This window comes from Dendropsophus ebraccatus, chromosome 12, assembly GCF_027789765.1.
Source record: "Dendropsophus ebraccatus isolate aDenEbr1 chromosome 12, aDenEbr1.pat, whole genome shotgun sequence".
Taxonomy (NCBI): Eukaryota; Metazoa; Chordata; class Amphibia; order Anura; family Hylidae; genus Dendropsophus; species Dendropsophus ebraccatus.
In genome coordinates this window covers 69,401,061-69,545,239 of record NC_091465.1, presented here as the reverse complement: position 1 = coordinate 69,545,239, position 144,179 = coordinate 69,401,061, and the positions used below count along the sequence as shown (strand labels likewise).

At 44.4% G+C, this 144,179-nt stretch overlaps 2 protein-coding genes and 1 long non-coding RNA gene across 7 annotated transcripts; 1 reads left to right on the top strand and 2 right to left on the bottom strand.

Annotated features, from left to right (window-relative positions):
* Positions 1-29,024: 29,024 nt before the first annotated feature.
* On the bottom strand, positions 29,025-62,752 carry LOC138768932 (dual specificity protein phosphatase 8-like). 3 transcript variants are annotated; one of them, XM_069947006.1, is made up of 7 exons: positions 62,667-62,752; positions 41,683-41,902; positions 40,039-40,168; positions 36,746-36,912; positions 32,875-33,034; positions 32,355-32,478; positions 29,025-31,823 (listed from the first exon to the last, which is right to left on the bottom strand). In XM_069947006.1, the coding sequence occupies exons 2-7, from the start codon at positions 41,890-41,892 to the stop codon at positions 31,052-31,054; spliced, it is 1,563 nt and encodes a 520-aa protein (XP_069803107.1). In that variant the 5' UTR covers positions 41,893-41,902; positions 62,667-62,752; the 3' UTR covers positions 29,025-31,051. The 3 variants fall into 3 exon arrangements, with proteins under 3 accessions (XP_069803107.1, XP_069803106.1, XP_069803108.1); XM_069947005.1 differs by lacking the exon at positions 62,667-62,752 and adding an exon at positions 47,354-47,487; XM_069947007.1 differs by lacking the exon at positions 62,667-62,752 and adding an exon at positions 46,382-46,615.
* Positions 62,753-74,539: 11,787 nt separating this feature from the next.
* Positions 74,540-97,196, bottom strand: PNKP (polynucleotide kinase 3'-phosphatase). 3 transcript variants are annotated; one of them, XM_069947831.1, is made up of 17 exons: positions 97,039-97,196; positions 94,730-94,868; positions 93,702-93,748; positions 92,591-93,112; positions 89,215-89,294; positions 87,459-87,516; positions 87,172-87,279; positions 84,862-84,933; positions 84,572-84,620; positions 82,076-82,146; positions 81,372-81,464; positions 80,054-80,150; positions 79,170-79,231; positions 78,963-79,072; positions 77,420-77,507; positions 77,275-77,336; positions 74,540-75,888 (listed from the first exon to the last, which is right to left on the bottom strand). In XM_069947831.1, exons 2-17 carry the CDS (start codon positions 94,854-94,856, stop codon positions 75,768-75,770), a joined length of 1,767 nt encoding a protein of 588 aa, XP_069803932.1. In that variant the 5' UTR covers positions 94,857-94,868; positions 97,039-97,196; the 3' UTR covers positions 74,540-75,767. The 3 variants fall into 3 exon arrangements, with proteins under 3 accessions (XP_069803932.1, XP_069803931.1, XP_069803933.1); XM_069947830.1 differs by lacking the exon at positions 97,039-97,196 and adding an exon at positions 96,407-96,480; XM_069947832.1 differs by lacking the exons at positions 93,702-93,748; positions 97,039-97,196 and having other exon boundaries at positions 94,730-94,815.
* A 132-nt stretch (positions 97,197-97,328) lies between these two features.
* On the top strand, positions 97,329-109,410 carry LOC138769533 (uncharacterized). Its single transcript, XR_011359263.1, has 3 exons — positions 97,329-97,393; positions 98,779-99,621; positions 108,946-109,410. It is a non-coding gene; the product is annotated as an uncharacterized lncRNA (long non-coding RNA).
* The last annotated feature ends 34,769 nt before the right edge of the window (positions 109,411-144,179 follow it).

Genomic DNA, 144,179 nt, shown 5'->3' with positions numbered 1-144,179 from the left:
ACAAGAGAACTAGCCTCAACCCACGCCGAGGACTAGGAGTAACTACTGTGCAGGACAGTATCCGCAAAAAAGCCAGAGAGCTAGGAACTGATCCGGGTGGAGCAAAGTTACATCTCGCAGCGCGGGTGTACTTAGGAAATCCTAACCATTCCGCTCATCCCAGGTAAAAGGGTCTGGGGCCTCTGTCACCCATTGGTACGGTTCCGCCAAAGCTGGTGGGCATCAGGTAGTGCGAAGACTATAGGAAAGGTCAAAACACAGGCACAGGTTGTTGTTCATCTTCTACAAGTATTCTTCTCTACACTCCAACATCCCGGCATACTTGGGTTGAGACTCTCACGGCACCCTCCTCTCTACTACGCTACTTCAGAACAACCTTACCAACTCCACTAGATTCTACTTAGCACTTATCACACAGATCTGATGCTTCTATGTTTGTGTATTTATTGGAACTGTATCAAGTGTATCTCAAGATTTGTTGTATTCCCTGCTGCATATTAACAAGTAGTAAACCCAGTCAAGGTTATTACCCGAGTCTGTGATTATTCACCACCACCTGCACAGCACTTGCACCGCAACCTTGGGACATTTCCACTTTCTGCGGGTGGCGGGTCCTACCACTATTTGAGAGGGTTCCGTGATAACAATACCAGTGACTATACTATCCCAAGGGACCCTGCAGCAACCCGACAGGACACTGACCACAGGGGAAAAGGGTACAACCGGCCTTACACTCTAAAAGCAGGCGTGCCATCACACCTGTGTGCCCACCAGGCACTGGCGTCACATGCAAAAACCCAAAGGTCTGGCTGTATCTCGGCCATCCACCACAGGAGTGGCGTCACACTTCCATCTAACAAGTGACCGGCCGTCCCACCGCTACAACATCATCCGGGGGTTACCACAATTGTATGTATGGAAACCCTGCCCAGGGTAGGCAGGTCTAAATGTATGTATGTATATATGTAAACCCTGCCCCTGCCAGTATAGCAGCCACAGGGGCAGCCATAGAGACCAAGGTCTAGAAGGCACTACTGTTCTTTATAAACTGTGACAGCATAGCCCACAGCTCAGAAACTATACATACTGAAGGAAAGTATGGTGCCAGACAGGCACTCTTGGGGGGATTTATGAAGACCGGCATAAGAGTAAATTAGGCCCCGCTCCTTTACCCAACCGAATTCGCTAAGAGGCGCACTCCTCTTAGTGAATTTGGATGGACCGGCGCCTGAATCAGTTCCTGGCGTACCAAATCTACACCTGCTTTCAGCAATTGTAGATTTGGATCCTGATTTACGCCTGTGAGCAGGCATAAGTTATAAATGATAAATGAGATGTGGGAGGATGCCACGCCTCCTCTCCGCCTTGCCACGCCCCCTGAGCTTGCTTTCCCCGCCCATCGGGCAATCGGGGGATACGGCAGGCATACACCAGGGGGAAGTGGAGAATCTGCGCCTTCTCCCTGGCGGACGCCCTAGCCGTACTTTTCATAAATGTCCCCCTCTGAGTTACCCCCCATTAGTGCCAGCGTGTTCTGCACAGTGTTCTCACCAGCACTATGTCATGGCATAACAGAAAGGAGAACAAAGGACAACTGAGGGAAAGCAGGGACAGCATAGTGTTTGGCAGTACCAGTAAAGTACCCTACCTAAAGAGTACCAGTAAAGTGCCCTCAATAAACAATGCCAATCCATGAATAATAATGAAAGTGACATGCCGCGCATCAGCAATGTCAACAGAGCACCCTCTTATATGCAGGGCCAGCAGAGTGTCCCATCATAAACTGTGCCATCAATGTGCACCTCACAAGCTACCGCTGCATCTTCTCGCTAACAGTCTATATGGCGGCCTCTGCAAAATTACCTGCTGGGAAAGCTGAGTGACGTCACTAGTGACACATGGATTCTTGGACTTGGACTTCATCATGTATGACCCATCTGCCCATCAGTGAAAAATCCCTCCTGGCCAAATAGGCAATATTGACATTCAGGCACCTGGGAAAGCAGGGTTGCACTCTTTGTAGACCTCCAATGGATGCCACAATAAGTATAAACTTACAGTTGCACTAATATATAGCATTTATACTTACATACAGATGAGGTGTGATGTGTCCTAAACAACCTCCTTCAGGGGCATTGGCCACCTGGGTATTAAAGTGATTGGGCTCTATGCTAGTCCTTCCCTTTAATTTCCAGTTCTTATGGTAAGCTGTTATACCAGCCGATCCCCTGCTGCAGATGGAACAAGGGAGGCAGATCTCTGACGTTATGACTCTGCAATATTTGAAATCCTCCCCCCCCCCCAGCAAAATTAATGGAACCAAAGAAAGCGAAATAAATACACAACATGTTGTAATCAGGTGTCAAATGGTTATAATTTTATTTTAAATCACATGACACTGATAAACTGAGAGACCCCCGACTTACAAAGAGTCACCCTTCAGCACTCAGGCGAGGAAAAAACCCCTGTGGAGGAAACCTCGAGGGAGCCATGGCTGAAGAGTTGCCCCTCCCCTGGGTTTAGAGGGTAATACCTCTATAGCACAGTTTAACAATTTATATATTTGCCTCATTTACAGACAATATCATAAGATAAATTGGCTACAAATATTATACACCAGATGTGAGAGAGATCTGGCTGCCATATCTGTCACCTTAGTATCTTTTCTACCTTACAGATCCAGGTTCACCTCTCAAGAAGCCGAAGACTTGGTTGAAGGGGTGGTCTAAAGCAGACAACCCCCTTTTTTCCCTGCTGGAACCTCGAAAATAAATAAAGGGTAGAGGAGAGTAATGTAGTCAAGCTCAAGGGCCTTTGGCACATACAAGATGGCCGTAATCCAGGCAGACATCATCTAGTGACCTCACAGCTCCCGGTTGCCATGGTGACTATAAGTGCCCACAGTGATTTGAAGCATTAACTCTTTAATGACTGGTGCTTTACTATAGAGGTCATTAAACACATCTGTGACCAAGCAGCTTATGGTTCGGGCAGTAAGAACACTGAATATAAAGCTTAGAGATGAGACCGGCCCTGTAACCAGCACATAGCTCACAACTTTTTGGATGACTAAAGAGGGATACATATGGTCACTACACTACAATAACACAACCAGCACACGTCCTACAACAGCTCTGTCAGTGACTGCACAGCATGCAGCGTCTGTGGTTGTCATGGTGATGCTGCCACAACAAACATGGCCGTTCTGCAGGACCCTGTGCTGTTATCGCTGCACTTCCATAAGAAGGCAGAAGCATGGCAGATAGATAGGTATGAGACACACCATGACCACTGCGGTTACCACCATACTGTTATGAGTAGTATCCTGTACTATATGCTAAGACCACTATCCCCCTATACAGCGACCATATTCTTGTAGATAGCAGCTCTGCACAGGCTCTGCAATCCATAGAAATGATGATAGTTACTTATATTCAGTGACTTACAGGTGACATTGTCACTTTTTTATTTTCATGACTCTTAGGAGCAACTGGTATGGCAGAGAGCTAATGGGAAACACTCTGAAAAGAAAGGGAGGTTCCCCTCAACCCTCGCATTAAAGAGAACATACTAAAGGGGAACTCCATTAAAGATCATCCCATGATTGACAGCAGAAGTCCCTGCCATTAGACGGGTGCACACTTCCGTGTCAAGGATGTCTCTATAATATTTGAAGCTTAACAGACTGATACTGAATGCATTTATACTTTTAGGCAGTGATTAATACAACAACAACGGATGTGATTTATACAACACACACATTGTATGGGAATGAATGGGGTCCCGGACGGAGTGTATACACATAGTATACACTCCGACCGGGATCGCTAGCGGCCACACAAAAAACTGACATGTCCTGTCATGACCTGTCAGTTCGGACAATGGTCTGTGCGGCTCCAGCCGCACGCTCCATTGTGTGCAGCGGTAAATTCAGCAGAAGTAAAGATAATCTGGCTGGTACTGCAGTACTGACTGGGATGATCTTCAGTAACACCGGCCGTTCTGTGATCCGGCTGGTCATTGAACGTCCGGTGTTCCACGTTGTGTGAACATAGCCTTATGTTGCATTTACAGGTAGCCATATACAATAGGTGTAAGTTGGACATACCATGACAATCTGATGGGTGTCCTAGCTTTCTACCTATACTGCAGATCTCAGGGGTAAAGGAGAATTGGACATGTGTCTGACAGTGGCTTCTTCTCCATTCAAAACCTAGGCGTGCTCAACCAAGCTGAGTGTTCATGTGTATGGGAGGAGTCAGGAGAAAAAGCTGTCAATATAAATAAGCATTTGGCCACCAGATAAGGTATTTGGCTACTCATAGCCGCCACTAAAGGTTACACATCAAATACAAGAAGATGAGAATGTTTTCTCTCTGCATCCCTTTCGTAAGCAACCAGCGGGCATGAATACAGTCCCAGTGGCCACTGGTATATTAAAGGGAACCATTCACCCCGTGGTCCCCGGCAGAAACTGACATACAGTGACATAAAGGTCAATATACTTACCACATCACTCCCGGTGCCGTCCCGGATCCCGTTGTTGATACGGAGAAATCGACGATTCTTCTTCTCGCGCCCATTATGGTAATGAGCGCCGCCGGGTCCGAAGTCCAGCCTTCTCCCCGCCTCCGACACTTGATTGACGCCGGGTCCTCTTAGTCTTCTTTCTTCTCGCCGGATCTCGCTCAGGCGCCGTGACAGTCGTTTTCGGCGCATGCGCAGTTCACAATTGCAGCCGCTCCGCAGCTTCACTGTTTACTGCGCGTGCGCCGATTGTCTCGAACACGTATCCTGTTTACCGCGCAGGCGCAGAAGAGGTGACGAGACCATCGCAACGGCACCTGAGTGGGAATTCGTGAGAAGACTGAAGACGTCAATCAAGTTCCAGGAGGCGTGGATGGGCGGCGATGAGAAAAGGACCTCATGAATAAGTTGGACTCGTCCGTCGTTTCCTATGGACGTTGGACTCATCGTAGCTCATTACCATAATGGGCGGGAGAAGAAGAATCTGCAATTTCTCCGTGTCAACAACGGGATCCGGGGCGGGAACGGGAGCGATGTGGTAAGTATATTGACTTTTATGTCACTGTATGTCAGTTTCTGCCGGGGGCCACGGGGTGAATGGTTCCCCTTAATGGGGGAGTCAAGGTAGCTAGCTGTTAGCTAAATGGACAATGATGTAGGACCCACTGGATGCACTGCTAATGCTGAACCTATAGAGAAAACAGGAGACGTCAGAGACCTCTAGATTGTGTAGTATGAAGACATTATATATTGTACAGACTTGTATGTAGTAATAAAGCAATCCACAGCTGGCTCCGCACATTGTTATACAATGCCATATGTAGATTGATATTTGTTTTTCAATTATAGCTATCTTTGCCTATTTGCTACATTTACAAAAACTCAGCATGGATCTTGACAGCACTTGGGCAATACGCCTAGATCTGTCTGTCTAGTATCAGCGATGTAAAATAGAAGAATCTGATAGCCGGGAGACAGGCTGCATCTGCTGTAACAGAGGAGAGCCGTGAACTGAGCAACAGCGCCACCTGGATTCTCGGAATCGAAAAATACTGTTCACGTCTTCCCATTCTGGTTATAGGAATTACTCTAAAATGTGAGCCATGTGTTTTATCATCAAAATATTTTTGTATAGTATAGTAAAGTATACCTCTGACATAGAGCCCGAATGGGATAGCCTAATACTGAATTGGGTGTATTATCACCTTCAATTTTGGGCGGCACACTATGTATTATGTAAATAAGCTAAAAAAAAAAACTTGTTATACAAGCAAAATGTAATTCAAATTTTAACGTTTCCCCCCCCCCCAGTGTTTATGTGCAAAAAATGCACCAAAAGTGTTTACACTTAAAAAATTAAGTGCAGTGACGCATACCGTGGGCTACCTGAGCATTTTGCAGTCCAAGGTTTGGCGTGCCCTAAAATACATCTCTGTAGACCAGTGGCGTAGCTACCATAGAGGCAGGGTAGGCAGTTGCTATGGGGCCCGTGCAGGAGGGGGTCCCAGGGGAGAAGGTAAGAGCGTGTGTCCTTCTGCTTAACCCCTTATGTATTGCAGTGTGTAAATGACCCAATGTTTACTTACATACTGCAACACAAAAAAGGGTTAACAAGCAGAAGACAGAGATCTCTGCTTCACTGCTCTCATAACCTCTGACCTCTGTTCTCCAGCTGAGAAGTAGGAAAGGAAAATGGCTCCGTGCAGAGCTCAGGGGTTATCAGTGCACCAGCAGTAAAGCAGATATCCCTTTGTCTTCTGAGCTTTGGGTCATTTACACACTGCAGTACATAAGGGGTTAAGCAGAAGGTAGTCTGCTCCTGCACCTATGTATTTAACCACAAGGGCTCCTAATGGGCCCTTATAGGCAAACAGTGGACTGTCACAGCAAGCAGCCACAGAGCATACACTATATATATATACACAACATACACAATGCTTTGTGTTGTGCGTAGGGGAGGGGGGCCCCATAAAATTTTTTGCTATTGGGCCCCTTGAATCCTTGCTACGCCCCTGCTGTAGACAGTCATATAACACTCCCTAAGTGAGTTTCCCTACCCCCTTCTCACCTAGTTGGCAGTGTCCCCCTATCCTTCATACACCTTGTACCTGAACACACAGACTGGATAGTGCTGGGGCTCTATGTGCACCTGTCTCTCTCTTTCTATATATATACTAGAAAATGTACCCGGCGCTGCCCGGGTATAAAGTGTCAGTGTGTTAATTAGATTCTAAGGTGCCCAGGAGGCCAATCTATGTCCTTGTTTTTTTTTGTTTAAGGGCAAATCACCAGTAGCCCTATATGCCCCTATATACCAGACAGTTCTGCACTGTTTATGTAAATTGTAGCTTATGCACATTAGTAATATACTAAAAACTTCAAACATCCGTCCTGTATACCTGTAGTGTATAGTTGGGGTGGGGGACTGTATACCTGTAGTGTATAGTTGAGGGGGTCCTGTATACCTGTAGTGTGTAGTTGGGGGGGGGCTGTATACCTGTAGTGTATAGTTGACGGAGGCCCTGTATACCAGTAGTGTATAATTGGGGGGGGGGGGCTGTATACCTGTACTGTATAGTTTGGGAAGTACCTGTAATATATAGTTGGTGAAGGTGCTGTATTCCTGTAATGTATAGTTGGTGGAGGACTTCTATACCTGTAGTTTATAGTTTGAGGGTCCTGGATACCTGTAGTGTATAGTTGGTGGAGGTCTTGTATACCTGTAGTATATAGTTCGTGGGTCCTATATACCTGTAGTGTATAGTTTGGGGGTCCTGTGTATCTGTAGTTTATAGCTGGTAGAGGTGCTGTATACCTGTAGTATATAGTTGGTGGAGATCCTGTATACTTGTGTATAGTTTGGGGTCCTGTATACCTGTAGTATAGAGTTGGTGGAGGTGCTGTATACCTGAAGTATAGAGTTGGCGGAGATCTTGTATACCTGAAGTATATAGTTCAGGGGTCCTGTATACCTGTAGTGTATAGTTTGAGGGTCCTGTATACCTGTAGTATATAGTTGGTGGAGTTCCTGTATACCTATAGTGTATAGTTTTGGGGTCCTGTATACCTGTAGTGTATAGTTTGGGATCCTGTATACCTGTAGTATAGAGTTGGTGGGGGTGCTGTATACCTGTATTGTATAGTTTGGGGTTCCTGTATACCTGTAGTATATAGTTTGGGGTCCTGTATACCTGTAGTATATAGTTGATGGAGGTCCTGTATACCTGTAGTGTTCACTTTTGGGGTCCTGTATACTTGTAGTGTATAGTTGGTGGAGGTCCTGTATACCTGTAGTGTATAGTTTTGGGGTCCTGTATACCTGTAGTGTTCTGTAGTATATAGTTGGGGGTCCTGTATACCTGTACTGTATAGTTTTGGGGTCCTGTATACCTGTAGTATAGAGTTGGTGGAGGTGCTGTATACCTGTAGTATAGAGTTGGTGGAGGTCCTGTATACCTGTAGTGTATAGTTTTGTGGTCCTGTATACCTGTAGTATATAGTCGGTGGAGGTCCTGTATACCTGTAGTGTATAGTTTTGGGTCCCGTATACCTGTAGTATAGAGTTGGTGGGGGTGTTGTATACCTGTAGTATATAGATGGTGGAGGTCCTGTATACCTGTAGTGTATAGTTTGGGGTCCTGTATACCTGTAGTATATAGTCGGTGAAGGTCCTGTATACCTGTAGTATAGAGTTGGTGGAGGTCCTGTATACCTGTAGTGTATAGTTTGGGGTCCTGTATACCTGTAGTGTCCTGTATACCTGCAGGGTCGTATTTACCATTAGGCACTTGTGGTCTGCCTAGGGCAGCCCCTTGCATGGGAGCAGCACCAGGGAGCAGGGGGAAGGAAACAACTTTTTAATTTTTTTTTATTTTTCTAGTCTTCCACCTCCTGTTCAGACTTGCCAGAAAATCTAGTGTCTTTTCGAAGGGGGGTATGGTAGTATTGGTCAGGTCTGGTGTGGCAGTGTTATCCAGTCACAGTATGGTGGTATTGGTCAGGTGTGGTATGGCGGTGTTATTCAGTCACAGTATGGCGGTATTGGTCAGGTCTGGTATGGCAGTGTTATCCAGTCACAGTGGGGCGGTATTGGTCAGGTTTGGTATGGCGGTGTTATCCACAGTGTGGCGGTATTGGTCAGGTCTGGTATGGCAGTGTTCTCCAGTCACAGTATGGCGGTATTGGTCAGGTCTGGTATGGCAGTGTTATCCAGTCACAGTGGGGCAGTATTGGCCAGGTCTGGTATGGCAGTATTGGTCAGGTCGGATATAGTGGTGTTAAAAGGGGGTCTACCAGTTATTTCTGTGGATGTTGTGAGGCAGCTGCCCTACCAACCACAGCTCCCTGTTAAAATGAAAGGAGTAATCCTATTGGTTACTAAGGCTCCCAACTGCCGTTTCTGCTGGCAAGCTGCTGCAGCTAATTATATCACCTGTGTGTGCAGTGTGGAGATTTTCCCATTCATATCTATGCGGCGCTCTTTCCTCTCCCCCTCCCCTCCTGTACATCTGGCGGGGACGGGACCTTCGCTCTAACCTGCCCAGGCACCTAATGTATCTGTGTGCCAAATTTGGGGTCAAACGGTTCAGGTGTTTGGAAGTCTATATGGGACAGACAGACAGACAGACAGACTTTGATTTTTATGATATAGATATGATGTCCACACCATTATACAGATAAAGCACTGCCTGCCTTATGTCTTACCCCCCTCCTCAGTGTAAGCTCTTGTAAGTAGGACCCTCGCTCCTGTAATTTTGTAACGTCTGATTATATACCCTAAGAATTGTATTATTACGCCTTCTATGATGTAAAACGGCCTAAGAAAGTACTAGTTATTGTCTATGCAGCCTCCGAAGAGAGCCGAGTACCAATCTGCCGCTCCTTTAAAAAAAAATTGAGGCCTATTATAGAAGTAGCAGGGGAAGGGGGTAGGGGGTCAATGGTAAGACACAGCCCCCTCCCATAATTTCCCACTTATGCCCTTTTCCTAGGGGGTAGGTTAGGTCGGCACACCCCTTAAGTCGATCACCTTAGGAGGAAACTATTTTCTCCACTTCCCAAGGTCCTTAATGTTTATTATTGCAAAAATTCCTTGAGAATGTGGTAATAGCCGCTGATCCTGGTGACACTTTGTTCTGTTTTGTACAGTTTTACAGTCCAGATGATCTCATGTCTTTCTTCAGGCAGGTGGTTTATTTTGCAGATCTCTACTACATTACAAGGTCTCACTGTTACGGTGTCAACTCATCCTCTTGGCTTGGGGCATATAATTTGGCACCTGGTGAGATAGTACTCATAAAGGGAAGCCGAGCTGCCTGGCCACTGGCTGTCTCCTCTAATTTTACTTTTTTTTTTTTTAACGTGAAAAAATTGCAGCTTTTATAGCTTCCCTGCCCCCATCACCCCCATTAAGGGCTCACATTCCTCCGGGGGATAGAGACACATAAACCTGAACAAATAAAAGTTAGTACAATGGGGGGGGGGGGGGGTGGAATGCATTTGCAATCTACCTGGAATGTAGCAAGTCAAGCAGTGCAAGCAGAAACTTGGTACACATTAACTGGCACTTGGCATTGATCAGACACTGCTAATAGTGTTCTTATTCCATCACAAGGGAGCCATGTGCCCATTGTCACCAATTCAGGGCACAAATGAAACACTTAAAAGGACTTTAAAAATATGTTGTAGCCATGTCTTAAAGGGGCAGATCTTCAAATATTATTATTAAAAAAAAAGGTTGACAGCCGATATGGTCAAGATTTTAGCTTCAATGGTTCCTTTTGTCTAGCTTTACAGCAGTTTGAGAATGGAGGAAAATGATTATTTGTGATAGCAGTGCCAGACTCCTCTAATAAAGGGGGGTCCCTACTATGAGATCCATATGACCTGTAAAGTGCTGGTGTGTGTAATAATGGTGTGGAAACAATGACAGACGGACACATAATGGAGGATAGAGCAGTCTTTACTGTACACAATGATCAAATTGTAGAATCTATCCATAGGATGGCACCAATGGGAGCAGCTTATCCAGATGACGGCCCTTTTTAACCTTTGTACAGTCCAAGCCTATAGTAAGGATCTGAAGACAATATACAAGATGTTCTTCCAGCCTGTAGTAGGCCTCAGGAACCTTCAGCTTCATGTTTCTTACAGCTAGTCCCACTGCTCTCGGGGCATCTGTCCTCATGTCCTAGTGGCTCCTAGGGGAGGATGCCCGGAGCAGGGAGTAGGATCCTCTTTGTACTCAGCACTAAACCTTCTCTTCACAAAGTAGAAATATCACTGCCACTTATGATATACAATACCCTCTTTCTCAAAATCAATTCACTGCCTAAGGGTAAATAAAAAAAAAATTGATAAAATAGATCACCCAAGTGATACAAACCATGAACACAAATTGGCACCAAATCCAAAATTCTTTATACACACAGTTGTGACCTTGCTATCTGTGACAAGTAACTCTTGTTGTGCCGGTACAGTGACCGGACTTACATCACCCTTTATATAGTAAAATATATAGGAACATTATGGATGGGGGTCCCTATTCCTATCGATGACACAGTAAACGGTGGCTCAGGGCTAGCAAGCAGAGGGCGTGCAGGGCATCTAGGGTGGACGTGCCTCGTCAGCCCTAAGTCTCGTGATCTGCTCTAGCCTGCCCTAGGCGGAGTCAACTTCCTAAAAAGGACGCCCCCCCGCACCCGATCCTATCCCTTATGGTGGTTTTACACGGAGCGATTATTCGCCCAATCGTACGATTAACGATTTTGAATGAACGATTTTTTTTTTTTATAACGGTCAGCGTTTAGACGGAACGATATATCTTACGGAAAATATGCTATGCGATCGTTTTGCGATCTTTTAAGCCTATCTCACACATAGGTGAAATCGCTGAAAGACTGTTTACACTGAACAATCTGCGAATTTTTTGCAAACGACCAACGATGATTTGAGAACATGTTGAAAGATCAAAATGAACGATTTTTTGCTCGTCGTTTGATCGGTCGCTGCGTTTACACCTACGATTATCGTTCGAATTCGACCGTTATCGTGCAAAAACGAACGATCAATGGTTCCGTGTAAAAGGACCATTACTCTCCTATCTCTGCCCCTACAATAGTGAGGCTAAAGGCCCTATTCCACGGGTCGTTTAGAGGAGCAATATCGTTCGTATTTGGCCGATATCGACCGCTACGAACGATATTCGTCCCGTGGAATAGAGTGCAACGATCAGCCGACATCGTTCATGTCGGCTGATCGTTGCAGTCGCTTGTTTTTCAACATGTTGAAAAACAAGCGACTGATATAGCAGCGATCTGCTGCCGTCGCTCCGTTGAATAGGAGCATCGGCAGCAGGCGCTGCTGTATCCTATGGGCTGCCCGGACGATCAGCGATCCCCCGGGCAGCCCCCCCGCAGCTCCCCGCCGCCCCCTCCCGCACTCACCCGCTCGCTGACGCTGCGTTGAATATCGGCGGCAGCGAGCGGGGAACGAGGAGCAAACGAGCGCTAATAGCGCTCGTTTGCTCCTTCAAACGACTCGTGGAATAGGGGCATAAGGGCCCTATTCCACCGGACGATTATCGTTTGCATAATCGTTAACGATTAACGATCTCAAACGACCGCTATTGCGAAAGGCCTGAAAACGTTCACTCATTTCCATGGAACGATAATCGTTACTTATGATCGTAATTGCGATAGTTTTTTCTTCGCTATTTCTTCGCTATTGCGTTCGTATCTATTGCGAACGACCGAACGATGTCTTATTCAATGCGAACGATTTGCGAACGTTTTGCGAACGAGCAATGATAAAAATAGGTCCAGGTCTTATAAAGCGATCAACGATTTCTCGTTCGGTCGTTAATCGTTAACTGCATTTCAACCGAACGATTATCGTTTAGATTCGAACGATTCAACGATAATCTGAACGATAATCGGCCGGTGGAATAGGGCCCTAACTGTCTCACTGATGGTCCCTAAGCTAGCTAGTTGAGATAAAGACGTTGTGTACGGGCGCAACAAGGGTTACTTGTCACAGTTGGATAGCAAGGTCACAACTGTGTGTACATAAAATTTTGGATTTAGTGCCAATTTGTGTTCATGGTTTGTATCACTTGGGTGATCTATTTTATCTAATTAATATTAAACGTTAAGTTTTAATTTACCCTTAGGCAGTGAATTTCTCTTCACAAAGGCCTCATTTTACTCACCATACCCAGCTCTCCTACATGGTCTTCACTAATAACGCCCTTTCATTTGCACGCTTCCCGTTGACCCTCGGGTATTAGTCTCTTTGATTTTCAGGAGGTTGTCTGCCTATTGCATGGCTTCTGCCATATTCTCTATCCTGGCCCCTTCCTCCTTCTCTTGAGCTGGTGTATAAGCATTATCACTGCTGCATCAATCAGGGCCTGACATTTCCCTATCTGCAGTCCCAGCTAGCTACATCACTACTCATATCCACAATTGGGTTGGTGTTTCCCCTTATTAAAGCGGCAGTGCCATGCAGAGCTTAAAGTGCCAGCTGTGCTCTTCCCTGTAGGCAATGTTGGAGTGACCGTACCTCTAACCCTGAATCCCAGGGCCGCATGTCACTTCCCTGGCTTATGTATAAAATCCACTTATTAAGGGCACATTACACTTTTTCAGTGATGGCGCTATAATAGCTAGATAGAATAGAACAAGGAAGGTCAAATGTTTGTTCCTTTATTACATATATTTAGGGAATGTTGATATGAGCTTGTTTTCGCATAAATTGCATTGTAATATCTAGATAACAGAATAGAACATGGAAGGTCAAATATTTATTCTTTATTTACAAATATCTAGGGAATGTCTGTAAGTTTCAGGGTTTGTTTTCACTAATATCTATTATTTCTGATCCAATCTGTTCTAGTCTGAGATGTTCTATAAAGGAAATGTGCACTTTTTATTGCTTCAATCTATCTAAAAGACAAAACGAAGAAACGTTACATATAGTCTTTGCACATGTTTACAGTTGATGTGCAAACCTGTGCGTCTCCATGGTTACAGACTACAACTAATACCTGTGTACAGTCCTATCGCTCTCTATTTGTAGCCTGACAGACAAGTTTGGGCCACAGACTAATAAGTTTCATAACTCTTTGTAAGTAAATCTGTGTGTAAGATGTGTGTTCCGTCTAACAGTCCATCTTATGTGATCTACTGCTGCACCATTCCCTTATGGGATGGATAATAACAAATCCCTTTTTTTTGTTTTATATGGTCATCCTTACCCCTGTTTGGTTATGTTAAAGTTTACTGCCCTCCAGTGGATGCTTTTTGACTCTCCCCTGCTGGCCAACTCCAATTCCCTGCAGCGGTCATGATACTGAAGCCGTCATCCAGCCCTGCACTTCTTTATGTCCTATGTTTATAGGATTCCGGGAGATACATTCGTCATCGTCTGTCACATCCGCAAGAATTTTTCCTTTTTCTTCATTTACCGTAATTTTGAATAAAATTAAATTTAGAATTGCAACGTGATGATTCCATTAAAGAGATCCAAAAAAGTGGTCGTCATGCGTCGGCCTTGGATACTAGGCGGTCATTGCCTTGGGAAGTCATTCCAGTGATTTTACTAGTGAACTTGCCAGAGACTGTTGGAAAGAACAGGATGTTCAGAAAGGGAGATTACAATACTCTGTTGAAAATGAAAGCATGTCCGCCGCTCACGGAGCACAATCGGGTTTATTTTAGGCACGATAACATCATTTTGAGAAATCCAGCTGCGAAATTCAATCAAATATTTGTGTTGTGGGAAGCAGCAATTACTCACAAACCCTCTAAGTAACATAATGGGGGGGATTGTTGTATTGTTCTATGTAACTGTGTGTGTGTGTGTGTGTGTGTAAAGCCAATGAACTTCTGGCGGTGAACATCTCAGCCAATGAATCTCAGATCATAATAGGGAAGGGATCAATTTAAGGGCGTATAGATTAATCCTGGGTCCTCTGTGTCACTTCCCTGGTTTATATATTAAATCCACCGAGGAGGGAGGTAACACACATTCCCTCCTCCTTAGCGTCCCCGTCACTTTAAGGGGCTATCAGCAGGTTAGATTTGTTTAACCTGCTAATAGTTCCCCTTTAAAGCAAGGGCTGCATGGACATAGCTAATGATGCCGAGCCGTGTAATAGGATCAGTAAACGAGCGTGTTTACATTACTGATTGGGCCGTGTACTACAGCCTTATAGACCATGCAATGCTACACTGGGAGAAAAAACAGGCAAAGTAGCATGCTCCAGAAAGAAAAGAGCCTGCTCTCTGGTGCCACCTATTGGAGGTAGCATCCCTGCAAGCCAATGCTCCTAAAAGACATGTTCCTCAATACCTGCTAATACACATAACAAACCAGATAATAAGCTGCAGCTTCCCTATTCTGCTATGTTAATAATGAAGAGTATGTTGTATGACGTTCAGTTCTCCCAGACTTCTCCCATGCTGCACATATTCTCTAGGCAGTTCTTACTCAAACAATCAGTTTATTCACCAACATTCAGAAACACTACATTGTCTACATGATCAAATATTTACTTTCTTGATTGTCTTTGTCTTTAGAAACCTGTTGCTGTTACTTGTGTCTCTTTGATATAAACTAATCAGTGGAATTATTGATCCTTTCAGGTTTGGATTTCTGATTAATTCTGGGATAGATTAGCGGTTTAATAATCTTCCTATACATGTACCAAGTATTTTATAGGTGGACTATTGTATAATTTCTATGCAACACAAACTTTGTGGCTTTCCAATAACTAGCACTGCTTCATGTTATGGTTAAAGTAGCTCAGTTTATATCTTACCTTCTATAATATTAAATTACAATATAATATATACTTATCAGCTGCTATATGTCCTGCAGGAAGAGGTGTATTGTTTCCAGTCTGACACACTGCTCTCTGCTGCCACCTCTGTCCCTGACAGAAACTGTCCAATTTATGAGGATTTGCTACTGCTCTGGACAGTTCCTGAAACGGACAGAGGTGACACCAGAGAGCACCGTGTCAGACTGGAAAAAAAAATACACCACTTCCTGTAGGGCATACAGCAGATGATAAGTACTGGAAGACTTGATATTTTTAAATAGAAGATTTTACAAATCTGTATAACTTTTTTGACACCAGTTGATTTGAAAAAGAAACGTTTTCTACAGAGTGCCCCTTTAAGTCGCACATCAAGTAAAAAGCCTACTGAAGTTGATGTATTGGATGTCGGAAGAATGGACAAATATATGTTTCTGATCCTTATGCTTTAGAAAGGGACACATTCTGATTTATGAACTCTTCACCTTACAACTGCCCCGAAGGACTAAAAGGATCTGTTAATAATGTCTTGGTGTCAGGTACCATGTGAAACCTCTTGTGGAGTCCATGCCCCAGTGGGAAATGTGTACATGAGAAGTGTAAGTAAAGGAAGATAACTTTTATAAGACTTTTCCTTGCAAAAATGAGAAACCTGCAACGAGCCAGATAAGCGGTGACTGTCAGTGAGTCCAGAGGTGTGCCATGAAACATATCACTTTAAGGGGAACTACATCACATAACTACAATTCATGGCCACAAACACACTGACCAAGCGACTCCAGATACCTCTGCTCTTATTTATTATATCCTAAGCTATATACAGGCTTGGACTGGCCCACAGGGGAGCAGGGGAATCCCCCGGTGGGCCCTTCCCATTGGTGGGCCCCTGAGCAGGAGGTCTGTATGCCTGTTTAGCATCTTTAGGATGACATATAATCCCCCTAGTTTCATGGGACTTCACCTTTCAAGAAACTTAAAGGGGTTATCTAGCACTACAAAAACATGGCTACTTTTCCCCCTACTGTTGTCTCTATTTCAGGTGCGGTTTGCAGTTAAGCTCCATTTACTTCAATGGAACTGAGTCTCAAAACTCCACCCAAACTGGAGACAACAGTAGGGGGAAAGTGGCCATGTTTTTGTAGCGCTGGATAACACCTTTAAGTGGACGGCTGTGCTGTTTGCATATGGGGAACCTTCGACCCTCCAGCAGTTGCAAAACTACAACTCCCATCATGCCTGGACAGCTCCTATACACTAGAACAGGGATGGGGAACCTTTGGCCTTCCAGCTGTTGCAAAACTACAACTCCCATCATGCCTGGACAGCCGAAGGCTGTCCAGGCATGATGGGAATTTTAGTTTTGCAACAACTGAAAGGCCGAACGTTCCCCATCCCTGGCATAGAGTGTCTGACCAGTTACTAACAATGAGCGAGCATTGCCGGTCACATACACAGCACTGTGCAAAGTCGCTATAGTGATGTGAAAGGTTTGGTGCTGGGTATATCTGGTGTATGTAGGGTGGGCCCCTAGAATAAAATATTCCCTGGTGGGCCCAAAGTACCCCAGTACGACGCTGGCTATATACTCTGGTTGTATCACTGCACTGTATATACCTGGATGATTGGTTCATGCAAAGTTAGCATTGTATACCTACCATATGTTGTCAAGCTCTTGTGGACAGGGGTCATTCTCCTTTGATCTTTGTAGGGTTTTTAAAAAAAAAAAAAAAAAAAACATATTTATTGCATTTTTTCGTTTTTTCATATAAACATGACTGTATGGCAATACAGCAAAACATTGGCCCCAACCATGGACCCAAACAACACATCTCGAAATTAATTAGAGATTAGTGAACAAACACCTTTCAAAAAGAAAAACCCAAAGCCCAATATGTGTTTTTTTTTGTGATTTTATGTGTGTTGCTTCCCCAATTTGCAATTTTTTTTTTAGCACACTTAAAAAAACATAGTTGACCACATTTTGGTGTACGTTAAAAGTAACCATTTAAAAACAAATGCGTTAAATGGACTGCAAAAACCCAGCCTAACTGAAAAAGATGATGATGACAGAATGTAAGCTCTGGAGGCTACAGCACCGGCCTCTTCATCAGACACTATTACACGGAACCATTATTGGCCGAATCGGCCCTATACGGCCGATTATCATTCTGTGTAATAAAGACAACGATCAGCCGTCGTTGATATAGGTTCATACCTATAATTGTCGGCCACCGACCACGCATCACTACGTGTAATAACGGTGCACGTCCGGTGCTGACGATTAGCAAAGAAGAATACTTTACCTATCCATGCTGCAGGGCTCCTTTTCCTTTGTGCTTCTCCCCGGGTCCGCGCAATCCAGCTTCAGAGCGGCCTGTCTCAGCTGACAGGCCGCTCAGCCAATCACTGGCTGCGGCGGTCGCGGCCAGTGATTGGCTGAGCGGCCTGTCAGCTGAGACAGGCCGCTCTGAAGCTGGAGCGGGGAGAAGCACAGAACAAGAGGAGCCCTGCAGCATGGACAGATAAATGTTTAAAGTTTAAACAAGGGCTGCAAGGACATCTGTAACGATGTCCATGCAGCCCTCATTAAACGATTATTGGGCCGTGTAATAGGCCCAGTAAACGAGTGCCGATCTTGCATTTATTATTGGGCCTTCATCGGCCTGTGTAATAGCACCCTTACACACAAAAGGGCAGAGCAATAGAGGTAATTTAGGATGCACTTACAAAGCCAGGTACAGACAGAGATATAAACAGAGACATAAACAGGAAAAAAGGTCATAAAGGAAAGCCTAAAGCACCTATTACAAGGGGCGACTAGAGGAGAAAACGAGCGCTGTCAGCCCACAGGGGATAGCAACGGTCTGCTGCTGCCGCTCCTATTCCACAGAGCGACGACAGCAGATCGCTGCTATCCCAGTCGTTTGTCTTTCAACATGTTAAAAGACAAACGCCAGCAATGATCAGCCGACAACGTTCATGTCAGCTGATCGCTGCTTTCTATTACACGGGACGATTATCGGCCGTAACAGCCGATATCGGCCGATAATCTTTTAGTGTAATAGTGTAATTCTCCTCTTCTTAAATCCATTACTGGATTTGGCTTCAAGATAATCTGTCTGTGTAAACGCACCAATAGACAAGTGATGGAAAGCAGAAACCTGGATATGTTGGGGGAAGATTAACCAGTGGGGCTGTAAATTGTTGGGGTAGAACTTAGATAAGGAGTGTGAAAGTGTTATAGTCCTGATAGAGGTCTGCTCCATGGTGTTCAAGGCCTTAGCTCTGAGGGGCACATTCCTTAAAGGGGTTCTCCAGCGCTACAAAAACATGGCCACTTTTCCCCTCTCTTGTCTCCAGTTCAGGTGTGGTTTGCAATTAAGCTCCATTTACTTCAATGGAACTGAGTTTCAAAACCCCACCCAATCTGGAGACAAGAGAGGGGTAAAAGTGGCCATGTTTTTGTAGTGCTGGATAACCCCTTTAAGTGAAATGTCCCTTTAATATCAATACTTTCTGAGATCTGTGCTTCATGTTAAGCTATTAAGGGGTTAAAGGGGTTATCCAGCGCTACAAAAACATGGCCACGTTCTTCTAGAGAGAGCACCACTCTTGTTCCCAATGCAGGTGTGGTCTACAATTATGCTTCATTCGCTTCAATAGAACTGAGTTACAGAACCTGCACCCAAACTGGAGACAAGAGTGGGGCTGTCTCTGGAAGAAAGTGGCCATGTTTCTGTAGCGCTGGATAACCCCTTTAACCCCAGACAGCACTACCAATGGACCCTACAACTTGGAGCACTATGGTGTGAGCACTATGTATGATAATAAACCACTTTGGACCACCCAGATCCTGTTACTTTACATTTCTGACAAAATATTAGAATCTAATATAATCAATGTCCCTTTTAATTTTTTTCTTTTTTTTGTGTTGGTTAAATAATTTTAGTTTCAGCTTTAATCTAATTTTATGGTAGAAACATTACAGCCTAGAATAGAATGTGTGGTTACTAATAAGGCAAGCTGTTGGCTATTGGCCCATTTTACAAACAAAGGGTTAACTCATTAGTCAGGCTTATAGCAGCGGGCCTAACGTGACCGTCACAAGTTCACAGAAATGCCGGTCTCACATGACTATTCTCACATCAACATCAGGCCCTGACACAATAACATCACACTAAATAAACAGCACAGTGCACAGGAGCCAGCAAACAAGGCTGCAATTAATGCTACTACACCACTAGGGGGAGCTCCTTCAATCTATATCATCAAATTGTACAGCTCCTGCAACGTCTCCAGAGCTGGAATCACAAATAGCTATAGAATCTACATAAGGATCTGAGTCACAGAGTAAATACACAACGTTACTTGTGCTGTTCTCGAATTACTGCCTATATTATACTCCATTCTTCACTTTACTGTGTGTACCACACCTGTTTGCTGATACGCTTTCTGGGAAGAGTTTAAAAAAAAAAATGTTAAAAACTATTTAAAAAAAAACAAAAAACTTTTTAAAAGCAGTCTCCCAGATGACACTCAATATTACACTGGATGCCTATCTTTAGGATGGTTCTTGGATTTCGATTTTGTACCTTCGCTGCCCGATTGTTGCCAATCACTGCCCGATTGTTGCCTTCACTGCCAGACTTCTGACCATTCTGTTATTGTCGCCCAGTTGTCAGCAGTAACCTTTAGTACTGTTGTGGCAAGTAGGTAGGGCCAGCTGGGGCTGGACTCGTCTGTTGTCTTCCCAGACCCCTACCTAACACCAAGGTAGTTTTGTGCTCTGCCGGAACTTTAGAGAGAAGAATACTTGAGAGATACTTGAGAGAGAGAGAGCTACTTGTGCCTGTGTTTAGACTGTGTTGTCTGACCACCTTCTGCCCTACAGTGTTGAGTTACCCGTCCAACCAGGGTGACACAGGCCCCAACTGTGGTTACCTAGGCAAAGCTAAGTGTCCAAAATTTTCCGGTGTCACCTGCGCTGTTAAGGTAGCTTTACTCTATCCGGGCCAGTTCCTCTGTAGTAGGGATGGTCCGAACCTGCCGAGGTTCGGGTTCGTACAAACCCGGACTCTCGGCAATGATTCCCACTGTGTTAAACCTCTGTGGAGAGGGTGGATACAGCGGGAGGACCGCCTGGAAAACAGGGATACAGCCACAGCCATAGGCTGTATCCCAGTTTTTCCAGGCGGTCTTCCCGCTTTATTCACCCTCTCCACGGAGGTTTAAGACAGCAGGAATCATTGCCGGGAGTCCGGGTTTGTACGAACCCAAACCTTGGCAGGTTCGGACCATCCCTACTCTGTAGCTTAGGATACTGCCCTGCACTTTGTAGAGTGGTTCTCGGCATGGGCTGGGTTTAATCCCCGACTTGTCCTCCTTGTAGGGTCTAGCACTGCCTAGTGAAAATAGTGGATAGACTAAAGAAACTGAGAGTCTCTGGCTGCTTCATACACGTGGGGACTGACTCTCCAACACAGCTGGACTGTCCCAAACAGGGGTCCTGGCAGAGCCAGGCCCTGGCTTAACTACAGAAAAAAACACCTCCTCTCCGTGGGTGGGGATTTGACGGGCGCAGGTCCAAGAGTAAAGGCAGGACAAATGTGCGATGAAACAGGTTTATTAAAATACTTAAAAGGCGACACAAAGCGTTTCTAAACCGGACTGGTTTCTTTGTCAAGTGTCATATCTGGCTTAACTACAGCAGGGATGCCTACTCTGTGCGTCTTCCTTCCACGAGAATCTGAGGGAAACTGAACTACACTTCCTCCCACCTTGTGACTACTTCCTACAGGATTATGTGAAAGCCCCTGTGAGTGGTGGAGAAACATGTGTGCGAGAAGAGAATGAAAGTGATAGGTTAGATAGGAAGAGTATCTCTATTGGTCAGCAAAGTACAACACATAGAGGGAGCAGTAACCCTTTGTTCACTACAGCTGTGCAATATAGAAAACATAGAAAACACTAACATCTTGTGGTGAAACTAATAAATACCTTGATCACCACCTGACTTTGAGTGAAGGGCTTTTCCAACAGGTGTCACATAGGAAACACCCGTGGTGGGACACCATATGGATATAGGCATAGGCACCAGGCGTCGAATGGCGTGTGTTTGCAGAATGTTACTGAATCCGAACAGTTCAGCAAGTTCACTCAATACTACAGGTCATCACTGTTCTATCTTTGTGGCTTTAGCATCCAGAATGTCACCGTCCAGTACAAAGAGTGGGCCTTAGTGCTCCCTTTTTAACCTGGAGTATGAGCGGTATGTTCCCCTTTCAATAACCACAGACTTTAAAGTGAATGTACCAACAGGTACATCGCTTTAAGATTTTTACATCAAGAGTGGCGCCGACACGGGGATGCCAGGCTATTCCTGGTCACCGGAGCAAACTGAAGCACTGGAGGTGGGTTTGCCCTGCCCTCAGTGTGACGTTCTGCCCTTCCCTCTGTGAAACAGCTTCATTAGAATCAATGGAGCCACGTCATAGAGGGGAGGGGTTTCGTCACTCTGGGGGCAGACAAGCCCACCTCCAGTGCTTCAGTTCGGCCTGGTGGCCGGGAATAGACCGGCCAGTATGTGTAATATTTGCAGTTCATCTGTCAACCCAAAAATTGGTGGTAAACTGCCAAAATGCCTATAATACCTTTATATATGTTATCTGTGTCTTCATAAAAAAAAATAACGGCTATTTTATGGGCCATATGAGTGTCAACAAGGTGTGGCCTAGGCAACTCATCCATGTGCCAGATCCCTGCCCTTTTGCATACTTATAGGTAGGACCCAGCTTATACTGTTGATCCCTGCTGACGTCACATGTATCTGCTGTTTTATGCTGCTGAGAAGTGCCAGAGAGGTGTGGCTAAGGCAGAACAGAACTTTGAAGGGTTTGGGCACTTCGCTGTAACATAAACATTACAGTCACAGACAGCTAAAGGCCGTATTACACGGCTCAATGAGCAGGGCCGTATTTACCACCAGGCACCCGTGGTCCGTTGCCTAGGGCAGCACCTTGCAGGGGGGGCAGCACCAGGGAGCAGGGGAAAGAAACAACTTTTCTTTGTTTTTATATTTTTAGTCTCCCACCTCCTGTTCTGACTTGCCAATAAATCTGGTGTCGTTGGAGGTGTTATCCAGTCACGGTATGGTGGTATTGTTCATGACTAGGGCATGGCTGCTTAGTATCCAGACACTGCCATGATCCCCTCCCCTCAACTCTGTACCCAATAAAATGACACAACAATAAAGATTGGATAAAATGGCCACAGCAGCCGTTTATTCATAACTTTACATCATAAATCACATAACAATTAAACAAGTGGGCGGTCCTCTAAGCTGTACCTCCTGTTAATACTCCTGGCGGTCCTCAACTATTCACGGCACACAGCATATTACCTGCAGCTGAATACCGCCAGCTCGCAGGCAAATACTAAGTAGCTGTGTGCTATTTCACTCCTCACCTCCACATGCCCTGTGCCTCAACTTAGCAAGGATTAGATTTAGGATGCAGACATTGACCCTTTCCTACCCCCCATCTGAGGTCCTTACAACAAGGCCTAGTGCCTTGACACCCCTTGTATGGCCTAACTCGTCTGGTGTGGCGGTGTTATCCAGTCACAGTATGGCGGTCTTGGTCAGGTCTGGTATAGTGGTGTTATCTAGTCACACTTAAGCGGTGTTGTTCAGGTCTGGTATGGGGGTGTTGTCCAGTCACAGTATGGTGGTATTGGTCAGGTCTGGTATGGCGGTGTTATCCAGTCACAGTATGGCGGTGTTATCCAGTCACAATATGGTGGTATTGGTCAGGTCTGGTATGGCGGTGTTATCCAGTCACAGCTAAGCGGTGTTGTTCAGGTCTGGTATGGCGGTGTCATCCAGTCACGGTATGGTGGTATTGGTCAGGCCTGATATGACAGTGTTATCCAGTCACAGTTAAGAGGTGTTGTTCAGGTCTGGTATGGCAGTGTTATCCAGTCACAGTATGGCGGTCTTGGTCAGGTCTGGTATAGTGGTATTATCCAGTCACACTTAAAGAGACTGTGTACCCACTGATTCCCCCCCCCCCCCCAACTACTTATACCTGCTTGTAGCTTATCTGAAGTGCTGTCTCCTGATATGTTTGTCCCCTCTGTTTGTACTTTCTTTCGGCTGAAAAACAAAGTTTACTGGAGTATATGCCGTGTCTAAGAGGCGGGGCCGAGAGCGTTCGTCTGTGTGGTCTTGGGCTCCCCCTGCCTTTCGTTCCGCCCTCAGCCTGCCCTCTGCGCCATGGTTGCCAGGTCAGTGACGTTCCCGGATCAGCGCCGCCTCTGTGGTGTGTCCCTGCACCGCCTCCCATGCCTGTTTTTTTTGTTTTTATTTTTTTAGTCTCTTTTATTTTTGGGGCGTGGAACCAATTCTCTACCTTTCAATGATTTCTTATGGGAAAATTTGCTTTGGTTTAAGAGTGATTTGGATTACAAGCATATGCTCGTAATCCAAGGCACCACTGTTTATATATTGGCTGAACAGCCTTTCAGGAGCTGCAGGACACATGAGAGCCTTGACACGTAAGTATAAATTGTATTATTTTCCTCATCATCTGTCTACTGTGCATCACTATTACACATAGCAATGCGTGGTCAGCGTCCAATGGTTTTTTAACATGTTGAAAGACTATGATCAGCCGATGATTGTCTCCTGATTGTTGTCTTTATTACATGGTGCGATTATCTGCTGAGTTGGCCTGATAGGGTCTTAAATAAGAAGGTAATGTATCTATCCTTTCCCCCAGCACATATACAATCAGTAGAATTTATGAGAAGCCTTTAACCTGACTGGTAAAGCATAAAAACAAAATTAAAGAAATTGACGCTGTTGATGAATAATAACCCTAGTCAGTGATGTAATAGCCTTATAATGTGGTAAAACATTGAAAATGAGTCGGGAACTCAGGAAAGTCAGTCCCTGAGGAGGTCGGTTCTGACCTCCAATACTAGGAGGTCACTGGCAGCTTGGGATACTTTGGATTCCCACCACATGTTAGTACTTTTTATTTTTAAGAAAAATTTGAGGGAATCTGATCATGTTCGGGACCCAAAAATATCAAACTATGTGACAAAGTCAAGTGCATGCTAAGCATTTCACATGAGGAAAGGGTGACGTTATAGGTTTGTCCGTTGAATAATCGTGTGTATGTATTTTCTATGGGAAAATATGTTCTCTGGCTAAAATAAATAAAAATAAAAAAATAAAAATTAAAAACCTTTAAATTACTGACATTTAATATGCAGATAGATTAAAGCGTTTGTTCCAGATGACAAAATTGGTGCCCTAAACCTAGTAAAGACCAATCAGCTGATCGATGGGGACTGAGGTTTCTGTGGAGAGTACACAGCACAGCTCCATATTTCTTGTAGTGGTTGTGTCCGGTATTGCAGCTCAGTCCGTTTTTAGTAAACACAGCTGTCCTGCATTACTAAGCATCCAAAAGTGTGGAGCTGTGCCTGGTAAACAACAGTGTCTGATACTCATAGGGGCACTTTACCAATTTAGTAGTCCCCATCAATATTGTGGTCCCTGAGAAACCCTTTAATACTATATGTAAATTGTGAAATAATGATGAAAGTTGAGCATAAAGTTTAATGCGATCAAAACAATGCAGAATAACCATGCACATGGCAACAGCATCGATGTGTACGAACACAGGGAAGCATCAGGTGCATTTCCCATGAGCACAAACCGCAGTGTGATGTGTACCGTAACTATCATTAGCCTAAGAGAGCCCGGGTCACAGGGGAATCAGGTGAAGAGCCACAATTGCCTTCTGATATAACAGCAGTAATCTGAGAGAACTGGAGATGGCCATATACTGGTTTAATTTAGCAAAAAAAATAATAATAACAATAACAGGAATTTATGTAAAATATCATGTTTTAATGTATGGAATTTACAGCCTTAGGGCCCTCTTACAGGAGGCGATCATCAGGCAAATGGGTCCACATTGCCCTGGGTAATATTTATTCCTTGGCCGATGGGTCATTTTGACCCATTGAAAAATCTTATCCGCCATTGGTTGCACATCTACCTGTATAATAGGGGACCCACGGCTGAATGAAGCAAACGGTGACCAAGGCGTATAATGTTCACACATCGCCTTGTACTATTTTATTCATCTCTCCAAAAATATACCCAGAAAACATGGAGTCCTGCCACATATATTATTCTGCCAAAAACACAATTTGTACCGGTTTAAACATTCGAAATTTAAGACTAAAGAAAATCAGTAATTGATTCTGAAGACTCAACCCCAAAACTAAGAAAATGTAATTATTAAAGATAAGCAAGCGATACAGACAAAAAAAAAAATCCGTACAAGAGGTTCTTCGGGGACCTGGACAGTACACGGCGTACCAGGAAAGTATCATGTAGCTGCCCTTACCTGGGGTCCATATGAGCAGCTCATGTTTGCACTGGTGAAGCGCGACAGGTAGTGCCCCACTGTACTATAGAGAGGAGACTCTAGCCAGCCAATAAATGCGTGTACCAATTATGTATTTACCAATGCTGCACACAACAATCGCCTCTGGCATGACTTTGGTATTGTAGAGTTTGGTCCCCACCCCACAAAACCAAAAAATCCCCTAAAACATTTGCCCCACCAATGCCTTGAAGGAATACACACTTAAGGTTGTATTACATGGCACGATAGTGAGGGGGAATTGAGCACTGACCTGTCAGGTTAGTGCTCACTTCTCCGTTGTTCCTCGCTTAATGCCTGTGCCATTAAGCAGCGAGCAGGGAACAGCAGGAGGGGCCGCGGGGAGCAGCGGGAGGGGCAGCCCAGATGATCCTTAGATACTGTAGCTACAAAGACCTGACCCCCTATTGAGATATTAAAAAAGTAGGTTTTGCCTCCATTTACCTTTCCAAACTCAAATGTATTGTGCCAAAATTGGCCACCATGCTAACCACCGAGTCCCTGGTAATACACCTTTGAGAGAGCCCCAAAATGCGTCTAGACAACCATAATTGCTCCAATCACTTGGGGGGGGAGGGTCATACCTAGGATGACCCCCCCATTCCCTGACCATTTTAACCTCCAACTACAAGGACCTCCCCCACCCGAGCTGCTATGACACCAGAGACACAATCCATACCTAACCGAGCTACCACTAGACTTACAAACCCAATATATGTCATAAAAACAAGGGAGGGTCTTGCTTCTGCCAAATCCTGCCAGGATCCTCCCAGGTACTTTACAAATACCCCCCCCCCCTTGCCCTGTGTACCTCTAGGCCCTACCTCCAACCTGTGGGCCTGCACGTAGGCCTACTTACATGATCCAGCCCTTCCTTGTATGTACAATGGGATTTCAGGTTATGTTGGTCCAGAAAAAACAATTGTATGTTGAATATATTGTAACCTTAGACCATTGTATTTGTACTGGGGAGACTGTAGGGTCTCAGTACAGATGAACTACAATACCACACACAACCTGTAGACGGGTGTGTTGCTGTTCCTGCAAGATAGTGACAAGATTTTTCTAGTCTTATACATTTCCTTTAAATGTGAGCTGTATACATGTTTATGCAGTGATCTTCCCCTATAGGTGACAACGACGGACCACTATAATACTTTATCATAGTGAGCAAGTATTTCTGCCTCCTGAGACTTGAAGATCTCTGGGTTGCCAACTGGGCCCCTTAGGGAATGACCTCTGATGTACACTGTGCTATTATAGAAGGATCTTTGTCAACAGGCATTAGGTGTCATAGTGTATATATTCTGCTCTAATAGGATGGTGACCAGTAGTGTCCTGCCTATTCACTATAAAAGCATAGGGGAAAAGTAGACACTAAACCTGCTCACATGACATGGCCTGAAAACCCCAGGAAGAACCGCTAGTTGAAGGTTTCACAATGAGCGGCCATCATTTCCAGTCCTGTAATGTCTATGTATGTTTGACTTGCATGGTGTTCTATAAATCTGAGTTGTCTAGCTATTTACCTCTGAGTCCTGTGTACATAGCATTGTTACAGGTCAAGACCTTTGGAGTGGTGGAACTCATCCCCAGAGTCTCTCCTCCTTTGTTGTCTTTAGAGAATCTCAAGTGTCTTTCACAACCTGGGAGCCTAGATAGGGAGTAATTCACTGTTATTTGTGTGTGCAGATACTTATCCTTATAGCCCCTCTAACCCGACAGGTTTCTGCATAGGTGATACCAAGATAAAAACCCTGGATCCCCCAAAAATGGTGGTAGATGAGATGGAGTGAAAGTGGTAACTCCAGGCAAAAGATATTATCTTATGTGGAGTGTTACCATAAAACCACTGTATTAGAGCACCTTTCTATATTGTCAGTGCCACATAATGGGTGAAAGGTCTACAATTCACAAATCCCAGCATGTGGGCCTGGCTTTTTCCACCCAAAGCAGTCGCAATGTACCCTTTCTCAAGATAGGACACAGAACATGACACTCATTCCATCTCTTTTTTTGTCCTTAAAATAAATGGATGCCATTAAAACAATAGGCGTTATTGCTATAGGACTCCATGACATGTCATGGAGACAGGTTATGACTTATGATTTGTCTGGGACTGAATTTTTGGACCCCAATGGATCATTAGAGTGAGACGGGGGAAGTGATGGCAGCTTATGGCTTTAAAAAAAAAAAAAGGATCTACCATATGAAATCCAACTGCCCCAACCTCATCTTCCTTGACATCTGTCTATTGGGAGGCCACCGTACACACCGAAGGTTGGTTTGGCCAACACTGTGCATAGCCAGCTTAATCTTCTACTAACAGGTCACCAAGGTGTATTAGAACTGGCTTCACCAATAATCTGGAATATAGTTATAAGGGCTACATGGTGATTTTAGCTGGTGCATTGCCAAGGGGTGCCATACTGTGCTTCAGTATCGCGCTCCATAGCTAATGGGTCCAAAAAAAGTGACCCGCAAGTGGCCGCAACGTAACCTTTGCCAAAAAACCAACCAGAATGGATTTCCGGTTGCAGATAAAGTCACCATGATCCAAGTCTATATGTGATCTATAAGGGAGATCAAGTTTCCTTTTAGTCCTTTGAAATTCTAAAAAAAAAAAAAAAAGTTAAATTTAAAAATGAAATAAAAAACAGTAAACTTTTGATGTTGTATAACTACCAGATAAATCACATGACATCACCCCCTCCCTCCCCAACTAGAAACAAGTGGTGTGCAGAACAATACTACATAACTCAAATGAGCGTGAAGCCACCAGATCAGCACCGGCTCATCTCCCATCTGCTGATCCTTGTTGGTCGGGCAGGGACTTGAAGCCAACAACAGCTGTGACCCAGATTTACTTTCCTCTGCCAAACATAGCCCCATGTTTATTAGCAACCCAGTAAACACTCGACACAGAAATAAAAAGAGTCACATCTTTATTATGATCATCAACCAGAGAAGCGCTAGGGAGCAATGCATTCAACTGCGAGAACCTCAGAACCATTGTGTACCTGCACAAGAACAAAGAAGTCTTCCCATTCATCAACCTAAGTTCACACTCCGGTACGTGGACGTCAGTGCTGGTCATGGAGAATGAGCCAATGGAATATGGGAAATAGCAAACCATAGTGGTTCTCTTCATCCCCCCCCCCCACCTCCCCCAATTCCATTGGAGAAGCTTACTGCACGTCTGTCCCGTACCGTACACGCTTAGTTACAGTGAATTAAAGTTCTTTGGCCATTGCTTTAAAAAGAGATGGTTAGTCTTAAAGCACAAACCCAATCGTCAATGAATAATCAAATATAAATATAATAAAACACAGTGAGACACGGATATATGCAAAGAATACAAAATACTTACTACATTCTACTACGCACGCCCATCTTTCACCCTGGATGGCGCTCACCATTAGGCAGGTGTTCTATGGAGAGTAGGACCATTAAAGGTAACAGTGCTCAATAGGACAACCCAACCTGGCAGCCGCCATCACACCAATCACTAAAAGTGCAATCATATTTGCTACCTATTGCTGTATGATTTTGGACGTCTTGTCATTTGGCTATATTTGGGATCAGCGATCCCTTTGTTGTTGACAATGTAACAATTATAATTGCACTTCCTATTAAAGGAACAATCTAAGTGCACGGCCTACTGGGGGTGGGGCACGACACCAGGATTCTCTTTGGTGTTCTTTGAATCCCAGGTCATGTCCGGCCCCCTCCAGCCCTTGCACTAGTTATAACACAGTGTTGTTTTGCCCGGCATGTTCCTTTAAGCCACAGTGGATTACTTGAAAGCCATCTTAATTTTCTTAGGATATGAATTTCGACAGCTTTTATGTAATCCTCGAGGCTCAGATCACACACATTCCGCAAGACGTCACTATAGGTAGATAGGCAAATGTCGGCTTGACTATTTCTTAGGGACATTTATAAAACCAGAGTCACTAGATTATTGAACTCTTACTATTCCCTGATCCAAAGGGGCCTTAAAGTGCCCACCAAGAGAGAAATATCATGATATAAACATAAAAGGATAGTGCAAGTTAGTGGAAACTACGATGAGCATTTTAATCTAAAACATTTGGGTGCAGTACCACAAACGGCCTGTGGGAGTGTGTAGCTCATCGTGAGCAAACTAGCTCGATTGATGGGCGTTTTATAAACGTAACCCCAAGGAGTCAATGCCACATTTACTCTCCTCATCTCCCTATATTATCCCATTCCTCAGGCAGGTCACAAAGTCAAAGGTACAGCCAATAACAAGACTAGCGGCTTCAATGATTATTAAACATAAGCAAGAGGAAAATGAAAACACATGTATAAATAAATAATGGAAAAAAACAACAACAACAAATAAAATAAGCTTTCCTACCACCGCTTATAATAAAAGGACCAAATTCCCGTCCTTGAATCCTGAGAGGTGGGTCACGTTATGGGGCGATATGCAGGGAAGCACACCCCAAACATGCTATGGGATACTTAAATAAATTTCACAGCAATAAACAAAATATAACTGAGGTATCAGGGCAGCAAAGTATTGTCACAGACACTGCTTGGCTTCTAGGGCGTACATCCATGTAAGACCTAGAGGAATAGAAAATATAAATATATATCTTAGAACTACCCTCAATACCTTCCTACATTACACCAAGGGTGAAATGGCATGGACCATTCTGTGCAAATCCATTAACTATGGACGGGTAGACCAAGCGGGATAAAGAGTTCAGAGCAGGATGGTCACAACACACCACGAAATACCCCAACAAGAGGGTGAAGCACGAGGTATATTGGGTACACAACGCATTCGCCACCTCTTGGTTTCTGAAGTCTCAGTTCAGCGGACCATCTCCATCCTACGAAGGAAGGCCATAAAGCAGCAGGGAACGCTGCCTCTTCAGGTCAGTATAGAGAATTGCACACAAGAGAGTTGAAAAAAAAAAAGTGATGGCAGGCCTTTGGTACGTCATGAGTTTCCTCATCACCGGACCTAAAGGTCTGCTCTTTGCTTGAAAAATTGTCCACAATTTTGTTCATTCAATATGAAGAAACATTTGAAAACAAGTATTTCTCAGCATGCTACTCAGGCCTGTCGGGGATCTTAACATGCGGAAAAGAAAGGTTCCTAGCAGAAAACCAACAACAAGTTTTTACAAAGTTCTGTGCATTGAATAGACCCCAAATGTTCTCTCTTTCTCCATATCATCCATTAAGAAGATAGCGGTGTTCCTCACAGAGGAACTGGAGAGATTGTCCTCACCCTTGATCCGACCTCCAGAGTCTTCTCCTTGAGAAATGTTTGGCCTTTACAATTGGGAATGTTTAAAGTGAATGGACGAGGAGGTCCTTCATCTAGGCTCTTTGTGTTTGCTCGCCTCTTTTTTAAGTTTTCTGGAGCATCCCTTTGTTCACAGATTCCCTTTGGTCTTACCTTGTGGTTTAGATTTTGCTGTGCTTCTTCCTCCTCAGAATAAAAGTAGAGGAAATTAAGTCCAAAACCCAAAAAGCGATCCCACAGTCCCACAGGCTTGGAAGAAACAGACTGGGATGGGACCAGCTGAGAAGGCTGATAGAAGTTTTTGTGCGATTCTTTAGAAGAAGACAAAGGCGTATACACGGATTTTATGTCCAGAGAGAAAGAACGCTTCAAGCTACTAATTTCACGGCGTTGGTCGGAGGAGATCCCCATGGTGGTAAACCTGCCCGCCAGGGTGGACTCCGACTCGTCCTTCATGCAGCTGTCTAATTTGGTGGCATCGATAGCCACTTCTATTTCGTGGGGTACAGAGTTGAGATTGTGATTGCTTTGGCAGATCTGCTCAGTGTTTGCCTGCTTATCGGCACATGGCTGCTCCGGGCACTCTCTGCCTGTAGGGTTGTCTGCATGGACTGGTTGGGCGGGATGTGATTGACGGGCGTTCACCAGACTTATCTCATATTCAAGAAGCTGGCCGAGAAAGTTGAAGTTGGGTGAAATGGTGGGCCTCTTCTCTTTAACAAACCTGTTTACGCAAGAAAATCATACGATTACAAAAAAATACTAAAAAAAAAAAAAAGTCTGTAGTAAAAATATAGCGCAAAACTTACAATTCTATAATTATGTAAAGATTCTGGCAATCTCTTATTGTTAGATGGATACCTCGACAATAGGGGAATATTGTGCATACCACTACTCTGACCCCTTGTGATCAGACAATCTGTGAAGGAGTCCATCCCTAAGTGTTCAGTTTCCCTGCAGTGCCACCACATTAAAGGAGTACTCTGGAGATATTTTTTCCTTCAAATCATCTGGTGTCAAAGTTATACAGATATGTAATTTACTTGTATTTAAAAACATCAAGTCTTCCAGTACTTATTAGCTGCTCTTGTCCTGCAGGAAGTGGTGCTTTCTTTACTTTACTAGGCTCTACATCAGCCAAATTTTGTTGTTCCTGTCCATTGTACTAGATTTTATATGATCATGTATTTTAACACTTTATGTTCTGTACAGTGCCCTGGAATCCAGGACTCTCTCAAAATAAATAATGATTTACCTGTAAGCGTCATCCAGTGAAAGCCCCATTGACCTCATGATGTAAGCAATGGCAACGGTCGCTGAGCGGGAGATTCCAGCCAGGCAATGGACTAAAACTTTACCATTTACCATCTCCACTTTTCCTATAAAAACATAAAAAAAGCACGAATTAATATAAAACTATACAATGGCACACTGAATAAAAACATTAATAATGAGATAACTGTGTTGTTTGTCTAACCTGGCGCCCCCTAGTGAACATAAAATGTGAAGTAGTTATCCGCAGCCACCAACCAGATCTGGTTTCCTCCCCTATTTTTAAAGTAAGAGCTGCTCCTCCTCCCCTGTATTACATGATTATTGGATGACACGTCCCAGCTGGCTACAGACTTGAAGTTTTTTCGGGACAGGCCATGAATGTGTCAACGTGCAAACGGAACATTTCCTACCCTGGTGTTAGAGTCTAGGGGTAGAATAGCAGCAGATGTGTCCACCATATCAGATGTGTAATAATAGGAATGACAGGCGGGAAAAGATACCTATGAACTCAACAGCTGCACTCAGCCAGGGCAGGATCTTCTCACAGTAGCTGTCGTTGATGGGGATGCGTAGAAAATGGTTATCAGAGATGAATACCGGCTTTGGACAGCTGTAGCTGACGTTCAGCACATGCGTGATGCCATTCTGATTAATCACCTCCTATAAAAAGGACATTAAGCGGCACAATGAGATCACTGAGAAGGAGAAACCGATTCACGAGTCACAAGTGATTGCACTAAACAAAGAAAGGAGACGATTGTTGTGGACGCACCATGCTGGCCGCTCACTCGTGTTACTGAATCCCCATGAATAGCAATGCCCTACTGCAAGAGAAAGAGTAAAGCCCAACCTATGGTGCTTATATTGTGAAGAACATGGTAGTGGTATTATAGGCTTATACCTCCTCTATATACATATAGTATATACACATCACACTGGTGGAGGTCAAGTAGCTAAGACCCTGAGGGCCCATTCACACTACGGAATCAGCACAAAGATACCGCTCAGAACCCCCACCCAACATGTCAATTTTTTGAGTGGAGAGGCACGGAGAGCGGAGGCGCGCGAGGACTCCCATTGAAAGAGATAGCAGACGGTATACGGCACAGAGTCCGTGGTCAGGGCTTCTAAGCAGAATCTCCATGCCGATTCTATAGTGTGAACGGGCCCTTAGTGTTGTGTCTCTCAGTAAAGCTGGCCATACATTTTGGATAGCTGTTAGCAGATTTTCTCCCGATCCACCATACACACATATACTTTGCTCCGCTCTTCTCCCCAGAGAACAAAAGGACCTGTATGTTGGATTCCAACGTTGTGAGAGTTGGAAGACCCCAATGCAGATGCTAAGCCAGTCCCATCAAAATTTTCAGGCTTGGCCAATATTAATTGGGTGGACCCTATATACAACCTCTTCAGCACTGGCTAGAAATATCCATTACTTGGAGGCCAATGAAACCAACTGGTCGGGGTCAGGAACATTCTACAGTTCCCAGATGCTCTGCCTTTGACTCCTAGCAGTTGGAAAAGCTGGATGCCTATGGCTGGACCCATGTTTTCCAGCACTCCATAGGGCGGCATCCAACTTCTCCAGCTGCCGAAACACAAATGCAGAGCATTTGTGTTTGGAAAATGTTGCTCAACCCAAACAGTTTGACAAGTTTGCTCAACGCTAATTTTGACCCCAGCAACTCAAAGTGTTCCTTTATAGACCAGTGAACTCCAACCTGTGGCTCCCAAGATATTTTGAAGCTACAACTTCCAGCATGTTTGGAGTTGTAGTCTGACAACAGCTGGATGGCACAGGCTGGAGAGCACCCCTGTAGGGTATTCCTGTAGATGATGTGATAAATGGAAGCCCATTACACAACATGTACACCAATATGAAGTCTTGATAAACCTTCTATGGTGACATAACCATAGGTAATGCTGGCCTCTTATACATCACCGGACTTTGCAGCGTGGCACAAACATATGGTTTATGGTGGAGCCATGCAGCTTACCCCATAGGAGGAGGAAAATCTCTATATGTGCATCTTGACAATGCAATTTTTGCAGGTGCTAAGTTGCCCACTAAACCTTGGTCTTAAAGGTAAATACACATACAAAATAAGTTAAACTTCAAACTTTAAATATCATGTATTTCCTCATGCCGCCTTCATCGTGGATGGAATAAGTTCAATTCCTCTGATATGGCTCAGAAAGGTAACTGCCGAAGGGCAGATGAAAGCATCCATTTTGTTTTATGGGAGACTCTGTAATTGTCTGTAACCGATAATAATAGTGCTGTATGTAGAAATATGACTCATGCTACTTGAGCAAATCCCATAGAGAGAGTCTTCGCCGCAGCTTGACTGCTTCTAAGGAGATTGGAACCGTACACAGTTGGCAGTCAGTCAATCTCTGGTGAATTCTATAAAATGGATGCCTCCATTGCATCATACAGTTTTAGATATACCCCCTCCATACCACAAGATGAACGCCACTTCAATGAGAAATTACACATAATTTAAAGGCAATCAAGCCTAAACCTATTTCGGGGTGTGGACTCCCTTTAAAGACGTACAATGGTGGGAGTTATGTCACCAATCGTTGGTGGTGTGTGCAGAAACATTTCCATGGTATTTAAGGAAAGGAATGACATCTGCACTGAATTCTGCTGCAGTGTCTCCTGCCTGGGAATGTTATGTAGACCGCGCAGATAATTTTAACATGCAGCACAGTCATTGCCTATACATTAGGCTGCGAGTGCTGACACTGCTCCCCGCAAGGTTGAATCTGCTTTCAGTCAAGGTTATTACTGTGTAAGCGGAAACGTGATTCTCGCTAATTCTGTTATCATAGTGTCTGGTGCGTGGCCGGTAATAAAGGAGCTACAGAACCATATGGAGCTGGAAAGTTATACTAAACCTAACACATGCCATCTTTATGCTACTACAGGTCAAGACCAAGTCAAATAGAAGTTCCTGCTGCTTAGAAGCTTTATGGTTTCTACTTCTGGATATAAAGGGAGATATGGCTTTAGCATATCTCCATTGAGAACACATGCATGCGCAACTGAGCTTAGCCCCCATGAGTAAAGGTCCTATTACAAGAAGTGATTAACGATAAATGATCGCAAAAGAGATTTTTTCTCGTTAACCTGAGATCGTTCACCAAATTACACAGAACGATTGTCGGTAGTTACGATATTCGTTACTACGATTGTTTACTCGATCTGATCCCAGCAAAAGAATGAACAATGTGGATTTTGCCTGCAATTACACAGGACGATTATTGTTTAAATTCAAACGATAAATTGATTTTCTACATGATAATCGTCACGTGTAATAGGGCCCTAGGGGCTCTATTACACAGGACGATTATCGTGCGGAAAATCGTTATACTATTCAAATTTAAACGATAATCGTCCTGTGTAATTGCAGGCAAAATCGAAAAAATCGTTTGCATGCTGTTGATCGTTGATTTAGATCTGACCCTAAAATCATCGCTAATCGTTGGCTTATCGTTCGATGTAATTACAAATTCGTTCACGTTAATTCCACATTGGTTCGCTGTAATTCCACATTCGTTCGCCAATTGTCCAGTGTAATTCCAAATCGTTCCTTCTTTTGCTGGGATCAGATGGAGTAAATGATCGTAACTAACGTCTATCGTTCTGTGTAAGGTGAAAGATTTCAGGCTAACGATAAACAATCTCGTTTGCGATCCTTTATCGTTAATCGCTAAAAGTTAAAAATCGCTTGCTCTGATTGGACCCTAAGGGTTGGCCAAATAGCTGCCAGCAGAACTAGACGGTTTCTAAGTCCAGTCTTAATTGGCTACAGCCTGGACAGCCATGATGGGAATTCTAGTTTTGTAACAGCTGGAGGGCTCAAGGTTCCTAACCCTGGACTATTGGATGAATCCATCTTGATGCTAACATTTGGGTATAACTGCTTATAAGAGGGTACTCTAAGACCAAGGAAAGAAATTGCAAACAAACAAGTACAAGTCCACAAACTCAAGACGTAAACTTTGTCACTAGAGATGAGCGAACCTGGAGCATGCTCGAGTCGATCCGAACCCGAACTTTCGGCATTTGATTAGCGGGGGCTGCTGAACTTGGATAAAGCCCTAAGGCTATGTGGAAATCATGGATATAGTCCTTGGCTGTATCCATGTTTTCCAGACAACCTTAAAAGTTTTATCCAAGTTCAGCAGCCACCACTAGTCAAATACCGAACGTTCGGGTTCGGATCGACTCGAACCCGAACCCGGTTCGCTCATCTCTATTTGTCACCTATCGAGCCCTGAAGACAAAAGGTTAAAGTAATTCGGCAGCGGTGGAGGAAGCGGCTTGTAATATGACCTGTGTATGTTTATGGTTCATACCTGATCCATGACATCATTCTGGGAGCCCAGGTAAAGGTGCGGCAGGATACGGGTAACAGACACAGTGGATGTGGACAGACAAGGCTGCGATATGCTCGTGTGCAAAATATTCGAGGTGCGGCCTTCACACAGGTTTGGAAATTGCAATGAAAACTCTGCAAACCCTCCTGTAGAAGAGGAAGCAGTAACGTTAATAGAGTCCTATGGCAACAACCTGACAGATAAAAAGATTGGGGGAGATTTGGGAGATTTATCAAACTGGTGTATAGTAGAATTGTCTCAGTTGCCCCTAGCAACCAATCAGATTCCACCTTTCATTTTCCAAAGCGTCTGTGAGGAATGAAAGGTGGAATCTAATTGGTTGCTAGGGGCAACTGAGCCAGTTTCACTTTACACCATGTTTGATAAATCTCCCCCCCCCATTGGGTTTATTTCCGTGCCTTACGTTGGATAACTTTATTTAGCGTTACATAAAGGTGTACCCAGCCGTGTTTTTCTCTCCTCCTCACTATTTTTGGCAAGTTACCTAATTTGGTGCTGACTGGGTGATGGGATCACGGCATAGGCCATTTAAAGCAGGATGACTGCAATGATAATACAGAGTTTCTTTCGGGTGAGATGATTTGTGAGTGTGAGAAAATTTGATTCTGACCGGCACTCAGAGTTGGTCTGATGCCAATTCTTAATGTACGCCTGAAAATCCGAGTCAGGCCGAATGCCAGGGTAAGGCTAGAGGGGTGGCTTACTTCTGGGAGAGGTCAATGCTGTACTGCAAAAGTTATTATTGTTACTATTGTAATATTATATATATATATATATATATATATATATATATATATATATATATATATATATATATATATATTTTTTTTTTTTTTTTTTAATTTTTTTATTTTATTTATTTATTTATTTTTGTTCTGCCATTCAGAGTTAGCAGCTTATCCTGACCTTCCTGCTACATGAATATTATACCTTAAAAGGAGAACTCCGGCCAACTGATTATTATAGTGTAAGGAGCAGGTGGGGAGACATGATAAAGAACCTATACTTACTGGTCCCCGTGCCCTTGCAGGCTCTCAAACCCCGCCAGATGTCATATTCTCTTCTATTCTTGGTACGTCACAACTTGGTGGGATATAGCTTGCTCAGCCACTGAGCACAGCCCCAGTCACTGACTGAATGAGTGGGGCATCAGTCAGCTGGATCGTGACGTAGCAGGGGGGAGATATGGAGAATCCCGGCAGGGTCCAGGACTGGGAAGCTGCACTGCGAAGGCACTGGGACCAGTAAGTATAGGTTCTTTATTATGCTCCCCCCCATCTCCTGCCCTTAATTAATATTTTGCCTCAGATTTTACATAACACACTATAACACACATAGTGAGTCGCAAGTCAGTAGAGAAGAAGGAGCAGGGTGGACAAATTTCATAACAATACAGATGTATGTGACTTAGGGTCAGTATATATATATATATATATATATATATATATATATAAAACATACATATATATGTAACGCGTGCCTGTTTAAGGGTACGTTTACACAGACAGATCTGACAAATTATTGAAGCCAAAGCCAGGAACAGACTATAAACAGAGAACAGGCCATAAAGGAAAGACTGAGATGTCTCCTCTTTGCAAATTCATCCCTGGCTTTGGCTTCAATAATCTTGGAAACTACAGGTTGCCACCTACGCCACCGATCAGGAGTGCCAACTGGACTCCTACACATATTAGGGTTCAAGCTAATGGACCACCTTCATGGCTCCATACCCATCAGCGGCCATCTCCGAGCAAATATCGTCCACAACTGCTGCAGTGGGGTTCACAGGGTTGTGGGTCTCCACTCTGGATCAAGGCGTTCAGGGAGAGGACCCACTTTATATGGCATACCTATATCTCTACCGTAGTCCTCGTACAAGTAGACAAAGCACTGCCTCTACTTGTGTCTATAGGGCATATGGACAAGGTTGTTCGTAAAAAATTTAAATTGAAAAAAAAATTCTATTTCCACTCTTAGCTTTCTGCCCTTTAAGTGCTCTCTCTGTAAGTTCATGAATGCATTCCATCAGTGCCGGATAACTCCAGCCCCGTTTCACAGCCTTGCTGGGGTTTTTCTCTAGGGTAATGACCTCACGCAGCAAGACATAGATCATGCACCACTTCTTGAAACCCAGTACATGTGCTGAGTCTCTTAAAACATGATATCACTCGGAAATAGATAAATTAGTCAATAGGACAATTTTGGCCCCGAATGGAAGAAAGAAAAAAAAAAATCAATGGCACAATCCCATTTTGTGAATGCAGCTTAGGTCATCTTACTTCCAGCTTTACCGCCATTCAGGAATAATGTAATATTACCTAATTGACAACAGCTTGAGCTTTTATATGGTCTGTACTGGATTTCCATTGACTCGATTCGGTCATAAATTTTTTATACAACTCTCTTTAGTCATAATCTTTGATGAGAGATTTTTTTTTAGATTTTCCATAGTGAAGTTCAATGGTAGAGAATTTATTTTTTCCAGCCGTTACTGAATATTAGAAGTCTGTTGTGAAACTACAATCCCCATCATGCATGATGGGAGTTGTAGTTTGCATCAGCTGGGGAGTCACAGGTTAGGGGTAACTGCCTTATAAAGGGATATGGATTTTAAAGGGGATGTCCACATTACGAAATCCCACCCACCGCGGATTCTGCAGCTCACCCTCGCTCGAGACTGCGCGCATAACCACTGGTCCCATAGGTTTCATTCTATGGTTTGGCAGATTCCACCATCCGCCCGAAGAATGAGAGGAATCTGCCTGACCATAGCATGAAGCCTATGGGACCAGCAGAGCTGCGCATGGCCACGAGCGGGGGCGAGCTGCGGAATCCGCAGCGGGTGATCCGACAGGATTCTGTAGTGTGGACATACCCTAGCAGCTCAGTTCCATTGAAGTAAATGGAGCTGAATTGTAATACCAGACAATACCTGGGGTCAGGGTGGCACCATTTTTTTTTTTAATATAATTTTTAGTTTTTTGCTAGAGGAGCCATTGATCCATGGACAGCCATTCATTTGACTGGCTAGCATGTTATATCAAATTTCTCCCACATCACGAGTTAGAACCAAGGTGATCAGCTGATCGCCAGATCAGCTTCTACAGAAAAGTGGTTATGCTCATAACATAGCCCCTAACTCTGCATAATACTTCTAACCAGATACACTTCAGAAGTATCACTAACACTAATGTTTAGATGGTGCCAGGCATACTGTGACTTTGTACTCCAATACATTAGGTCTCCCTTACCTTCCAATAAAGAAACAGAGCTGTACTTCTTCTCCAGCTTCCCGACAACCAATGATACAAAATGGCCGGCAGATAGCTCTTGGTTGCCCTGGTCATATACAACTACTTGCTTCTCGAATGATGGATCAATCTGTTAAATTATAAAAGAAGGAATGTTCAGAGGGTGGAAACCCAAGTGCTGTGATTATGATGTAAGAGGGACATGTTGGATGGAATGGAAAGAATATCCGATGCTATCCACAAAGCTGAAGGATCTACTCCCAACTATGGTGGAAAGTCTCATCTGTTGACCACAACATTCAAAGTAGGACTACTCTATATACTGTTTAACTAGGCAAGTATGTTCTAGAATGAAGGGTGGCAACTAGAGATGAGAGTGTGCTTGAGTCCAATCATTCAGCATTAGATTCCCGATGGCTGGAGAAGATGGATGCCGCCCTAGGGAGTCTGTGAAAACTTAGATACAGCCATAGATCATAGGCTGTGTCCATGTTTTCTGGGACTCCCTAGGGGGGATCTAACTTCTCCAGCCACTGGGAGTCAAATGCTGAACGTTGCTGGACCTGAACAGTTCTGTAAGTTCATTGAATTTTTTTCCAGTCTACATTCAAGGGGTTATCCTGCGAAAATCTTTTTCTTCCAAATCAACTGGTTACAGAAAGTTATAAAGATTTGTAATTGACTTTATTTAATAATCTCAAGTCTTCCAGTACTTATCAGCTGCTGCATGTCCTGCAGGAAGTGGTGTATTCTTTCCAGTCTGACACAGTGCTCTCTGCTGCCACCTCTGTCCATGTCAGGAACTGTCCAGAGCAGGAGAGGTTTTCTTTGGAGATTTGCTCCTGCTCTGGACAGTTCCTGTCTCAGACAGGGGTGGCAGCAGAGAGCACTGTGTCAGAATACACCACTTCCTGCAGGGCATCCAGCAGTTGATAAGTACTGGAAGACTTGAGATTTTTAAATAGAAGTAAATTACAGATCTATATAACGTTTTGAAACCAGTTGATTTGAAAGAAAAAGATTTTTGTCGGAGTATACCTTTAACCTCAACACAACTAGTCACATATTGATAGATTGAGACATCTTGATCAAAACAAGGAACAAACATTGATAATACCAAGGTCCTCCATACTTCTTATGATACAGGACAGCATGTGACGTTACTCGAGTAAATCTAAGGGGGAGATTTATCAAACATGGTGTAAAGTGAGACTGGCTCAGTTGCCCCTAGCAACCAATTAGATTCCAATTTTCTTTTTTTGTAAGGAATGAAAAGTGGAATCTGATTGGTTGCTAGGGGCAACTGGGCCAATTCTACTTTACACCAGTTTGATAAATCTCCCCCAATGTGTTTCTCCTGCATCTCTTCAGTTTGCATCTTGCAGGTCAATAAGGCCGACTTGTCAGCCATCAAGCACAAGGTTTCCTGTTGCCCATGTCTGTCTGCAGCAATATTGACCCTGACGGGCCTATATTTAGGTCTGGATGATTCATATTAATTTTAAAGTAACATGTAGTCAGAAGGGGGGATCACATAACAAGCATCCTGATTATTTTGGAGGAATGTCGATAGTAACAGGATACATGATACACTGAGCTCAGCTCTCCCTGACCGTCAGCTCTCATGGACCCTCAGCAACAAACCTTGGGGTGCGGCAGGACAAGCAGCTCCTTTAGAAGACGCTTTCGGGCCAGCTTGGAGCCGCACAGGTTTACGGAGCCCACCACATGGAGGTTGTTGTATTCACTGAAGGAGCGGCAGTCAATTACCAGGACCCCTGCGCTGTCCTCCCTCAAGATGCCAGCCAGTTTCTGGGCCTGTATTGCTTGGGGAGGCTTCCTCTCTCCACCCATTTTGATCAGTCTATATAGAAAAAAAAAAAAAAAAAAGATAAATTATACATATTTATCATTCATGTCAATGTGTTTTTATAATATATATATATATATATATATATATATATATATATATATATATATAATATATATTATATATATATATATATATATATATATATTAAAGTACTGGAAGCTGAGATCTTGGCTCCGGTATGGAATACGCTACATCGGCTTCTATTTCACCTGCATTGTGATTTGTTATTATTGGACACCATTGCCGCCTCCTGACGGCCATAACCAAAGCATTGCACAAGCCATGTTGAGTAATAAGATTAAACTCTACCATGATGTATTTTTGGCAGCATCATCCCCACTCCCCTGATTCTTCAAGGTTTATGGTACGATTACAGTTAAAGGGGTAGTCCAAGGCTTAGAAAAATATGGTTGCTTTTTTGATTCTAGAAAGAGCACCTCCCCTGTTTGGGAGTGGTATTGCAGCTCAGTTTTAGTGTAATACCACACACAACCTGAGGACAGGGGTGGCACTGTTTTTGCAAGAAAGTAGTTTTTTTTCTAATTCTGGATAATCCCTTTAAGTTGACCATACACATAACAAATGCTTCTTCAGCCAACAACTATCTCTCCCAATAAACATGCACGCTCAGCTTGGCTAAGCATGCACATGTTCTGAATTGGGAGAAAGCTGCTGCATGACTAAAAGGATTGGGCAGCTGAAATGCAACATGCCCAATCTCTGCCATCCTGGAAGAATCAGGAGGCCTTCATATAGGTTTGGTCAAAACATATCCAATGTATACAAGTTTTAACACTGATGTTTAAGGGGTACTCTGGCAAAAATTATTTTCTTTTAAATCATCTGGTTTCAGAAAGTTATATAGATTTGTAATTTAAAATCTCAAGTCTTCCCATACTTATCAGCTGCTGTATGTCCTGCAGGAAGTGGTATATTCTTTCCAGTCTGACACAGTGCTCTCTGCTGCCACCTCTGTCCGAGACAGGAACTGTGCCGAGCAGCAGAAAATCCCTATAGAAAACCTCTCCTGCTCTGGACAGTTCCTAACAGGGACAGAGGTGGCGGCAGCGAGCACTGTGTCCGACTGGAGAGATTACACCACTTCCTGCAGGACATACAGCAGCTGTTAAGTAGGGTAAGACTGGAGATTTTTAAATAGAAGTAACTAACAAATTCATATACCTTTCTGAAACCAGCTGATTTGAAAGAAAAAAGGGTACCCCTTTAACTATTATAGCCAAATCAGCTATCAGAAAAAGAGCTATCCCTTTAGCAAGCACTAATGCCATTACTGACTGGGATGGGATTGAGTTTCATTGTGGCCTTACCAGACCGATACAGCAGACTTATAAAAAGCTCAGGCTGTGAGATCAGATATCCGGAGATAAGGATGCACCATGCCAATACATCATTGCAGCATTATTTATTAGGCAACCAGAACATATTTTCAGCATTGGCTAATGGGTGTATATGCAGTACCACTCAGCTAGTACAGACAGGTACAAGAATGCTTAGGTGACAAACCTGATTCCCAGACATACCTGACTCCCAAAACAGCCAATAACAATAAATCTAGATTTAATATGCTCCGACGAGCAAAGGGCAGGGTATCAGGGGCAGAGGTGATTATCTATCGGCCATTCACAAGTCATAGATGTCATGGAACTTATTAGCAGCCACTGCGTTTAAGGGAAGATGACTCTTCCAGCCATAGATTTCTAGTCTATACTCATTACTATATATATATATATATATATATATATATATATATATATATATATATATATTATTTTTTATTATTATTATTATTATTATTATTTTTAGTTTTTTTTTTTTAAATATTATCTATTTTTTTTTTCTTCACAGTACATTAAAACATCATTTAACCTACACCCTCGAGGGGATGACAATTTTTTTGGTACTTTTTGGTAGTTTATTACAATTACCAGCAAGACCAAGTCAGAACATGAACATGAAACACTCTGGAAATAAAATAAAAAAAAAAAGAAGTCATTCATTACATGTCTTTAAGAACACAGCCAAGTGATGTCATTTGGGAAATTCAAAGGTTGCGTGTGGTTTCTCCAGAACACATAATAAAACATTATGTTTAAAGGGGTTTTGAGCCTTTTATATTCCTTCAATGACCTTGTTGTGACTCATGGAGACATTACATTTGGGATATACTTAGGATATTGGGCAACCAACATTATTCTTAACAGATCTGCTAAAAATGAATCCTTGATGGGACTACACGACATGTCAACGGAAACCATAACATTTTTATTTTAAACTGTATTTTGAAGCTGTCTTGCAGGCAAGGGGTAAGGTTGGGGGTGTGTGTAATATTTTTTATAAATAAAAAATAATCAATATATAGATGTATATGTATATACATACAAGCGATGGTGTTACACACGTGTGTGTGTGTGTATATATATATATATATATATATACACATATACATACACAGAGTATATATATATATACACACACACACATATACATACACAGAGTATATATATATATATATATATATATATATATATATATATATATATATATATACACACACACACACACACATATATACACACACAGAGTATATATATATACACACACACACACACACATATATACATACATGTGTGTAACCCCATCGCTTGTTGTGCTCAGATATCATGTTCTATAGTGGTTGGCCTATGTATGGGGCCTACAATGAAAGTAGCCAGGATTAATATTTTATAAGTGGAATACTCTCTCCTCACTCTGCGGCTTCAGCAGGAAGAGCAATGGAAGCTGAGTCTACAATATCACAACCCTTAAAGGGTCTTCCCTGATGTCTTTTTTTCCTTTCTACTTGTAGTTTATTCCCGTGAGGCCTGAGACTATAACGTTATACGTGTATAATGATATATGAAGTAACAGCCTAAAATTTATTTTATACATCAAAATTTCTGCCAAAGCATATATAGGCCAAAACGCGACGTTTCAAGCCTAGCCTGGCCTATCAGTAATGCACTGCAGTACTACAAGTTGTCTGTGTATGACATCTGCATGTGTGTGTGTGTGTGGTAGTATCCCCGAGCTTATAATGTAATGCTATTTTCTATTGTGTGATTGTGCTTTCTATAGATAACCCCCCTTGCCCAGCAACAGCCTTCTATGGAGCGGGCATTAGGTCACCCATGACAAGTCTGGCAGCAGATGAGGTCATGGTGTAAGAGGGGCACGCTATCTGTGATGTCAGGAGATGCCACAGGGATGACTTCTTGCTGTAAATATCATTCCTGGGAGGATCAACAACTCCAAGTAACACAGACACCACATAAAGTCACCATTTATAATATTACTAATCGATAGTAATCCCGTTACATCATGCCGGAGGTCTCCAGCAAGTCTGCCGTCCAGAGAATGGCCTTAATGCATATCAATTAGGAGAATCATCCCTTCAATGCTATAGCTTGTGTCATCTACTGCTTTCTGTTATCAGCCACTCCAATGGCTCCCTGCTAACTATGAGGAAGTAAACAAAGAAAGGAATTCCTGGGATTAAATAATGTTAATGTTACAGATGGAAATTATATGTAAAATTAGCACAGAACCATACATTACCTACCAAAAAGCCTTGACAGGCCTTAATCTATCTATCTTTTTATATATATTATATATATATATATATATATATATATATATATATATACACACACACACACATATATATATATATATGTGTGTGTGTGTGTGTATATATATATATATATATATATATATATATATATGTGTGTAAAATGAAGTATATAGATATTTAGCTTATCTTCTATTATTGTATAAATCACTGAATTGTGGAAACCTTTAAAACTTAAGTTTTAAAGGTTTCTACAATTCAGTGATATATATATATATATATATATATATATATATATATATATATATATATAATGTGTGTGTATTTATAGATAGATATATATATTATATATATATATATATATACACACACACACACACACACACATTGACATTATACACACAAGTATATATACACACACACATTGACATTATACACACAAGTACACACACACACACACGCGCGCATCTCTATCATAAATTCTTCTCTTCCCTCCTTTTGCCTTATCCGTGATCCCTTCCTTTGTTCCCCACTTCCTTGCACACTTGACAATGTAACTACCTTACATCCAATTTTGGACATTCCTATATCACAACAATTAAAATACATTAAATATTTAAAAAAAAACAAAAAAAAACTATTGTTATCTATTTGTTATTTTTTTTTATCCTTTATTTATTTATTCTAATAAATTTACATTTGTAGCTAATAAAAATTATCCTAATATACATGTTCCATGCAAAACAAACATCATTCACCCAGACTAACCCCCACCCCATCCCCGCCATCATGCCCATTTATCTCTAGTGGTAAACAGATCCATTTTGTTAATAGGTACCTACCCTGGTATACCAGAAAATGTCCTTTGTCCTATGTCCACACTACAGATAAACGTAAGTATTTTTCCCCTGTAAACACTGCCCGGCCTCCATGAATGTCATCTATCCTGATGTCCGTGGTCAGGTTGCAGGATTTTTCACCCTCTTCTCTTCCCTACATCCCATTCATTTTTTAAATCCCCTGTAATTTCCTGAGGATACGTGAGCTATGCATTATTTGATCCGCTCTGCTCTGCAATGCGTTCCTGGCCTTACTACCGCAAAATGGGGTAGAAGCCAATATAGCGGAAAACACACACACAGACAACAGCTCCGCAGTAAGGCACGTTCATGACATTTTTCCTTTTTTTTTTTTTTTTTCTTTTAACTTCCAGTAATGAGAATGAAATGGAATTCCGACATATCAGTCATGCACAGGAAACAGGGATGTGGGAAGCGGTTTCCAAATATGCAGAAAATGTTGCAAGCAGAAGGGAGATGGAGGCTGCAGATAGAACGGTGCTCGCACTATTAGAGACGAATATCCAGCTAGAACTGCAATATGCATTATAAAATCTGTGCAAGATTGGATCCCAGCAGCTGCTGGGAGGGATTACCTCTGCCTTTCCCAGAGAAATCCGACCAGCTGGTGTGGGAGAAGCTAGGACAGTCGCACAAGTCACCGCCATCCCTAGGTCTCCTGTGCATGGAGCTGAATTTGGGGGGTTGCAACGCTTGTGCATGCAGTGACCATGATTTGCACCAAATGACAAACTCGCCTCTGCTATATCTGCAATGCCCGTAAGCTGCACCTGCTATCATTGCTGTGTGCACAACCCAATATCCGCCTGCGCCACCGACATAGAACAAGACGTATAGAGGCGGTGCAGCCTGCAGCAGCTCCTGGGCATAAAGCGTAAAAGAGGTAAAAATGCTAAATGATGCAAAAGGCGTAAAAATAAAATGTAAAAAAAACAAAAAAAACGAAGAGCTTACCTTTAGCAATAGCTCTGGAGGCTTCCCACTAAAGCCAATGCAGCAGCCTGTGACAGGGGCACTACCTGCAATGGATGGACGGAGAGACGCAGCAGAACCAGGAGGTAGAAGAGTGTCCCAGGTGCTCTGTACTATATTGTTATGGTGACTGGAGCCAGCAGAGAGAGGATGAGGTAATGTGCAGCGAGAGGGAGAGGGGGGGCAGGGGGAGGGATAAAAATAACTCAGGTTGATGTCATCTCCAGCCAATCAGAGCGCCTGTCAGGCTCGGGCTGTGATGTCACCTCTTAGCCTGATTAAAACAATCCCTTGGTGGATTTTCCACTGACACACACACACAGCATTAACCCCCTCAGCGCCGCATTCCGGAATGGCAGACAAAAGCAATAGATTCGAGTATCTGCAATAAATGATAAAATAAAATAAAAAAATAAAAAAAATTAAAAATGCAAGAAAATCTAAGAGGGTGTAAAGCTCGTCCATGTTTGTGCAGATAGAGGTGTAATATCGAAAATTGTGAAATGAAGAATTTGGGACGTAACAAAAGGGACGAGGACGGGAACGTTTATTACGATGATTATTTTATTAATAATAATATTTATACTAATGGTGACAATAAGGGCGGATTCAGAAAAGTTTTTTTTTCCCCCCCCAAACAAACGCAGTTACGCGCAACTTTTTTGATTTTTTTTTTTAATGAAGGAAAAGCGCCGTGTTCAGATTTTAGCTGAGAGGCAATAGTGAAATATAAAACAGCACATCTAATGTTTTTCAGTTTACACAGTTTTTGTGCAGACATGCATTTTGCTAAAAAACAAAACAAAAAAAAAACGCATTTCAGAGGCAAAATCGGTATATTTACAACATGGCGTTTTTTATTTATTTGTTTTTAATCGCCGCAGCTGCAGTCGAAAGTCAGAAGGGGAATATGTATCATCATCCATACGTGGCGAGTTTTTTTTTATTCTGTTTTTTTTTGTGGGGGTTTTCTGGCCTCATAAAAAAAAGTTGCCAATGATGATCTTTGTATTTTTATCAGGAATAAATAAGCACATAAGCACTAATGAACAAGCAATTCCATTGATGTCTAGGGGATATAGCCAAAAAACCCTACACCCTCACCATGCTGGGTTTTGAAAAAATTTACACAGAAAACAAAAAACGTCAGGGAGGAGAGAAAAAACACATCTGGCTGTGGGCGTTTTTACAAAAATAAAATCTTGGTGTTTTTTGCTTAAAAAAGCCACTAATAAATAAAACCTGCCCATCCTCCATGATGCAGTGTTCCTGGCACCCCCCCCCCCCCCCATAAATACTGTGTATTATTAGCATAGGTGTTTTTTTTTTATTGAGACGTTCTTCTGGTATTAAAAGATGCGACGGTAAGGCTGGGTTCACACTGCGTTTTTGCAATCCGTTTTTCATCCTTTTTTTTCAAAAAACGGATGAAAAACGGATTGCAAAAACGGATGCATTTGTGTGCATCCGTTTTGATCCGTTTTTTTTGACGGACACAAAAACATTGCTGACACTATTTTTTTGTCCGTTAAAAAAAACGGATCCGTTAAACGTATGCTAAAAACGCAGTGTGAACCCAGCCCAAAATGCTTGTGTACACGTATCTGTAGCATTCCACACCCCCCCCCCCTTTTAAAGGGGTATTCCACAACTGGATATGTTGCTGCCCATGGTGAGACTAACAATTCCTTTCATACTTGTTATTATATATTCAGTCTCCTTCCCCCACTTCTCAGCTGCTGCTTTTTGCTAAAGACACAAAAACTGTGTGTGAGCTTTTCTCTCTCTCTCCCCCTCCTCCCCCCTCCCTTCTGAGACAGCTGATGTAAACAAGTCCCTGGAAGGGTATGTGCACACTGAGGAAAAGGTGAGGAATTAGATGAGGAATTGAAGAGGAATTTCAGCTTGAAATTTCTCCCGTACAAAATGTACAGAGCAAAGTCCCATTGTGTTCAATGGCTTTTCTGCTCTGTTGTTCACACTGCAGAATTTCCGAACAGAATTTTCTGCTGTATATCTGCTAGAGGAATCCTATAGAAGTCAATGGGGAGCTTAAACTCTGCTTGAATTCTGCCTGAAAACTTTCTGCTTCAATTCCTCGAGAATTGCTCAGTGTGCATATACCCGAAGGCTGTATCTGCAACTTAGTAGCTTCTTTGTAATGCCGGGAGGGATAATTACATTGGGGGAGATTTATCAAACATGGTGTAAAGTGAAACTGGCTCAGTTGTCCCTAGCAACCAATCAGATTCCACCTTTCATTCCTCACAGACTCCTTGGAAAATGAAAGATGGAATCTGATTGGTTGCTAGTTCTTGAGAAACTTGAATAACCCTCACAGCATTACAAAGAAGCTACAATGTTGCAGATACAGCCAGACAGGGACTTGTTACATCAGTTGTCTCAGAAGGGAGGGGGGAGACAGAGAGAAAAGCTCACACAGATTTTTGTGTCTTCGGCAGAAAGCAGCAGCTAACAACTGGGGGAAGGAGACTGAATAAATAGTAACAAGTATAGAAGGAATTGTTAGTCTCACCATGGGCAGCAACATATCAAAAGTTATATTTGAGTGGAATACCCTTTTATAGAATTTCTGCATTTCTTCATGAAGGACAAACAAAGTATCTGCTTCTAGTGTTGTGCTGGGTGAAGCCATTGATAGATTTCAGGAAAAACAGGTCTGGTAAAATAAAAGTTAAGCTCTGATTGGTTTCAATGGAAAACAACGATTTTGTTCCGAGTGCATTCACACACTGCAGTACTGACGCAGTACTGCAGTGTTTTCACTGAAATGACCCAGTACTAGAGCAGTACGTCACAAAAATAGCAATGTGTGAACACGGCCATAATAAAAAGGCCTGGACTAGTGTGGTGTTTGTGTTTTGTTTTTTCCTTTATTGTTTAATGGATTTTTTTTCGCCCCAAGAATATAAACAAAGTCACAAAAAAAATGCTGTGTTATTGCAGGCTGGACTAGGTGTAAAGTGAAACTGGCTCAGTTGCCCCTAGCAACCAATCATATTGCACTTTTCATTCCTCAGAGATTCTTTGGAAAATGAAAGGTGGAATCTGATTGGTTGCTAGGGGCAACTGAGCCAATTCTACTTTACACCAGTTTGATAAATCTCCCCCCCCCCCCCAAGTCTATTTGCATATTGATCTTATTCTGGTGTTCTTTTTCCCAGTTCTTCAATTGAAATTGTGGAATCACATGATAAAGGATCACATGACACAATGCAAGGGATGAAACGCCAATAGTAAATAGTGGGAAAATGCCTGATCCTTCTCTGATCGTGTCTTTAGAGCAGGCTTCAAAATTTATCGCTATCAGCTGCACATCTCCCTGTGTAAATGGAAGGTGCAGACAATAGCAGTATATTTAAATGGCTGCACAAAAGATACAGGGATCGTTTGTGCAGCCCGGCTACTCAATTATTTATGCCTTCTGAAGGCACTTGCGTCTCTCAACAGCCCCATATTGGACCATGTAAAAGAACCCTAAATGTGTGTTGAGAAATCACATGATCAGTTAATTCATTAAAGGGGTATTTCACTCAAACATACCTTTTTATATGTTGCTGCCCATGGTGAGACTAACAATTCATTCTATACTTGTAATTATATATTCAATCTCCTTCCCCCAGTTCTGAGCTGCTGCTTTCTGCTGAAGACATAAAAACTGTGTGTGAGCTTTTCTCTCCGCTTCCCCCTCCTCCCCCTTCCCTTCTAAGATGGCTGATGTAAAGAAGTTATCTGCAACTTTGTAATGTAGGAGGGATATTCAACAGCAACTTTACCTCAGTTTAACCCTCCCCACATTGCAAAGAAGCTACAAAGTTGCAAATATGGACTTGTTTACATTATTTGTCTAAGAAGGGAGTCGGAGACGGGAAAAAAAAAAGCTCACACTTTTTTTTGTGTCTTCAGCAGAAAGCGGCAGCTCAGAACTGGGGGAAGGAGACTGAATAGATAATAACAAGTATGGAAGGAATTGTTAGCCTCACCATGGGCAGCAACATTTCAAAAGTTATAATGACAAAAAACTGCATCGAAATCCATGGAATGGGGCTCATCTGTATCCAGAATGGCAAAATTTCAGATTTCAGCTGTAAATCCACAATATTTTTTCAGTTGGAAAAATCTGTCATGTGATGATGTGTAATGGGGCACTGGCAGAGAGGGAGGGTACAGATGGGAATCGCTGGCACCAAGAGACCCGGGACACAGGCAATACACTCATGCCCCCCAGTACCAGTATTGGTATTGCATCTCATTGTTATTGAAGTGAATGGGGATGAGCTGTAATATCAGATCCTCCTGAGGGACAGAAGCAGCGACCTTTGTTTCTGGACACTATTCCGTCTGGGTGGGGTCATGAAAGATGTCATCCTCTGGCGTATGGAGAGGCCCTGGTATTTTAGGTGGAATTCCTAATTAAAGTGTAATCCTGCTCTTTCTGGAGAATAGCTCATATCTCCTGCAAGTAGATCCCCATATATGTAGCTTTATGCACCAATAAACCACATGATACATATCCTGAATATTTCCATAATGAATTAATCTGGTGACACTGATACATTGATACCACCCAGAACCAGCTGTGACTATGAGATCACATGCCCCATCTATGACTCAAATAAAGTATGACAAAGTTTACAGGGCTTCTATGTTAAGTCCCAGATAAGAGCCGAGATAAAGAAATGCAGTGCAAGTTAACCCTTTATAACACGACTGAGTCATCCCAAGATACCAAAGCCACCTAACTCCCTAGTGGCCAACGACTAGTCACTGGTTAAAAGAATTCTCAAAGGATTGTCTCATACCCATGATGTATATATATGGCGCCTACAAGATAAAGCAAATAGGTAGGAAGTTCAGGCAGGTGATGGGATAAGTCATACGTGGTCTCTAAGAGAGGAATGGACAGCAAGACATCTGCCATTATGTAAAAAAAAAAACCCATAAGGTCTCTCTGGTGGTCACCAGTAAAGGTCCCAGTACATCTTATACTTGTGTCACAGGGAAGAAACAGAGTGCTGCACATCACACCTATGGCTGATACTAGTGCCGCTTGTGCACGCCTGCGGGGTTGGTGGCCACTGACTGGCACGGTGTGGACTTAGTGTAGGGACCCATGTGTATCAGATACCGGCACGAGGTACATGGGGCAGTATGGCTTGATCAATTCATACGCAAAATTCTGATGTGTTTTTTATTTAGCCAAGCGGCACTAGTATCAGCCATAGGTGTGATGTGCAGCACTCTGTTTCTTCCCTGAGCCTTATACTTGTGTCAGCCATACTCGTTGTGGGTTCAGCCACTAGTATGAGGTGTATGGGGCTCTCCTGACCGACCACTGACACATGATGTTGGTGGCGATGGTGTAAAATTACCGTCCAATCCTTTTGTTCTCTGAGGGATAAGCCGCAGCCAGAGCTTTTTCTCCCTCCCCATAGAGTGCACAGGAGCGCTCAGCCATGCTCAACGTTCCTGTGTAAGGGTGGGTTCATACTGAGGAATTCTCGTGGATAATATCCGCGGAATTCCGTCGGCTGTCCGCGAGCACGGCCGCGCGCCTTTCCGCCGACTCCATAGACATCATTCTATGGGCCGTCATATTCCGCTATCCGCTGAAAGAAGTGACATGTCACTTCTTTGGTTGGGTTCATACTGAGGAATTCTCGCGGATAATGTCTGCGGAATTCCGCTGTCTGTGACATGTCACTTCTTTCGGCGGACAGCGGAATACGCCGGCCCATAGAATGGTGTCTATGGAGCCGGCGGAAAGGCGCGCGCCCGTGCGCGCGGACAGACAGCGGAATTCCGCTGACATTATCCGCGAGAATTCCTCAGTATGAACCCACCCTATGGGTATGTGCACAATAAGAAATAGGCGAGGAATTTAAAGCAGAATCCGCTCTTAATTTCTGCTTGAAATTCCTCCCTTAAAATATGGACAGAACAATGTACTATTGTGTTCAATGGGATTTCCGCTCTGTTGTTCACACGGAAGAATTTTCTAGCAGAATTTTCTCCCGCAGATCCGCTTTCCACTCAAAGGGCCTGTTCACACTGCGGAAAACAGGCAGAAATTCCATCCGGAATCCCTGCCACAGACTCCACTCGGAATTCCGCCTGCTTCACTGCCTCAATGTTAAAGGGGTAGTGCACCAAAAAAAAATTTCTTTCAAATCAACTGCTGCCATGAAGTGCTAGAGATTTGTAATTTACTTCTATTAAAAAATCTCGAGCCTTCCAGTACTTATCAGCTGCTGTATGCCCAGCAGGAAAAGGTATTATTTCCAGTCTGGAGAGCAGGAGAGGTTTTCTATGGGGATTTGCTCCTTCTCTGGACAGTTCCTGACATGGACAGAGGAGGCAACAGAGAGCACTGTGTCAGACAGGAAAGAAAACACCACTTCCTGCTGAACACACAGCAGCTGATAAGTACTGGAAGGCTTGAGATTTTTTAATAGAAGTAAATTACAAATCTCTGGCACTTCATGGCAGCAGTTGATTTGAAAGAAAAAACATTTTTGTGCACTACCCCTTAAAGCATAGAGCGCCTCCGCTCTCCGCGGCAAGAATTGACATGTCATGACATGAAGCAGTGAAGGAGGCGGAATTCCAAGCGGGGTCCACGGCAGGGATTCCGCTAGGAATTTCTGCCTGTTTTTCGTAGTGTGAATGGGCCCAAAGAGTTGACGTGTCAATTCTTTGGGTGGATTCCACTAAAAGAGTGGGGTTTCAAATCTGCTTCAGTTCCGGCGGATTCCGTCACTTGTACCTGCTTGCATCTCCGGCTGTTCCATAGACATGTCAATTCTTTCGTCAAACAGTGCAATCTGCCTGTGCATAGAATTGAGTCTATGGCACAGGCGGAGATGCAAACGGGTACAAGAGACGGAATCTGCCGGAACTTCTCTGTGCGGATTCCTCAATGTGAACCCATCCAAATTCTGCCAGAGCTGAAAAGGCGAGAAGTTTCAAGCAGAAAACTTTCCTCTTCAATTCCTCGCCCATTCCTCAGTGTGCACAGGGCCGCTTTAACCAGAGGGCACATGGTGCACGTGCACCGGGCCCACTGGTTAAAGGGGCCCCCCCGAGCAGGCCGGCCGTTGCTATGTGCGACCAATGCGGTCGCACAGGGCTCCGGCCACCAGCCTGTCAGGGGGGAGCGCCATGGATGGGTAATCTACTTCGGCGCGTCAGCGCTGCAGCAGCAGCGACACTGACAGAGAGAGAGCCATTGGCTCCCTCCCTGTCAGTCACTCTTGTGGCCGCACTTCCTGCGGTCACAAGAGGCCGCACTCTCCCTCTAGCGCCCGACGTCACTAGAGCGTCGGCACGAGGGTAAGGGGAGTGCAGCCTCTTGTGACCGCAGGAAGTGCGGCCACAAGAGGGAAGAGAAGAGGAACGCGTGGACCTAGGTGAGTAACAGTGTTTGTTTTTTTCAATATTATATGGGAGGGGGAGCGCATATGCTATTGGGGAGCACAGGGGGCTATATACTATGGGGGGGGCGGCTATATACTATGGGGGAGCTATATACTATGGGAGGGGCGGCTATATACTATGGGGGAGCACAGGGGAGCTATATACTATGGGGGAGCACAGGGGAGCTATATAGTATGGGGGAGCACAGGGGCTATATACTATGGGGGAGCACAGAGGGCTATATACTATGGGGGAGCACAGGGGAGCTATATACTATGGGGGGGCGGCTATATACTATTGGGGAGCACAGGGAAGCTATATACTATGGGGGGTTATATACTATTGGGGAGCACAGGGGAGCTATGTACTATGGGGGGGGGCAGCTATATACTATGGGGGAGCACAGGGGAGCTATGTACTATGGGGGGGGCGGCTATATACTATGGGGGAGCACAGGGGAGCTATATACTATGGGGGAGCACAGGGGAGCTATATATTATGGGGGGGTTATATACTATTGGGGAGCACAGGGGAGCTATGTACTATGGAGGGGCGGCTATATACTATGGGGGAGCACAGGGGACCTATGTACTATGGGGGGCGGCTATATACTATGGTGGAGCACAGGGGAGCTATATACTATGGGGGAGCACAGGGGAGCTTTATACTATGGGGGAGCACAGGGGAGCTATATACTATGGGGGAGCACAGGGGAGCTATATACTATGGGGGAGCACAGGGGAACTATATATTATGGGGGGGTTATATACTATTGGGGAGCACAGGGGAGCTATGTACTATGGAGGGGCGGCTATATACTATGGGGGAGCACAGGGGAGCTATGTACTATGGGGGGCGGCTATATACTATGGTGGAGCACAGGGGAGCTATATACTATGGGGGAGCACAGGGGAGCTTTATACTATGGGGGAGCACAGGGGAGCTATATACTATGGGGGAGCACAGGGGCTATATACTATGGGGGAGCACAGGGGAGCTATGTACTATGTGTTTGTTTTTTTCAATATTATATGGGAGGGGGAGCGCATATGCTATTGGGGAGCACAGGGGGCTATATACTATGGGGGGGGCGGCTATATACTATGGGGGAGCACAGGGGAGCTATATACTATGGGGGAGCACAGGGGAGCTTTATACTATGGGGGAGCACAGGGGGCTATATACTATGGGGGAGCACAGGGGCTATATACTATGGGGGAGCACAGGGGGCTTTATACTATGGGGGAGCACAGGGGAGCTATATACTATGGGGGAGCACAGTGGGGCTATATACTATAGGGGAGCACAGGGGAGCTATATACTATTGGGGAGCACAGGGGAGCTATATACTATTGGGGAGCACAGGGGAGCTATATACTATTGGGGAGCACAGGGGGCTATATACTATTGGGGAGCACAGGGGGCTATATACTATGGGGGAGCACAGGGGGCTATATACTATGGGGGAGCACAGGGGAGCTATATACTATTGGGGAGCACAGGGGTCTATATACTATTGGGGAGCACAGGGGTCTATATACTATGGGGGAGAGCACAGTGGGGCTATATATTGGGGAGAGCACAGGGGGGCTATATACTGTTGGGGAGAGCACAGGGGGGCTATATACTGTTGGGGAGAGCACAGGGGGGCTATATACTATTGGGGAGAGCACAGGGGGGCTATATACTATTGGGGAGAGCACAGGGGGGCTATATACTATTGGGGAGAGCACATGGGGGGCTATATACTATTGGGGGAGAGCACAGGGGGGCTATATACTAATGGGGGAATGCACAGGAGGGCTGTATATAACTGGAGGAGCACATGAGGGTCTATATACTACAGGGACACCTTAAAACTATGGAGGCACAGAGGGGTGTAACTATGTAAGGGTACAGAGGGGTGTAACTACTATATAGGGGTACAGGGGACCTAACTACTGTATGTGTTGGAGCCTAAAATATTTCTCTGACAGATTCTGGAGAGAAGATTCACAGCCAGGAGAAGACTTCAAGGTGGCCCAGGCTGGATGGAGAGAAAAAGAAAAGGTGACAGACTCTGATCGGAGAAGACGCCCCCGGTGAGTCACTGGATGTAACTGCACTCTGTTATAGGGTTGTAGTGTTAGGGGTCATGATGTGGCGGTATTATGTAATGGTATCATTGGCGATATCTTTGTTTTGTTCAGTGCAGTTTTCATGTAATATGTAATCACTGTATGGTGGAAATAGTGTTATAAGGTAACTACTGTATGTATTGGGGCCCTTACTACAGTGTGGGGGCAAATTCAGTACATTATACAATGTGCAGAAAGGTAAGGGGGGGCCCACTCTTGAGGGCTGTGCACTGGGCCCACCAATGTATTAAAACGGCCCTGAGTGTGCACATACCCTATGGAGAAGACGAGACAGATAACGGTTTACCGAGAGCGCCATAAAGCCGTATGGAGACTTACAGGCCTTTCATGTTCCACTGGGAATTCTAGAAATGTTTTCAGACTCCTAGTTAGGGTCGTACACCGACTTGAAGGGAAAAGTACCTTGAAAATGAGACATCAAAGAACGGCTTTGTATAAACTTTGTGAAACACTCACAAAACTGCTATTTTACAGAGAAAAAAATTGGCAAATTTTTGACTTTTCTAAATTGTTTGGCCTACAAAGTTATAGCCCAAAATGAACTTTTTGGAAATGGAACTTTTTGGGATGTTTACATGTGAAATATGTAACTAAATACAGATTCATTTGGAACATAAGCAGAGCGGATAAATGAGGGCACTAATAGGGTGATGGGGGTATGATGACCGCACTGATCTCAGTGTTCAGCACTTATTTACTAAGCCTTAAAGGGGTACTCCTGTAAAAAAATATAAAAAAATCAAAACAACTGATAACAGAACGTTATAGAGATTTGTATATTACTTCAATTTAAAAGTTTCAAGTCTTCCAGTATTTATCAGCTGCTGAATGTCCTGCAGGAAGTGGTGTATTCTCTCCAGTCTGACACAGTGCTCTCTGCTGCCACCTCTGTCCATGTCAGAAACTGTCCAGAGTAGTAGCTAACCCCCATAAAAACGTCTCCTGCTCCGGACAGTTCCTGACATGGACAGAGGTGGCAGCAGAGAGCACTGTGTCAGACTGGGAAGAATACACCACTTCCTGCAGGACATGCAGCAACTGATAAGTACTGGAAGCATCGAGAGTTCTAAATAGAAGCAATGTATACATTTATATAACTTTCTTGTACCAGTTGATTTGAATTTTTTCCAGCGGAGTACTCCTTTAACATGATTAATCCTGTGGCCCTTAACGTTATCATTGTTGGCCACACATCTACTTTTTACCCAGAGTGAAGTGCGGCTGATATCAATGATCCTATTGGCTGCACAAAATATAAGATCAGGTGATCGCTGGCCATCTGTGGGGCGATTATCAGGAACAAGCATCCTATGAGCACTCATTCAGACAATAACTGCTTCATGTAAAAAGGCCTTAAAGGGAACCTGTCACCCCCCGTGCCGGTGTGACAGGCTCCCGACCCCCCGTTAGAGCCCCCTATACTTACCTAATCCCGCCGGGTCCCGCTTCTGGAGGTGGTCGGGTGATGAAGATCTCAGCCGCTGCAGCCCGGCGCGCGCGCTGAGAGATGAGTCCAACGCTCATAGAGAATGATGGAGCGCTGGACTCTCCTGTCATTCTCTATGGGTGCTGGACTCATCTCTCAGCGCGCGCGCCGGGCTGCAGCGGCTGAGATCTTTATCACCCGACCACCTCCAGAAGCGGGACCCGGCGGGATTAGGTAAGTATAGGGGGCTCTAACGGGGGGTCGGGAGCCTGTCACCCCAGCACGGGGGGTGACAGGTTCTCTTTAAAGGGATTATCCAGGATTAGAGAAAACACAGCTACTTTTTTTTGCAAAAACAGCACCACCCCTGTCCTCAGGTTGTGTGTGGTATTGCAGTTCAGCTCCATTGACTTCAAAAGAAACTACAAATCACCCTACACACCCAAACTGAGGAAAAGAATGGTGCTGCTTTTGGAAGAAAGCGTCCATGTTTTTCTAAGCCTGGTTAACCCCATTAAATGGGAGCATAGCGATAGGTAACTAAAAAGTAAAAACTACATCAAATCCCTATGGCTGGTGGATCTGGTGTCTGACAACACCTATGTAAATCCTATATAAAACGGGGGCCCATCTTCTGCAGACAGACAACCGCTTACCTCTGCTTTGAAGATGATCTTAAAAGACATTTACCCACTTACAAAAAGTGGATATTATCCCTTTAAGTCTAGTGTTGACCTGCTGTGTTCTTGTATAAACCCCCATGTCCTCAATATGAGTCTTCTAAGTGACGTCTTCCCTAAGCCTCCCCTGCAGGCGATATGTGCTGCTGTACAATGGGAGCGAGCCGCCGCCACTGCTCTCCAGTAATCACAGCAAACAGCGCAAGCCTGAAATGCTGGTTCTAAAGAGCCGAGAAGTAGCGTGCAAATGCGAGTGTGTAAAAAGCTGCCCGCAGGTCAGAACGGCTTTATTCTGACTACAGTTGTAGAGTTTCTTTGCAGCACGTACCACAAAGGCATGCTGCTATGATTTATGGGCTTTTATATTTATTACATAACTAGAATACACAATAATCCATAATACTACAATAGATATTATAAATGCTATACAGGCCCATGGACTTCCAGAAGGCAGGGGTGTAATATGTAAATAAGGTTCAAGAGTCCAGGGGGCGTTCCCTTGCATGGCAAGAGTTCAGGTAAGTCAAGCCCATGCCCTCTTTATCTAGTGGATGTCAAGTCAAATGGGGCATGGGCTGGACTTACCCAGTGAGCACTTGGGCCTCATGGTCCACCAGGTGAGGTGTCCACGGAAGAGACTGAATAGAGAGGGGGTCACACATGCCATGGCTGGAAACAGCTGCCTCTTTGGTTTTACCATTGTAGAAACTTAAGGCCCTATTCCACGGAACGATTATCGTTCGTTTTCGGACGATATCGACCGCTACGGACGATAATCGTTCCGTGGAATAGAGTGCAACGATCAGCCGACATCGTTCATGTCGGCTGATCGTTGCAGTCGCTTGTTTTTCAACATGTTGAAAAACAAGCGACTGATATAGCAGCGATCTGCTGCCGTCGCTCCGTTGAATAGGAGCGTCGGCAGCAGATGCTGCTATATCCTATGGGCTGCCCGGACGATCTAGCGATCCCCGGGCAGCCCCCCCGCAGCTCCCCGCCGCCCCCTCCCGCACTCACCTGCTTGCTGCAGCCGCGTTGAATAGCGGCGGCAGCGAGCGGCGAACGAGGAGCAAACGAGCGCTGACAGCGCTCGTTTGCTCCTCCAACGACCCGTGGAATACGGGTTTAAGGGCCCTATTCCACCGGACGATTATCGTTCGCATAATCGTTAACGATCTTAAACGACCGCTATTGCGAAAGACCTGAAAACGGCCACTCATTTCCATGGAACAATAATCATTACTTATGATCGTATTTGCGATCGTTTTTTCTCCGCTATTTCTTCGCTATTGCGTTCGTATCTACTGCGAACGACCGAACGACGTCTTATTCAATGCGAACGATTTGCGAACGCTTTGCGAACAAGCAACGATAAAAATAGGTCCAGGTCTTATAAAGCGATCAACGATTTCTCGTTCGGTCGTTAATCGTTAACTGCATTTCAACCGAACGATTATCGTTTAGATTCGAACGATTTAACGATAATCTGAACGATAATCGTCCGGTGGAATAGGGCCCTTATCCTTTGTAACAGCAGTAGTCATGGATCTGCTGAACCGTACCAGGGAGTGGAGCCCACCGCAAAGGGGGGTTGGACTTGCTGGGGCAGGCGACCCCAAGGTCGTTACCCCTGGCTTGGCTTGCTAGCAGAGGCAGCGAGTTGCAGCAATAGACATATAGGCAGCAGGCAGGGCCACAGAAAGACTCGCAGCGAGCAGCAGACATGGTGCAGGAAACACGGGCAGGAAAGCTGGGACTGCAACACTAAGTAAGTGTGCAGAGGCTCCAATGGGTGGGGTCAGGACAGGGGCAGGAATTTATAAGGAGTGCTTATGGTGCGTTTACATGGAATGATTATCGGTCAGATTTTCGTGATAACGATCGCATTTGAGCGAAAATCGACTCGTGCAAACACAGCGAACGACCAAGCAACGAGCGATAAATCGTTCACCGTGATCTTTCAACAAGTTCTCAAATTGTCATTGGTCGTTCACTGCAAATGCGCAGATCGCTTTTTTTAAACAGTCTTTCACCTATTCACCCTATGTGTCAGATAACGAAATTTCCAAACGATATATCGTTCCGTCTAAACACTTATGGTTATAAAAAACACATTGTTACTTCGAAATCATTACTCGTTCCATTGGGCGAATTATCGCTCCGTGTAAACGCAGCATTAGTGTAAGTAATTAATTAAGGGTGTACTGCTCCTTTAAGTTGCCAGGTAAAGCGCTGCAAGGGGCCAAAGAGGACGCGGCTCCAGGCATGTGGGCTCCGGCGTCCACCTGTGCAGGGGAGTGGAGAGAACGGATGCAGCGGCCGCCCAGATCACAGGGGGCATCATATGCCTTACCCATAGGATAGGGGATACATGTCTGATTGCAAGGGGGTCTCTAACAGACACTATATTGAATATCTTATTGTCTCTGGTCAATGAACTGGAGGTGGAGTCTGCAGACTGCTGCTCCATGTAGAGTCAGCTCTGGAGCGTGCAAAGGGCCCAGTGGTTGGAATCAGACACCTATTCCCTATAATATGGATAGGGGTAAGTGTCTATGATAGTAAAACTCCTTTGGGTGTGTGCACGCTACAGAATTAGGCGAGGAATTTCTAGAGGAGTCTGCGCCACGGGTTCCGCTTGAAGTTCCGCCTGTCCCATTGACTCCAGTGACATGTCAATTCTTTGGGTGGATCGCAGATTGCACTTGAAAAATCAAATTGAGACAATAGGACAGGTGGAACTTCAAGTGGAACCCACCACATGGACTCCGCTTGAAATTCCCTTAGGGTAAATTCACACGGGCGGATCCGCAGCTAATCCGCAGCTAATCCGCAGCTAACTCGCAGCTAACCCGCAGCTAATACGCACTAATCGAACATGGTGCTAAAAACGCACTAAACCTAATGGAATCATTATCACAGCTGAATCTCGTGTGGGAATACTCGCAGCTTGAAACTCCTTCGGATTCGCCCGTGTGAATTTACCCTTAACGTGGAATGCAGAGAACCTCCTTAAAGAAACAGCCACTTCACCTGGTGGAACAGATATGTTGATGTGATATAAATGTCCACAGTGAGAAAACTACCACCAATATGATACTGAAGGAGGACCATCCAATAGGGAAACTTCTTTAAAGTAGTTCTGCAGGACTTTACAATAATGGTGTATCATCACTATAGGCCATCAACGTTTGGTCGGGGGAGGGGGAAGGGGGGGGGGTAGAAACTCTGAGACCCCTGTCGTTCAGCAATGTAAAGCAGATGCAGGTCCCCTGGGCTTTAAAGGGGTTATCTAGGATTAGATAAAACACTTTCTTTCAGAAACAGCACCACCCCTGTCCTCAGGTTATTTGTGGTATTACAATTCAACTCCATTCACTTTAATGGAACTGAGCTGTCATACCACATCAAACCTGAGGACAGGAGAGGTGCTGTTTCTGGTCTCCTTGTATGAAGTAGTGGGACATATTGGGTTCCCTGGGCCTCCAGGACCTGAAGGTGACTATAGCTTTGTGCCTATTAATCGCAATTGTTTTATGCAATATATAGTGATATCCACAAGAGAGGAACAGTCACCATTACAGAGGCTACACAGATATTTTACTCCAGCCTACCTTTGGGTTTGTGTGACCAAGCGTGATCCTGACCGTGACCTTCCATTGTAAAGGCATCCATGTTGTCCTTGGCCACAGGCATGTTGAATAACCTGCAGGGTTCAACAGCACAGACATGAGTGAAGAGAGTGAAGAATTCATGCAATTGACATTAATACAATGAGACAGACACGTACAGTCACATTCCCCCTTACAGCTGCATGACACTGCATGATCTCTATCTGTTCCAAGAATTTTAGGGTAAAGAGAGGCCAGGGTAAGAAGCATCTTTTATTAATGTATAGATCTCAAAGTATATGTGAAAATGTCACGTTCTTAACTTTCCAGGTGCAGTGTCAACGCCAGACTCTCTAAAATAGGTTTATCTAGTGGATTATGGAAAATGGAAGGCAGCAGAGGGAGAGGAGGGAGATGAAGCTGCAGCCATTCTCTGAATGCAGGAAGTGAATAGACTTAAAGCATCGGGTAGCGCTCCAGCTAATGTACCACCTATATTTACTGCATCATGATGCCTCCATCATCACAGGGTCAGATTTCTGCCTTTCCTTCATGTCCTCCTATTTGCAGCATCATAAAAATTCCCCTTAAAGAGAATTTGTAGTCAATCTCCAAAAAATGAAATGCTACTATCATTAAAGAGGTAGTTAACATATTTTTTTTCCTTTAAATCAACTGGTCCCAGCAAGTACCAGAGATTTGTAATTTACTTTTATTAAAAAAATCTTAAATCTTCCAGCACTTATCAGCTGTTGCATGTACTGCAGGAAGAGGTGTATTCTTTCCAGTCTGACACAGTGCTCTCTGCTGCCACCTCTGTCCATGTCAGGAACTGTCCAGAGCAGTAGCAAATCCTCATAGAAAACCTCTCCTGTTCTCCAGAATGGAAAGAATACACCAATTCCTGCAGGACATATAGCAGCTGATAAGTACTGGAAGATTAAGGTGTTTTTTTTATAGAAGTAAATTACAAATCTCTGGCACTTTCTGGCACCAGTTGATTTTTTTTGGAACTATCCCTTTAAATAGCTAAGGTTGGGTTCACACTGCGTTTTTAGCATACGTTTAACAAACCCAAAAATTAGTGTCAGCAACGTTTTTGTGTCCGTAAAAAAAAAAAAGGATCCGTTTTGATCTGTTTTTTTTTAAATCATGGAAGTCAATGGAAAAATGGATCAAAACAGATGCATACAAATGCATCCGTTTTTGCAATCCGTTTTTCATCCGTTTTTTTTTTTTTAAACGGATGAAAAAAACAGATTGCAAAAACGCAGTGTGAACCCAGCCTTCGGGTGCTTTGATTACACAGTTTTTTACAGTTTCTCGATTTGCCCTGCCACACCCAAAATATGTGGTTTTATAGCTTCTTTGCCAATTCAGTTAATAGTCAGATGGGTGTGGACTTCATTTTTACACAGTGAATGACTATCCAGTGATGGGTATGATTATACTGTCAGGGGGGGGGGGGGGGGGTTAGGCATATACCCCCCCCCCCTAATGTAAAAAAATTCACAAACTCAGACTATAGAATCCCGTCTATCATCTGATAGTCACGCCTATTATTAATACTGAAGCCACGCCCATCTGACAATTAACTGAATTGGCGGACAAATTATAAACCCACATATCTAGGGAACGGAAGCACATATCAAGAAACTGTAAAAAGGTGTGTGATCAGGACATCCTATGCTATTTTACAACAGTAACATCTAAGATTGGCTCTTTGGCTCGATTTGGTGTAAAAAAAAGTTGAATTATTACTTGAAAAGGGGTTGTTTTTGCCAGTGATATGATGTGAGAGTTCTGCATCTTCACAGCTTCAGATATCAAATGACTCACACAAACCACCGTCTCAGTAGCACTTTCACCAGACGCCAACCATCAATCCCTCACCAAGGAGCACAAAGATATATTTAGTCAACCGGCGTATTTGCTTGTCAACAAAACACTTTAACGGGGTTAAACTTATTTTCATATGTCCTATGAGGGTATTCTGAGTTATTAGAGGGGCTCCTCATCTCTTGGTCAGAACGGTGAATATCTACAAAGAGTGTCACTCACTTTGGAGGACTTGCAGTACTCCAACCCATAAAGCTGCATGAGAACTAAGTGTAATACCTAATATCTCCTGCGGGGGTGTTGCAGGGTATTTTAACTCTACTGTCAGAAATAGATCTGATTTATGGTCGGCAATTGGGATAAGTTTGTTGACACCTTTCTAAAAGCATGCCTTATCCAAATATTTAAGAAATTGGCTGAGAAATTAGGTTGGTCATACAGAATACAATGCTTTAAATCCACTGTATGACTGTCCAGGATTCAGCTTATGTGTGTGTGGAGAAATCAAGGGTCCACAATGATCAGAGCTTCAAAATATCAAACAAATATTCTAGCATGTGAGCAGCATCAATACTAGTGTCTGCTACCGTTTACAGCATATCCTAGTGATATGCCATACCATTTATATAGATGGGAATACTCAATAGGGAATTCCCACATCCACTTAATGGCTGCCTTAAGGTGGGCAGCCATTAATCTTTATATATAAAGCTTATACTAATTTTGTTATGTAAGTTTTCTGGCTCTAAATCAGTGAACATTTTACAAAAAAGTGAAGGCCAAACTGCAATACCAGGTACAGCCAGTGCACAAGAGTGGTGCCCTTTGTGCAAAAAGCAGATCATATAGTCTAATTTTTGACAGTACTTTAAAGGAGAACTGCACTGATCCAAATCACTGATTGTTTGAAACCTTTCCCGTTTGTCTACATTGCTCCTAGCACCAAAGTTTCAGAAATGATCCCAGTTTTACCATAATGGCACCTGGCCGGGAAACTACATCTCCTAGCATGCATTGCACCTCGGAACCTACTGTTGGGCTTCCACCCCTGTTTTGTAGTATCTGCCCACCACTGGCTTCATCTGCCTCTGCTTTACACAGTATCTATCTATCTATCTATCTATCTATCTATCTATCTATCTATAATCTATCTATCATCTATCTATCTATCTATCTATCTCCTATCTATCTATCTATCTATCTATCTATCTATCTATCTATCTATCTATCTATCCACATAAGAAAGAGAGCGAGATGAAACAACTGTGTCTCCTTTCCCCTATACTGCTCAGGAGAAGCTGTTGTTTCCCTTGGCCATGTTATCACTGAAAGGTGTTATGTCAGTGGTGGGCAGGGGTTACAGATGAGGTGTTACAGCTTGCCTGGCAACAGAAGAGACAGAGATCATGTGACTTCTGTCTCAGAAGGAAGGGGGAGGGCAGAGGAGTGGAGACAGAGTGGACCAGGAAGAATTTTCAGCAGCTTCAGGGTGTGACCAGGATGTGCTGCAGACAAACGGACCAATTCATGTAATAGAAACCTATTACAAACAAGCTTAGATTATAGGTGGGGATTGAACAGGGTTAAATCTTTTTTTAACCAGAGTTCCCCATTGTGTCAGCTATGGCTGAATGTGGACTGATAACCAATATTTCTTACAGTAGCTTATGGATGTGCACCTCTGCGGTCCATAAGAGCGTGGGGATCTCACCTTCACCTCATTTGAAAAAGGGGGTCATTCACCATTAACTATTTCACCAGCGGTCATAGTCTGTACCAGGCGAGTGGATGGAGCATGATTCATTACAGTTATAGGCTGGGTTCACACACTGTATACTTCAGGCAGTATTTGGTCCTCAAGTCAGGTCCTCATAGCAACCAAAACCAGGAGTGGATTGAAAACACAGAAAGGCTCTGTTCACACAATGTTGAAATTGAGTGGATGGCCGCCATATAACAGTAAATAACGGCCATTATTTCAATACCACAGCCGTTGTTTTAAAATAACAGCAAATCTTTGCCATTAAATGATGGCCATCCACTCAATTACAACATTATGTGAACAGATCCTTTCTGTGTTTTCAATCCACTCCTGGTTTTGGTTGCTATACAGCCTCACAAATACAGCCTCAAATATACATAGTGTGAACCCAGCCATAGACTGCATCCTTTGAGACACAGTCACATTGCAGCCCAACACTAAGCTGCACAAATCCCTTCGAATTCAATGGGATCTGCCAACAATCTATGAGGCCTGGCAGACAGTCGCACATCTTCCACCGGGGAAAACATGGGCTGGATAAGCGGGTATTTTACCTGTCTAATCCTATTGTGCGCGGTGCCAGAAGGCTTCGAGCAGACACATCTCCTCCCACCTAACATGCGCTCCTCAGTGGGTTAAATCTATATGGTAATAGGGGGGATGAACAATCGCTTCACGGAGGCCGAGGATCCATTTGCATGTAACAATTATCATTAGCATTTATATTGTACTGATCACTTGTCATGTAAATGGCCCCCATCCCTATGTTCCTATGGCAATGGGTTGCTATTACGTGCGCCAATGTCCTCGTATGAAGAATAAGTGTACTGGTGTATATGTCCATCTATGGGTCGTAACATTTGGGAGGATCCCGCCCCGGTGATTTATAAAAACTTTGACGCATACTCGGGCTCTCAGACAGCATCACTGGGACCATACATAACAAGCTTAGAATATCATAAATCCCTTTCACAGATACAACAAAGTACAGAAAGGGAAGTGTTAAGACGAGAGATAGAAGAGGAATTTAGCAGACTCAGGAAGTACTTGAAAGTTTCTATTGTATTCGCTTCCGCAAGCTATACACATTATAGCCGATTTAACTTTCCTGGTTTTGTGATGCGAGTTATGCGACTACTTAGTAAATGATGCCTGGTGCGTGACGAGGAATTTTTTCGGTATGTCATCATTCACCCCAAGGGGCTTTGCTTAGGTTTTAAAAGAGGAGGGTCATGTGACCCATCCATGCAATTTCCTGGTACATTTTTGTCCTAGATATTGCTTTACCGCCATATAGAGCTCTATGGTCTTTTGGCTGAGAACTAGGGGTGGCTGGACTGAGAATAAGAAGCTACTGAGTGACAGCACACACTTCTCTTTCACACTTTAAGTGTACTCGCCTTATTTTTAAAGGGGGACACAGCACTGAAATCCCGCCTCATGTGATATCAAAAGTTTTTATAAATGACAATCATTTTTTATTTTATTTTTATATTGCTGTGTGTTTATTGTCTACATTTGTTCACTTGGATCCCTAGCCCTAGTTACCCTACTGGGAAGGCCAACCTCATTTTATTAGAGAAACAGATCACTAGTCTCAGGGAGACCAGCCAAACGATAACACTGCCGATTGCTGGTTAAATCGCTCAATGCAGTGATATCCTAGGTGTATTGCTCATTGGGAAACATGAATATGCAAAAGAAGAGCCCGTGGAGCCTCATTTAAGAGTCCCGAGACACAAGACTAACCAGATATCCCTCCGGGAAGGACTCAGCCAAGAAGTAGCTCCTGTAGGGAAACCACCAAAACCACCATATTAAGTGGCCCTATAAGTCAATGTAATGACAAGGAAAAAACCAAGGCTAGGTAACCATCCACATACAGCTGTTTCAGGGTGTTGTCCCTCATCAGCGTGGAGCAGGATTCTGGCTAGGTGGGAGCAATACCTAGTAGAGCCATAAGAGAAACAGATCACTGATCTCAGGGAGACCAGCCAAACTTCAGCAAAAGGAAGCAGTCCCTGACCATTAAAAGCCTGGAAGATCGGGGAAGGTTTGTGGGAGAATCGCTTTTCGGGAAAACCTGTGATTGGCTGCACCCTTGCGCAAGACTTAGGGTCCAATTACACGGGACGACTACGGCCTGATCATTTTAATAAACGAGTGTCGATCTACTACATCGGCGCTCGTTTACTGGACCTATTACACGGCCCGATAATCAGGCAGTAAGATCTGTATGGACATTGTCAGTGATGTCCATGCAGTCCTTGCCCAAACACCTGATACCTTACCTCTCCCGGCTCCCGGTTTATAAGACTTGGGATTGCTGAAAATATTAATTTTACACAAGCAGAGCGCCATACATGAGTGTGGCTGCTTCTGGTACTACACCTTGGTCCTGTTCACTTCTGCAGTAGCTGTCTATGGAGACGCCATGGAACAAGGTGCAATTCTTTTGCAGAAAGCCCTCCACATGACTACATATGAAACTGATAGTACCCAGAGACACAGTATGGACCATAAGATTTCTATATGCTCCATCTGCACAACACTGATCATACATCAATTCCTGATTGGGAGAATCAAGCGGCTCACCTCAATGATGGGATGTGTAGTGTAGTCAGGTAATACGTGAGCCTGGTGCTTTCTAATACATTGTATTCTAGTAAAGTGCATCTGCCACTACTCATTCCCTGGGCATGTGGTGAGGTGTCCATTGTGAATCAGCGCCTTGGAGACAACCAGTCTGTTGTATATCCAGTCAGCAGGCATGACTTCATGGGGCTGAGGTCATGTCTTGTCAGCTCAGGTGTAGTAAGATGTCTCCTATCACATCAATGGTGAAGTAATGTGACCAGTCATGGGTTGGGCAAGTGGATATTCCGGAAGGTAAAGCACTGATACAAGGGAATGTTCTTCTGAAAATAAACATAGAACACATACTATGGCGCTATCTTTCCATTAGGAAATTTCCCAAATTGCTGGTGGAGTCATGACATGACATCAGTCACACCAAGGAAAGCGTCCAGGAATACACCAGTCACATCCAAAGCTGTAAGATGGTGTCTATAGATGACTCTACAGACCAATGGCACTGCGCTTAGGTTCTCTATGTTACCAAAGATGGCCCCTTAGGTTCCCTATTCTGCATAATGTAACCCTGTTAGGAGTCATGCACACATATCAGGAAATCCTCAGCCGGTCACAGGTTCCCATCCACGTGGTACAGAACTTCTTTGCATGGGAATTGACCTACAATATAGATTTTAAAGGGTTTTTTTTAATGTTAAAATTACTTATCCCCAAACTATAGGATAGGAGAGGAGTCAGATTGTGGGGCTGCAACTGCTGGGACCCCTTGTCAGAAACTTAAAGGGCATCTCCAGCGGAAAAAAAAATTCTTTCAGAACAACTGATGCCAGAAAGTGCCATAGATTTTTTATTTACTTTTATTTAAAAATGTCAAGTCTTCCAGTACTTATCAGCTGCTGTATGTCATAGACATAGACATGTAGGACATACAGCAGCTGATAAGTACTGGAAGACTGGAGATTTTTTAATAGTAGTCAAATACAAATCTCTGGCACTTTCTAACACCAGTTGTTTTGAAAGAAAAAAAAAAATCACTGGAGGTTCCCTTTAAAGTGAATGTACTATCAGGTCCGGGCTGAAGCACTGGAGTGGGGCTCATCTATGATACGGCTCCATTGATTCTAATTCACTTTAAGGCTCTTACAGATATAGGACCATCAGCGCTCGTTTGCAGTGGGCACGATCAATCACCGTATTGTTCGTGCAGCCATCTAAATATATTTATATACGGATATGCGTGGTTGATAACAGTATATTTTGCGATCAGCCGAGGATCAGCGTTTTCCTGCTCCTCTGCTGATTGCAGTCACTTTTACATGGGCTGATTATTGCCTGAAGGAGCGTTTCTAGCAATGCTCATTGCCGATATTTGGTCCATGTAAAAGGCCCCTTATACAGATCTGTAAGTTATCAGCTGCTGTATGTCCTGCAGGAAGTGGTGTACACTTTCCATTCTGACACAGTGCTCTCTGCTGCCACCTCTGTCCATGTCAGGAACTGTCCAGAGCAGTAGCAAATTCCCATAGAAATCCTCTCCTGCTCTGGACAGTTCCTAACATGGACAGAGGTGGCAGCAGAGAGCACTGTGTCAGACTGGAAAGAATATACCACTTCCAGTAGAAAATACAGCTTGTATAAGGATTTGTATATCATTAGGATACTTTTAATACTATGTGTACACCGACCACACCCTATATTGCAGAATTGCCTTACATATCTCAATGGGATTGGTCTGCAATACCAGGTGCAGCCAATGGACTAGAGCGGCACTGTTCCTGGATAAAATCTAGTCTGATCTTATACATTTCGAGCTAGGATATATATGTGATGTCACATCTAGCAGAGAGAATGTATCATATTGGGAGATCCACAATCTACACAGTAACAGAAGTATCAGAGTGTATTTAGAAAGTTAATGTTTCCGGAATTTCCATGGCACTCCCTATCTATATCTGTCGCCTTAATAGGGTGGGGCTGCGAAACGCACCCACAGTTATGAGACAACTTGTCAGATTTGGCAAAATGCCCCCCCACTATAGTCTCTCACAATACCAGCAGTTACCAGATACATTGTGTTATTTTACAATAAATGAACTTATATACGTTTACGGATATACGGATTGTAAAGAACTCTGCTTTCTGTCAGTGAACAGATCGGGAGCAGTGCACAGTTGGTTTACATTTAGCAATGGCAAGTGGAACACCCAGGGGTGCTAGGTGTTGTTAGCAAGGGCTGGCGGTGCGGTATGTTAAAGGTATAGGGGGAGATTTATCAAACATGGTGTAAAGTGAAACTGGCTCAGTTGCCCCTAGCAACCAATCAGATTCCACTTCTCATTTCTCACAGACTCTTTGGAAAATGAAAGGTGGAATCTGATTGGTTGCTAGGGGCAACTGAGCCAGTTTCACTTTACACCATGTTTGATAAATCTCCCTCATAATCCCTAGGACTATAGCTGAGGATAATACTTGGATAAGGCTGGGTTCACACTGTTTTTGCAGTCCGTTGGAAAAAACGGACGCATTTGTATGCATCTGTTTTGATCTGTTTTTGCATTGACTTCCATTATAAAAGAAATGTGTCAAAAAAAGGATCAAAACACATCCGTTTTTTAGCGCATACAAAAACGTGGTCAACCACCCATTGAAAGGGACTCTGTCAGTAGGATTATGGTGTCCTATCTAAGAGTAGCATAAACTAGTGACAGAGAAGCTGAACAGAATGATGTATCACTTACATTGTTCTGTGCAGCTGATCCAGAGATCTCCTCCTGAATAACATGGACAATAAGTAGTCCTCTCCATTATGTGCATGAGCCCAGCAGTCCTCAATATTCATGAGGCAAAAAAACTCAGCCCACCAGCTGCTGATTGGCAGTTATCCATCCATGCTGTGTATAGGCAGTCAACTGTCAATCAGCAGCTGGAGGGCGGGGGAGGGGTGCGGCAGTAATTCTATTCTCCTGCATACTAGGAGAACCGCTGAGCAGAATGATGTACAGTAAGTAATACACCAATCTGTTCAGCATTTCTGTCACTAGTTTATGCTGAGCTCATTTAAGGCGGAATAAACCTAGTGACAGAGAATGTGTTTAGGGGTAAATGCTCTTTAGCTGTCAGGTAATAGACAGTGTTATCCTCGGTCTATCAGGATACGGCACTTAGATAACAGACCCGGTAATAGGTCACGTCCTTGTTTCACCAAATATCTACAGTATAAAAGAGGAAATATTGGCTGGCTGAGCATTATGGAAGAAGTAGGTCAGCAACAGCTGGATCCCCATCCACTGGCCGGCCATGCCCCGGGCACAGCAGCGGCTGTCATTCTTCTGCCATGTATTTTCATTCTCTAGTCAGATAGTGTCAACATATCGGCTCTGCCCATTAACCCTTCCACTAATGCCCATGCATGCCTATAGGGTTACACTTCCTGCCTGGTGCTGTCACTCAGGACAAGTGAAGACAATGACTTAAGCAGGTAGTTATTCCTTGAACTCATAGTTCATCGGAGCTCACAGAACAACGTGTTACTGGCGGGGACGTTCTCGGATCCCAGAAGTCTTCGTGCATGCTTAGAATAGGGTTCTTAAGTATTTCCTGACTTCACGTCTTGGAATAGAAAAATGTGGTCAGGGGAGATGGTGTCTGTCCTGCCTGCAGGGCTGACTATAAGTCTTAGGTGGTACCTGCTGCACGAGGGCTCTGCCTGATCATAAAGACAACTATGGGCTGGTGAAAGCGTCTCTAGGATGGGAGCTGGGGAGGAAGAGGAAGGTTAAAGAGGGCTTCCTATCTCCTAAAGTGATGACATATGACTAGGACATGTCATATCCTTATGATCATGAGGGTACAACGTCCGGGACCTCCATTGTGTATAAGAACAAAAGAATACAGTCATGGCCTCTCCTCTACACTGTTCAGTGGTCGGGTGGGTGTTCAGACCCTCTCCGATCTCTTCAGATATAGATAGGAGAAGCTTTCAGCTGCGCGCTTCACTCCCCAGTTTGTTAATATCCAAGGCTCATCTCTCATGATCAGTGGGGGTCTTAGCACCCACAATCTCCATCTAGCTAAAGGAGACGGGCTCGATAGACTTTCAATGGGGACGATCTGCAGTGAGCTAGGGAGTGAAGTCTCAGCTGTGCGCTTCTCCTGTCTCTTGTGATCGGTCAGGGTCTGAACGCCCAGACTGCGACTGATGACGTCAAGATACAGGGACACTTTAGTGACAGCATGTGCAGGATTATGGCATTAAACCCTTTACTACTCTAGACCACCAGGGATTCTATAAGAAACATTTTTACATATCGAAGTGCTTAAAGGGGAACTATCAGCCCCCTTAGCGACCGGGATGCTGAGGAGGAAGGTATGTGTCTTACCTTCCTCCTAGGTACCGGTCCCACGCTGTTAGTCTGGGTAATCTTCAGCCGGGAGCACTGCCCTGCCAACACATCATCATTTGGTCCGCTCCTTCCAATGACAATCAATGGAGCGGCCTGGCTGGATGACACTGTAGGGGCAGTGCTCCTAACTGTGCTCCCAGCCAAAGATTACCCCAACTAACAGCACGGGACCGGCGTAGAGGAGGAAGGTAACACACATACCCTCCTCCACAGCGTCTCCCAGGTGCTATGTGTGTTTCCTTCCTCCTCTGTCCCATGCTGTTAGCTGGGGTAATCTTCGTCTGGAAGCACCGTTTGGAGCACTGTCCCACCCCCACAGTCTTATCTGGCCAGGCCGCTCCATTGATTCTCATTAGAAGGATCGGGCCAAATGATGCTGTGGGGGCGGTGCAGTGCTCCCGGCTGAAGATCACCCCGACTAATAGAGTGGGACCAGCACTGAGGAGGAAGGTAACACACATCATCTCCACAGAATCCCAGGTGCTATCCTGGGACTACCCTGCTGATAGCTCCTCCTTAGGGTGGGTTCACACGTAACAAAATCACTGCAGATTTCAGGCTGCGAGTTCGCAGCGAAATCCGCTGCGATTCCCCTCCTGTCAGTTTCAATAGGATTACATGCTTGCAGCGGAATTGTCATCAGCGCAACTGATTGGCTGTGCGGGACGTTCAGATGTCGGGAGCCACAGAACAAGCCGGAGCGAGAAGCAGGTGATGTATGCATCAGGCTGTGAGGGGGTTAAGGGGGCTGTCGCTTACATAGACGGAGCGGGATGACAATTCTGCTGCGAGTATGTAATCCTAAAGGTTTCGATCTCCAGGCATGATGGGAATTGTAGTTCACCAACAGTTAGAGGGCCACAAGTTTGACATCCCTGTTCTAGATCATTAGGGATACTAGCATTAATCTTATTACTATCTCACTGCACCAAGGATGTTAGAATTTACCCCTTAACACTCTAGGACAGGGATGGGGAACCTTCGGCCCTCCAGCTGTTGCAAAACTACAATTCCCATCATGCCTGGACAGCCGAAGCTAAAGCTTTGGCTGTCCAGGCATGATGGGAATTGTAGTTTTACAACAGCTGTAGGGCTGAAGATTCCCCATCCCTGTCCTAGATCATTAGTTATTATCAGTAACCCCTCCATCCCAATAGCCCACCAGCAAAACAATCTATAGACTTCTAAGAAACATGAGACCACCAGGGAAATTATCATTACTCCTCAAGCCCTGCTGGACTAACATGACAGACCATGAAAAGAAAAGGTAAGACACAGTATTTTAACAAAATGTAGCAATTTTATTATATACCCTGAGACACAGATCCTGAACAGTTTATATTTTACATGCCTGCATTTAAAAGGTATAATTTCTATAAAAACAGCGCCACCCTTGTCTTCAGGTTGTATGTTGTTTTACAACTTGATTTCATTCACTTCAATGGAAATGAGCCGCAATACCCCATCCAAACTGAAGACAAGAGTGGCGCTGTTTTTTTTCTAATCCTGGATAAAGTTTCTGAAATGTAAAAGCTTATCTGTGGGTTCTATGGGCTGGATGGAATGTACATGAATACAATTCCAGAATGACAGTGAAGACTGACACATTATACTGTATAATAGTGCAGGCAATACATGCCGTTCTGGGTTTGTGGAAAGTTTGATAGTGATGGGTGCAGTCATGGAGGCCATCAGTCACTGCTATTACCCAAATGCTGTCATCATTTTCTGTACAGAATATAAAGCTAACACCACTTTGGCTGTCCAGGCATGATGGGAGTTGTAGTTTTGCAACAATTGGAGAGCCGAAGGTTCCCTACCCCTGGTCTAAAGCATCTAGTGACCTTAGAGAGTGCATGCAGGAGGAGCGAAGCCCCCCTTCTAGAGCCAAACATACAGTCTTCTCCGTGATACTAGTAATGCAAGCAGATTATCAGTGTGTTCCATTAGGAATCTGTGAAGAATTTTGTTTTTAATTAAACTCACAGAACAGCCAAGGTACAAGAAGAGAAAATGTTCCAGGGTTTATGAAGTGCCTGCATTTAGGGGACATATTTGAGCGATCTCAACAGCCTGAGCGCCCGCCAAGAAATGACATCATTGGCACGGGTGCAATGTCAAGTAGACGTAAGGTGTCATTCAGTCTGCGCTAACTTCTGTAATGGAGGGTCAGTCCCGGTAATGGATATAATCACTTCCACATTTCTAATGATTGTGATTATTCACAATTTGGACAATTGTATTTATTAAACAATAGAAACAATGAGCATTAGAAATATAAAAAGAAAATAATCAAGTTTTTCAAATCAACAGTGCCACCATGTGGCGAGAGTATGCAATTACAGAGCTTTGATTTCTTGTTTGTTTTTGTTTTTTTTTATTCGCTGTCATAGATAAAAGCAGCTTGGAGTCTGGAGTGGCTTTGTCCTCTACAACATGTAAACTAAATTATTAAAGCTTCTTTTGCTCGGGTGACGACTGGTCCCAGATCATTGTAGAAGCTGTAACTCAGCCCTCTGAGAATTGCTCGTACATAGCTTTTAGATCTGGATCTTTGAAATCTGGCACAAAATTGATTTTAATAATTTCGCTAAAACCTTCGCTCAGGGACGGAGCCACGTATTTACTTCTGCATGGGAATAAAAGAAATAGGGAAAATAATGAGATTGTAATAATAAGTGGTTTTTTTTTTTTTTTGTTAATTAAAAACATAAGTAGAAGTCCACATTTTATTACAATTTAGAGGTCCAAGATTGTGGGCTAGTAGGGCAGTGTTCACGTCACACAGTGCAGCTTCCTAGCAGTACTGCATCATTTTGGTGAAAATGCAGCAGTATCGCAACAGTACTACAATGAAACGGCAACGTGTGTGAACACAGCCTTGATCACAATAAATCAAAGCGCTGACTTTTATTGGTTTCATTCCGGCAGGCCCCCCTGGCTGCCATGACAGATGAATGGCACCCTGCAATTTTTTTTTTTTTGGGGGGGGGGGGGGGTTGGCAGCCGGCATAAGACTTCTAACTAGCTAGATCACTGGTGCCAAACTCAGACCCTCCAGCTATTACAAAGCTACAATTCCCATCATGCCTGGGCAGCCAAAGCTAAAGCATGATAGAAATTGTAGTTTTGACACCCCTGGTCTAGATGCCGTTGACCCTACTGACCGCTACTGCAGTTATCTCAGATTTCGGCCACTGATAGCACGTGTCAGCTGCAGTTAGTGGCTGATACACACACCACATATAGACCTTAGAGCTTCTGAGCCCCCTCCATACTTCCTGACCTAACCTCTACATCAAATGTCAGTAAGGCTGGGTTCACACTATAATTCTGAAAAAAATGGATGCATTTGTGTGCATCCGTTTTGATCCATTTTTCCATTGACTTCCATTGACTAAATTTTTTTTTAATGTACACAAACACGTAGTCAACCTCAGTTTTGTCTACATAAAAAAAAAAAAAACAGATCCATTTTGATCCGTTTTTGTTTTTATAATGGAAAAACTGATCTTTTTTGCAAAAAAAAAAAACATGAAAAAAAAACCATAAAAACGTAGTAAATGGTAAGGCTGGGTTCACACTACGTTTTTGCAATCCTTTGTTTTTTGCAAAAAACGTATGGAAAAAAACGTATGCAACTGTGTGCATCCATTTTTCCATTGACTTCAATAAAAAAAAACAAAAAAAACAGATCACAACTAACTAGTTTTTTTTACGGACACAAAAACGTGGTCGACCACGTTTTTATGTCCGTCAAAAAAAAACTCATCCGTTTTGATCGGTTTCTTTTTATAATAGAAGTCAATGGAAAAATAGATGCACACAATTTTTGCAAAAAATGGATTGCAAAAACGTAGTGTGAACCAAGCCCGAGGGTGAAAGCTGTTTTTTTCTTTTTTTTAATAACAGCGCCCCTCCTGTCCATGGGCCAAGTCTTGTAATGCAGCTCAGTCTCATATGAAGCAACATAGAACTTCTACCATTGCTGTTGTGACTACAGTCAGTAACTTACTTGTAGCTATTGAGGACCATGTCGTTTACTGAAACATGTCCTTTACTGGTCATCTCCCGGAACTGTGAACAAGTAGAAGGATTATTGTGTAGAGTCAGAAGCTACGGACATGGTATCTGGGGAACATATACGCATTGACACCTACCCGATTGTTGTGCTTAGCCACTTCAAGAGGCGCTGTGAAGAGGAAGCAGCGGACCGGGACGCCTGCCTTCTGTGCACAGCTGATATACCTGACATATTATAGGAGGAGATCACATTACTTAGGGGTAATAAACTGACAATATACATACAGATAATTCCATTTATGATGCTTGTAACATTACTATTATCGTGACATGTCTGCTTTACGTAAATACTTGAACAATGAGAACTCTATTATGCTTCCTAGCATTATTTATATATATATATATATATATATATATATATATATATATATATATATATATACATACACACACACACACTGACAACCAGACGTTCCCTTTGTCAGTACATGTGTCCCTACACTCATAGCAGGGAATTTTATTTTATCCCCAGTATATTCAAATATTTCAAGGAGGAATAACAGTAAGTCTAAGATACTAGAATTGTTATACAGTGGTACCTTGGTTTAAGAGTAACTTGGATTAAGAGCGCTTTGCAAGAAGAGATCATAGTTTTTCAAAATTGTAACTTGGTGTAAGAGCATTGCTTTGGTTTAAGAGCTTCCTGTACCAGGTGGGATCGGGAGTGGGGGAGGGACATGGTCTGCATAGTGTGTCCTACAGCCCTGTACTCTGATCCAGGAAGTCTCCCTCACCTTCCAAATCATAGCAGATTCACTTCCGGCTGGGGCTTACATCCGGGGACAAGACTGTTGAGGTAATCTCTCCATAACTGCAACCCCCTCATTCCCGGGACAGAGAGTGCTGCATGTATGTTCCCACATACATCCTGCTCATTCCCTCATGCTCCCTGCAGTCTCTGTCAGCCCTTGTGTTTTCTATCATCTCCATTCAGCTATACACACTGCTGCTATAATGTGCCTGCACTTACACTCAGCTATGCACACTGCTACTATAATGTGCCTGCACTCACACTCAGATATACACACTGCTGCTATAATGTGTCTGCACTCACACTCAGATATACACACTGCTGCTATAATGTGTCTGCATTTTCACTCAGCCATTCACACTGCTGTAAAATCTCTGTCACTGTCCTCCTACACAGCTCTGTGATTCTCACTTCCTGATTGGTCCATGCTGAACACACCCCCTTCCCCACTGCTGTCATGTGACCACACAGACCTCTGACAGCAGCCCTGCTTCTCTAGTCTATCCTGTTGTACTACGCTCCTGCATTATAGGGATCTGCAGCTCCATCCTGTATCTACAAACTGCTGCTGTGTTATCAGGATTATGCACGGACTATACATTATACTCCACATGCTGATTGCTATACTGTACAGTGACTTATAACAGATTTAGCTGTTTTTGAATGTTCGTTTTATTTGTTTTACATGTTATTCAGAATAATAAATCATTATTTTTGGGGTGTGGAACCAATTGTCTGCATTTCAATGATTACTTATGGAAAAATTTGCTTTGATATAAGAGTGGATTTGGATTACAAGTACGGTCCTGGAACAAATTATGCTCGCAGTCCAAGGCACAACTGTATATATATCCCAATCCCATACTGACCGGCTGCGGGACTCCACGTCAGGGTTGGTATTATCCACTATTATACTCTTGCCGTTTCTCAGAGCTTCCTCACAGGCAGCAACGCACTTCTGCCATGTTCCAAGTGTGTCCTATAACAAAGGCATACCACTTCAGGATTTTGGAAACATCCCTGTATGACTTACTACTACTAGGAGAACACTGGGAGAAGCGTTACCATCTACTTACCCTGTTGGCGTATGCATAACCTTTCGTCACCAGGTGTTTTTTAATAAATGTGGATTTTCCAGCTAGAAGAAGAACAAACAAACATAAAAATCTTCTTTAAGGTGCCCATGTATGTTCCTAGCATAATAAAATAAACATATAATGACATATCCCAGCAATAAAGGGTTGGTTTGGTCCAGTCCCTGGGAATAATAATGAAGCAGAGGCAGCACTGACAGCTACAACCCCTTGGTTGTTTTCTCTGCACAGCGCCACCCTGACCACCTGGTTGTTTAGGGAACTGCAGCTCCATTCACTTGAATAGGACCACACTTTTTCAATGGAACTTGAGAGTCTAGAACCCTGCTGATTGCATCACAAGATCAGAGCATGAAAGCAGAGCCATGTATCTGTACAATGGCACATTGACTAGATCAGGAAATGCATAAATCCAGACTCTCTGTAATTGTGCGGCAAGAGGGAATTTCAGCATTACTGTCTCAATTAAGTCTGTCAATATTTCATGAAATATCATTTGCTCGTTGTATACCTCATAGCTGGCAGGCGGCCCAGAACGTGTCTCCATTATTAAGATGGAATTACATCACAGGCCCACTATGCGGGAGCTTGGCCTCTGATATCATATTATATGACATCATTGTGTCCTCAAGCTTCGCTACACAGCAGACATCCATCCATGCTAGGCGATGGTAGCAAATATATATATGTATGGCAGTATATGCCCCCGCTTACATGCTGGAAGTGACATTTGGAGCAAGCAGCTGAATACATACATAGATTTTATATATATATATATATATATATATATATATATATATATATATATATATATATACACACACACACACACACACACACACACACACACACAATAAATATAATACCTGCAGGAAAGCCGACAGTCACTACTACTTCTAGAGAAGGTGAGACCAGGGAGGCAGATGGAGGGTCATAGAGCTGACCATTGGGATCCAGAGCTTTCTGTTGGTATAAAAGTTGATTGTGACTAGCATACAGAGCAGATATGGAATTACCTCCAAGTATATGGTTTATGCCTCCTGTTCAGATTCCTAGCTAGACATACAATGGCTGCCACCAGCATGGGAAGTGATTCTACACAGTACGACAATGAAAAGTGAGGTAATGTTACTGTCATTTAAAAAAAAAAAAAAAAGTCACAACTTTTGATGAGTATAGGCAGGAGAAAAGCTCAGAAGCACAGGAGAGGAGCTCACTGACTATCAGCTATACTCATGCGGCTCTTGGCACTGAGATACAAAACTTTTGACAAGTTCAAAGCTTGTTTTTTTAAACTCTTTAATAGGTGTTCTCCCAATGAACAGTCAAACTGTACTAAAACAACTGGATGGAATGTAGCATTTGTGGGGTTCCATCCCTGGAGGAGGACTTTGGGGCACCTCTCCAATACACTAGTAGACTTGTTACAGTCTCATTTTTGGAATCCACAGAGCTCTCAGAGCAGATTTGATCACATAGCAAATTTATCAGCAGTGTCAATTTAAAAGTCTGACACGTCAAAAGTTTTGATTGGTCGCAGACTAAACTGATAACAAGAAGGAGTGGGAAGAAGCACTGAACTGAGCACTTCTCTCCTTGCTCTCTGTGCATTCAACCAACACAGTCCCATACACTGTAAATCTGTCTTGGTCACATGGCATAGAGCTGGGAGAGAACTCACTTAGCAATCTCTTCTTTAAGCCCTTTATTTACGCTCTGAACACCTAGACCCCCACTGATTAGAACTTTGGACTGGTCTCTATGACATGTCAAAAGTTTGTTTTTTTTTCCCCTTTAAAATCTCTTGTTAAAATGATCGTCACCCGATGATCAGCTGATTGATGCTGGTCTGGATGGTCTGAATCCTGAGTTTTGTCTGACTATACAGTTATAATACATCTGAAACGTAGTATTCCATACTGTCAATGTGAATACGTTATAAATCATGGACAGGCCACTTATGGCAGAGGAGAAGCCCCACACAGTATTGTATTGATATGTTCTCCTAGTATAAGCCATGCTTATGTCATGTAGAGAGGTCATGTGTGTTATACAAGAGGAGACGGCCAACGTAAAATCACATCTCCATGGGTTTTATCACAGATAGTGCTGGGGAATGACCACAGATTCTACCGTATGTAGTGCAAAGCGTATATTGCCTTTCTGCTTTATGGTCACACTTACAGGATTAAAGGTAGGCAGATTGAACGTAGCTTTCTTCCAGCCTAGGAAATACTCCTCCGGAGTGTAGAACTGTATGCCAATGTTCACTGCAAACTGAAGAACGACATTACGAGTTACTGTCTTCAGGTTTACAAGGTACAGTAGGCAAATACCATTACCACTATATCTCCATCACTATCATTACATCTCTAGTCCCTAAAAGTGGAAAGTTGTCCCATTAGTTACATCCAAATAGGACTGACTAAAGGTTAGGACTGTAGCATTAAAGGGGTTGTGCACCAACATTTTTTTAAATCAACTGGTGCCAGAGATTTGTACTTTACTTCTAATAAAAAATCTCAAGTGTTCCAGTACTTATCAGCTGCTGTATGTCCTTTAGGCAGTGGTGTATTCTCTCCAGTCTGACACAGTGCTCTCTGCTGCCACCTCTGTCCAGAAACTGTCCAGAGCAGTAGCAAATCCCCATAGAAAACATTACCTGCTCTCAGATTGGAGAGAATACACCACTTCCTGCAGGACAGACAGCAGCTGATAAGTACTGGAAGACTTGAGATTTTTTTTTATAGAAGTAAATTACAAATCTCTGGCACCAGTTGATTTTTTGGTGACCTTACCCTGTATATTGCACAGTAAAAGCAATTAAAGGGGTTTTTCATAGCCAGGGGATCTATGTGATTGGGGCTGGGAGGGGTCACACTGCTTACCAGGCGGTCACTGCAGGAAAAATCCTTCTTCTTACGGTCAGGAGCCCAGTTTGCAGGTCTTCCAGCAGCATCTGAAACATAACATATAGGCACTAAAGTACTATTCCCACCATATTAAGTGTGATGGTATGATTTGTTGGTGGCCCTGATGCTTTAACCCCATCGATGAAGAGAATAAATGGGATGCAGTGCTTATTCTTTCTTTCCCTGGTCACCTGTTGTGCAGAGAACTGCAGTGCAGCTCTATTCAAGTCAACGGGGCCAGTTGTAGTTCCCTGCACAGCTGGGTGAGAAAAATGACAGATGCATTGCTGCATTAGTTTTACATCTCCTTCAGTCTTAAGACCAATGGGAGTTCTGGAAGTCAGATCCCTGCTGATCATAATATTCCATTACTTAAAGGGAACCATTCACCCCGTGGCCCCCGGCAGAAACTGACATACAGTGACATAAAGGTCAATATACTTACCACATCGCTCCCGATCCCGTCCCGAAGCCCGTTGTTGACACGGAGAAATCGACGATTCTTCTTCTCGCGCCCATTATGGTAATGAGCGCCGCCGGGTCCGAAGTCCAGCCTTCTCCCCGCCTCCGACACTTGATTGACGCCAGGTCCTCTTCCTCCTCGTCTTCTTTCTTCTCGCCGGATCCCGCGCAGGCGCCGTGACAGTCGTTTTCGGCGCATGCGCAGTTCACAATTGAAGCCGCTCCGCAGCTTCACTGTTTACTGCGCGTGCGCCGATTTGCTCGAACACCGTATCCTGTTTACCGCGCAGGCGCAGAAGAGGTGACGAGACCATCACAGCGGCGCCTGCGTGGGAATTCGGCAGAAGACTGAAGACGTCAATCAAGTTCCAGGAGGCGTGGATGGGCGGCGACGAGAAGAGGACCTCATGAATAAGTTGGACTCGTCCGTCGTTTCCTATGGACGTTTGACTCATCTCAGCTCATTACCATAATGGGCGGGAGAAGAAGAATCGGCGATTTCTCCGTGTCAACAACGGGATCCGGGACGGGACCGGGAGCGATGTGGTAAGTATATTGACCTTTATGTCACTGTATGTCAGTTTCTGCCGGGGGCCACGGGGTGAATGGTTCCCTTTAAAGGGTACCTATCATTTTGTTCCCGCAGCAGGATACCCTTTAAAAATCCTAGCAAGTTCGTAGTCCGCTCCTAAATTAAGCCATGTATCAATCTGCCAGAGATGCCATAGACTTGCATAGTATGTTTATTGTAACCCAAGTCTAAGGCACTTCTTGCAGTTCCGCACACCACACATTTTAGGAGCAGGCCACGAATTTAAAAAAAGGAAATAACCCTAATAATAAAAAGTGTTTAATCATGGGTACAGCTTATTTTCATTTGTAGACAATTAAAGTTAAAGTGACACTGTCACCTCCTTTTTGCATTCTGACATCTCTACACAGGTGTTTAAGGGTAAACTTAGCGGTTTTCATACCTTATTTTATATCATACGTCATGGTGCAGATTGTGTTAAGAGGGGGGCCTCGCAGCATTAGCTCCACTTAGCCCCGCCCCCAACGCCACAGTTGGCCCCGCCCCCTCGCCGGCCATTGGAACAGCCTGGCCGAAAGGTCTAGACCCCACCCCCTTTACGCTGGCTAACCAATGGGTATCAAGGGGGCGGAGCCAACAGTGTCATTGTGGGTGGGGCTAAGTGGTGCTAATGTCGTGAGGCCACGCCCACTTAATACATTATGCAGTTGATAAAAGGACACTTTTTACTTGAACAAACACCATGACGTATGATATGAAAACCGCTAAATTTCCCCTTTACACCTGTGTAGAGATGTCAGAATGCGCAAAGGGGGTGACAGTGTCACTTTAAAGAAGAAGTCCGGCACTGCAATGCTTTTTTGAAAAGGTAGTGGCAGGAGGGAAAATAATAACCACCACTACTCACCTGTCCCCGTGCCTGTCCAGAGTCGGGTTCTTGTTCTCAGCCGATGTCACAACCCAGCTGATCGAAAGCCCGCTCACCGTCAGGGGTGGCATGCCGCTCCAGTCACTGATTGGCTGATGGACAGCCGGGTAAGGCTCTGACGTCATCACAACCTGGGGCAAAATAATTTCTGGCAGGGGTCCTGAGGAAGGTCAGGTGGCGCATTGCGGGCATGCAGAGAGTTAAGTACTGCGTGACTATGTTCCCCCTTGACAGTTTTTAAAATAACCAGATTTCTCCATAGTGGGTGGCGCTCCCTTTATTATCGAGAACAGCACTGCGGCAATAAATGTGTCATATTCATATATATATACATACACACACACACACACTTACATACATACACACACACACACACACACACAGACCCCAGGCATCTGATCTACAAATATAACTGCATCATGGTGATCACATTACCAGTAGTCCATGGCTAGCATTACCAAATTGCTACTGAAGTATATGACCCAATAAAGGTCCTCCACCATGCAGTACACTCTCATAGGCCTAGACTCCGTATAGCACTGATCCTTACCTCCTACATATACACAGTCCTCCTTGTTCACTTTAATCCCATCATTAGCCTAGGGAAAAAAAAAAAGAAAATTAGTCACACTGACAGAATTATATTAATAGACGTCACTGTTATAGCCACATCACTGCTATTTTATAACTTTTCCTTTTCTGTAACTTACTTATATGATCATGTGTATATTACTGTATTGTACCTGAGAGCATGAAGCACTGACATGTCTGAGCTGTCACCAGGAACTTCCCAAAAACACAATGAAATGAGAAGACAGGGTGTGTATGGACGGGCCTCACCTTTTCACACAGGTAATCCCACATGCCAGTGACAGGTTTGCGGTAGATACCTGCACCGGTGGCCACAAAGATCTGCAATAAAATACAATGTTTCTTACCAAGCAATCATACTTAGGAATGAGGTTTACATGAGGCTAATCCTTATATAAAAAACTAGGAAGAGTAGCCTTAAAGTGTTACTGTCATTTTTGTTGAATGTCACATAGACATGTCAAAGGTTTGGATGGGTTGGTGTCTGGGTGTTAGGACCACCAATGATTGTTAAAAGGAAACAACCAGCAGGTTGGACGCATCTAAGGGTGGTATTCAACGGGGCGATTATCGTTTAAAAAATCGTTTAGTGTAATAGCAGACAACGATTAAACAAGCAACGAGAAATCGTTGATAGAATTTGGAGCTATTTTTATAGTTGATTGTTTGCAAATCGTTCACATGTAATGATTACGGTTACGGTAGTAACGAACACGGTAGTGACGACAGGACGGCCGTAAGAGCAATCATAAGTAACGATCATCCTTCCGTGTAATTGGGTGAACGATTTCGGTCATTTGAGATCGTTTATCGTTGAAAAATCGCTGGAATAGTGCCCTAACTTGCTAATATGTCTCTACTGTGCATGGGGCACTGAGATTGAAGTTATGTCTTTTACCTTTATCCTCTGCACAGTTCTTGATAAATTTGTAGTTTATTCTTTATGCAAATGAGGCAGTTTGGTGCACTATGGGCGGGGCTTCAACCCTCACCGGCCCATGCCTTCTAATGGATATTGGGGTGGCTCTCTGCAGACACGTTACTCTAGTGCTGGATAAAAATTCATTAGAATTGGCAGGCCGGCCGGGGTGGAGTGCTGCAGAAAGGGTGATAGTACCCCCCAAAGTTAGAAAAACCACCTAATTTGCACAGGGAATAAACTCCACATTTTGCAAAAATGGTGCATAGAATCGAGTTAAGAAACTTATCCGCAGCACCACTTGCGCTATAGAGACATATCCTGCTGATAATTTCCCTTTAAGATATTAATGATCTAGTCTTAGAATAAGCCATGGTTTGAAAATCTCCTGAAATGTTGCCAGGCAAACATAAAGCCTGTAAATCCTGCTGTCCCCTGCACCCATACAGCGTCTGACAGTTCCATACACACACACATACAGTATTATATATATATATATATATATATATATATATATATATATATATATATATATATATATATATATATACACACACACACACACACACACACACACAATCATACAAGAAAACCCGTTAGTCAGGTTTTTGGGGTGGGGAGCAGGTGTAGGGATTGGGGTACATGACTGTTTTCTTTGTGTTACATATTTTATTTTATTTGTGTTTGCTTATTTTATAGTTTTGCCCAAGGGATTACCTGTCGCTTTCAAAAACCTTTGGCAGGGCATAGGTAGATGTCAAGTTTGGCTTCCCAGGCATGATTTGAATTGTAGTTTTGCAACAGTTGGAGGGTGAAGGTTCCCCATCCCTGCATTAGGATATATGAATGAAATGGAGGGTGGTGGCCTATACCATAGACCATGATCTATGAGTCAGGGTAGCTCACCCTCTGGAGGACCCTGAGTAATGCCTTATACCTCCTGAACTGACACTGTTGGGAAACTTAAAGTGACACTGTCACCCCCTATTTGCATTTTGACTGCTCTCCACAGGTGTAAAGGGTAAATGTTACAGCTTTCATTACTTATTTTTATATCACACCTCATGGTGCTTGTTCTGGTAAAAAGTTGTTTTTATCACCTGTGGATTGGTATTTGTGGGCAGGGCCTCACACCCTATGTGCCACATCGCTCGACCCCTAGTGCCACTTGGCCCCGCCCCATTCGTGATGTCATCACCACATAGGCCCCGCCCACTCAGCAGCCATTGGAAGGGCCAGCCTAAAGCTCTAGGCCCCATCCCGTAGATTGGCCCACACCAATGGCCGCTGAGGGGGCGGAGCCTATGCAATGATGCCATCATGAATGGGGCGGGGCTAAGTGGTGCTAGGGGCGGAGCAATGTGGCACATAGGCCGCGATGCCCCACCCACATATACCAATCCACAGGTGATAAAAACTTCTTTTTACCAGAACAAGCATCATGAGGTGTGATATAAAATAAGTAATGAAAGCTGTAATGTTTACCCTTTACACCTGTGGAGAGCAGTCAAAATGCAAAAAGGGGGTGACAGTGTCACTTTAACACTTGCTGCCTATGCCAGCTCCTACTATGCCATCAGATCATCAAGGGACCATCTGTATACACCAATGTTATCCAAAGGGGCTACATAAACACTAACCTGAACAGGTATTCCCAACTGATCCACAATAGCTTCTGCTTTGGCTTTGAAAACTTCAGGTCTTAGCTTGCCACGGCTAATTCCCATCTGATTTGTTATGAAGACCACCTGAAAAAAGACAAGCGATAAATGCTCTGTGCGATTTTTTATTTTTATTTTTTTAAATCCTATGGTCAATAGGTGCGGTATACCACTGGCAGGCAATACAATGGTATATGTCACCAGGATTTTCTGTGGGAATCCTCTGGCATATACCAGTGAGCAGATGTGAACCGGGTGTAACTCACCTTATAGCCTTCTGCCAAAATTGCTTTTAACTTTTTGGGAATTTCGGGATATAAAATTCTGCAAGAGAAAAAAATATATATATTTCTATACTCAAAGGAGTGATTAAAGAGGACCCGACCCCCAGCTAGATCCCCTTATAGTTACCGCATGTCGCTGAGTCCCGCTGCCGGAGCCGGTCCCGGGACAGAGATATCCCGGTGAGAAGCCGGCACGCGCGCTGTGGAGATGTGTCCGGCGTCCATAGAGAATGAATGGCGCCGGCTTCTCACCGGGATATCTCTGTCCCGGGACCGGCTCCGGCAGCGGGACTCGGCGACATGCAGTAACTATAAGGGGATCTAACTGGGGGTCGGGAGCCTGTCACCCCGGCGCGGGGGGTGACAGGTCCTCTTTAAAAATGATAATGATAAATGATATATATATATATATAATGAGAATGATGCCAGAAATCTTTACTATAATCATTTACATAATTACAGAAAATAATATAATAGTTTGTAATAATGCAGGATCTGTGTTAGTCAAAAAAGATCAAGATGAGCCCTGTAAGTAAACCTAATCACACTATGGTATATGCTAGCAAGAAGATGTGCCAATGTATACCATGGCGGATCTGTGCCAGGTCCATTCTGAACATATCTTTAGTGTGTGTAGGTGACTGTGCTTTTGAGTGTGGCAATAAAAAAAAAATATGCATGCTTTTTGTAAATGGACTTAAAGGGGTTGTTCACCAAAAAATAATAATAAAACATTTCAAATTAACTGGTGCCAGAGATTTGTAATTAACTTCTATTAAAAAAAATCTCCAGTCTTTCAGTACTTATCATATTCTGTATGACCTGCAGGAAGTGGTGTATTCTTTCCAGTCTGGCACAGTGCTCTCTGCAGCAAATCCCCATAGAAAACATCTCCTGCTCTCCAGACTGGAAAGAATTGAGCACGACATACAAGAATTGAGCAAGACATACAGCAGCTGGTAAGTACTGGAAGACTTAAAGAGTCACTGTCGTATTTTTTTTTTTTTTTTTTTGCAGAAATCAATAGTCCAGGCGATTTTAAGAAACTTTGTAATTGGGTTTATTAGCCAAATCTGCCATTATCTGCATGTAAAAAGCCTTTTCCCAGGTCCCCCCTCCTTCCTCTTTTCCATCCACTGCAAAAAATCTGAAAATTGTGACTTGTTGCATGAGTCGTACCCTGTCTGTTCTAGGGAGAGGGGAGGGGGGAGGAGGAAGGAGGGAGTTAGCCGGCAGCAGAAAGCAGATAACACAGGATTACAGGCAGGGAGCTGAGTGACAGCTGTAATCAGAGCTCAGAGAGGTCAGTGGTGACTGTCCCAGGAGATATCTTTGTTGTCCTGTTTTGGTCTTTTCTTTAGCTCTCTCCATAGGAGAACAACGAAGACAGGGGGGAGAGCTTCAAACTGCTTTTTCATGATAAAAATGCATTTTTTGGCTAATAAACCTAATTACAAAGTTTCTTAAAATCGCCTGGACTATTGATTTCTGCAAAAAAAAAATTCACGACAGTGACACTTTAAGGTTTTTTAATAGAAGTAAATTACAAATCTCTAGCACAAGTTCATTTGAAAGAAAAAAAAAATATGGTGAACAATGCCTTTAACCTGGTGACTGTTGGTAAGAGAATGGGACCACTGCAGTATACAATGCTAGTATGACTATGTACACCACATTCTTGTGCCCTTTCCTAGTGTGAACCCAGCCTAAGAAGGTATCAATGAAATCCCCCCCTTACCTCCAGTCATCTGCATTGGTTGGGAAGACCCTCCCTGACTTTGTGGTTATAATCGTTCCATCAATGTCAAACGCAGCAATCTATAAGGTAAGGAACACAGTGACTGACAGCCCATAAGCTGGGTAATGCAATCACGGCTGGCAGGGCATAATATAGCCAGTCTCCATAGCAGCATATAAAAGCGGGCAATGGCTGATTACAACTGATTGATGGTCTGCTACATCCATCTCATACTACCTCCCATGTAGGCAGCAGCTTTGTCCTGTGTGAATAGTGCAGATAAACAAAGGGCTGCGCAGGTTGATGATTAAGGGTACAAACCCACTTGACGTATTCGCTGTGTGAATCAGTCTTAAAAATAAGCAGGCAAAACGCAGGTTGGCTTTATATGATTGTTCTGCGTTAAAATACGCAATTGCGTATTTTTGAAGTGTGAAGCTACATGCGTTTTTCGCACAGGTTGTTAACAACTGATGCTTTGCTAACAACAAGCTTCACGCTTCAAAAATACGCAATTGCGTATTTTAACGCAGAACAATTGTATAAAGCCAACCTGCGCTTTGCCTGCTTATTTTTAAGACTGATTCACGCAGCAAGTACGTCAAGTGGGTTTGTACCCTAACAACCTGTGCGAAAAACGCATGTAGCTTCACGCTTCAAAAATACGCAATTGCGTATTTTAACAACTGATGCTTTGCTAACAACAAGCTTCACGCTTCAAAAATACGCAATTGCGTATTTTAACGCAGAACAATCGTATAAAGCCAACCTGCGTTTTGCCTGCTTATTTTTAAGACTGATTCATGCAGCAAATACGTCAAGTGGGTTTGTACCCTAACACCTTAATGGTGACTTCTTACAGACACACTTATGGTGGGGCCATTCAAACGTTACTGGGATGTCTGAGCCACAATGTATTTATTAACAGAGAGAAGTGATGCAATGGTATAGAGGTACGACATGATGGCATACAATACCAATGCGCCCCATTGTCCAAAGTGCCAGAGAACTCCAGCCATGAGAATAAAGCTGGGTTCACACTGCGTTTTTAGCATACGTTTAACCCCTAGACGACCCTGGACGTAGGGTTACGTCATGGAAGTCTGTCCCCAGACGACCCATGACGTAACCTTACGTCCTGGGTGTTTTTCCCGCTATGAAGCGCGCTCAGGAGCGGAGCGCGCTTCATAGCAGGTGGGGGCCGGCTGCAATCAGCAGCCGGGACCTCACCGGTAATGACACGCTGCAGCGATCGCGCTGCAGCGATCGCGCTGCCGCGTGTCATTAACCCCTTAAACGCCGCGATCGCGGCGCGACCGCGGCGTTTAGGTGTAAGTGACAGGGGGAGTCCCCTGTCACTTACCGATCGGGACCCCCGCAGTGTGACTGCGGGGGTCCCGATCGTTGAAGCGGACTGCCGGAGGTCTCTCACCTGCCTCCGTGCGGTCCGATCGGCGATCTGCTGCACTAAGCCTGCACAGGCAGGCTCAATGAGCAGATCGCCGATAACACTGGTCAATGCTATGCCTATGGCATAGCATTCATCAGTGTAAAAATCTAAGTATTGTATGTACAAGTCCCCCAAAGGGACTTCAAAAGTGTAAAAAAAAAAAGTTCAAAACACTAACACACTACCCCAAAACCCCTCCCCCAATAAAAGTCTAAATCACCCCCCTTTCCCATTATATAAATAAAACATATAAAAATGAATAAATAGATAAACATATAATATACCGTAGCGTGCGTAATTGTCCGATCTATTAAAATATAACAAGCGTCATTGTGACCGGTAAACGGCGTACACGAAAAGAGGGAAAAAAGTGCGCAGATTACCGATTTTACGTTACATTATATATTAAAAAAAATCAATAAAAAGTGATCAAAACGTCCGATCTTCACAAATATGGTATTAATAAAAACTAGAGATCATGGCGGAAAAAATGACACCCCATACAGCCCCGTAGGTGAAAAAATAAAACCGTTATAAGCGTCACAATAGGCCCATTTTATTAATATTTAATTGCCAAAAAAAAGGATTTCATAAAAAAAAATATATATAACATTAGAGAATCTGTGTAACCTGCATATGGTTGTGTTCAGACTGACCTATAGAATAATAGTGTCATGTCGCTGTTACCATATAGTGCATTACGTAGACACAGGAACCCCCCAAACGTTACCATATTGCATTCTTTCTTACGATTTCACCTATTTATATCTTCATAAATAATATATTTGGGATTCCATCATACATGTTATGGTAAAATGAATGACGCCATTACACATTACAACTATTCCTGTAAAAAACAAGCACTTACATGGCTTGTAGATAGAAAACTGAGAGTGCTAGAGCTCTTAGAAGGGGAGGAGGGAAAAACGGAAACACTAAGATCAAAATTTGCGCTGTCCACTGGGTAATTTAGGGCCTGGTCCTCAAAGGGTTAACGATCAAAACGCATGCACACAAATGCATCCGTTTTTGTAATCCGTTTTTCATCCGTTTTTTTTTTTTTCAACAAACGGATAAAAAAAAACCGATTGCAAAAACGCAGTGTGAACCCAGCCTTACTGTGTCCTGGACATCTATACACTTCAATTAAAAGATTCACAAAGGTCTGAGCTAAGGGACGACCACCACCTACAAACGTCTGACAACAGATAGCGTTCCCCTTTTAAGAACCAGTATTTACTTTAAGTGGGTTTTCCCAGAGATTAAAAGTGTTAATCCAAAGTTAGGCTATGTTCACATTTACTAAAAACAGTGGCCACAGGAACATAATTTTGTCTTATTTAGATTGCAAGCTCTATGCAGTGTACGGCCATCTGAACGACCATACATTGTGTGAAGAGAGAGTGAACAACGGCCGTTGTCCACACTCTAGTGGATGGAAATAACTGAAATGTCAATTATTTCCGTGGCCCTATCTAACAATGGCCGCTGTTCAATACAGTGCGTGAGCAACGGCTGCTGTTCTCATAGCGTTCAATACAGTTAATTATTTTAAGACAAGAATGGTCGTTGTTTTAATAACCAACAATGACCCATCTTAAAAGATACACTGTGTGAACATAGCCTTAAAGTGTACCTAAAGTAATAACAAAAGTGTCAGGGTCAGAGTGTTAAGTAATCCCTGGGATGAGCAGAGAGAGAAACACACAGCTGGGCACTTCTCTCCACTTTCTCTGTGCCTGTGACCTAAATGGTACCATACATTTATCCTGGGAGTCCCTCTCGGTCACATGGTGCAAAGCTGGTAGAGAATGTGCATAGTATGGACTCCTCCCAGCTCATTCTAGCTAGCTAATCTTTACCACAAGGATGGGAAACCTTTGGCCCTCCAGCTGACACATACAGAGGCGATATATTCCTGTATACCTTGGCAGACGGCTGTACACCTTTCTTGTTGAACACTAGAAGCTTGCCATGTTCTTCCCAGGTGTCTTTGCTGCAGACTTTGCCTCTTGGGGTGTCTGCTGGGTCACCGGATGCTTTGATGCTCGTGTGATTCGCTTTGGTTGCCATCTCCTGCAACTCCTTAAGTTTACGGGAAATCTCCTCATCCTCCTCATCCTCGCTGTTTTCTACAGCCTTGGAGGTGGACGCCTGAACCTTCGTTCTCTTGCTGCTTGGCTCCGTTTTACTATCTTCCTTCCGTTTGGTCCTCTTGTTGTTTTCGGATGTGGAGCCACCAAAAAAGTCTTGAATGGTTTTCTTTGGGGAGGCGGCAGCCACCGGCTTTTTGGCCTTGGGTTTCCTGTTGTTTGCACTTTCATCACTGAACACGATGATGTAAGGAAACGAAGAATTCACCATGTGCAAAGTCTGAGTCTCATTCATCAATGTGCTCTCCCCGGCCTTCAGATTGACCTCTCCCACTGAGGTGGGGTTTACACCCAGCTAAAAGAAAGCACATTAGGTCACGGAGGAAACAAACCAAAGAATTATCATTCCAAGAAATACACAAGCCCAATAACCTGCGACATAAGGAGGAAAGATATTTCTAACCCTCTAAACTGTACCTGTCACTTTAAAAAACTCTCTACTTCATGTCAGAAAAGTTTTGATTGGTCGGGGTTTGAGTTCTCAGACCCCAATGGCTAGAATGGACAAGGAGAGAAGCACATGGCTGAGCACTTCTCTCCCCTCTTTCTGTGCACACGACCATAGACTTACACTTGGAGGTGCCGTATTCAGGGGGAAAAAAAAAAAATCACAGAGCTGAATTAGCATTGTAGCCCCTGAATTCTTAGACATCAGACCCCCCACTGATCATAACGTGAGGGGAATACACCTACAGCTATACAGTTCTACACAGGATACAGTGATTTGGCCATCTTGTGAAATTGAGACCGCATTTACAAGTTCTGTGGGCTTCATGGATCATTATGGTGAGAGGAGGTCCGTGAATCCGGTCCGCAGCACATTCTCTGTGCACGGACCACATTCACGGAACGTGTGAATGCAGCCTAAAAGTGACATCTCTTACCTGTGTGACGCGAACGACTTTCTTCTCAAAATTAGCCACAAGCTCCACTAAAAGAAGGAACACCATATTATATTATCAACATTCCAACCTATACCCACCTAGCATCATATAGTTGTATATCTACATTACAACCAATATCCATCTAGCATCATATAGTTATATAGCTACATCCCAACCTATTTCCATGTAGCATCATATATGTACATCCCAACCTATATCCATGCAGCATCATATAGTTATATATCTACATTACAACCTATACCCATCTAGCATCACATAGTTATGTACTTGGTTTAAGAGTAACTTGGATTAAGAGCGCTTTGCAAGAAGAGCTCACAGTTTCTCAAAATTGTAACTTTAAGAGCATTGCTTTGGTTTAAGAGCTCCCTTTACTGGGTGGGAGGGGGAGTGGAGGGACATGGCCTGCATAGCAGGGTCTACAGCACTGTACTCTGACCCAGGACGTCTCCTTCACCTTCCAAATCATATCAAATCCACTTCAGGCTGGGGCTTACATCAGAGGACAGGACTCCTCTTTCCTGCTATAATGTGCCTGCACTCACACTCAGCTATACACACTGCTGCTATAACGTGCCTGCACTTACCCTCAGTCATTCACACTCTGTGATTCTCACTTCCTGATTGGTCCATGTGAGCACACCCCCCCTTCCCCATTGCTGTCATGTGACCACACAGAGCTCTGACAGCAGCCCTGCTTCTGTAGTCTAGCCTGTTGTGCTATGCTACTGCATTATGGGGATCTGCAGCTCCATCCCGTATCTACAAACTGCTGCTGTTTTTTAGGTTCATTCTTTGGATGGAGCAGGGAATCTGCCTGTGCATAGAATAGAGTCTATGACATGGGCGGAGAAGCGGGCGCCCACCACAGTCCGCCGGCGGGTGTGAGCTGCGGAATGGGCGATGGGTTATCCGTCGCCATTCCGTAGTGAGCACGTACCCTAACAGACAAAGTCCAGGCTTCCCCCCCTTTTATATGATAATGGTGTTGGAGGGAAGAGGTGCCTAACCTTGCTGCTTAGAACATTTTCTCTCTGTGATACAGGTCTCAGGTCCTCTTCCCAGGACGACTCCTACTCCATCCGGCAGCTCTATGGGACTGTGTTTGCCATCGACGCTCTGGATGTGGCACTTCATCTCTATGCAGCCCTGAAAGAGGGAGAAGATGTCATAGAGAGGAATCATCAAGGAGTCATCTTACACTGCATAGGGAAGTGCTCTTCCTGCTAACCACCATACTGCACAGTCTTTGTAATATGATCAATGGCTGACAGCAATCCAATGCTTTCTGGAGCTTTCTTCCCACATATGTTTCCCACGGAAAACAGACGTGAAATGCCTGTAACGGACTCTCCCCTGCCTGGGCAGCATCTGTAATTAGATGCTGGGAGCGGGGAAACTGTACAGATATGCGCAGCGCTGTAATGAATCCGCCGCGCGGCTCGGTCATTACAGCGCGGTACATATCTATACAGTTCCCCCACTCCCAACATCTATTTACAGATGCTGCCCAGGCGGGGGAGAGTCCGTTACATGGGAATGCAGCCTTACAGTGTGGAGAGCAGCCCATCAGAGAGAAGAGGGAGAAGACTGAGCTGTAAGTGCTCCTATTCCACAGGCCGATGAGGGCCTGATCAATAATGTAAACGAGTGCCGATCTGCTAGATCGGTACTCGTTTACTGGGCCTATTACGCAGCCTGATAATAGTTAAGCGAGGTCTGCAGGGACATTGTTACTGATGTCCTTGCAGCCCTTGTTTAAACACCATACATTACCTAAGCATGTTGCAGGTCTTCTCCTGCGCTCCTTCTTCCTTCCGATCCCGCGTGCAGAAGCAGCTTCAGAGCGGCCTGTCTGGGCTGACAGACCGCTCAGCCAATCACTGGCCGCGGCGGTCCTGGCCAGTGATTGGCTGTGCGGTCTGTCAGCCCAGACAGGCTGCTGCTGCTGCGCGTGGGATCGGAAGGAAGAAGGAGCGCAGGAGAAGACCTGCAACATGCTTAGGTAATGTATGGTGTTTGTGAAATTGTCGGTCGCTGGCCACGCATTGCTATTCCATGCAGCGATGTGCGGTCGGTGCCTAATGATTTTAGGTTTGAACCTAAATAAACGATCAGCCGAAGACATGATTATTGGTTGATTGTTGTCTCTATTCCACGGAGCGATAATCAGCCGAATCAGGCCGATTATCGCTCCGTGGTATAGTGTCAGTCAGTCAGTGTCAATAATGTGTGGTGTGTCGTGATAGTGTGCGGATGATGGGTGCATAGTGGATGGGTGAGGGGCCCGCTGAGGCCTGCAATAACCAGGAGCCTGCCCCGCGTAAACTCTACAACTTTCTAATAGACTAAACTTTCTTTCAGGCCCTCAACATGTTCAAGATATCAGTGAGTAAGGACAGTCAGTGGATATAGTGGATGAATAGGGTTATAATAAGTGTGTATAATAACTATAAGGGGATCTCCTCAGCCACAGCTCCCAGCATGCCCTCCTCTGCTGCTCCCTCACACTGCAGGACATGTCAGGACTTATCAGTTTCAGCAACTTTCTGTTACACCGCTAGAAACTACAACTCCCAGAATGCACCGGCGCCTGACATATAAGCAGCGTTTACTGCGAGCTCTGTGAGAAGATATCACCAGCCCGACCGGATCCCTCATCCTCCCACAGCCCGATAGATACTGACCGGAGGCGCGATACAGCACACTGCCACCCCGGGTACTGCTTGGTACTTCCGCCTCTCGCCGCTGTGTGGCGCTAAGGTGCAGCATACTAATCGTTCCCGGTACAACGTGGACGACATGAATAGGTTCCGGGGGAGACTGAATTGCACAGCACGGAGGAGCTTATGGCTGTGCGGTCTGCAGCAGGGATCCCAACCTGCGGCTCTTCAGCTGCTGCAGCCTTCTGTCAGGTCATGCTGGGAGATGTAGTTGTAGTTTTGCAACAACTGAAGAGCCACAGATTGAGGAGCACTGATGTACAGTATATATACCATACCCAGTGCATGTTTACTGCTCAGGAGCTGGGGAAAGCTGGGTGGCAGCCTGTGTGTAGAAGGAAATACTCCAGCTGTAACCTAGCCTTCCCAAGAACATATATGGCACCTGACTAAAAGGCTTAAAGGGGTTATTTAGCGCTACAAAAACATGGCCACTTTTCCCCGTCTCCTGTCTTGTCAGGTGTGGTCTGTAATTAAGCTCCATTTACTTTAATGGAACTGAGTTTGAAACCGCACCCAATCTGGAGACGAGAGGGGGAAAAGTGTCCATGTTTTTGTAGCGCTGGATAACCCCTTTAAAGCAGATAAGGTCCTACCTGTAACGCTGCCTGACACGCCACTTTCTTCTCCAGGTTGTCTTGGAAATACACCTTCCAATATCATAGACCGGCAGGTGTATGTCAGCAGCATAGTGTGCAGGCAAAACCGCACCCAGCTGCTATGTCCAATAGCTGTCCCATGTAACGTAACATCAGTAACATCATCAGGCAGCTACTGAATACCGCTGGCGGGCGTGGTGTCGCCCACACACAATCCTGTTGACACGCACCTGTCGACCTTTCCTCTCAGAGAGCCAAACACAAACGGACTGCGTTTCATTCCTCACAGCTGGATGCCGCTCTAGGGCTGTCAGGAAAACATGGATACAGTCTGTGGCTAAGTTCACACAAGGTAAATTTTCAATAAATTATGGCCGTTGCAACACCAGCTGCTATTTATTGAAAGTTAAAATAACATTGTGTCCTATGGAATCTCCTGCACCAGCTCCATCGCTTCCCTCCCATCTCCCACACCAGGCTGTCAGCTCCATCACTTCCCTCCAATCTCCTTCACCAGGCTGTCAGCTCCATCACTTCCTTCCAATCCCCTTCACCAGGCTGTCAGCTCCATTGCTTCCCTCCCATCTCCTGCGCCAGGCTGTCAGCTCCATCACTTCCCTCCCATCTCCCGCACCAGGCTGTCAGCTCCATCACTTCCCTCCCATCTCCCGCACCAGGCTGCCAGCTCCATCACTTCCCTCCCATCTCCCGCACCAGGCTGCCAGCTCCATCACTTCCCTCCCATCTCCTGCACCAGGCTGCCAGCTCCATCACTTCCCTCCCATCTCCTGCACCAGGCTGTCATCTCCATCACTTCCCTCCCATATCCTGCACCAGGCTGTCAGCTTCATAACTTCCCTCCCATCTCCTGCACCAGGCTGTCAGCTCCATCGCTTTCCTCCTATCTCCCGCACCAGGCTGTCAGCTCCATAACTTCCCTCCCATCTCCTGCGCCAGGCTGTCATCTCCATCACTTCCCTCCCATCTCCCGCGCCAGGCTGTCAGCTCCATCACTTCCCTCCCATCTCCCGCACCAGGCTGTCATCTCCATCGCTTTCCTCCCATCTCCCGCACCAGGCTGTCAGCTCCATAACTTCCCTCCCATCTCCTGCACCAGGCTGCCAGCTCCATCACTTCCCTCCCATCTCCTGCGCCAGGCTGCCAGCTCCATCACTTCCCTCCCATCTCCTGCGCCAGGCTGTCATCTCCATCGCTTTCCTCCTATCTCCCGCACCAGGCTGTCAGCTCCATCACTTCCCTCCCATCTCCTGCAGCAGGCTGCCAGCTCCATCACTTCCCTCCAATCTCCTGCACCAGGCTGTCATCTCCATCACTTCCCTCCAATCTCCTTCACCAGGCTGTCAGCTCCATCACTTCCCTCCCATCTCCCGCACCAGGCTGTCAGCTCCGTCGCTTTCCTCCCATCTCCCGCACCAGGCTGTCAGCTCCGTCGCTTTCCTCCCATCTCCCCCTCCGGGAGATTCTAGATAATCTTGTTTTAAATATTAACTGTCACGTGTAATCAATGCACTTGATTTTTTTATCTATTATCAGCTACACTTTTATGTGTTGAGAAAGAGAAAAGGTAAATGGCAGCAATGAGGGCTGGAGGAAAACAACAGCTCTGGAGACATCTCCTGTGTGCCAGCTGGCAGCCATACAGCCTAAAGCCTTTCCAAACTGGCATCTTTGAACTTGTTATGGCAGCAATAATGGCCACTGTGCCGTATATTACAGGTTTCTTCACCAAAACATCTGAAGAGCCAGGCCGATGCCTAAAAAGACCAAGACCAAGGTCTCCAACTACATACAACACTGGACCAGCAAAGAAATCCAGAAACAAACCTCAGGTACCAAATCACACTATATCAACCGGTGAGGGAAGAAAGGTTACAGTGCCACTGCTTACCGGGCTGACTGCCTGTATCATACCACCACATGTGAGAGCTGCAAGAGCGCTGGATGACCCCTTACCATGCAGAAACATGAGAGCCATGATGATGAGCGCAGGACCATTCTGGGGGATGAAGGAGACAGATACCAGTCATGTGGACCATGATTACCACCGAAAAAAAGCAATGATAGTAGTGTCACCTATGGCCTGCAGCAAGTAACATGGTATTTCTCTGTTGTTGTGTGATTTGACCTCAGCCTGTTCAATGGATGGTGATTTGTTTTTGGCTCCCGCTGGCCCTGATCTTCAGTAATATATAGGAGGATTTACCGTCCTTTTGTATCACATGACACACTGTCATTCTTTAATTGTGATTCAAGGATTTCTATTGAAGAATGTGAGAAAAAAAAAGCCACAAAAACTCGCACTCACATTTAAAGTGAATGTACCAGCAGGTATATTGCCTTAAGACGTTTACATCAATAGAACGGTGCCAGCATGGGGATGCTGGTGCCCGCAGTAATTTTTATTTTTTTTAACCGAGGCCCAGTTCTCGCACATCGCGGCTGAGTAGCTGATGACGCGGAAGAGGGGGGCCGGCACGAGGGACGGATGGAGCGGTTCGGCCGGCCTTCCGAAGATGACATCATTGTCCCAAGATGGCGTAGGGGGTCGACACGAATCAGGTGAGTATAGTGCATCACACTTCCGGGTCTAGCGTGGGTGGGGGGAACACGGGGAAGGGGGCCATTCACTAACATAACATACATTACAAAGTTGTATAACTTTGTAATGTGTGTTATTTAGTGAATAATTTTGAATCGCCGCACTACCCCTTTAATATGAGACTATATGAGCCTGACCCTCTTTTAGGATAATACACCATTCAACCATAATATTACATCCACATGCCTTATACTATGTAGGCCTCTTCATGCCACCACAAACAGCTCTGACCCATCAAGGTACGGAGTCCATAGGCAGGGGCGGTCTTGGCATTTTGGGGGCCCCAAGCGAAGTTATGTCTGGGCCCCCCCCTCGACACGCGTTCCAAAACAATAGACCGCTGTGTGTTGCCCCCAGTAGTATATACCCCTTGTGCGCTACCGCCAGTAATATATACTCCTTATGTGCTGCCCCCAATAGTATATACCCCTTGTGTCCTGCCCATAGTAGTATGTACCCCTTGTTTGCTTCCCCTAGTAGTATATAGACCCCTGTGTGTTCCCCCAGTTATATATAGTCCCCCGTGTGCTCCCCCAGAAGTATATAGACCTCCTGTGTGCTGCCCCAGTTGTATATACCCCCTGTGTGCTCCCCCACTAGTATATAGGCCCCCTGTGTGCTCCCTCAAGGGTATTTAGCCCCCCTGTGTGCTCACCCACTTGGATATAGACCTCCTGTGTGCTCCTCCAGTAGTATATAAACCCCCTGTGTGGTTCCCCCAGTAGTATATAGACCCCCTGTGTGCCCCACCAGTATTATATAGACCCCTTGTGTGCTTCCCCAGTAGTATACAGATCCCTGTGTGCTCTCCTAGTTATATATAGACCACCTGTGTGCCTCACAAGTAGTATATAGACCCCTGTGTGTTCCCCCAGTAGTATATAGCCCCCCCTGTTTGCTCCCCCACTTGGATATAGACCTCCTGTGTGCTCTCCAAGTTGTATATAGACCCCATTCTGCTGCCCCAAGTAGTGTATAGACCCCCTGTGTGCTGCCCCCAGTAGTATATAGACCCCTCTGTGAAGCCCCAGTAGTCTATAGCCCCCCTGTGTGCTCCCCCTGTTATATAGCCCCCCTGTGTGCGCCCCCCATTTATATAGACCCCCGATGTGCGCTCCCCCAGTTAAACAGACCCCTGTGTGCTCCTCCTCCCATATAGTATATAACACAATAAAACAAACACTTATACTCACCTGGGTCCGGGCGTCTCCTCTTCTCTTCACTCTTGTGGCCGCAGGAAGGGTTTTCCCTGCGATCACAAGAGGCCTCACTCCCCTTGTCCTGGCGCCGATGCTCCAGTGATGTCACTGGAGCGCCGGCACCACAAGGACAAAGCTGCCACTTGTGAACGCAGGGAAAACCCTTCCTGCAGCCACAAGAGTGACTGACAGGAAGGGAGCCAATGTCTCCCGCCCTGTCAGTGCTGCTGCATGTAATTATGAGCGCTCATTACGAGTGCTCATAGTTACAGTTCAGATGGCAGCAGCGAGCGGGGCAGTGGCCCTGTTCAGCGGTCTTGAGCACAAGAGCAGGGCGTGGGGGGCCCCCTGGATGTTGGGGGCCCCAAGCGATCGCTTGGGGTGCTTGGTGCCAAAGACCGCTACTGTCCATAGGACATCTAAGTGTGTCCTGTGGCATCTAGCTCTAAGAATACATCCACACTGAGTAAAAGGGGCGGCCTCAGTGTCCCACAGTATCTCTAGGGGAGGGCTTGCGTGCCTCTGCTCTCGCCACTCTCAGCGCAAAGAATTCTGCCGATTTTACTCAGTGTGAACGCAACAACACTTTGTTCACATCACGGATAAGTCGCCAGACATCTTGGGCTGCCAAGGAGTCGATGCTCCTAATGACTAAAACACGACATGGAGAGAAAGGAGCTGCTGCACATCCCACCTATGGCTGATACTAATTCCGCCAGGATGTTGGTATATAATTTGATCAAACCATATTGCCCCGTGTACCACCTGCCGGTCTCCTGGTTCACACGGGTCCCTACGCTAACTCCACACTGTATCGGTCAGTGACTGCCAACCCCGCAAAGCGTGCACATGCAGGGAAGGGAGGCCATGGAATGGCCCTGCAATCCCAATGTCACAGGACCAAACACAAAATGCCCCCCCAAAACCCAGCCGGCACCACCGGTGGAGAAGGCTGCCTCCAAACAACACAAGTATGAATATGGTATTGCACTCACCACCACTGCTGCAGACAGAATGGGAAAAACATGAGGTACTGACATGTGAGCACAGGTATATCCTGCTAATTTGGGTCATGTGGGTCTTATGAAGGGGAGTGCCAGCTGCTCAGAAAAGAGAGAGATATATAAAATACGACATGGAGAGAAAGGAGCGGCTGCACATCCCACCTATGTGTTGTTTGGGGGCAGCCTTCTCCGCCGGTCAGTGGCGTAGCTACAATAGAGGCAGGGAAGGCAGTTGCTATGGGGCCCCTGAGGGGAGGGGGCCCGATGCACAGGGAAGATAAGAGTCTCCTGTGTCCTTTTGCTTAATCCCTTATGTATTGCAGTGTGTAGGTGACCCAGTGTTCTCTTACATGCCGCAACACAAAAAAGGGTTAATAGGCTAAAGACAATTAGCTCTCTGCCTCACCGCTCTGATAACCCCTGACCTCTGCAGGAGCTCAGAGAAAAGAGGTCGTCAGTGCAGGAGTAGTGAAGGAGAGAGCTAATTGTCTTTAGCTTTTTAACCCTTTTTTGTGTTGCAGCATGTAAGAGAACACTGGGTCACTTACACAAAGCATTACATGAGGGGTTAAGCAAAAGGTAGTCTGTTCCTGCACCTATGTATATAATCATGAGGCTCCTAATAGGCTGTTATTGTTAAATACAGTGGATAGACAGAACAAGCAGACATTGGCTTTCTGCGCGCTCTCTCTCTCTCTCTCTCTCTATATACATTGTACAGTGTGTGTGTGTGTGTGGGGGGGGCATGAATCCAAGCTACGCCCCTGCCGCTGGTCCTGTGACATTGGGGTTGCAGGGCCATGGCCTCCCTTCCCTGCATGTGCACGCTTTGCGGGGTTGGCAGTCGCTGACCGACACGGTGATGAGTTAGTGTAGGGACCCGTGTAAACGAGGAGAACGAAACATGGTACATGGGGCAATATGGTTTGATCAAATTATATACCAACATCCTGGCATTGGTTTTTAAAAGTAGTCTAGCGGCATTAGTATCAGCCATAGGGGTGATGTGCAGCAGCTCCCTTCTCTCCATGTCGCTCCTAGTGGCTAAGTTCAAGTCACTTTCATAGCATCTATGGGGGAGATTTATAAAACATGGTGTAAAGTGAAACTGGCTCAGTTGCCCCTAGCAACCAATCAGATTCCACCTTTCGTTCCTCACAGACTCTTTGGAAAATGAAAGGTGGAATCTGATTGGTTGCTAGGGGCAACTTAAGGCCCTATTCCACCAACAGATCTGACGACAGATTATCTGCCAAAGATTTGAAGCCAAACCCAGGAACAGACTATTAACAGGGAACAGGTCATAAAGGAAAGACTGGATTTCTCCTCTTTTCAAATCCATTCCTGTGTTTGGCTTCAAATCTTTGGCAGATAATCTGTCGTCAGATCTGTTGGTGGAATAGGGCCTTAAGACAATTCTACTTTACACCAGTTTTACCCCCATGTGTTTTGGGCTGGACTGAAAAGTCGTTTTCAGCACGTCACCATCTGAGCCAAAACGCAGACAGCAAATGAAACAAACATAGTCACTAGTTGACTACATTCAGGAAATGGACATAAATTGAGCCCATGCATATCTGAGCACAGATACATCAGCAGGCTATTTTCAGATTCTATTCATGTATCCAAGCCTTGAAGGCACAAAACGTTCTTCTTCGCAGCCATTAGTCACCTTTTAAGAAACTACTAATTGTGACATTTTTTTAAATGGAAAGAAAAATACTGCAAGCACTATTTTTTTCTCCGTTCAAAAAAACGGATCTTGAACGGATTACATGCAAATGGAGCACACTAATATATCATGGGAATCTATGGGGATTTTAACGGATCCGCCAGTTTCCATTTTGCTTACTCCAAAGCGGAAAAGGTAGACGGAATGGTGCCGGATGGTAAAACCCTGATGTGAACGAAGCCTTACACTGCCGCCTGTATTCTCTAACCTTGTGGTCAAGAGACACTATTACTAGTAAACACTAGGGGGCACCAAAGCTTTGAAAGTCAAAGTGAATTCTTACACTAGGAAAAGTATGCGTCCACAAGGAAAGAGTAATGAAGGCCAATGGGTGGTAACCCTGTTACTGGACAGATGTACCCACACACCCATATGGTGAACATGACTGCATAGTCATTCATTCAGAGGAAGATGTAAAGCTAGGAAGAAAAAGATTAGATACAGACTGAGGAGTTTGTAGAGAATGTCAGGAATATAATTCCCCTTATACATCCCACCCGCCACCTGATCCCTTACATCACTAAACCCCCACCTTACTTCATGGCTTGATGGTGCACTATACCTTGAGCTGTGAAAGAGGCCTGGATAAGAGAACTGGGGTAATTCATCAATGTTTTCACCAGAAAAAAAAAATACATTTTTGTGCAAAACATAGGAACATGGGGATTGTGCAAAAATTAGCAATTTTTCTACACCACAAAAAAGTGGCATGTAAACCTTGATAAATCCCCCTAACCGATGTGTAACAACCTACCAAATATAACATCCCACATTTGCTCTTAGAATAATAGTGACATTTTTGTCTAATGATATGAGAGTTAATCTTTATTCTTGCATTCATTATTGTTCTTATTGTGCTGGTGTACTCTTAGTATACCCCCCCCCCCCTCCCCCCTTCACATCATGAGACATTATGACACCGCATATGAGGACACGACTGGACTGTTCCACAGTATCAGCACATTGTTCTCTATGTAATTTGTGCGTCTGTCAGGAATCTGGTGACTTTTGGGCTTTATTTTCCCATCTTGAGGTTAGGTAATGGCTACACAGCAATTCTGACTGTACAATATCTATCTATCTATCATCTATCTATCTATCTATCTATCTATCTATCTATCATCTATCTATCTCCTATCTATCTATCTATCTATCTATCTATCTATCTATCTATCTATCTATCATCTAATTATCTATCTATCAATTATCTATCTATCTATCTATCTATCTATCTATCTATCTTCTATCTAATTATCTCCTATCTATTATCTATCTTTCTAATATAAAGGATACTTCGCAGCACTCCATTCCAGTAACGAAAAGGTGATTTATTCCAATAACATTAGTGCACTACAACTCGGTGCAACACAGCAAATATAAACCGCGATGTTTAAGCAGCCTTACTGCCATTTTCAAGCGTGTTAAAACAAACAACCGTGTCTCATATATGTCGTGTAGAGAAAGGGCCCTTTACTATAATAGGCCATGTGTGATGTCCATCAAAGATTTTCACAGCTTGTGCTTAATTACTCACAAAGGTTCCATCAAATAAATGTCCATATCAAAGTGTCCACAAAGTGTCCTTTTATGTATACAATATACACCCTTTTCAAAGTCCATCCATAGGTGCATTTTCAAATGCAGTTCAAGTGCGCTCTCTCTATCTATCTATCTATCTATCTATCTATCTCCTATCTATCTATCTATCTATCTATCTATCTATCTATCTATCTCCTATCTATCTATCTATCTATCTATCTATCTATCTATCTCCTATCTATCAAATCAAATCAGCTTTATTGGCAAGTCTAAATAACATATTAGCATTGCCAAAGCAAACAGGAGATTGTTGGGGGGTGGGTAGGGAAGGGGGGTAGGAACAGAAGTCTGTGGTATATTATAGGTGGCGGGTGGGGAGATATCGGGGTCAGGGTCATTGGAGTCCATGGCATATCATGCTCCTCACAGTCTATGGCAGGCAGTGACATATTGTGCCGCTATGGTCACTGTGGTCTCTTCTTCCCCCAGCAGGATTGGCAGTCTCTCTTCCTCCTCCATGGTGGAGAAGCCTGAGATTGGAGAGTCACCTATAGTGAGTGTCCCTCACTGCTGAGTATTTGGAGCAGAGTAGCAGGAAGTGGGCCTCATCCTCCACGGCCTCCTGGTCGCACTGCTGGCACAGTCTGCTCCCCCTGGGCTTGTACGCCTGTCGGTGACGTCCAGTTTCAATGGCCAGGTTGTGGGAGCTCAGCCTGTAGTGGCTCAGGGTTTTCCGGTCTCTTGGGTTGGTCAGTTTCTCCAGATATGGGGCCAGTCTGTACTCCCTCTGCAGACTCTGGTATATGGTCAGTTTCTGGGATTCTCTGATGTCTTTCCTCCAGACGCTGATGTATTCCTCTTTGCCCTTGTCTATTGTCTTCTAGATTTGGCTTTTCGTAGTGATGTGCTGGTTGGCGGCCCGGTCAGGTTGAGTTTGGATGACTTGTTCTCGGTGGCTTTGTTTTCCTGGGGCTTCTTGGCACAGGAAGGCCTTGTGATGGTAGGAGCTGGGACTGCTGCTTTGTAGGTGGGCCCTGAATGATAGCGCCTTCTTGTGGACAGCAAAGTGTAGTGGGAACCTGCCCATCTCTGCTCCACTGGCGCTGTTTAAAGTGCTTCGATGGACCTGGAGAAGGTATTTACAGAATTCCAGGTGGAAAACTTCTGTGGGTCCGGAGTCCCATTTTGACCAGTCTGGGTATATATCGGGGCCCCAGACTTCGCTGCCATACAAAAGGATTGGGGCAATGATGGTCTCGAATATTTTCAGCCACACGGTCACTGGTGGTCTAAGATGGTAGAAGCGCCTTCTTATGGCGTAGAAGGTTCGGCAGGCTTTGTCTTTTCTTTCTATCTATCTATCTATCTATCTATCTATCTATCTATCTATCTCCTCTACTGTTCTATCTATCTATCTATCTATCTATCTATCTATCTATCTATCTATCTATCTATCTATCTCCTATCTATCTATCTATCTCCTCTACTGTTCTATCTATCTATCTATCTATCTATCTATTTCCTCTACTTTTGGTGCCTTTTACACCGCTTTTCTGATAACAGCCAGATCTTAGGGGAAAGCCTCCCATACCCAATACACTTACTATAATTTATACCAGAGAAATAGTGTAAAATATAGCAAAAACCTACTTTAGCTCCAAGCCGGCCTACATTGTGGCATACTGGCACGAAAAGCTGCACCAAATCTACTAGCAGAGCTGCTCCTCCTTATTACTGGGATATCTTACTCTAGAAGTTATGATAGTGAAGGTGAGAATACTAATATATCATTGCATGTATTTATATTGATTCTATTTAGTGATTTTTGTGGCTTTATTGTGATATATAACCGCTATATCATATTAGCTTTTATGCTTTTCTACAAATGGCTACGAGTGTAACTCGTGACTGTTTTGTACATTAATAAGCTTTTAAAGGGAATCTATTATATCCAGCCTGGAACCAGCATCAATACACAGAACCAGAAAATACCAGACACTTGCTGGCAGCCTGAATTGCCTCGAGCGGTGAATATTAAACTATTTTCGATCACTGAAAAAAGCTGCAGCACTTACAGAGGAACCCTTACTTGCCCGTATAGAAGTCACTGGTATAGGCAATACATAGCGGGGGCATATAGAAAAGCGTAGCTTACTGCCCCTCGCAGTCCAATACAATACGTTTAGAAAATGACCTGAATGTAGTCACTAACTGACCCTGTTTGGGCCATGGAGCTGAATGGGGTCCATGCTGATCCTAACAGGGATATATGGGCATGCATCATGGAGGCACAATCCATGGTGTCAGCCCTGCTTTATTCAATGCAAAAGAAGAGCCCGTGGAGCCTCATTTAAGAGACTCAAAACACAGGACTAGTGAGATATCCCTCTGGGAAGGACCCAGCCAAAGGGTGGCTCCTGTAGGGAAGCAACCAAAACCACCAAATTGAGTGGCCCTATAAGTCAATGTAATGACAAGGGAAAAACCAAGGCCAGGTATTCATCCACAGACAGCTGTTTCGGGGTGTTGTCCTTCATCAGTGTGGAGCAGAATTCTGGCTAGGTGGGAGCAATGCCTAGTAAAGCTATAAGATAAACAGATCCCTGATCTCAGATCTTGTTCAAGGCACATTATGCTTCCATACATATGCCCCTTAGTGACTGATAGTATACATTTATATACATACGCAATGACAGGATCCAGATTGTACAACTGAGCTTATAACCATGTGTGACCACCAGCACATGAGAGGGCCGTATATCATACTTAAAAGGCTTCTATGGACAGTAATAAATTGTATTGTGGCGGGCAATTTGCTTTTAACAGCATCTGTATTAAACACATGCCACAAATGTGACCCCCAACTCACTAATATTGCCTCCAATGGTTCCTAACTCATCAATAATGTCCCTTTTCCCCAGTGAGATATTCCCACTGTGCCCCCATGCAGTAATATAACCCCTGTAATGTACACTGGGCAACCCTGTGTATTCCCTCCATAGTAAATGGCCCCTTGTGTAATGTACACTGTAATGTACACTGGGCCCCCCTGTGTAGTCCCTCTATAGTAAATGGCCCCTTGTGTAGCCCCCTTTAGTAGATGGCGCTTGTGTAGTCCCCCATTAGTATATTTGCCCTGTGTAGACCCCCTTTAATAGATAGCCCCTGTGTAGTCCCCCGTTTAGTCGATAGCCCCTGTGTAGTCCCCTGTTTAGTAGATGGCCCCTGTGAAGCCCCCCTTTAGTAAATGGCCCCTGTATCCCTTTGCCTCCATACAGTAAGAATGTCCCCCAGTTTTAATGCCTCCCGTGCCACCATAAAGTAATACTGCCCCCTGTGTTTCCATATAGTAATAATGCTCCTTGTGACTACCTATAAAAATAGTGCCCCCATATAGCAATAATGTCCCTGAGTGCCTCCATATGGTGACAATGCTGGTGCCTCTGTAAAAATACAAAAAAATTAAAATAAAAACGAATGCTTACCTAGTCCGAGCTTCCACAATGTATGAAGTGGCTGTTCCCTCTCCAGGCCTCCAGCCTGTGGGCCGCAGGGTGGGGAACCCCAGGCAGCCATGATGATGTTTTGGCTGTCCATGCATGATGGGAATTATAGTCTTGCAACAGCTGGAGGGCTGAAGGTTCCCCATTCCTGATCTAGACTGACATAGCTATATACGTCTATGTTTTACAGAGTTATCTTACCTGCTCACAAGTGACCTCCCATCACATGTAATGATAACAACTGGTTAAATCCACTTGCCACATGTTGGGAATATGTGAATAATTTCCTATTTTTATTTTATTATAGGTTCCGTCAATCAATGGCGGATGCTTCCGGAAGCCAAAAGTAATAGAGTTCAACTCCAGTGGAGACTGTGGTTTTATTACTGTGGAAAAATCTATATTTAAGGAGGAAAACATCTGACGGATGAAACCAACATCTTCCCGTTTTAGAAACATGAAGCGTGTCTATTTATTCCGTCTTGTCATTTATAGCAGTGAAGGAAAATGTGGCACCTAGGACCGCGAGTGTTTGTTCCGCCTGTCTAAATAGTAGTTTTCTTTACTTTAAGACCAGACTTGGGGCATGAGCTGGATGTGTGCCAGGCGCATAGATGGACTTCCTTGGATCCGAAAACGAAAAAAAAAAAATGTAATATGTTACCGTTTTACGTATGCAGCTCCTGTGCACACCTATGTTTAGGTATTAGATGTACCTTTCTTGTCTGTCTGACATCTATCACTCTGTTTTGGTGAACGGTTATTGTCCAACATGGCCGAGTATTGAGTGTCCCTCCCTGGAGAAGCACTAATGTGTGTACATATGTTTGCATGTAGACATGCATTTGTGGGCTAAGCTATCCCTGCAGGTCAGAGGGCAGTCAGCCAAAGTTACATTGCGACCCAACACGTGCACCGAGGTTCAGAGGGGTCAGGGCAGCTGTGGCATCTGGATCCCCTGATAATATTAACACAGTAAGAAAACATAATAAAAGACGACAATGAGAGGAGAGAGAATCAACATGATGGGCCCGAATGTAACCGACACCTGCAAAATTATTAATAGGGGTTTAAGGCGATCTATCAACAAAAACACATGGTGGGAATAGTGTGCAGCTGTTCCCTACTACTCACAGCGGGGGCTATATACCAGCAGGACGAAACCTTGGGGGTCGGGGTATTCTACTATATTCTACTATATAAAGGTGGATCCATATGCATTAGGTTACAAAGGATGGGGAAAGATAAAGAGCAGACCTTCAGGATTGCCTAGATAGATAGATAGATAGATAGATAGATAGATAGATAGATAGATAGATAGATAGAATCCTCACTAATATTGTAGTAATCATTTGGTGAGCTTGTACTTATACACAGCAGCCAAACTGAACAGGCAGGAGCTTCAGTGTAAAACATTGGAGAAGGACACAGCAACAGCCTGATCATTTAAAGCAGTGCTTCTCAAACTGTGAGGTGGGCCTCACCAGTGAGGCGCCCCCTAGTGGTTGGTGAGGCCCAGCCGGGGAGCCAGTTTTCACAAAGTAACTATAATCTGCACAGTCCTTTTGCCGTTTTCAAAAATCTCCATTTTAGAAACATTATTAATTAATTTTGTACTTGCTGTATTAGTGTATAGAGCTCGGGAGATGGGTGAAAGGTAGCCCTAGTATTATTTTCAGCAATTAAATGAACTTTCACCACAGATGGTGAGGCTCAGGCATCCTCTTGGTCAGTCTGGTGAGACCCAGGCATTGCCTTGGTCTGTTGGGTGAGGCTCCAGGAGAAAAAGTTTGAGAAGCACATTTAAAGAATACATTAAAGGGGCACTCCGGTATAAAAAAAATTCAAATCAACTGGTGTTAGAAAGTTATACATATTTGTAAATTACTTTTATTTAAACATTCAAAGCCTTATCAGCTGCTGTATGTCCTGCAGGACGTGGTGTAATTTTTCCAGTCTGACACAGTGCTCTCTGCTGCCACCTCTGTCCATGACAGGAACTGTCCAGAGCAGGAGTAAATCCCTACAGAAAACCTCTCCTGCTCTGGACAGTTCCTGACATGGACAAAGGTGGCAGCAGAGACCAGTGTGTCAGACTGGAAAGAATACACCTCTTCCTGCAGGACATACAGAAGCTGATAAGTACCGTAAGACAATATTTTTTAAATAAAAGTAACTTACAAAATTGTATAACTTTATGCCACCAGTAGATTTTTTCACCAGTAAAAAAAATCTCCAAAGTAGCCCATTATTTTTTTATTATTATTATTATTTAGGTATAAAAATGCTATTCAAGGGGGGCTTTGGCTTTAAAAGGAATTTTTTTTGAGTTTCACAATCCCTTGATGGTAAGCTCATTACAAATTGTTTCTCACTAGGGATCTTCAATGATCAGCTGTTTTCTGTGGGGGTGGGGCAGTAAGTGTTCAGATTTCTCATTAGCGCCACCACAGAGAAAATTAGACATTGCATAGCGTCCATTTAAATCAATAGGTGGACTGGGTAATGCAGGGCCAGTAGTGGATTATAATAGGCTCGTTTCGGGCGGTAGCCCGGGGCCCTGAGCTCCTGGGGGGCCCATGGCCACCCAAAAAGAGTTATACTTTTAGTGGTGTATTGTCTCCTGGCTACAGTTCTGCCATGATTTGCAAAAAATCGCTGCTTTTTTACCGCAATTTTGCACAAAAATGGGCATTATGACATTGTCTATCCTGTACTATGGACACTATGCTAGTGCTGCCATAGTTACATAGTGGGGTGGGGGCCCAGGCCTGGTCAACAGCCCGGAGCCTATGGTAAAGTTAATCCGCCCCTGTGCAGGACAGGTCCTCCGGAGTGACATATGCTCTCTGTTACCCCCTAATAACTTTTCTGGGTTTATAACATTGAGGGCCTAACCTCAGATTCCATTTAATTCAATAGAAACAGAGTAGCAGTGCCCTGTGCCACCACTATACTGACCTGTGACTCTCCAGCTACTGCACAACTACAACTCCTAGCTGGCTGCCTGGGCATAGAGGGAGTTGTAGTGCACAGGCTGGAGACCACTGTGTTTTTATTGCAGGTGTTTGCTTAGATCCTTTAGCTGTACCGCGTTTCTCATCTACTGGCGCAGACCTTGGCTCTTGTTCAGGAGATCTGGCACATCTTGTGATTTATACTTTGGAGCCGTCACGTGAAGGAATTCATCCTGTGTAAGTATAACGTTCATGTCTGTTCTAGCGCGTTTACACAGGTGTTTTTTTTTTTTTTTTTAATAAAAGATCTCCCAACAATACGAGAACACGTGATCGGGCGCTGTAGATATCGGGCTTGGCGGCTGATAAATGTGGCTCTTATGCGGCCAGCTGCCCTTATCTCCCTGTTTATTCTGACCATATTCCAAGAGAGAAAGCTGAGACAAAGATGAAGCTAGTACGGCTGTAAGAAGTAGTGTAAGGCAGGAGTGTTCTTAAGATCCTCACTCCTGTCTGCAAATGACTAAAAAGGAAAACTATAAAATGTGAAAACTTCGATAGCGGCCATGATAGTCAGCACCTAGCGCTATGGCTGCATATCACCACTAGTACTACATTTACAAGGCTGGAGGAACACTATGTAAGATTCTGGGCTCCAATACAAAGTTTGCAACAGGGTCCTTATACCATGTGCCATTTATAAAATTGGTGTGGCACAGGGGTCTATGGGACCATTTAAATGGGTTATCCAGTGAAAATCTTTTTCTTTCAAATCAACTGGCTTCAGAAAGTTAAACAGATATGTAATTTACTTCTATTTAAAAATTTCAAGGCTTCCAGTACTTATCAGCTGCTGTATGCCCTGCATGAAAGGTTTTTTAGTTTTCAATCAGATACAATGTTCTTTGCTGCCATCTCTGTCCGAGACAGGAACTGTCCAGAGCAGTAGCTAATCCCCACAGAAAACCTCTCCTGCTCTGGACAGTTCCTGTCTCAGACAGAGGTAGCAGCAGAGAGCACTGTGTCAGACTGGAAAGAAAACACCAGTTCCTGCAGGTCATACAGCAGCTGATAAGTATGGGGAGATGATATTTTTAAAGAGAAGTAAATCACAAATCTATATAACTTTCTGAAACCAGTTGATTTGAAAGAAAAATATTTTCTCTGCAGTACCCCTTTAACCCCTTAAGGTCAAAGCCAATTTTCGTTTTTGCGCTTTTGCTTTTTCCATTTTATGTTTAAAAGTCCATAGCGCTTGCATTTTTTCACCTAGAGACTTATATGAGCGCTTATTTTTTGCGAAACCAATTGTACTTTGTAATGACAGGCATTATTTTTCCATAAAATATGCTGCGAAACTGGAAAAAATCATTTGCGCTGTCAAATTGAAAAAAAAACGAATTTGTTTTGATTTCGGGGAGTTTTGCATTTACGCTGTTCACCCTATGGTAAAACTGACTTTTTATGCATGTTCCTCAAGTTGTTACGATTACAACGATATGTAACATGTATAACTTTTATATTATCTGATGGCCTGTAAAAAATTCAAACCATTGTTAACAAATATATGTTCCTTAAAATCGCTCCCATGCTTATAGCGCTTTTATCCTTTGGTCTATGGGGCTGTGTCAGGTGTCATTTTTTGCGCCATGATGCGTTCTTTCTATTGGTACCTTGATTGCGCAAATACGACTTTTTGATCGCTTTTTATTACATTTTTTCTGGATTTGATGCGACCAAAAATGCACAATTTTGCACTTTGGAATTTTTTTGCGCTGACGCCGTTTACCGTGCGAGATCAGGAATGTGATTAATTAATAGTTCGGGCGATTACGCGCGCGGCGATACCAAACATGTTTATTTATTTGTTTATTCATTTATATTTATAAAATGGGAAAAGGGGGGTGATTTGGACTTTTATTAGGGGAGGGGATTTTTTATTAATTAAAACACATTTTTTTTTTTTTTTTTTACATAAACTAGAAGCCCCCTGGGGGACTTGTATATAGACAGCACTGATCTCTCATAGAGATCAGTGCTGTGTATATACACAGCAAAGATCATTGTAATCGGTGATAGATTGCTATGGCCTGCTGCAGGCCATAGCAATCTATTGCCGAGCCGGGATCAGCGTCATTCCGACGCTGAGACCCGGGCCGGCCAGAAGAACGGATCCGTGCCACTAGACACCAGGGACGTGCAGTACAAAGCACTTAAATGCAGCTGTCAGGTTTGACAGCTGCATTGAAGTGCTTAATTAGCCGGAGCGGCAACGGGACCCGCGCCGGCTAAGAGAGGCACTGCCCGGCTGCAGATTGCAGCCGGGATCGGTGCCGTTCAGAGCGGGGTCCCGGCGGGACCCCGCTCTGAACACCCCCCGCGGCACCATGATGTAACAGGTACGTCATAGGACGCTAAGGGGTTAAAGGGGTTATCCAGTGCTACCGAAATATGGCCACTGTCTTTCTTCCAGAGACAGCACCACTCTTGTCTCCAGGTCAGGTGTGGTTTGCAATTAAGCTCCATTCACTTTAATGGAACTGAGTTGCAAAACCTGCACCCAAACTGAAGACTATAGAGGGTCTGTCTCTGGAAGAAAGTAGCCATGTTTTTCTAAGGGTACTATTACACGGAACGATAATCGGCCCGATTCGGCCGATTATCGTTCCGTGTACTAAAGGCAACGATCAGCCAATGATCGTTGTCATCGGCTGATCGTTGATATAAGTTCAGACCTATAATTGTCGGGCGCCGACCGTGCACCGCTACCTGTAATAGCGGTGCGCGGCCGACGCTGACGATTAGCAAAGAAGAATACATACCTAATCCATGGTCCAGGGTTTCTCTTCCTCAGAGCTTCTTACCGGGTCCCGTGCGCTCCGGCTTCTCAGCGGCCTGTGTCAGGTGACAGGCCCCTCGGCCAATCACAGGCCGGAACTGCCGCAGCCAGTGATCTCGGCCTGTCAGTAGAGACAAACCGCTGTGAAGCTGAAGTGCGCGGACCCGGGGAGAAGTTAAGAAGAAGAGGAACCCTGGACCATGGATTAGGTATGTATACAGTTTAAACAAAGGCTGCAAGGACATCGGTAACAATGTCCCTGCAGCCCTTGTTTAACAATTATCGGGCCGTGTAATAGGCCAAGTAAACGAGCAACGATCTAGCAGATCGCTGCTCGTTTACAGGTATTATCGGGCCCGTGTAATACCACTCTAACGCTGGATAACCCTTTAAGACAGCAGGGCCCTGACAACACTCCAGATCATTCTCTCCCCCATCGTCTCGAGTGTTGGGAGACCACCATACACATTAGACAGTTAGCCAATCCCCCTGAAACTGGGTGGTATACTGACTCTAAAGGGACTCGATAGGTCCTGATACCTGGCATCAGCCTGATTAGCTGTTTGAGAGACCCGTAGCATCCTGAACCACACAGTGAATGGAGCGGGAAGCTGTGTGTTGTTCAGCTACCATTGAAGTGAATGTGAGCTGAGCTGCAGTAACATGGCGCCACTACTACACCATGAAGAACGCATGGCTTCTGACCCTGTATACTGTGTAGTATGGGGTGTAAAACAGCCGATTGGCGAGTGTGTTGGGTGTTGGCACCCCATCTTTCAGTGATTGAAGGCCATCGTTCACCATATTACACAGAACGATAAACATTAGTTACGATCGTTACTATGATCGTTTACTCTTTCTGATCCCAGCAAAACAATGGGCAATGTGCAATTACACTGAACGATTAGTGAAAAAATGTGGAACTTAAGTGAACGAGTGTGGAATTACAGCGAACGATTAACGGTAATTTTAGGTTCAGATCTAAATCAACGATTAACGACATACGAACGATTTTTCGATCGTTGCCTGCAATTACACAGAACGATTATCGTTTAAATACGAACGATTTTTCACACGATAATCGCCCCGTGTAATAGGGCCCTATGCTGAGGATGGGTGATCAATCATTTTAGCATGGAAAACCCCTTTAAGGGTGGCCATACAACTTCAGTAGCTGTTTGTTCAGATGACAGCTCTCAATCCCTCCATACACTTGAGAAAGGAGAGTTAAACTGCTGCCAGACTCTTCTAGTGGCAGCTTATAGGTCTTTGGGACTTTTTTTTTTTTTCAAATTAACTGGTTTCAGAAAGTTATATAGATTTGTAATTCACTTCTATTTAAAAAGTCTGTCTTGCAGAAAGCAGTGTATTCTTTTCAGTCTGACACAGTGCTCTTTGCTGCCACCTCTGTCCGAAGCAGAAACTGTCCAGAGCAGTTTTCTATGGGGATTTGCTACTGCTCTGGACAGTTCTTGATGTGGACAGAGGTGGCAGCAGAGAGCACTGTGTCAGACTTAAAAGAATACACCACTTCCTGAAGGACATACAGCAGCTGATAAGTATGGGAAGACTTGAGATTCTTAAATAGAAGTAAATTACAAATCTAGAACTTTCTGAAAACATTTGATTTTGAAAAAAAAAAAAAAAAAGATTTTTGCTGGATAACCCCTTTACATTCGAACGATCTAACAATATTTTTGCACGATAACCGACTCAATCAGGCACTGCAAATCCAACATGTCTGACCAACTTTTTAATAACGTATATGGGCACCTTAATAGGTGTGGCCATTTTTGGTTACATGATTGCTTAGAACCCTTTAGGCTCTGGTTATATACCAATGATACATATGCATATGGGGCATAGCTAGGGGGCCGGATGGGACCTTGCCCTATATTATCTCTGTACTGTAGTGGCCATATAATGCTTCATATAACAGTTTAAGGTTCTTTATCACAATAAATGAGGAATACTAACAGATGCCCTTTAATGTTCAAGATGACCCTGCTCACTAGTTGTTTAGTTCCAGCAGTATTAGTCTTGTATAGATATACAGGGGGAGATTTATCAAACATGGTGTAAAGTGAAACTGGCTCAGTTGCCCCTAGCAACCAATCAGATTCCACCTTTCATTCCTCACAGACTCTTTGGAAAATGAAAGGTGGAATCTGATTGGTTGCTAGGGGCAACTATGCCAGTTTCACTTTACGCCATGCTTGATAAATCTCCCCCCATGTTTGATAAATCTCCCCTATAATATACACTGACAGGACCAATACGGCCCAGCAGGTCATTTCTTTGCAGTAAAGTGTATCTGAGGCCTAGGCCGTGCGCTAGCACAGAAGCTTCCCCTACAATAAGACACAACAAGGGCAGTGAACTATAAACAGACCACCCAATAAATCACCCGCACTGAACACACACTGATAGAAAGGAACAATGGAGCCACACTGCACATTCAAAGGGCCCGAATAAAAGGCTGAAATGGCAATTCAAGTGATACGCGGCCTGTATCAATGGAGCTCACAAGCCGCTCCGGAGCAAACATTCCAGAGCAGGGCTCGAAAGCAAGTGACACGGGAGTAATAAATGGGATTTATTGGATTATGTCACTTATACAAGGGATACGTTGTTTATTCATCCATCAGTCATTCCCATCAGCGCTGTTCTTGTAGTAATGGTGTTTGCCAAGCTTGGAGGGATATGGAAGTGAATGCAGGTGTGTATATGCACAGTGGTCTATGTATACTATCAGAGGAATACTGTAACTATGGGACTGCACTAAATAATCCACTTTTGTAGATCCAGATTTCTTTGTTATCAATGTTTTTTTGTTTTGGTCCAGATGACGTGATCAGGTACTCTGTAGTCAGCGTCATAGGGGTGGAGCAAAAAAATCATAAACCAAGTAAATGAGGGTCGAACATCTATTGCAAGGGAAGATACCTCCAGTAGGTGGCACTATAAAGAAAGTTATTTTCACTGCATAGTTTTATTTCCCCATGAAGCATTGCACGACTTGTAAGACACCAGTATAAACCCTGGAGCAGCTGTCTGCAGATAGAGAACACCTCCTTTTGGAGGAGATTTTGGGTTGCCACATAAGGTTCTTTACAGGAAGATTAGAAAAACGCAGCTGCTTTCTTGCAAAAACAGCTCCACCCCTGTCCTGTGTGTGTGTGTGGTATTACAATTTTGCTACAATCACTTTAAAGGGAACCTGTCACCCGGGACGTGGGCGCAGAGCTCGCCCGACCCCCGTTGCAGCCCCGGATACTTACCCTTTCCTGCAAGTCCCGCTCCTGGAACCGGTCCCGGGATGAAGATATCCCCGTCGGAAGCGGTGCGTGTGCGCTGCAGAGTCCGATGCCCATAAAGAATGACAGCTCCATTCATTCTCTATGGGCATCGGACTCATCTATGCTGATTAGCATACAGAGCATGCTTAGCTTCGGGCGCGGATATCTCCGTCCCGGGACCGGTTCCAGGAGAGGGACTTGCAGGTAAGGGTAAGTATCCGGGCTGCACCAGGGGGGAACTGAGCTGCAAAACCCACACCCAAACTGAGGACTAAAGCTGTTCTGTTTTTGGAAGAAAATTACATGTTTTTCTAAGCCTGGATAACCTCCTTTATGGATAAAAATGATTTGAAGGGAGACTACCTCCAGTAGGAGGCACTGTAGAGCAAGTTCTTTTCCTACTGGAAATAGGCTCCTTTGCATTCTCTTTTCCTATGGAGGATTGAATGGTGTGTAAGTATCCAACTATCTCAATTCTGAATAGTTTAAAGTCACCTGAATAGTATAAAGTCACCTTTGGAGAGCACACCTGTGTTAGAGGGTACAAGCTGTACAGCAGGGCCCTGGTGCTTGTTTGACATGGTTGGAAGGAGGATTGCTGGCTGCCTCGGAGGGGACGAGGTGGTTGGTAGGGATAGGGAGCGGAGCATGGTAGGAAAATTTGACCGGCCTTTTAGGTGGGTGGCTATGGTATGGATGTCAGGGAGGCAGACCACACAACTGCTACAGGGCCCATGCGGCAGGGAGCCCTCCCCTCCTCCATTGAAGCATGGTCTGCCTCCTTGGTATTACGGCTCACAGGCAGGTGACTAAATCTCCTATTACACGGGGTGACTGTGAGGAGCAAACGAGCACTGTCAGTGCGTGTCGTTCCCCGCTCACTACCCCCATTATTACATGCGTTGGCAGTGAGCAGGTCAGTACAGGGGATGGCGCGGGGAGCTGCAAGGGGGCTGCTCGGATGATGGCTAGATCGTCCGGGCAGCCCATAGCATAGAGCAGCGGTCTGCTGCCGCCACTCTTATTCCACATAGCGACGGCAGCAGATCGTTGCTATATGAGTCATTTGTCTTTCAACATGTAGAAAGACAAACGACTACAACGATCAGCCGACATCATTCATGCCGAATAATCGTTCCGTGTAATAGGGCCTTACGGTAAGCAGGTGTGTGGCTATGCAGAAGGATCAGAAACAAGACATTTGGTAGTCACATTCAGGAGCAATCTGGTGGGAGGTCAGATATCTCCACAATATTGTATGATGGCGTTGATCATTCTCCATAGACTGTTTCAGTTAAAACAGAAGATTTTTACTCTTTGTTTCTTCTCTTCACAGTAGCACAAAATACGTGGTGGTTACAAATCTTACATGTGGCACAGAAGCTTGATAGTTACAGTTTACACTAGGTGGCGCTAAACCCTTGAATGTTCAACAACTAATGTCAAATCCATTCTGCTGCCGGAAGTTCAGGTATCCATAGGTACAACCACACCAGGTCGGTTCTGTGCATGAGCCCTATTGGATCAGAATGGGGCTCATGCACAGTACTGACCCGGCGTAGTCAAATCCAAGGATACCGAATGTCCTGTGGCAGAATGGATTTCATGCTGATTGGGTCAGCGTACATCATTTACTAAGAATAACTCTCTCAGGTGACAGCTGGCTTTGTGTCTATAAAAATATCTCGGCTGTTCCGCGATGTCACAATGTCCCCTGGAAACATCATTTGGGTTGGATTTTGGACCTGTACTATTATTTGTTTATGCTGAGATAAGCACCATGTTTGCTGAATGAATTCACTGTGAGATATAAAATGGATAGGTGTAGAGTAGATGGCGGGTGGTAAAACAATCAGCACCGCAGACTTAGGCTGGGTTCACACTACGTATATTTCAGTCAGTATTGTGGTCCTCATATTGCAACCAAAACCAGGAGTGGATTGAATACACAGAAAGGCTCTGTTCATACAATGGTGAAATTGAGTGGATGGCCGCCATATAACAGTAAATAACGGCCATTATTTCAATACAACAGCCGTTGTTTTAAAATAACAGCAAATATTTGCCATTAAATGGCGGCCATCCAATCAATTTCAACATTGTGTGAACAGAGCCTTTCTGTGTATTCAATCCACTCCTGGTTTTGGTTGCAATATGAGGACCACAATACTGACTAAAATATACGTAGTGTGAACCCAGCCTAATGGTTTGTTTACAGAGACAGATTTATCTGACAGATTCTTGAAGCCAAAGCCAGGAAGAGACTATAAACAGGGAACAAATCATAAAGAAAAGGCTAAGATTTCTCCTCTTTTCAAATCCATTCCTGATTCTGGCTTCAAAAATCTGTCTGTGTAAACGCACCATAACATCTATACTGCTATACTGACCGGGCATTGTCTAGTGTATTGGCCTTGGAGACAGGTGCTGCACATACATATCAGTGCAAATCACCCAAATCCATAGAATCCACAGACAGCGTTAGGCCTGTAGCCTGTAAGAGAGTGGCACAGGTGGCACAATGATGTCACCTACCTGTACCACACCACTGAAGGTGATATGTGTGAACAGGTTCATTCTTTGGACCAACGACGGAATCCTCCCGTGCATAGAATGGAGTCTATAACACAGGCGGAGGTGCGCGCGCCTGCCACAGTCCGAGCTGCTGAATGTGTGTCGGGTTTTCCATCGCCATTCCGTAGTGTGCATTTTCCCCTTATGCTGGGAGGGTTATTCTGAGGTCAATTTGCTGATGTTATTATCCCTCCTAGCTTTACAAAGAAGCTACAATGTTACAGATACAGCCAGTCAGGGACTGTCTCAGAAGGGAGGGGGGAGGATGGGGAGACAGAGAGAAACGCTCACACACAGATTTTTGTGTCTTCAACAGAAAGCAGCAGCAGCAGCTCAGAATTGGGGGAAGGAGACTGAAAAGATAATAACAAGTATGAAGTGAATTGTTGGTTTCACCATGGGCAGCAACATATCAAAAGCAGGGGCGTAGCTAGGATTCACAGGGCCACATAGTAAAATTTTTTAAAGGGGACCCCCCTCCCCTTCGCACAACACAAAGCACTATATATATATATATATATATATATATATATATATATATATATATATATCTGCTTTACTGCTGGTGCACTAATAACCTCTCACCTCTGCATTGAGCTTTGTACATTTACTTACATGATTGCGCAGCTGGAGAACAGAGGTCAGGGGTTATCAGAGCAGTGAAGCTGAGATCTATGCCTTCTGCTTGTTAACCCTTTTTTGTGTTGCAGCATGTAAGCAAACACTGGGTCACTTACACACTGCAATACATAAGGGGTAAACAGAAGGACACACGCTCTTACTTTCTGCCGAAGGGCCCCCCTCCTGCACGGGCCCCATAGCAACTGCCTACCCTGCCTCTATGGTAGCTATGCCACTGTTAAAAAGTTATGTTTCAGTGGAATACCCCTTTAATATACAGAATGTAACATAAACTCAAGAAAACAACACAAATAAAGTAAATAACAGACTGGTACATAAGTAGAGAGGATCCTGTCTGTGAGGGATGACAATCTACAAGGTGAAGCTACTGAGTTCTGCCATAGTTACTATAGGGATAGAGAAATACACAAAATGCCTCTGTGTAAACAGATTAAGCAGCGTTACTCACGTTTTTCTATTGTGTTTCCATTTGCCTCTCTTTAAAGAGCCCAGGGCGGACAATTCTCCAAAGTGCTGCCGCCTCCTCCACCTCTCTTCTCTCTCCACGTTTATTCTGTATATTTACATCTCCAATGAATATCCAGCATGCTGCTTAATTGTGTTTTGGGTTGTTAACACTTCATTGTCCTGCATGCGCGTTGTCTGGTGAATGACTCCGACATAAGCCGTAATACTGCTGCCATAAACACCATATAAAAGAGAGCACCTACTGAGCCATTTTTTCAGAGCTTCTTTGTATATTTCAGCAGTTACTTTTATCCCGGCAGTGGAGTGGAGTCCATTCATTACCCGGTATAGAGCTAAATATACAAGGCAAATACACATTTAGGAAAGTGGCGCTAATTATCGGGAGATGTAAATGATCCTTTCCTCCTCTTTACTATTCTGGATGCTGAAAGCACCTGGGAACCTGCGGATTACACAGCTCTCAAGTGCTCAAGATGTGATATGCAACTCAATGGAGGAGATTTATTAACACAATGTTACCATTTTTAGGGTAATTGTTTAAAAAAAAAAACTTTTGAAACCAAATCACATGCAGAAATCCATGTGCACATCCAATATATGAAAAAGTATCAAGAAAAAATATAGAGGTATCAAAAGCAGCACTACATCAATCATAAACCACACACATAACCATTTAAAACCACGTAGAAAAAGGCAGGGGATCATAAATAGTAACTATGAACCCACCATGGCATGAAGAACTATATACTGTATATACTGGATTACGAGCATAATTTGTTCCGGGACCGTGCTTGTAATCCAAATCACTCTTAAACCAAAGCAAATTTTCCCATAAGAAATCATTGAAATGCAGACAATTGGTTCCACACCCCAAAAATAATGATTTTTTTATTCTGAATAACATGTAAAACAAATGAAACAAACATTTAGAAACAGCTGAATATGTGATATTATAAGTTACTGTACAGTATAGCAATCAGCATGTGGAGTATAATGTAGTAAGCTTGTAGATACAGGATGGAACTGCAGATCCCCATAATGCAGTAGTGTAGTACAACAGGCTAGAATAGAGAAGCAGGGCTGCTGTCAGAAGTCTGTGTGGTCACATGATAGCAATGGGGAAGGGGTGTGTGTTCAGCCTAGACCAATCAGGAAAAAAGATTTTAGGGCTGTGCAGGAGGACAGTGACAGAAACTTTTCTGTACAGCAGTGTGAACGGAGGTGTATATGTGCAGGCACAGGATAGCAGCAGTGTGTATAGCTGAGTGTAAGTGCAAACACATTATAGCAGCAGTGTGTATAGCTGAGTGCAAGTGCAGGCACATTATAGCAGCAGTGTGTATAGTTAAGTAAGGGTAGGCACATTATAGCAGCAGTGTTTATAGCTGAGTGTAAGTGCAGGCACATTATAGCAGCAGTGTGTATAGCTGAGTGTAAGTGCAGGCACATTATAGCAGCAGTGTGTATAGCTGAGTGTAAGTGCAGGCACATTATAGCAGCAGTGTGTATAGCTGAGTGTAAATGCAGGCACATTATAGAGAATTAAGCAGTTCAGCTCACTCAGCCAGTGCACAACCAAAAACGAAGGCTGAATAGTAAAAATAGAAGCGGAGGTCAGCACATCCAATAAAATCTTTGTCTTTATTTTTCAATCCATTAAAAATGTATGTAAGGCAGATACATAAATAGGAAAAACACACATCTAAACCGTTTCTGGCTATAAGCCCTTAATCATAGATCGTCTTGTCACCCCAAGGCTTTACTTTAGTGTAGGGGCCACTGTTTAACATGGATAATCCAAGTAGATAGGAAGAGGGTGGGTGAGAGCAGGGAGGCCCTAATACCCACCTAACTGTGATAGATAAATAAATAAATAAAATAAATAAATCCTAGAAAACGCCTTTAAATCCTGTTACCATGAGTACATGGTGACACAAACCGTTGGGTGTGTATACCCCTGACGGAGACCCACACATTTTTCAAAGTTGCTCCCTCTGTACAGTATAATGACAGCACATTATGGGAAATAATTTTGCCGTGGACAATGCGCATGAAGCCAACAAGACCTACATCTGTTTATCCAGCTGATACCGCAATGTTTGTTTAAGCTACTGGAAAGCAGGTTTTGTGTTGTCTTCGGTGATGCCCCAGGTTGGGGTGGCAGCAGGTGCAGCTATTCTAGGATGACAGCTCAGCAGCAGGACTGATGATGGACATTCTGCTATCACAAAGACCTTGATGACTGCTTCTGTATACATCCCTGTATTCATCTTACAGGTGCAACATAGTAACACAACAGACCAGCATGTTGCCCTGTTACAAGATGTTTTTATTAAAGGGGTTGTCGATCAAAAATCTTTTTCTTTCAAATCAACTGGTGTCAGAAAGTTATATAGATTTGTAATTTACTTCTATTAAAAAGTCTTCCCATACTTATCAGCTACTATATGTCCTGCAGGAAATGTTGTTTTATTTTCAGTCTGACACAGTGCTCTCTGCTGCCACCTCTGGCCAAGACAGGAACTCTGTCTCAGTTTTCTATGAATCCCCATAGAAAACCTCTCCTGCTCTGGACAGTTCCTGTCTCGGCCAGAGATGTCAGCAGAGAGCACTGTGTCAGACTGTAAATAAAACATCATTTCCTACAGGACATACAGAAGCTAATAAGTATGGGAAGACGAGATTTTTTAATAAAACTAAGAATGGAGCATCTTAGTTATGAGGAGAGATTAAAAGAATTACATTTGTTTAGTCTGGAGAAGAGACGTTTAAGGGGAGATATGATTAACTTATTTAAATATATAAATGGCCCCTACAAGAGATATGGGGAAAAGATGTTCCAGGTAAAACCCCCTCAAAGGACAAGAGGGCACAGCCTCCGCCTGGAGAAAAAAAGGTTCAATCTCCGGAGGCGACAAGCCTTCTTTACCATGAGAACTGTGAATCTGTGGAACAGTCTACCACAGGATCTGGTCACAGCAACAACAGTAGAGGGCTTCAAAACAGGGCTAGACAAGTTCTTAGACCAAAATAATATAGATGCATATGTATAGAACCTATCACCCCTCCCCCTTCCCTGTATCCATCCCCTCCTTGGTTGAACTTGATGGACATGTGTCTTTTTTCAACCGTATTGACTATGTAACTATGTAACTATGTAACTTTCTGACACTAGTTGATTTGAAAGAAAAAGATTTTCGCTGGACAACCCCTTTAGAGTCAAACAAATTATAAAAATCAAACGATAGTTAAGAAAGGACGAAGAATTTAGCTGCAGGTTGACCTCCATGGTTATATGTAGATGTAAGGGTCAGGCCAGGTGTATACAGGGGCAAAAATGATGCAGATCATAACTCTGTACAAGAAAAAAAGCAAAAAAAAAAAACCTATAAGAAAAGCCCTTTGCTACTTTTTTTGGCACCTCCTATGTGTATTGTTTACAGATGAGCGAACTGAACTGTCCAAGCACAACTTTGACCCGAACGTCAGGAGTTTGGGTTTCTGTGGATCCGAGACTTTGTTGCAGAGAACTTCAGCAAAAAGGGAGACGGCTACATTGCAGAGCAGGAAACCAGACAGAAGTGGAGATCACATGACAAGGACATCTGGTGCCGGCGGGGACGAACCTGGTGAACTAAACATTTCAAAAGTTTACTCGTCTCTAGTGTTGTCATATGGGGTAAAAATAACTATAGTGTGCAGTCCTATAAAAAAGTTTGCTACAAGCTGATCGCTGGGGATCCAATCACCGGGACCACCACCGATCCCAAGAACAGGATGCAATCACAATAAATGGAGCACTCATGGTGCCTGCATGTGTGGTGTACCCTCGGTGGTGTTGGTCGGAGGAGGGGCTGGTCACTTCCTAGGTGGTCAGGTGTGACTCCACGCTGAAGGTGGTTGGCCGAGATACAGCCGGACCTTGGAATGTTATGTCATGGCGCCAGTGCCAGGTGGGCACACTGGTGTGATGGCACGCCTGCTTTTAGTTGACGAGGCTGGTTGTACCCTTTTCCCCTGTGGTCAGTGTCCTGCCGGGCTGCTACCAGGTACCTTGGGTTAGAGTGTTTTCGGATGGCCAGAGTGGGATAGTGACCCTCCTGGACTATAGGACACGCCACACACTAGAGGGTGACACAGGGCCCAGACCTTGTTACCTGGGATGAGCGGAATGCTGAGGTTTCCCTGCTGACACCCGCGCTGCGACTTTGCTCTATCGGGATCAGTTCCTAGCTCTTTGGCTTTAGTTGTGGATACTGTCTTGCTCTGTTACTCAGTTTGTCCACAGCGTGGGTTGAGGTTATCTCTGGCTTGTCCTCTCCTAAGAGGGGTTTAACAGTGCATAGTGCTGTGTAGCGTTACTTGTTGAGAAGTTGTTAGCAGTGTACTGTCTTGCCTCTTTCCCATGTGGGGTTCTGACTAAGACTCACTTACACTTCCTGTCTCCCCCGTGACTTACTTCCTCCCAGCATGTAAGGTGCGCTGTGAGTGGGTGAAGAGTGCAACAGAAAAAGAAAGTGTGGCTTCCAAATACATATACATAATACAGTGACTTCTAGTGGCGAACTTTAGTACTACTTTTATCTCCACAACAGTACAATAAGTACAGACTTTTGCGAAGAGTGTATATATCTGTAACACCCGTGGTAGGACACCACACATGGCCAACGTGGTCCCTGCTCTATTCATTCTCTTTTGGGCTTCTGATGGCTTCTGTGGATAGGGACTAACAAGCTGAGATGGGAATACTCCCTAAAGTAAAGCTGCCTAAACTGAATAGCAGAGGGTCCCTGTGCGAGAACAGTATATGGGCCCATTGATTTCCATCTGCTAAGGGCCGTTACATGGCTCAATGTAGCGGCACAAACCAGCACCAATGACAAAGATCAGCACTCATTGTAACACATCAAAGCTAACAGCTGTTTACGTGAGGAACTGTCGACCCTCTAGCTGTTACAAACTACAATTCCCATCATGTCTAGACAGCCAAAGCTAAAGCTTCGGCTATCCAGGCATGATGAGAATTGTAGTTTTGCAACAGCTGGAAGCCCGAGGGTTCCCCATCCCTGCTGTAGAGAGATGTTTCTGAAGACGTCAGCCACATGATTCTAATCTTGTATGAGATGAATGGGTTAAATAGGCTATTCTTCATCTTATTATTTGTGCTGATGATTTTTCTATCCGGAGGACTTTTCTCGGAGTGCTCCTCGAGGAATCCGCTATTCCATACAAAATCCCCATTGCTGCACATACATCGAATTGTTTGTCATAATTACGTAAAATTGCGCGGTATAAATGCCGCCTTGCACTTTTGGGTGGTTAATCTTAACAGCCTTAGAGTTGTCACTTCATCCATGAAAGCTCTGTTCTGCCCCACAGGTGGGGAACAAAGTTTGCTTTAAGGTGGCCCATTTGGTAGAAGGGATCATTTATATGTTTCAGCTAAAAAGAGGCATTGAGGTTTGGCTCCATTCTATAACACAATGATGTTTTCTATTTAGGGCACAATAAGCATTTGTGGCCCGTCATGTTATAAAACTCAAGTTTATTTTCAAGGCCGATTCGGAGTCATTATGGGAGCCTGCAGCGAGGGACACACGTTCTCTCATATTACAAGAGTCAGAATGACAGGAGTCTGTTATGTGCCGGAATGGCTCATGTCTGACCGGTTACCTGGCCTTCTACGCTGTCACAAACATCTGCATTCCACTGCAGTCAGAAGAAACACTTCGAGCATAACCGTCATTTCTTTCTTTTTTTTTTTATATTATTGCAGTATATTTTATTACCTCTCATTTTCACTAGAAAACAGCAACCAAAAAGCCCCCCCAATCCTAAATGTATGTTCCTATTCAGAATCTGTATACATTACCTGTGTATAGCTGCCTGCATTCTGCTGGATGCCATACCCAATGCCAGAGACAGAGCACCAGGTAACCTATTTACAGCTATAGGCTATGTTCTTACTTAGGGAAAATATTGGGGAAGGCGGCCATCTTGTAAGATAGACGGCCGCTAAAAATGATCACGTTCATTATTAGCGGCCATCAGGGGAGGATTAACTTTACCATACACCCCGGGCTGTTCACCAAGCCTGGGCCCCCCAACCCACTGTAAGTATGGCAGCATGGTGTTCATAGTTCAGGATAGATAATGTCATCATGCCCTGAATTGTGCAAAATTGCTGTAGAAAAGCCACATTTTTTGAAAATCATGGCAGAATAGTAGCCAGGAGACATTTTACCACTAAAAGTATCAGTCTTTTTGGGTGGCCATGGCCCCCCCAGGAGCTCAGGGCCCCAGGCTACCGCCTGAAACGGACCTATTATAATCCGCTACTGGTGGCCGTCTATTTACCAAGATGGCAGCCTTTACCTAATATTTTCCCAAAGTGGGAAGATAGCCTCAGAAGAACAAGGAGACAGAGTGCAGAAATGGGAGAAGCCATGGGCACGGTGCCAACACAAAAGCAGTAAAAATCCATGATTCACAAATCTATAATTTCCACCTCCTATGTCCATCAACATCATCGGTCAGCGAACACCTGGGAGACTCCCATACACCTTATATCAGCCCAGCCTGACAGTATAATGTTTATGGGCATCTTTAGAATGAGAATGAACTCTCATTATCACACAATAAAAAAAAAAAAAAAAAGTTAATTCTACATCTTTGAGGAACAGAAGAGTCTTGGAGTACAAGCTTATGACACGGGAAGGACATGGATAAGGCTGTCACAAGGATTTATCCAGGGGCGGATTAACTTTACCATAGGCCCCGGGCTGTTCACCAAGCCTGAGCCCCCCACCCCACTGTAACAATGGCAGCACTGGCACTAGTTCATAATACAGGATAGATAATGTCATGATGCCCTGAATTGTGGAAAAATTGCTGTAAAAAATCAGCTATTTGTTTTTTTGCAAATCATGGCAGAACTGTAACCAGGAGACAATACACCACTAAAAGTATTTATAGGTGGTCATGGGACCCCCAGGAGCTCAGGACCCCGGGCTACCGCCCGAAATGGACCTATTATAATCCGCTACTGGATATATCTCATTTAGAGTATGTGCCCCTCAGATCCTATGGGGGCATCACCACCATGGACCAGATCTCCATCACAGCCATAAAGCCTTCACACTCCTTATCTGTAAACTGCTCCAAGTTGAGTGTTCTCAGTAGTCAGTAGCGGATTATAACAGGTCCGTTGCGGGCAGTAGCTCGGGGCCCTGAGCTCCAGGGGGCCCATGGCCAACCAAAAAGACTTATACTTTTAGTGGTGTATTATCTCCAAGCTACAGTTTTGCCATGATTCGCATAAAAATCCCTGCTTTTTACCGCAATTTTGCACAAATCAGGGCAAAGATGCAGCCAGGAGACAATGCAGTAACATTAGAGAACATACTGAAGGACCTTATCATGTGACAATGATGTCATCACAGGTCCTTTACAGGCTGCATTATGGAGGAAAAAGACTAAAGCTAGTGCCGCCATAGTTACCGTGGGTTTGGGGGCGCAAGCTTGGTGAACAGCCCGGGGCCCATGGTAAAGTTAATCTGCCCCTGTCAGTAGTTTGATACCTTTTATTGGCTAACTGAAAAAGATGATAATAAAAAGTGAGCTCTGGAGGCTTCAGTACTAGGCCTTTCCCCAAAAGATTTTAAATGAAAAATAATTCTTGAACAATCTTTCCTTCAACTACCATCTGAAAATTTCCACCACAGCCGACTCCCTTTCAGACGATAAGGGTCTGTCAATGATTGGCTAAAACTATACTTTTTAGGAAAATTTCAGCCATCGATCCATTCTTTTTGGTTTAAATTATCCACATTTAACCACTTTATTCCAAGGTGTATGGGCACCAATAGACAAGTGATGGAAAGCAGAAGCATCATCATGTTGGGGAAGATTAACCAGTGGGGCTGTAAATTGTTGGGGTAGAACTTAGATAAGGAGTGTGAAAGTTTTATAGTCCTGATAGAGGTCTGCTCCATGGTGTTGATGGCCTTACAAGCTCTAAGGGGCACATTCCTTAAGTGATGTAGAATTACATAAATCCATGTGACATATTCATTCCTGATCTCAGTGTCAAAGCTTGTCATGAGTTTATATTCCCTTTAATATCAATACTTTCATAGCTTTCATGTGGTGGTCCAGGCTATGGAAATGTGCCACGGGCAGATCTGTCCTTTTGGCTTTTATAGAGTGTTGATGAGAGTTTATACTTGTCCTCAGCCTCTGCCCTGTTCCACCTACATAGAGACCCCCAGTAGGACATATTATATACACAATTACGTAAACTATATTTTGGTTGGTGCAGGTCAATGTGGTCCGAGATCATTTTAGGATCTTTATCCTGTCCGCAATTATTACGTATAGTCAGGTCCAGGGTAATATTACAGGGATCGATAATTTGAGAGTGATTATCGCTCCGTGTGATAAATACAACGATCAGCCAATGACAACGATCATTGGTTGATCGTTGATATAGGTTTGAACCTATAATTGTCGGGCGCCGACCGTGCATTGCTACGTGTAATAGCGGTGTGCGGCTGGCGGCTGACGATATACATTACCTATCCAGGCTGCAGGGCTCTTCTTGTGGTCTTCTCCCCGGGTCCCACGTGCTCCAGCTTCAGAGCGGCCTGTCTCAGCTGACAGGCCGCTCAGCCAATCACTGTCCAGGACCGCCGCCGTGATTGGCTGAGCGGCCTGTCAGCTAAGACAGGCCGCTCTGAAGTCAGCGTGCGGGACTCGGGGTGAAGACTGCAAGAGGAGCCCTGCAGCCTAGACAGGTAATGTATAAAGTAAAAACAAGGGCTGCAAGGACATCAGTAACAATATCCCTGCAGCCCTTGTTAAACGATTATCGGGCCGTGTAATAACACCCATGCACTTTCTCTGCAGATAATGGTTCCTGTAGTTGTTAAAGAAGATAGTGAGCTCCTTACAACAATACTTCTCAGATTGAGGGCCTTTTAAAATATCATATAGTAAAATATCAATGTAAGGTGGCCATCTCTCTGTAATATAGGAAGTCGTTTCTGTGTAGCAACTCTAATGTTGTAGATGACTACCAGAGGTACCCGATGGGTTTTTTTTGTCTTGCCTTATATCGTAGGAGCTCACTTCTTGGGATTCTATTGGCTCTGGTGATTTGGTTCTCAGTCATTCTCAGATGGCAGCCCTGATTCCGTAAAAATCAAAAATTCCGTAAGTCTCTGTTTTCCTGTATTTTCATAATGATGTCCAGAAAGTTGATTTCAATAAAAGAGTAGTTGAGTCTCAGGTTGTTGGTGGGATGGAATGAGTTGTAGAAGACGTCCTCTTCGATGCCCAGAATATGAATGACAGCCCATTAGAGATGAGGGAACCGGGTTCGGGTTCGAGTCGATCCGAACCCGAACGTTCGGCATTTGATTAGTGGTGGCTGCTGAACTTGGATAAAGCTCTAAGGTTGTCTGGAAAACATTGATACAGCCAATGACTATATCCATGTTTTCCACATAGCCTTAGGGCTTTATCCAACTTCAGCAGCGACCGCTAATCAAATGCCGAAAGTTCGGGCTCGGATCGACTCGAGCATGCTCCAGGTTCACTCATCTCTAATGCCCATGTATCCAAACAGTCACTTTTCTAAACCTAAGTTATTTAAAAAGGAAAACAACAATCATATCAGGTCTCGTGTATACAGTTTATCTGGCAGAAATTCAACCAATGTTGCTTATACAGCTTCTTTTCCTTAGACGAAGAAATACCAAAGACCTCAGACTGTACCTGAAGCCTACATGTAAAATTCAAGTAAATATCGAAATCCATTGGTACAATAAATAAAATAAAAACTCATCTAAGTAATACAATACTCCATCTGAGAATTCTCTGGCCACCACCCAATGTAAAAAAGGTCGAGAAGGATTCAAAATAAAGAGATAGAGAGAGCCCCATGGGCTAACACCTGTCAAAATAAGATTTATCATCAAATTACAAACCCAATGAATTGAAGCCAATTGCAACTCAGTTTACTAGAAGTTGGCGAAGAAATAACTTTAGATTTTAGCCTAAGCCGACACAGCTCCATGACCAATAATTTTTTTTCATTGACAATGAATCATCACATGAAATTGAGCAAACAGATGCTTCAGACTCATCTAGATCTGTATTTGAAGACAACTTTTTGGGGAAAAGACAGATGATGTATAAAGCTGATCATGTATATTAGATATGTGTAAGCTGAAGCTGACAATTTTAGCTGGATATGCTGCCCATCTTATGTGTATAGTGGCCTCATGACTCCCCCTCGATTGCAGATGTTGAGGGGAGAAGGAACAGACATGTTGAATTCTAACTGCTCAATCTTTTAATTCGTTGGGAGATAAGGGGAGTGGCTGGCAGCGGCTTTCTCCCTCTCCCCAAGCTGAGTGTGCATGCGCAGTGACCCGGGACACAGGGCCCAGCTGCTGAAGTTGTTGTGTCGCTGGGGAACCAGAATCAGGAGAGATATGTGTTGGTCAATTGCTCTGCCCTCCTATGCGTATGGTCAGCTGTAGTTTAAAGGGTTACTCTAGCGAAAATCTTTTTTTTTTTTCAAATCAACTGATGTCAGAAAATTTTATAGATTTGTAATGTACTTCAATTTATTAATCTCTAGTCTTTCAGTACTTATCAGCTGCTGTATGTCCTACAGGAAGTGTTGTATTTTTTCCAGTATTTTTTCACAGTGTTCTCTCCCACCACCTCTGTCCATGACAAGAACTGTCCAGAGCAGGAGAGGTTTTTTTTTATGGGGATTTGCTACTGCTCTGGACAGTTCCTGACATGGACAGAGGTGGCAGCAGAGAGCACTGTGTTAGACTGGAAAGAATACATCACTTCCTGCGGGACATCCAGCAGCTGATAAGTACTGGAAGACTTGAGCATTTTAAATAGAAGTAAATTACAAACCTATATAAGTTTCTGGTACCAGTTGACTTAAAATATTTACTTTTCAGCAATGTGTGGTAAGTATTACTATGCACTATATACTAGGATGCAGAGGCAGCAGTTGCACCAGGGCCTAAAGGACCCTCCTGCCACATATGAGGGCACCTGTCCTATACATGATATATGGGGCCCTATTACCGATTATGCACTATGCCCTGGAGAAGGAGGTTACCCCTAATAAGAATCATAACCCCTCTGAAATTCCCATAAGCTCCAAGAACAATATCAACATGCTAGCAGCATTTTTCTGACATTTCTTACCTAATAAATCCTGATAAATACAAAGAGGTTTGAGCAGTGCTTGTGGTATCAGGCTCCTCTATGTCTAGCACATCCGAAAGGGTGGACAAGGTGTGTACTATTGTCTTCTGAAATAAATGAAGAACTGATTTGTCTGCCTTATGTTACCTTCCCCTTGTCTTCTTGGTATACTGCTGTTTCTTTCTGCCTTAAGAAAATATTGTCCCCATTTCCGCCATGTTTGCCACAGGGGAAGAGTTGATGGGCTGCCATGTAAATAAGTATTCTCGACAAGGGATTTATTTTTACAATAAGCATGAGCTGTTTCAACATAATAAAGTAAACTTACCTCCCTGGCTCCAGTGCCGCAATCCTGCACCAGTTCATCCACTTCTGGGTACGTCATGGCACATCGCAGGCCCTCTCAGCCAATCAACTACTGAGGCGGGACTGCATTGCAGCCACTGATTGGCTGGACAGGCCTGGGACATGCCATGACGTACCCGGAAGTGGGCCAACAGCTGCAGGATGTTGGTGGCGGTACTGAGGCCAGGGAGGTAAGTTTACTTTGTTATGTTAAAATAACCCATGCCCAGCCATATTGTAAAAACACACCTCTTGCCTGGAATACCTCTTTAAATAGTTGGCTTATGCCATCATATTGGCAGCTTCGCATTGTAAATGTGTACAATGTGTCTCATAAAGATGAGGGAAACCCGAGCACACTCGGGTCCCATTGTTCGGCATTTGAATACCGGTGGCTGAAGAAGTTAGATACAGCCATAGGTAGTCCTAGAAAAGATAGATACAGTCTATGGTCAAGTTCACATTGCGTATACCACTGGCCATTCTGTGACGCAGCTGGGTCACAGAACGGCCGGTGTTACTGAAGTAGCGGCCAGATGATCTTAATTTACGGTGAATTCAGATGCCGGCGCAAACACTTCATCCCAATTCACCGCCACACTCTCTATTGTGACATGTCTGTTTTTTTGTGCGGACAGATAGAATCCCGGACGGAGTGTATACTATGTGTATACGCTCCGACCAGGATTACATTCATTCACATACAACATATGTTAATATTATTCATAATATTCAGGGCTATTGTTTGATTTTTGCCGAATGCGCCTGGAAAATATAAAGGTTATGAAAGCATGATCTTATATACCATCCAGTGGCGAATTAAATGTACTCTGGGCCCCGGGCTGTCCACCCAACCTGGGCCCCCCCCCCAGTCAATTCGCCCACATTATAATCTGCTACTGCGTCCCCCCCCCCACTGTCCCCAATAAACACTGCCTGCCTGCCTCCCCTCCCTGCTGGCCCCAATAAACATAATGTTTGGTCCCTTGCTGCTACCCCCAGTAAGCATTGCCCACCCCACCTCCACTGCCCCCAATAAACATATCGCCACCTCACCTGGTCCCCTGATGTTGCCCCCCCCCCCCAAGGTCACAGCAGCACAGAGGATGTCAGGACAGGAGGGTGCTGATCTTATAGGAGAGGTCCAAGCAGCACAGAGGATGTCAGGAGAAGAGGGTGCTGATCTTATAGGAGAGGACCAAGCAGCACAGAGGATGTCAGGAGAGGAGGATGTTGATCTATAGGGGAGGTCCTAGCAGCACAGAGGATGTCAGGAGAGGAAGGTGCTAATCCTATAGGAGATAGTCCCCCTTTATAGCTGGTCCCCCTCTTTCCCCCCTTATAGATGGTCCCCCTCTTTCCCCCCTTATAGATGGTCCCCCTCTTTCCCCCCTTATAGATGGTCCCCCTCTTTCCCCCTCTATAGATGGTCCCCCTCTTTCCCCCCTTATAGCTGGTCCCCCTCTTTCCCCCTCTATAGCTGGTCCCCCTCTTTCCCCCTCTATAGATGGTCCCCCTCTTTCCCTCTTTATAGCTGGTCCCCCTCTTTCCCCCTCTATAGATGGTCCCCCTCTTTCCCCCCTTATAGCTGGTCCCCCTCTTTCCCCCTCTATAGCTGGTCCCCCTCTTTCCCCCTCTATAGATGGTCCCCCTCTTTCCCTCTTTATAGCTGGTCCCCCTCTTTCCCCCTCTATAGATGGTCCCCCTCTTTCCCCCCTTATAGATGGTCCCCCTCTTCCCTCTCCCCCCTTATAGCTGGTCCTCTTTTCCCCCCTTATAGCTGGTCCCCCTCTTTCCCCCCTTATAGCTGGTCCCCCTCTTCCCTCTCCCCCCATATAGCTGGTCCTCCTTTCCCCCCTTATAGATGGTCCCCCTCTCCCTCCTGCCTTATAGATGGTCCCCCTCTTTCCCCCTTTATAGATGGTCCCCCTCTTTCCCTCTTTATAGCTGGTCCACCTCTTTCCCCCCTTATAGATGGTCCCCCTCTTTCCCCCCTTATAGATGGTCCCTCTCTTTCCCCCTCTATAGATGGTCCCCCTCTTTCCCCCCTTATAGATGGTCCCCCTCTTTCCCCCTCTATAGATGGTCCCCCTCTTTCCCCCCTTATAGATGGTCCCCCTCTTTCCCCCCTTATAGATGGTCCCCCTCTTTCCCCCTTTATAGATGGTCCCCCTCTTTCCCCCCTTATAGATGGTCCCCCTCTTCTCTCCCCCCTTATAGCTGGTCCTCTTTTCCCCCCTTATAGATGGTCCCCCTCTTTTCCCCCCTCTATAGATGGTCCCCCTCTTTCCCCCCCTTATAGCTGGTCCCCCTCTTTCCCCCCCTTATAGCTGGTCCTCCTTTCCCCCCTTATAGCTGGTCCCCCTCTTCCCTCTCCCCCCATATAGCTGGTCCTCCTTTCCCCCCTTATAGCTGGTCCCCCTCTTTCCCCCCTTATAGCTGGTCCCCCTCTTCCCTCTCCCCCCATATAGCTGGTCCTCCTTTCCCCCCTTATAGATGGTCCCCCTCTCCCTCCTCCCTTATAGATGGTCCCCCTCTTTCCCCCCTTATAGATGGTCCCCCTCTTTCCCCCCTTATAGAAGGTCCCCCTCTTTCCCCCTCTATAGATGGTCCACCTCTTTCCCCCCTTATAGATGGTCCCCCTCTTTCCCCCTCTATAGATGGTCCCCCTCTTTCCCCCCTTATAGATGGTCCCCCTCTTTCCCCCCTTATAGATGGTCCCCCTCTTCCCTCTCCCCCCTTATAGCTGGTCCTCTTTTCCCCCCTTATAGATGGTCCCCCTCTTTCCCCCTCTATAGATGGTCCCCCTCTTTCCCCCCCTTATAGCTGGTCCCCCTCTTTCCCCCCTTATAGATGGTCCCCCTCTTTCCCCCCTTATAGCTGGTCCCCCTCTTCCCTCTCCCCCCATATAGCTGGTCCTCTTTTCCCCCCTTATAGATGGTCCCCCTCTCCCTCCTCCCTTATAGATGGTCCCCCTCTTTCCCCCTTTATAGATGGTCCCCCTCTTTCCCTCTTTATAGCTGGTCCACGTCTTTCCCCCCTTATAGATGGTCCCCCTCTTTCCCCCCTTATAGATGGTCCCCCTCTTTCCCCCTCTATAGATGGTCCACCTCTTTCCCCCCTTATAGATGGTGCCCCTCTTTCCCCCCTTATAGCTGGTCCACCTCTTTCCCCCCTTATAGATGGTCCCCCTCTTTCCCCCCTTATAGATGGTCCCCCTCTTTCCCCCCCTTATAGCTGGTCCCCCTCTTTCCCCCCTTATAGCTGGTCCTCCTTTCCCCCCTTATAGCTGGTCCCCCTCTTCCCTCTCCCCCCATATAGCTGGTCCTCCTTTCCCCCCTTTATAGCTGGTCCCCCTCTTTCCCCCCTTATAGCTGGCCCTCCTTTCCCCCCTTATAGATGGTCCCCCTCTTCCCTCTCCCCCCATATAGCTGGTCCTCCTTTCCCCCCTTATAGATGGTCCCCCTCTTCCCTCTCCCCCCATATAGCTGGTCCTCCTTTCCCCCCTCCCTTATAGATGTCTCCCTCTCCCCCCTTATAGATAGTCCCCCTCTCCCCCCTCCCTTATAGATGGTCCCCCTCTCCCCCCTTATAGATAGTCCCCCTCTCCCCCCTCCCTTATAGATGGTCCCCCTCTCCCCTCTCCCCCCTCCCTTATAGATGGTCCCCCTCTCCCCCCCTCCCTTATAGATGGTCCCCCTCTCCCCCCTCCCTTTATAGATGGTCCCCCTCTTTCCCCCCCTTTCCAGATGCCCCCCCAGTGAGTAAATAACACAAAAATAACAAAATACAACTCACCTACACTGCGTTCCCCCGTCAATCCTCTCTCCTTCTGCAGTCTCCGTCTGATGCGCGGCTGCCGGGGGTGTCCCGTCCTCTCCCCGGCAGCGCGCGCATCACACAGCTCCTAGTGCCGCCTGGGCCCTGACTTCCGGTACGTGCGCTCTCAGTACCGGAAGTCAGGGCCCCAGGCGGCACTAGGAGCTGTGTGATGCGCGCGCTGCCGGGGAGAGGACGGGACACCCCCGGCAGCCGCGCATCAGACCGAGGCAGCCGGAGACTCTTGTGACCGCAAGCGAAACAATGCTTGCGGTCACAAGAGTGCAGTGGCGGGGGGAAGGGGGCCTCCCGGGCGGCATTATAATGTGGGCGGCAAGGCATGGGCCCCCCCGGAGCCTCGGGCCCCGGGCGGCCGCCCAAACCGCCTACATTATAATCCGCCATTGATACCATCCAATAGGTTGCACTTGGGCATTCCTAGAACCTTTGGTCCAATTCTTGACTCTGGTCATATTATTTCTATGGAGAAGAGAATATTGCAGAGATTCTCACCACCTATTAGCAAATCAACCAGGAATAAGCCCTCTCTGGATCCAAGAGTAGCAACATCTGCTGCCTTGTCTAAGACATTAAAGGGGCACTCTGGAGATTTTTTTTTTTTTTAAATGAACTGGTGTCAGAAAGTCTTCCAGTACTTTTTATCTGCTGTATGTTCTGCAGGAACTGTATGGTCATGTCAGGAACTGTTCATAGCAGTAGCAAATCCCCATAGAAAACCTCTTCAGGACAGTTCCTGACATGGACAGAGGTGGCAGCAAAGTGCACTGTGTCAGACACTATAAAAGAAGAGGTGAAGAGCCTCATCTGCTAGATAGACAATAACATGATATGACTATACCAGACATATTTTATAAAAGTGACAAGAACACTTTTACGGGAGAGGAGTAAATTATAGGTTCCTGCCCAATGAATGAAACAATTACTAAATGAGCCATTCATCTGTCCAATACAGCTTCATGATATATAATGGCTTCACACAAAGACACCCGCCTGCAGATTCATCATGGCTCAGAGCGAGAACTGTACTGACTGGAGATAAGGTCTGCATGGCTGCCCAGCACAAGGAGGTGTCATCCAACATATATTATTATTACTTCTATATCCTGCCCCAGAGCTTACAATCTACAGATGGCCGTACACATTAGATAAAAGGAAGTGGATGGTTAAACAGTTGAACAATTACATCATGGAGACAGCCATCCATGTTTCTACATATTGCCCGTTACAGTTCATCAATGACAAAGGACGAAAGATCTTTCTAGAAACATTTGTGAATAGCCTTTCCTTAAAAATTGTTCGCAGAGGAAAAGATTTAGGAATCAATTCTTTGCTTTCTAAACAATCGTGAATGAGCGCTTTTGTGAATGACCTAAAATCGCTCAAAATAATATACGTAACAATAGTCTGTTAGGGTACTATAACACAGGCCAATAGGGGCCTGCTAGATCGGCGCTCGTTTACTGGGCCTATTACACAGCGATAATCGTTTAACAAGGGCTGCATGGACATCACTACCGATGTCCCTGCAGCCCTTGCTTAAACTCTATACATTACCTATCCAGGCTGCAGTGCTCCTCTTGCAGTCTTCTTCTCACTGGGTCCCATGCGCTGCAGCTGACAGGCTGCTCAGCCAACCACTGGCTGGGGCAGCATGGATAGGTAATGTATAGAGTTTGAAAATCGTCAGCTGCCGGCAGCGCACCACTATTACGCGTAGTGATGCGCGGTCGAGGGCCTGACAATTAACCTATATCAACGATCAGCCGATGACCGTTGTCATCGGCTGATCGTTGTGTTTATTACACAGAGTGATAGTCGGCCAGATAGGGCCGATTCGGCCAATTAACGTTCCATGTAATAGGGCCCTTAGTAACGAACGCAATTATGGTCGTTATTACAATCGTCTGTATACTCTATACTATACAAACAAATGAAGGATGTGTGCATACACTGAACGATTAGGGAATGTCATGTTATGGTCAGCTGAAAAGATGCGATCAATGACACGCAAGAAAATTTTCGTTAGTCATTGATTGTTGCCTGCATACACCAAGAAAGATTATCGCTTAAATTGGAACGATATAACGATTTTTCGCCTAATAATCATTGTATGTATTAGGGCCCTTAGGCTATGTTCACTGTAAAATAATGCTAAATTACGGCCGTATTTTCAGTGTAACAATGTGCTCCATTGTGCACACACTGCATACAAGAACAGCTGTTATTGATTACAACTGCCCAAGGGATTAATTGTTCTGATCATGTACAATTTGTTAAGGATTGATATATGTAGGTAATATGTGTGTTGTATATGCATTCGGAAAAAAACATTGTATAAATTAAAAAAAAAAAAAAAAATGGGATACATGCGGCCTATAGCAATACATGTAAATGGCCGCACAATCGATACAGTGATAATTCATGCGGCCCAGCATTCAAACCAGCACTCTCTTGCGTCCTTGCGTGGCTCCATATCAGGCCATGTAAAAGGACCCTTAACCTGAACTAAAGTTCTTTTGGTTCCCAAAATTTCACAACCAGCTGACTTCTTTGCAGACAATGACAGTCTACCATCAATCAGTGAAAACCAAGGCTTCACGGTTTGTTGTTAAATTTCACCCAATTAAGAATCATTTCAGTTGAAATCATCCATTTTCATCAATTCTAATCTAATTGAACATCAGCTGCCAGTGCTCAGCAGATGTCAGGACCGGCCGACTGTCCACCATGCTTGGGAGAGAGCTGGTAGGAGAAGCTGTGGGCCAAAGGAGCGCTTAATTGACGGCTAACTGAAGTGTATGTCTGCTTAAGAATCCCTATCTATGACACTGCCATTCCCCAATTGATGCGGTGGGTATAGAGGTGGGGCAGTTTTGGGCTATGGTTCTTTGGGCTCACCAGAGGATAGTGTCTATAGCCCACTGTCCATCCATACAGAACATATGCATGTGTGTGTGCACAGGATATATCATATAATAAGTCAATAAGAAGCATATCTTATGGCAAGTGATTGGCTCTGAGCTCCGCTCCCATTGGGCCTGTCTTCTGCTGGACCTTGGGGGGCCAATCTTGTTTATTAAAGTGAACCCGCGATAGAAGCCAAAAAGCAAGAGGTGACCAAAAGCATAAGTGAAGCATTATCGTCTAGCATAGTAAAATACTACTGTCGCTTAAGAAAGCTTTTCATACATCACACAGACAAGTCAAGCATTGTGATTGGTCAGGGTGTTGGTGCTGAGACCCCCACCAATGACTAGAGCAGGGGTGGAGAATTTGTTGCTTTCCAGCAGTTGCAAAACTACAATACCCATCATGCCTGGACAGCCAAAGCTTTAGCTGTCCAGGTATGATTGGAATTGTAGTTTTGCAACATCTGGATGGCTGCAAATTTGACACCCCTGGAGTAGAGAGAACCAGGAGAAGCTCTTGGTTTGGCACTTCACTCCCAGCAATGTCGGACTGGGGTACCTTTGGCCCACCAGGGAATTTAATTCCAGGGCCCACCCTTCATCTACCAGATAAAACCAGCTCCAAACCTTCCCTTTACTATAGCGAGTTTGCACGGCATTGTGTATATGACCATCAATGCTAGTTCACTGCTAGTAACTTGTCAGTCACTCTGCGAACAGGAGAAGTCCCATGAAAGTAACAAATCTCAGGAAGGCAGGGGTGTTTGGGAAAATAATAACGATAGTATACTTACTCGACCCTGTGCCCTCTTAGCGCTTCCTTAACCCGCTTAAGGACTGAGACAATTTTTGTGCTTTTGTTTTTTTATTCCTCATGTTTAAAAGGCCATAGCGCTTGCAATTCTTTTTTATTAAATACATTTTCATGCCGCGCATGTTTGTGTCCTAATCACATTCAGCGGCATACGTGCGTTTCTATTTTACATTTTTGGTTTCGCTTTCATCTTATGAAGAAGTCCTCTTTTATCTGCCTGGTCCGGGTCGATGTCCCTGCTTGATTTGTAAAACACCAAACACATATCCTGCTACGATTTCACAAAAAAAAAACTAAAATAAAAAAAAACAAACAGAAAAATGTCCCATGGGTATGGTGTTTCGCCATTCTCCACTGACCATAAGCTAACATCTGGTCACAGCGTTTTTGAACTGCAAAAATGCCATATTTCTGAAAAATGCCAAGTCTGAATCCGGTCATATAGTACATGAGAACATACCCCTCTCCCAAAGTTATTTACAGGATAAGGGATAACAAGACCCATAGAGAATTATTGGAGCACTGTCCCCACTGTTTATTTCAGGGGAACATGTTCCCCACAATTTCGTGACCACTGGTACCCCTACCAATAAGCTTGACATCCCCTATCCTGTGGATTTTAGGGAGGGGGGGGCAGGTACATAGGCCACACCTGGATGTATGTGTGTGGGGGTGCAATACTTTGCCTTGTCCTTGATAATGCTTACACACACAAGAGCCACTGGGTTGTGTATATATGATGTATATGTACGGTGGTGTCCATGTTGCTATGATTGGGGTGACCCTGTCACTTGAAAAAAAAAACTTTTGACAAACCTTGCAGATGTAGGTATAAACCTTGCGATGCATGTTTTTTTCTTCAAGAGTTCTACTATCCTCTGCTCCATCCTACTTGCCCTCATTGTGCAGGAGATAGATCTGTGTAGCAGGCAGATGTCCAGCTTTATGACTCTGCAATATGTGATGGATCCCCAACTCCCAAGCATAATAAATTACACCAAAGAACGCAAAATAAAGACACAACACAATGAAATCAGGTGTCAAAGGGGCCCAATTTTATTTAAAATTACTTGACACTGAAAATGGCAGACCCTCGACTCATGAAGAGTCACCATCCAGCACTCAGGCGAGGAAAAACCCCCTGTGGGGGAAACCTTGAGGGAGCCATGGCTGGAGAGATGCCCCTCCCCTGGGCTTAGAGGGTAATACCATACTATAAATGTAATCTGGATGTGAGAGAAATCTGGCTGCAATGTCACCTTATTGATGGCTGGCGGATGTATCTCTTCTCCCTCACAGATCCAGGTCCACTTCTCAAGAAGGTGGCGACTCGATGAAGGGGTAGTCTAAAGCAGACCACCCCTTTTCCCCTGCTAGAACCTCCAAATTCCATCAAGGGTAGGGGCAGTAAAGTATACAAGCTCAAGGTCCTCTGGCGCATCTAAGATGGCACTGATCAGGGCGCGGTGCATTGCTTTATGAAACCACCTTTATGACATAAGCGCTTGTCATCACGGTGCACGGTTACCATGGTAACTGCAGGTAAACACATCTGAAGCATTAACCCATTAATTACTGGTGATGTCTTTTACTGCAGAGGTCACTAAACACACTTGTAACCAAGCAAAAAGCTTATGGTTAGGCCACACTAAAAACACTAAATAATATGGTTTCATATGGCCCATAGCAACCAATCACAGCTCAGCTTTCGTTTCTCAAATTACTTTGGTAAAATAAAAGCTGAACTGTGATTGGTTGCCATGCGCAACTTAGACAGTCTAACCTGCCCATAGCAACCAATCAGAGCTCAGCTTTAATTTAATAAGAGCTTGTTAAGATATGAAAGGTGATCTGTGATTGGCTGCTATGGGCAAATCTCTGGCAGGTTGATAAAGCTGCTACATTGCTGAAAAATTTATGATGATGATGATGACTGAAAACACATGACATCAAGCTTCCCCATAATGCTTTGCAGTCAGCCCTTCCTCCATACCTCCCAACTTTTTGGAGGGACACTTGTGGTTCACAGACATTTTTATACACTACAATTCCCAGCATTTCCGGTCACTCAGTTTAGAATCCACCAGTATATGGTTATATACAGCCTATTTGTTAACATGGAGGAGGCTGCTGACAATCTGATGTAATTGTATGTTTAAAGGGCTGCCGACGAGTATAATTAATAAAGCTGCTGAGATGAATAGGGAAGGAGGGGATCCCTACCTGGAGAGCAAAGACTTAGTTTGCTCACTGGAGAAACTGCACTGACTGTACAAAAGGGGTTGTTAAAAAGTAAAATAGTTCACAGTATTAGGCTATGTTCACACTACTTAAGTCTCCAGACGTAGCGCGTTCTGTGAATAAGCGTCCGGAGACTTACGTAGTTTGCGTACAATGGAAAGTATACGATATACGGCTGCACAGTTCACACTACGTAAGAACTTACGCCCGGATCGTACGCGGCGCCGTATAAAATGAACCAGACCATTGTTTGAGGATGAAAATATGCGGTTCCGTAGCGTTACATGCGGTCCCGTACGTAGTGGTGATTTCTTCATTTTGCCAGCTTTTTATGCCGATCCAAAAGGTTCTGTGGGGTGTCCGGGGCTAGGCGAAGATTTCCAAGTAAAAGACCGCTGTCAGATCGCTACGTAGGGCGCTCAGGAAGCGTAAGTAGACTTCGGGCGTAAGTTCGCGCTCCGTACGTAGCCGGCCGCAAGTAGCGTAAATCCCCGGCCGGAGTTTACCGCGTATATGTCCGGCCGCGAAAATATGCGGCCGGACATATACGCAGTGTGAACATAGCCTTAAAGTGGTACTCCAGCAAAAAAATGTTTCAATTATTTGTAATTTATTTCTATATATATATATATATATATATATAAAAAAAAAAATCTGCAGTCTTTCAGTACTTATCAGCTGCTGTATGTCCTGCAGGCAGTGGTGTATTTTTTCCAGTCTGACACAGTGATCTCTACTGCCACCTCTGTCCATGTCAGGAACTTTCCAGAGTAAGTTCCTGACATGGACAGAGGTGGCAGCATAGAGCACTGTATCAGACTGGAAAGAATATACTACTGCCTGCAGGACATACAGCAGCTGATAAGTACGGGACGGGTTTTAAATAGAAAGAAATTACAAATCTATATAATTTTCTGGCACCAGTTGATTTGAAATACATTTTTTAGGGGGAGCACCGGCCCAGCCAGTGTCAGACTGGGGTACCTTTGACCCACCTAAGAATTTAATTCTTGGCGCCCACTCTACTTACAGATTTAACAAGCACCAAACCTTTTACATTACTATAGTAACTCTGCACAGCGCTGTGTATGTGACCAGCGATGCTCACACACTGCTAGTAACTTTTCAGTCACTCTATGCAAAAAGCATAAAGTGGCACTTAAGGAGGTACTCCGGCCTATGTGTATTTTCCCTGTATGGCCGGGGAGGGGGTGGATATAGAGGCTGCCAGTCACTTACCTCCCCGATTTCAGCACTGGGTCCCAGATCGCGCCGCCCTGTTCTTCCGACCTGCGGCCGCTTCCTGGTTCGAGCTGCGGCTTGAGACATGACATCTCAAGGCCGCTTAGCGATTCAGCGGCCGAGGAGCGAC

Excerpts from the sequence above, each read along its gene's own strand:
- LOC138768932 (XM_069947006.1), bottom strand. The coding sequence starts at position 41,892 with ATGGGTGGAGAGAGGAAGCCTCCCCAAGCAATACAGGCCCAGAAACTG. Across the intron at positions 36,913-40,038 it reads CTCTGTTTCTTTATTGGAAG|GAGGGTTTGCAGAGTTTTCA; the intron begins GTAAGGGAGACC and ends CCTCTTCTACAG. Across the intron at positions 33,035-36,745 it reads AGAATGATGTCATGGATCAG|GAGGTGATTAATCAGAATGG; the intron begins GTATGAACCATA and ends TCCTTTTTATAG.
- PNKP (XM_069947831.1), bottom strand. The coding sequence starts at position 94,856 with ATGAAGTGCCACATCCAGAGCGTCGATGGCAAACACAGTCCCATAGAG. Across the intron at positions 87,280-87,458 it reads TTTTGGCAGAAGGCTATAAG|GTGGTCTTCATAACAAATCA; the intron begins GTGAGTTACACC and ends GTCTTTTTTCAG. Across the intron at positions 75,889-77,274 it reads ATGGTCCTCAATAGCTACAA|AAGTAAATACGTGGCTCCGT; the intron begins GTAAGTTACTGA and ends ATTCCCATGCAG.